The sequence below is a fragment of the Myxocyprinus asiaticus genome, chromosome 20 (assembly GCF_019703515.2).
Source record: "Myxocyprinus asiaticus isolate MX2 ecotype Aquarium Trade chromosome 20, UBuf_Myxa_2, whole genome shotgun sequence".
NCBI classification, from domain to species: Eukaryota; Metazoa; Chordata; class Actinopteri; order Cypriniformes; family Catostomidae; genus Myxocyprinus; species Myxocyprinus asiaticus.
The window spans coordinates 13798761-13938391 of NC_059363.1; the positions used below are offsets into that span (position 1 = coordinate 13798761).

The 139631-nt window shown below is 38.1% G+C and overlaps 3 protein-coding genes across 5 annotated transcripts; 2 read left to right on the plus strand and 1 right to left on the minus strand.

The window, feature by feature from the left end:
- Positions 1 to 17640: 17640 nt before the first annotated feature.
- LOC127410806 (E3 ubiquitin-protein ligase NEURL1-like) lies at positions 17641 to 59535 on the plus strand. The gene is made up of 8 exons (XM_051646013.1): positions 17641 to 17718; positions 20138 to 20244; positions 47800 to 47885; positions 49926 to 50134; positions 51028 to 51349; positions 57292 to 57933; positions 58323 to 58478; positions 58862 to 59535. Exons 1-8 carry the CDS (start codon positions 17641 to 17643, stop codon positions 59146 to 59148), a joined length of 1887 nt encoding a protein of 628 aa, XP_051501973.1. The 3' UTR covers positions 59149 to 59535.
- A 470-nt stretch (positions 59536 to 60005) lies between these two features.
- Positions 60006 to 75295, minus strand: LOC127411384 (SH3 and PX domain-containing protein 2A-like). 2 transcript variants are annotated; one of them, XM_051646910.1, is made up of 8 exons: positions 75000 to 75295; positions 74769 to 74909; positions 69470 to 69574; positions 67446 to 67563; positions 66009 to 66622; positions 65502 to 65551; positions 65237 to 65356; positions 60007 to 62658 (listed from the first exon to the last, which is right to left on the minus strand). In XM_051646910.1, the coding sequence occupies exons 2-8, from the start codon at positions 74869 to 74871 to the stop codon at positions 61054 to 61056; spliced, it is 2715 nt and encodes a 904-aa protein (XP_051502870.1). In that variant the 5' UTR covers positions 74872 to 74909; positions 75000 to 75295; the 3' UTR covers positions 60007 to 61053. The 2 variants fall into 2 exon arrangements, with proteins under 2 accessions (XP_051502869.1, XP_051502870.1); XM_051646909.1 differs by having other exon boundaries at positions 60006 to 62658; positions 74769 to 75295.
- A 23374-nt stretch (positions 75296 to 98669) lies between these two features.
- On the plus strand, positions 98670 to 110133 carry LOC127411393 (sphingomyelin synthase-related protein 1-like). 2 transcript variants are annotated; one of them, XM_051646923.1, is made up of 6 exons: positions 98670 to 98807; positions 103047 to 103635; positions 104275 to 104370; positions 104765 to 104882; positions 106440 to 106590; positions 108811 to 110133. In XM_051646923.1, exons 2-6 carry the CDS (start codon positions 103049 to 103051, stop codon positions 109113 to 109115), a joined length of 1257 nt encoding a protein of 418 aa, XP_051502883.1. In that variant the 5' UTR covers positions 98670 to 98807; positions 103047 to 103048; the 3' UTR covers positions 109116 to 110133. The 2 variants fall into 2 exon arrangements, with proteins under 2 accessions (XP_051502883.1, XP_051502882.1); XM_051646922.1 differs by lacking the exon at positions 98670 to 98807 and having other exon boundaries at positions 102745 to 103635.
- The last annotated feature ends 29498 nt before the right edge of the window (positions 110134 to 139631 follow it).

The window sequence follows — 139631 nt, forward strand, 5'->3', positions numbered from 1 at the left end:
TCCAACAATTGTTTACAGACAGATCGTTTCACTTTTAATTGACTATATCACAATTTCAGTGGGTCAGAAATTTGCATACACTAAGTTAACTGTGCCTTTAAGCAGCTTGGAAAATTCCAGAAAATTATGTCAAGTCTTTAGACAATTAGCCAATTAGCTTCTGATAGGAGGTATACTGAATTTGAGGTGTACCTGTGGATGTATTTTAAGGCCTAACTTCAAACTCAGTGCCTCTTTGCTTGACATCATGGGAAAATCAAAAGAAATCAGCCAAGACCTCAGTCTGGTTCATCCTTTAGAGCAATTTTCAAATGCCTGAAAGTACCACGTTCATCTGTACAAACAATAGTACGCAATTATACACACCAAGGAACCACACAGCCATCGTACCACTCAGGAAGGAGACGCATTCTGTCTCCTAGAGATGAATGTAGTTTGGTGCATAAAGTGCAAATCAATCCCAGAACAATAGCAAAGGACCTTGTGAAGATGCTGGAGGAAACAGGTAGACGAGTATCTATATCCACAGTAAAACAAGTCCAATATCGTCATAACCTGAAAGGCTGCTCAGCAAGGAAGAAGCCACTGCTTTAAAACCGCCATTAAAAAAATCCAGATTACAGTTTGCAAGTGAACGTGGGGACAAAGATCTTACTTTTTGGAGAAATGTTCTCTGGTCTGATAAAACAAAAATTTAACTATCAGGCCATAATGACCATCCTTATGTTTGGAGGAAAAAGGGTGAGGCTTGCAAGCCAAAGAACACCATCCCGGCCATGAAGTATGGGGGTGACAGCATCATGTTGTGGGCATGCTTAGCTGCAGGAGGGACTGGTGCACTTCACAAAATAGATGACATCATGAGGAAGGAAAATTATGTGGATATATTGAAGCAACATCTCAAGACATCAGCCAGGAAGTTAAAGCTCGGTCGAAAACTGGCCTTCCAAATGGACAATGACCCCAAGCATACCTCGAAAGTTGTGGCAAAATGGCTTAAGGACAATAAAGTCAAGGTATTGAAGGGGCTATCACAAAGCCCTGACCTCAACCCGCTAGAAAATTTGTGGGCAGACCTGAAAAAGTGCGTGCGAGCAAGGAGGCCTACAATCCTGACTCAGTTACACCAGTTCTGTCTGGAGGAATGGGCCAAAATTCCAGCAACTTGAAGCTTGTGGAAGGCGACCCAAAATGTTTGACCCAAGTTAAACAATTTAAAGGCAATGCTACCAAATACTAACAAAGTGTATGTAAACTTCTGACCCACTGGGAATGGGATGAAAGTAATAAAAGCTGAAATAAATAATTCTCTCTACTATTAATCTGACATTTTCACATTCTTAAAATAAAGTAGTGATCCTAACTGACCTAAGACAGGGAATGTTTTCTATGATTAAATGTCAGGAATTGTGAAAAACTGACTTTGTGAAGTCTTTTATTTGGGTAAGGTGTATGTAAACTTCTGACTTCAACTGTTAATATATATATATATATATATATATATATATATATACATTTGTAATATTCAAAGCCGTGCTGGTCCATAATGGTAACAAGTACCCGTCTCTTCCCCTGGCTCACTCGGTGCACCTCAAAGAGGATTACAACAGCATCAAGACCTTGCTGGACGCCTTGAAGTATGATGAGTATGGCTTGGAGGTCATTGGAGACTTCAAAATGGTGGCATTCCTGATGGGTCTCCAAGGCGGTTTACCAAGTTTCCCTGCAATCTTTGCCTTTGGGACAGCAGAGACACCAAGGCACACTGCCACAGGCGGGACTGGCCACAGCGGACCGAGTTTTCTGTGGGGAGAAACAACGTCCAGTGGGAGCCACTGGTGGAGCCCCGGAAGGTGCTGATGCCACCACTGCAGATCAAACTGGGCCTTATGGAACAATTTGTCAGAGCTCTAGATAAGGAGTCGGCAACCTTCAAGTACCTTCAAGACTTCTTCCCTAAGCTGTCTGAGGCAAAGGTCAAAGCCAGTGTCTTCGTCGGACCACAGATAAAGATGTTTTTTTCTGACTTTATGTGAATGAAAAGACACAAATTCACTCATTTTCTCATTGGAAATACTGTAGGTAAATTTCAAAATATCACTGTCCTGGTCACAAAAGCAAAGTTTGTGGGGAATAATTGCCATTTACTATACGTTTGAGGCATAAGCAATAAGAAATAACACTTACTACCCAGGAACAAAAACTGTGTTACATAGTGTATTTATTACATTTATTATAATTATATTTCACTTTCTCTTGCATATTTGTTCTAGTGCTGAATGAAAATATAGTGAACTTTGGATATACAACACACATTCTGTTCCTAATTGTTTACATTACCAGTCTGGATTGCTTGAGTTAGCATGCCATCTTGCTTTTTAATATTTTTATCAAAATTCTGGATAGTCTAACCTCAGCTGTATTACATAAGTAGAGTACTGATGATTTGTCAGTGTCTTATTTATTATGTTTATTTTCAGGCAGACCACATACCTTCATGATAATGCAAATCTGGGCTTCATCTCTATACTTTACAGAAATGTTCTGTAATATATAATGTGCATTATGTGCATTTGCATTGTACCCCTTACTAAAATCAGACAGCAGTATTCCGTTATAGTTTATTTTGTTTTGCATGTAATGCATGCGTGAAAGACATAAAAAAAAAAAAAAGACAAAACAAAAAAAACATAATAATAATAATAATACAGAGGCCTATAAAGTATTCTTTGTCATTTCCTGTAGCTATTATTAATCAGGCATTATTACATTAATTTCCTATACATTCAATTCATGCATATACCAAAAAATTAATAATTAACGGTAATGTATGTGCATATTGACCAGTTGCATGTGACATCACTGCATGATCATGCTGCCTTTGTGACCAAAATTCCATTTACTTTCAGACAGTGTGCTGCACTGTGGGATGCGACAAAAACCAGCAAAATTTTTGTTTCTATTTATAAATCTTGAAAAAGTGATACTGCGGTTTACTTACCAGAGCTAACATTTTATTTTTCTTTCATTAAAGTTTTATCTTTCAGGTGACACGGCTTCATTTTACCCAAGACAAGCAGCGATGAAGGGGGAGAACAGAGATATAACACTTGTATGTTTCTTCTTTATTTAGACATTTCAGTTATCTGTGCAGGTATCAAATACAGTATATATGTTCATATGTTCATTTATGTATATAAGTTCATAACACCCAGACTATGGTATGATTGTAATACATTATAATAATAATAAATAAAAAAAAACACTATAATGTCAAATTACAGTATATTTTCTTATGTGTATATACTAATGTTGGTCAATAAACAACACCTAAGATTATGAAGCACAGACTTTATTCACACCGCCAGACTACAATGAAAACATTAGTCATAAACACTGCCTTGGTTGCTTTCGCTTTTTGTGTGTTCTTCATGAGTTAAAAGCAGCTCTTACATTCATATAGACGTGATCATCACAGAAGTTTTGTAATTAATCAGACCACAAAACAACACAAAAACATTTGAAACTTCTGAATGAGAGATGTTTATGGTGATGTACCACTGAGATTGGCCGGTGTTATGGATCAACTGGGGATCGTGTTATCTGGGCATGTATGCGTTCACGTGAATCATTTTAATTGCCTTTTCAGCAGATTTGTTCAATGTGAATTGCCAAGGAGCAAAGAAAAGAGATTTTGCACATTATTAAAAATGCAGGCTATATATATTTACGACTATATATGTATAATATATTGTATATATTCATTAATTCATTTAAAATTAATTTTTTGAGCTGTTTCCATCGCTTTACGATTGCTCAAGAGAGAAATGGATTACATTGATGCTCGTTTGCTCTTCCTTGCATTCCCGGATGTCATCCTCAAATTTTCCTCTGAATTTCTCAACCCGTATTCAACAACCTGAATATTGAGACCTGAATTTCATGACCTGAAATGCACCACTTGAATAATAAAAACTTGAATTGCACAACCTGAATTCACACAAAATGTTTTCAAATATTTAAAATTAACAGCTACATTTTCCGATAACATCAAATTATACCCAGTCTTTTTTCAAGATCATGAATTCGGAGGCTTTTTCAAATTCAAGTTCTGGTGATATAAAAATGACTCCATAAACTGGCATCGTATGACATCACTGAGCACAAAATGTTTTCACAATTTCTCCCTTTGTGTTAAGAAAAAGAAAGAAAACCAAATGGGGTTACAACAACACAGGGGTGAGTAAACAATGACTGAATTTTAATTTTGGGGTGAACTATCCCTTTAAGACTGCATCTAACAATTAGTCTGACTAACTAAAGACACCAGAGAAAGCCTGTTGCATAAAACAAGCTCACAGCTGTGTTTAGTAAGACAGTCTAATTAATACTGTATTATAAGAAAAGTAAACACTGAATGACTTTAAAAAATGGCTGACAGTGGGAGCTCAACATAGTTTCCTTCGCTGAAAATGTTTTCTAATTAGAAGAATGCAAAGCTTCAAAATCGATTCTAAAGAACATATTTAGTGATTTTAACCCAAAATCAAGAAATGTTGTTATCATTGTAGAAGTCAAAAGGTGCGTTCCAATCCGCAGGGTCCTTACACAGTGTTCACTGCTCCTTACTCACTGAGCACAGGATATCTGTGGATGTTCACTTCACTTAAAGCTACACTATATAACTTTTGGCTCTCTAGCGGTTGAAGCATAGAACTGCAAGTTACTTGAAGAGGCACACTGTTTTGGTAATTACGCGAGTTGGGCTCTGGCTCTGCTCTTCTGCGTGGATGAATCTGATGGTTTGAATACCACTGGTGTAACCATGGTTACAGGTGATCAACTTATCAGAGTGAATGTCACTAACAACAACAAAACTCACCCCCCACCCAATAAAAAAATTACATAAATAAAATAAGGAAAGGAAGAAAAAGATGGATATCCGAAAAATATGTCTTAATAGCAGGCAAGTAGCACATCTTCCACTGTTGTTTTTACTTGTTGAAAACAATTGTTTTAAAATAAATAGCATTACAAAAGTTAGGCAACGATGACATTATACATAACGATTGCTAGTTATATCAGATGAAGTAAAACAGTGGAAACGGTGCAAACAGTGGAAATTACAACTTAGCTAGCGGGCAAATAGACCAAGGTAGTAACTGGTTTAAAGATTGGCATTGTTACCAGCATAAAGTAAATTTTTTTCCCATTGTCTTTCCTCAAAAAATGAAATTGAAAGCACTGCAGTACCACAATCCATAATAAAATGCCTCATTTGAGTGGCTAATGCTATCTAACGAACTATAAGAGACGGTCCAGTAAGATGGTCCAGACCAGACTCTTAATTTTATCGGTCTAATAAATTATCTTACCTGTCGAGCAAGAAAAACTCCATCTCTGGGTCGGTTTTAAATCCTTTCTCTGAGTTGTCACCACCTATGAAAAAGCCAAGCCGATGTTGTTTTGTGTTTTATTATGGGCTCTGTCACTTTCCCCTTTTTGCTTGCAGACTCTTCTTGGTTCTCTGTTTCTTTATTTTGAAAACGAGTGATTCCCTAGAGGGTTGCCTTTTTCTTACCTAAATGATCCATGGTCAATGTTGCTCATGTGTTGTGGCTACAAGCTGTCAGCTTCAACCTACCATCATGCCTATCACTGCACATATACACGCACTGAAGTAGCTAGTTGGTGCATCATTTCTTTATTTAAGGACATGACGTAAACACACATGGATGACTGATGGAAGTATGCAATTTCCCACCAAATCCATCCCGACAGCTCTAAAATATAAATCATTATTATAGACTTACCGTAGTGAATCGGGGTGAGGCAAATACATGTTTAGAAGACAGAATGTTGGTGTACTTTCTCATTAATTACATTTTGTTCATTTCTAACAAAAAAATCTTACATAGTGTAGCTTTAACCAAATTTCTTCATTTGGAATACCCTACAAAGTCATTAAATACTGGCAATGCTTGAGTTACGCTGATTATGGGGTTTAAGTAAGATGACACAATATACTTGCATAAAAGCATAAATGTACAACCATAGACTTTTCTGGTTTGTTTTGATTAACTGCCTGATACATGTTGCAATGTCTTAGATAGGGCCTACTGTTACTGAATAATTATTTTAAAAAATGACACAAGGTGGATGATGTAGCATAGTTTTTGACGATCTAGGCTAGTGACCAAAAGGACGTAGGTTTGAATCCTGCTACAATTGATCCATTAGCCGATCACCATTGTGCCCTTGAGCAAAGCACTTAACCCCAGGTTGGGAGATTGTTTCTGTAATAAGTGTAATGTAAGTTACTTTGGATGAAAGTGTCTGTTAAATGAGTATTTCACATGGTGTCAGGGAGTGGTTTTCAAAAATGTTCTCTCTGCTATTACCCAGCTGTCTGTGTGACAGTTCACTCTAGTTTCGATGATTACCTAAAATATTTCAAACCTTTAACTAACCCCTCAGATTCCACATATGCATACTGCAAATGTGATAAGTCCAAAGGCAGTTAAATAAAGAGCAGACTTTGATCTTTCTTTCTCCCTCATATCTTTCTTCTTCTCTTTCTTGTGTGATTTTTGACAACAATTTCAACCTGTAGTGTGCCGCTGGACATAAGAAATATCAGACACAATGGCACAGGAAACACAGAGAATCAGATAGGAAGTATTGTTGATGGAACTTCACAGCCCTGGAGGAGAGATTGAAAGTATGGAGAAATTTGAGCATGAGTGTGTGTGTGTTTGTGAGAGGCAGAAAGAAAATTAGTGTAGGTGAGAGTGAGAGAGCATGGGTGTGTTAGATGGCTCATGTCGTTCAGTCTGTGAGTAGATCTGGGAGATCAAACGCTGGTGAAATATATGTCTCTGAAGGCAGTGAGAGACTGCTCTGATCTAGGAGTGTGAGACATCTGTTGGTCGGATCAATAACAGACTCATTATGGTGCCAATGTTACAAAATTCAGCCTAAAAAAAGGTATATTTTAGAATGCCGTTATAATTGTATTATAGATGTATAATTACATCATTACTACCAAAAAGCTTTGATTTCATATACTATAATCTTAAATGGAGTGCTTTTGCTTATCCTAGCTTAAAATAAGAGACAACTATAAGTAAGTAATTTGTAGGTTGATTCTAGAGCTGGGAATTGTTACAGATTTAAATTCTTGATTTGATTCCATTTCATTTAGCTATAATTCAGTTATAATGTCCACATATTTGTATAGTATAGTATACTCTCTCAGCTAATGCTGTTAATTATACAGGATATGTTTTAACTTTGTACATTTCAAAGATATTAATTTAAAAATAATTTTATCCTTAGTTTTTCAGCATTTTGGTTACATTTGAGCTTTTAAAGTAATGTACAAAAAAGTTTCCATCAATAAATATGCTGAAAATGCATATATAATTTGATTATATAAGCTTATTGTTTACATTAATAATTTGTCTAATATCAAGTATTTACATTGATATACAGAACAAATGCTAAAACGGTATTGTCACAGACATTTTTATTCGGATAGCATGAAATAGTGTTTTACTCAGATTGTAGAGGGTTACACATAGAGTAAAAGATCTTGGGATTTTAAAAATTAATATTAGAGGATTGTGATTAATCGGAAAATCAATATTTTTACCCAGCCCTTGTTGATTCCCTCAAGTGTAATAATGCAGGTCTGTGGTGCTATCAAAACTCTGTTTGATCATCCCAATATGCCTGACCTAGCAACATTTGCTCAACCAATGGCCTGAGTTTGGGGCAGGACTTCCTGTTTGTCCAACCAGCTGCAGATGGGGGAGATTTTAAGAAAGTTATTTAGACATTATTTTTACAATTCCGCTTGGTGCCACCAGTGGTGCAGAGATAACACACTCCACCTTTAAATTGGTATAGACTGTGACTTCTGAAACACCACCACTGTTAGAAGTGAAAATACTTCCATGACACCTTTCCCTTGTGAACCCCACCTAATGAGTGAGAAGCCTGGCCTTTAGCTAACACACATCCCTCCCCTTTCTCAAAACGGCACGTTCAAAACAGGCACAAAATAAATTGAGGTCTGTCATTCAGTCGGGGTCTGTGCTGAAAGACCAGAACGAAATGAAAGCAAGTATGTTCCATTTATCTTTTTGCTGTGTATATGAGAGAATGGTATTATTATGACCAATCCTTCAGGCAGGCAAAGAGAGAAATCATTAATTTTTATACACAAGTTTAACATACTGTAATTTGAGGATACTCCTATTTTTCCATTAAGAATGAGTTCCATGCCCATGGGCTGATGCTCAAGTCATGGTGAAGGAGTTCTTCACTCTTTTATATACACATTAATGGTTTGATCTCCCCGAGCCTGGGGGGATTGAGAAAGCTTACTCTCTCAAACAACCATCTGGATGAAAATATTTATTAGATATTAGTATAGCAGGGTTCCCCAATTAGTTTTCACCAAGGGCCAAATTCTGTCAACAATACAATTTCAAGGGCCATGGCTGTCAATGTAATTTTTTGCTGCTATTATTATTATTACTATTGTTGTTTTTATTATTAAAAGAGTCACGTATAAATATTCATATATTTTTTTTGATTAGTTCTTTTTCTTAGTATTAGTAGCCTGTTTTATTTATTCAAACAATTATGAACATTTTGTTTATATACAGATACACAAAACTACACAAATTTGCCTGCTGAAAAAAAAAAAACAAAACAAAAAAAAACTTTAATGAACAATCTATATCTCCATGTCCTCTATGCGAGTCTGTTCCTGCTCATCTCCAAACGGGATTTCCTGCACTTTCCCTAATTGCAGTTTCAATTACAAGACCTATTAGCATTAATATTGTTATTATTTTATTGTCGCATAAAAACATAGATTATATACTCCTTAGAATGCATCAACACAATGGAAAGAACATAATGATTCAATTCAAAGAACAATTATGCCACATTAGGTAAATAAATGCTTTAACAGCATTCAATATATTAATCTCAAGCACTGGCTGCTGGGCAGGGTAGGAGAGTATAAATGTTTGTAGAATAGCAACAGCACCGCCTACTGTACAGGGGTGAAATATTTTTTTTTTTATGCACTCTGTGTATAGACCTTTCGTCGGAAGTTTGTCTCACATAATCGTCACGGATTTGGTGTGAACAGGCCTTTGGCGCGGGCAAAACATTTGTCTCTTGCGGGCCGGATGTGGCCCGCGGGCCACCTATTGAGGAACCCTGTAGTATAGGATAATGTACTGTGACCAAACTGAGTCATTGGGAAACACCCCATTTATAGATTAACTTTTTCTTTCTTACTATAAACACTTGTAGAGGTGTGTGTGTGTGTGTGTGTGTGTGTGTGTGTGTGTGTGTGTGTGTGGGCGGGTTTGTGTGGTTTACGAGGACATTTTTTTAGGATACAGTGTGGTTTATGAGGACATTTCTAGTGTCCCCATAATTAAAATAACTTAAAAAACACACTAAATGATGTTTTTTTGAAAATGTAAAAATGCAGATAGTTTTTTGTGAGGGTTAGGTTTAGGGTTTGTGAATAGAATCTATAGTTCATACAGTATAAAAATCATTATGTCTATGGAGAGTCCTCATAAGGATAGCTGCACCAACACGTGTGTGTGTGTGTGTGTATGTAGACGTGAGCCTGTAAACCATTCTCTGATCAACGGAGGGCTCAGAGAGCTGTGGTTGCTTAAAGCTGGAGGTATTTAGTTGCTTTAGGAGGCTCACAGTGACTTTGAACACCTCTTCATGTGGTAATGAGGAAACTTTAATCAAGGGTTCTCGTTAAGGTCTCGTTTAGAGCCCTTGCGGAAGCTCGTTAAGGTAAACCTGCCCCAGGATTATACCTAATTAACAAACTCCAAACCAAGTGGAAAAACGACCAATGCTGATGACTAGCAATAAGTTTGTGAATACAGGCATATGTGAAAGGGTGTTTTTCTGTAAGTGTCTGCTGAATATTAAGCTCTGTCCCCCGGGGTTGTTTGAAATGCTCTCACAGTTTTATCTCCATAATGACTCCATCAAATAACCTTATCTAGTGTTACAATTTCTCAGCTTCCTATAATTGTCTGGTTCAGGTGAGTTTGTGGGTAAATAAAGCCTGTTAATGTTTATTTGTTTGTCTTTATACAGTTTGAATGTGCAGTTGCAAGCACGTGAGAGTGTCAAAGTGCATGGATAAACGTTGTGGCTAATTCTGACTGATGTTCTTCAGCAGCGCTCAAATATGTAATTAATTCAACAGAGCCAATTAAAACCTCATCTGATTTATATCTATGTGTGTGTGCATATGTGTGAGAAAGTGTCTCATTTTGCAAGAGAACCTTGGTCAGCATTACTGGAGCCTTTGATTTTCTAGGACTCCATGATCACAGGTTTAATATATCTAAATAATTTTGACTTTCTGCAGTCGGCTGGGTTTACACTGACTGTATACTGATGGATCTGCAATATGAGTGAAGCATAAATTAGAGGTAGCTGATCGCCTCGAGCAGAACTGCAGTTAGGCTGATAAGATGCTTTGCTTACATACAGAGAATCTTAACATCTCTCATCTGTCACATAAACAGTCAAAAATCAATTAAATCTCACCTACTAACTTATGTTTCATTTAAAAAGGATAATTTCCATGTTTAAAGCACACCTTTAATTGTGAGCATGTCTGTGTACCTGTGAATGTGAAGCTTTGTACCTGTCAGTCTATCTGTATGTCTGTCAGCGTCTGTGGCATGTGCTGGACTTTTGAAATGAGGAGGCAAAGTGCCATCACAGGGTTAGTTAGCCCAATGTAACTTCCTATTACAGTTCCAGCTGACATTTACATAGCTTTTAGGTTAAACCCATACAAATCTGAAATCTGATTTATCACAACATATGATATAAAAAGTAGGCCTATATGATGTAAAAAATTTTTTTTTAAAAAGCCACTTACTTGCTCATAAATGCAACAACATATTAACATTTTTTCCTTAAATCATAGTTTATTATCTTCTCATTTGAATAGGTTATGTACATATATGCCCAAACAATAATGAACAATATAATATGAGAGTATATCTGTTAATTTCCATATATCAGATTAATAGGAAGGCATAGGAAATATCTTTTTAACTTACACTGTAAATTAGCATGAAATACTTATATTTTTGTAAATTCATATTAACACTGTTTCTTAAAGGTGCTGTAAATGATATTAGCATTCTGAAGCTTTCACTTGACCGAGCCGTTGAATTGACCATGCCTCTTAATTCCAAAACCCCGCCCTCCAAAGTTAATTTTGCTACCAAAACCAAGCAAAAGAGCAGCATTGTTTGTTCCTGTGGCTGTCAAATTCAACAGTGGCACAATAGCACCCCTGACAAACATTATGAATCATAGCCTCAATGGTCTGCTTCAAAGGCAACACTATGAGAACGAACAAAATGATTGACAGGTGAAAAGCGTCAATGTCCGTGGCCCATGGTCACATTTTTATTTGCTGTTTACAAAGTCTACAGCTGTCACAGAGACCGGGGAGATATCTCAGGACACTTATTTCATCTTTAAGGGAGTAGGACAATTTTTTACATACTTTTCCATGAAAAAATCGCTTTCAGCACCTTTAAAAAAAGTCAAATCAAAGACTCAATCAAGTGTATGCATTGTATTATAATTATTATTTTTACATTCCGTCATACCTATAAGAACACAGCAACAAGCATATTTCATGTATATTTAATCTTTTCACCTATTAAGTTTAGTCATCTTATTTTTAGATCATTTGTCATCTTCTCCTTGGTAAACACTGCAGGTTTCACGAAGGCATGAGCTGCCACATTTAGCACTCAAGCGGTCACTAGCACACCATTTAATGTTTCAAGTAATTTCACATTCATTTCGATTTGGATGTGACCAAAAGTGCTGTTGTCTGTGTCTGTTAGTTGTTTACTGTGTAAATCGTTTCTCCACTTACATCAGTTCATCCCATTCATAAGGATCTGCTGAGACATGCTTCAAGGACAAGATCATGAGAGGCGGGATTATTGCACTGATTGATTGACAGCTTTTTGAACGAATCAGCGCAAATTCACGCCACAATCTAATACCTCAATCATTTTGCAATGAGCTGAAGGGTGGGAGAGATGCTGTCTCCCTCTAAAGACAGAGTAACTTTAGAAATATGACTGCTATACACATTGAGCTCACATTTCGTAATATTTTATTTGTTTTATTTATGTACAGTTGTTTATTTTTCTCATCCGAATTTTTGAGGAGGCACTGCCTCCTCTGCCTCCACAGAGAAATCGCTACTGGTCAGCGTACCTATGAGTATACGTGTGTTTTTGGTGTAAGAACCCTAAAAAGAGGCAGAGTTGCGCAGATCAATTCTGTCTAGGCTGATATCATCAATAAGAAATTTAAATGTATCTCTTTTTAAATCAAGTCTTAATATTTGAGCTTTCTTATTTGATAGACTCTTTTTAATCATGATGACAGTAAATACACACACAAACCCACACTTTAAAGTCTGATCTCTGGGCAGCAGACATTCCTCACACCTCTCTATTCTCTCATCCTTGAACCATTTCATCACTTTATTCTAAGAATTCACCTCACACACAATTCATCTCCAGATAGATGAAAATAACAGTATACAAATATATTTATGTGCCGAAATCTCACCCTGAGAGCAGTGAACCAAAAGCATATATCAGAAACCTGTGACAGCAGCTAAAAAGCATGAATATCAAACAGGTTTACTCTTGACACACAGACATAATGCAATCACACACACCAAATAGTATTTCATCCAGTTAATTATGTGTCATTGTGAATATCTGGCTTTTAGATGCTTTTTTGCGTTAATTTTACTGTATGCAGATCCAGTTAAATCAACGCTATCCATTAGTCTGGTCTGGTTAAATTTCTATTTGGACTGTCAGTTGTGGTTTTCCTTTTCAGTTAATGATTTATAATATAGCACAGTTTCTTTTAATCTGATGTTTCATCCATGCTTTACACAATAAATGTTTGAAGGTATTAACGCCAACATTTCTTATTTATCCTCTTTCTCTCTCTCTCTCTCTAACTCCCCTCTCTTTTTATATGCTTAATTCACAGAATAGACAGAGAGCAGAATACAGAGTTTTTTGTTCTTCAAAGACTGCGATGAAGATGTTTTGTATATATATATATATATATATATATATATATATATATATATATATATATATATATATATATATACACACACTGGCGGCCAAAAGTTTGGAATAATGTACAGATTTTACTCCTATGGAAAAAAATTACTATTACAATTTGAATTTTTTTTTTTTCTTAAACTACTTCAAAGAGTTCTCATCAAAAAATCCTCCATTTGCAGCAATGACAGCTTTACATATCCTTGGCATTGTAGCTGTCAGTTTGTTCAGATACTCAGGTGACATTTCACCCCACGCTTCCTGTAGCACTTGCCATAGATGTGGCTGTCTTGTTGGGCACTTCTCACACACCTTAGAGTCTAGCTGATCCCACAAAAGCTCAATGGGGTTAAGATCCATAACACTCTTTTCCAATTATCTGTTGTCCAATGTCTGTGTTTCTTTGCCCACTCTGACCATTTCTTTTTGTTTTTCTGTTTCAAAAGTGGCTTTTTCTTTGCAATTCTTTCCATAAGGCCTGCACCCCTGAGTCTTCTCTTTACTGTTGTACATGAAACTGGTGTTGAGCGGGTAGAATTCAATGAAGCTGTCAGCTGAGGACATGTGAGGCGTCTATTTCTCAAACTAGAGACTCTGATGTACTTATTCTCTTGTTTAGTTATCTGGGCCTTCCACATCTCATTCTGTCCTTGTTTGAGCCAGTTGTTCTTTGTCTTTGAAGACTTTAGTGTACACCTTTGTATGAAATCTTCCATTATCTGGCAATTTCAAGCATTATATAACCTTCATTCCTCAAAACAATGATTGACTGACGAGTTTCTAGAGAAAGCTGTATCTTTTTTTGCCATTTTTTTTGCCTAATATTGACCTTAAGTCATGCCAGTCTATTGCATACTGTGGCAACTCAAAAACAAACACAAAGACAATGTTAAACTTCATTTGATGAACCAAATAGCTTTTAGCAGTGTTTGATATAGTGGCAAGTGTTTATCTAATACAAAATTAGCAATTTAGCATGATTACTCAAGGATAAGGTGTTGGAGCGATGGATGCTGGAAATGGGGCCTGTCTAGGTTTGATCAAAAATGACTTTTTCTAATAATGATGTGGTGTTTTTTACATCAGTAATGTCCTGACTATACTTTGTGATCAGTTGAATGACACTTTCGTGAATTAAAGTACCAATTTCCTTCCGAAACAGCAAAATCTGTACATTATTCCAAACTTTTGGTTGCCAGTGTATATATACATTTGAAGTCAGAAGTTTACATACACTTAGGTTGAAGTCATTAAAACAAATTTTTTAACCACTATACAGATTTAATGTTAGCAAACTATAGTTTTGGCAAGTCATTAAGGACATCTACTTTGTACATGACAGTAATTTTTCCAACAATTGTTTACAGACAGATTGTTTCACTTTTAATTGACCATATCACAATTCCATTGGGTCAGAAGTTTACATACATTAAGTTAACTGTGCCTTTAAGCAGCTTGGAAAATTCCAGAAAATCATGTCAAGCCTTTAGACAAATTAGCCAAACAGCTTCTGATAGGAGGTGTACTGAACTGGAGGTGTACCTGTGGATGTATTTTAAGGCCTACCTTCAAACTCATTGCCTCTTTGCTTGACATCATGGGAAAATCAAAAGAAATCAGCCAAGACCTCAGAAAAATTGTGGACCTCCACAAGTCTGGTTCATACTTGGGAGCAATTTCCAAACACCTGAAGGTACCATGTTCATCTGTACAAACAATAGTTCGCAAGTATAAACACCATGGGACCACGCAGCCATCATACCGCTCAGGAAGGAGATGCATTCTGTCTCCTATAGATGAATGTAGTTTGGTGCAAAAAGTGCAAATCAATACCAGAAAAACAGCAAAAGACCTTGTGAAGATGCTGGAGGAAACAGGTAGACAAGTATCTATATCCACAGTAAAACGATTTCTATATCGACATAACCTGAAAGGCTGCTCAGCAAGGAAGAAGCCACTGCTCCAAAACCGCCATAAAAAAGCCAGACTACAGTTTGCAAGTGCACATGGGACTTACTTTTTGGAGAAATGTCCTCTGGTCTAATGAAAGAAAAATGTTACTGTTTGGCCATAATGACCATCGTTATGTTTGGAGAAAAAGGGTGAGGTTTGCAAGCCAAAGAACACCATCCCAACCGTGAAGCATGGGGGTGGCAGCATCATGTTGTGGGGGTGATTTGCTGCAGGAGGGACTGGTGCACTTCACAAAAAAGATGGCACCAAGAGGAAGGAAAATTATGTGGATATATTGAAGCAACATCTCAAGACATCAACCAGGAAGTTAAAGCTCAGTCGCAAATGGGCCTTCCAAATGGACAGTTACCCCAAGCATACCTTCAAAATGGCTTAAGGACAACAAAGTTAAGGTATTGGAGTGGCCATCACAAAGCCCTGATTTCAATCCGCTAGAAAATTTGTGGGCAGAACTGAAAAAGCATGTGAGAGCAAAGAGGCCTACAAACCTGACTCATTTACACCAGTTCTGTCTGGAGGAATGGGCCAGATTCCAGCAACTTATTGTGAGAAGCTTGTGGAAGGCTACCCAAAACGTTTGACCCAAGTTAAACAATTTAAAGGCAATGCTACCAAATACTGTAGAACAAAGTGTATGTAAACTTCTGACCCACTGGGAATGTGATGAAAAAAATAAAAGCTGAAATAAATAATTCTCTCTACTATTATTCTGACATTTCACATTCTTAAAATAAAATAGTGATCCTAACTGACCTAAGACAGGGAAGGTTTTATATGATTAAATGTCAGGAATTGTGAAAAACTGACTTTAAATATATTTGGCTAAGGTGTATGTAAACTTCTGACTTCAACTGTATATGTGTATGTGCGTATGTTTTTACATATTTTCCATTTGGTAAGAAATGTTTAAATGGATGTCAAGAGAGAAAAGCAGATGAAATGGAGTCCTCTCAGAGCCCATCGTGAATGAACAACACTAAGTGTGTGTGCACGTACATGTGTTTGTGTGGAAAACACAGCAGGGAATGGAGATGATCACTCTTTGAAGGTATACACAGGAAAAAAGAACAGCCCTTCGCTTTCATCCACTATCATTATGTCATTAACAGCAGTCAGAACTGCAGAGTAAAGATTACAGAAAGGAATACTAGCATACTGCTTTTCTGCACAGTGTATCCTGTTGTGGAGGTGGGGGCATGGTTGAGTACCGGCTTATAAATGGAGAGCGAGTTTGGGAAATGAGAACGGTAAGGATCATCACCTGTCACTGATTATCTCTAACAGCTGCTTGTCATTGCAGAGAGAGTTGGAGAGGTATTTAAGAGTGAACCAGACACCAGAGAGGGAGAGAGAGATGCACACGCGCACACACACCCAGAGAGCATGTTTATTAAAGTTCGCTGAAAAGTAAAATTACTTTTTGAGCTGGATTTCACCATCTCCCACTTCCCCTTTTTCCCCCTTATTGTGAACTTACTACACTGGTGCCTAAACCCGGGACTTAAGGAGGAAGAACGTCGCCATGGATGCCTCACCACTGGAGAAAGTTTTCAAGACCCTCGCCAGCATCCACCAGTCAAAGCATCAGGCCCTCCTCGAGCTGTGCACAGAGCAGGTGCAGCAGTTCATCGCACTTATCCAGGCCCAAGCAGAGGACCGGCAGGTGCTCTGGAGCTTGCTACCCCAGTTCCTCTTGTCAAGATGGGGGCCCAAGACAAACCGGAGGCCTTCTTGGAGCTCTTTGAGCAGACGGTGGGGGCATGCGGTTGGCCAAGCACCCAGTGGGCAGTCCACTTATTACCACTGCTGTCTGGGAAGGCCCAGCTCATGGCTCTGGCATTACCAGCAGAGAACCTCCTGGTGTATTCAGATCTAAAGAAAGCCATCCTGCAGAGGGTCGACCGGACACCGGAGAAACAGCGCTAACGCTTCCGATCACTGACCCTTGGCGAGCACAGCCGCATGTTTGCCTTTGCCCAGCAACTCCGAGACGCCTGCCAGATGTGGTTCCTGGCTGAGCAACGCGACGTTGGGACTATGATCGATCTGGTGGTACTGGAGCAGTTTATCATATGGAGAGGGATGGCGGAGTGGGTCCAGTGCCATCGCCCAGCGTCGCTGCAAATGGCCATCCAGCTGGCAGAGGATCAATAGGCAGCGTATTCGGGAGTTGGTGAGCCCCAAGATCCTTCTCTATCTCTCTCACTCTCTCTCTCCCCATCACCCCTCCTTCTCTTCCCTCCCCTTCCTCCCATCCTGTTCCTGTTCCCCGGAAATGGGGAATTCCTTCCCCCAATACGTTCCCTGGTCCCTAGTTCCGTTCATCCTGCTGGCTTTCCCTTACCCTCTACACTCTCCCCCACAGGCTGGTGAATCCGCTGCCCAGGGTGTGGGCATGAAGTCTGGGCTGGTCTGCTGGAGCTACAGGGGTCCTGGGCATTTCCAGGACCGATGCTCCACGATGGAGGTGGAAACATTGGTCTGGGTCCCCGACGCGCCACAGGCCGCCCCCGATCAAGCAGGAGCGTACCGGATTCCTGTGAGTATTAAGTGGGGTACATATAAAGCCTTGGTGGATCCAGGTTGTAATCAAACCTCCATTCACCAAAGCTTGGTTCAAGCTGGTGGGTGAAGGTAAGGTGTGTGCACGCTTATATTAAAAATTACTCTGTAGTGACAGTCACTATTAAATTTTGGGAACAAAAATATAGTGTCGAGGCTGGGGTTAATTCCCGCCTCCTGGCATTTACTAACTCATTAAGGGGAATGTGTGTGGATGGGTCCTGCAACAAAATGTATAGGTGTGTGGTGTGTGACTTGCTGGCTGGGGAGGCGGAGCCAGGGCCGTGGAGACGAGACGAGACCCTTAGGCACGCCTTTGATCAAGTGAAAGTGATTGATAGTCAACGCCTCCGGCCAGACATTACACTTGCATATCCATATTTTTTAATTATTAAGGATCGGTTGTATCGAGTGACGCAGGAAGCTCAAACAAAGGAGGATACAACACAATTGTTAGTACCGAAGAGCCGTCGAGATATATTATTCCAGACGGCTCATTATAATCCAATGGCGGGTCACTTGGGGCAGGAAAAAAACACTAAACCATCTGATGGCCCATTTCTGTTGGCCAGGAAATTCACAGGGATGTTCACAGGTGGTGTGCAGCTTTCAGCTGGTGAATCCAGCGGCCACCCCAAAAGCGCCATTGTGCCCCATTCCGTTGATCGAGGTTCCCTTCGAAAGAATTGGCATGAACCTCGTCGGGCCATTAGAACGGACAGCATGTGGGCATCACTTTGTGTTGGTCCTGGTGGATTACGCAACGTGATATCCGGAAGCAGTGCATCTGCACAACATCTCAGCATGCAGTGTTGTGGAGGCACTCTTCAGAATCATCTCCCAAGTGGGGATTCTGAAAGAAATCCTCACTGATCAGGGAACAAAATTTATGTCACGTACACTACATGAACTGTACGAATTATTGAATATTAAATTGATTCGGACAAGCATGTACCCCCACAAATGGACGGCTTGGTCATACGGTTTAATCAAACCCTGAAAAACATGATTTGTAAGTTTGTGCACGAAGATGCTTGGAATTGGGATAAGTGGCCTGAACCCCTGTTATTCGCAGTTTGAGAGGTCCCGCAAGTTCTCCCCATTTGAATTAACGTGCTGTCTTAGATGTCGTGAGGGAAAATTAGGAGGAGGGACCTTCAAACAGTAAAAATGAAATTCAATGCATTCTTGACCTGAGAGCAAAGCTCCACACATTGGGCCAGCTATCACTGATGAATTTGCTACAGGCTAAAGAACGTCAGTCCTGGCTGTATAACAGGGGAGCTTGGCTACAGAAATTTACACAGGGAGATAAAGTCCCTGTATTACTACCTACATCAAGCTCTAAATTACTCGCAAAGTGGCAAGGGCCTTTTGAGGTCACACGGGGAGTTGGGGAAGTCGATTAAGAGGTTATACGAATGGATGGGGTGGAGCATGGCAAATTTACCACCTCAACCTCTTAAAACCATGGAGGGAGGCAGTCCCCATGTCTTTGGTGATGGTGGTTCTGGAGAGGGAGGAGCTCGGGCTGGAGGTGAACTTAAAAGCCGATTAAGGCCATGCTCAATATGGAGATAATAAAAGAATCCCATAGTGACTGGGCCAGCCCGGTGGTGCTGGTTCCGAAGATCGATGGTTCAGTCCGGTTCTGTGTGGATTATAGGAAAGTCAGTGCGGTGTCTTAATTTGATCCGTATCCAATGCCTCGCATTGATGAACTACTCGATCGGTTGGGTGCGGCTCGCTTTTACGCGACACTGGATTTGACAAAGGGTTATTGGCAGATCCCCTTAACGCCAATGTACCGCAAGAAAACTGCTTTTTCCACACTGTTTGGCTTACACCAATTTGTGGCCCTTCCATTTGGTTTGTTCGGGGCCCCAGCTATGTTTCAGGTCCTTATGGGCTGAGTCCTCCGACCGCTCTCTGCTTACGCCGCTGCCTATCTGGATGACATCATTATATACAGTAATGATTGGCAGCGGCATTTGCAGAATCTGCAGGCTGTTCTGAGGTCGCTGCGATGGGCGGGACTCACGGCAAACCCTAAGAAGTGTGCAATTGGATGGGTGGAAGTATGGTATCTGGGGTTCCACTTGGGCCACGGGCAGGTGCGTCCCCAAATTGATAAGACCGCCGCTATTGCAGCCTGCCTGAGACCTAAGACCAAAAAGGAGGTGAGACAGTTCCTGGGGCTGGTTGGCTACTATAGAAGGTTTGTGCCTAATTATTCAGACGTCACCAGCCCGCTGACTGATCTCAATAGAAATGGAGCCCCAGACCTGGTCCAGTGGAAGGAGCCATGCCAATAGGCTTTTATGCAGGTGACAGCTGCGCTTTGTGGCAGGCCATTGTTACATTCTCCTGATTTCTCTCTCCCTTTTGTGTTGCAGACCGACGCATCTAACAGGGGGTTGGGAGCCGCATTGTCCCAGCTGGTTGAGGGGGAGGAGCGCCAGGTGCTGTACATCAGTCGGAAGCTCTCGGCAAGAGAGGCGAGGTACAGCACCATTGAGAAGGAGTGTCTGGCCATCAAGTGGATGATCCTCACCCTTCGCTACTAACTCCTGGGATGGGCTTTCACCCTCTGTTCGGACCACGCCCCGCTCCAGTTGCTCCATCGCATGAAGGATACCAATGCACATATCACCCGTTGGTATCTGGCTCTTCAGCCGTTTAAGTTCAAGGTGGTCCACAGACCAGGGTCGCAGATAGCTGTCGTGGATGTCGCGGACAGCCTGGTTTCGGAAGTAAATATACCATTTATTTTTTCCATAGGAGAATTGATTTTTAATGATAACTTATAAACCTTTGAAGATAGCCCTATGAGCTCCAGCGTTGTTAATCGATGGTATAAACTGTTGAAGCCATCAGTTCGCATTATTTCAACTTTGGATAGCACAATTTCTGAAGAACAACACTACTTATGATCCAGAGACAGAGCCATCAATCAGAGAATCCTGCCCAACGAAGCACGTCATACAAGATTAGTTGCGACCACTCACTTCCAATGTGAAGGAGACAATCGCATGCTTTTTTTTTAAATTTAGCTTCAAATCAAATTTGTAATGTTGTGACTGACCTCAGAGCTGGCTGGTTTGGTTCATAACTTAGAACTCTTTTAAGAAGGATTTTATGAAATTCCTATGGAAAAAAGTTTTTATGGGAAAAATATTTCTTGAACCAGGATGGCTGAAAAAGTGAGCAGGTCCAGTTATCATCTAAAAAAGTTCACTTTGAAACTTTGATAAAAATTTTCTCTAAATAAAATATATAAAATATGTAAACAAAATTGCTACTATATGTTCAGAATGGAATACTAGTGTACTGCCAGTAACAACTGTACACTATAGTAGTGTGTGAAACAGCACACATTATGCACTGAAAAAGATTTTAAAAAGTATGCCACGTTGTTTTTAGTTTAATTGTGTGTAAAAATGTCTCAACTGTCTAATCAAATAATGAGTCAAGGAGGGATATTGCTTACAGTTTTCAAGCTGACAGCATTGCATAGTGCAGTATTCCTTGCAGTGCTTCAGGGACATAGGGACAACCAGCTGTATTACAGGAGCATGATTCCCTCTGATTTCATTGGAACCAAGGTGTATGTGTGTGTGTGTGTGTGTGTGTGTGTGTGTGTGTGTGTGTGTGTGCATGCATGTGTAAGCCTAGCTTTATCCATTACAGAACTCATCGTTGTGGAGGCCAAAGGTTCCTCCTGCAGAGAGAGGGTGTAACCTGTTAAAAGCAGATAGTGAGAGACAAGAGAGAAAAAGTGAAAGGGAGAGAAAGAACACGGGGGGTGTGAGGGGGCTCTGTTTGTAATGAGCTTGGCGTGTGTCCAGTCTCAAAGCTGTAAGCTTAAAACTCTCCGTCAGGTTGAGTGAGCATTCCAGGTGTGTGTGTGTGTGTGTGTGTGTGTGTGTTTAAGGTTTAAAGGTCTCTCTCCATCTGATCTCATTACTGAATTACAGAAAAGCTTTCTCCCTCCATCCTATTCCATGTTCTTACGCTCACTCTCCCTGTTTTACTCTACTTTTCCAAGATAATAACTCTCTCCTGTCAGAGCATTTCTGCCCTTTCTTAAACTGTGCTTTTCACCTGCCTCCTTGTCTGTCTGTCTTCTGTCTTTCTATCTGTCTGATGGCTCCCTGCTGGCACTCTCCCTGTGCATAATTGTTTCTCATTTTTTCATATCTTCTTATTTTTCCTTCTTGGGTGTCTGTATTTATGCCCATGTCTGCCCTGTCATCTCTCAGACAAGCTCATTCTCATTTCCACCACTGGTGAAATCTCTGAGCCGCAAACAAGCTGATCTTAACAAGTAAAACTAAATTCACAGCCCTTAATTTAAGAGAGAGAGAGAGAGAGAGAGAGAGAGAGAGAGAGAGAGAGCATAAAACAATGCAAAAAAAAAAAAAAAAAGGTCAGAAGGGTTTTTATGTCATGTAAAATGAGAGATTGGTCCCATATTAAAAGAGTTTTCAGGAATTTTTTGTCATCCTCCGCTCGGATCAGGCCTGTCTGTTCTGTAAACTCAGTTTAGTGAAGCAGTGTAGACTTACAGAGAAAAAAATTGACAGAGGTAATCTTACAAGCACACACACATTCTTTCTAACAGTCTTGACAACTCATGGGTTTAAAAAATATATTATTTCATTGTACATGTTGACTCGTACAAATCTGACATGTTTATTCTCTGCTGTATTCTGAGATAAGCTGAGTGTGTGTGTGTGTGTGTGTGTGTGTGTGTGTGTGTGTGTGTGTGTGTGTGTGTCCTATACTAAAAATCTTTAAAGTTTCATTGCTTTACATCGACCCAAATTCCCTGCCAGACTTTTGGCACTGGCTTAAAGGAATGTTCCGGGTTCAATACAAGTTAAGCTCAATCGACAACATTTGTGACATAATGTTGATTACCACAAAAATTTATTTAGACTCGTTTCTCCTTTTCTTTAAAAAAAGCAAAAACTGAGGTTACAGTTAGGCACTTACAATGGAAGTAAATGGGGACACGAAAGTGAATGTGGCCAGTTTTTGGAGGGCTTAAACACAGAAATGTGAAACCTATAATTTTATAAAAGCACTAATGCATTAATTCTTTTGTTAAAACTCATGTATTATTTGAGCTGTAAAGTTGTTCAAATGGTCATTTTTACTGTCATTTTAGGGTTTTAGGGTTTGTTGACATTACATTGTCATGGTAACAAAGTTGTAATATTGGCTATAACTTTACACAGAAAAGGTTTGTAAGTGATTTTTATCACACTAAAATAATGTTTACATGCATATCCTTAATGTTTTGTGGCTATATTTTTTAAACAGTGAGTATTTTATCATTCAAAAATTGGCCCCTATTCACTTCCATTGTAAGTGCCTCACTGGAACAAAGATTTTTGTTTTTGTTTTTTTTTTTAAAAAGGAGAAAACATGTCATAATTAATTTTTGTGGTAATCAACATTATGCCTCAAAAGCTGTCGATTGAACCTGGAACATTCCTTTAAAGTGAAGAGTAAATAAAAAACTACTAATGTCTTAATGTATAAATACACCGGTAAAATGTCCGTTTTATGGAGAACAAGGGCTCTATTTTCGGGAGTGTGCAAAGCGCATCTTATCCAATTTTCGTGAGTGCTAATTCTAAGTCTCCGTTGCAAAGTGCAAGTAGGTGTGGGTGAGAGTGTTTGCACTATTGTGGGTGTATGCACGCAAACTGTGGGTGTATTGTATGTAAATGAAGTGGCGCAAAGCGCAATTTTGCTATTTTCCGGAGAAATAGGTTATTGCGCTAATACGTTTCAATACCACTTCTTAACTCAGCGCAAAGTTCAAGCTCAGTTCCTGCATTTGCAGTTTGGAGATTCCACCAGAAGGTGGTAATAAAGTTCATGTCCAAATTCTGAAAGTACAGAACATCAAATAATGTCCCTGACAATCGCAATTTTTCAGGGGTAATCGCTTGAGTTTTGTATTAAACTTTCTTGAGGTCATTGTTTATTTTTTCAATTATTTTTTATTTTATTTTTATTGGTATTAAAGAAGGAGAACACTTAAATGTATTGGGTATGATTTTTGTACCACTTATTTTGATTATATTTTCATTCCGTTTAAAGTGTAATTTGAATTTAGAAATATTTTTGTAAATTTTTTTCTTGTTTGTATACATGAATTTAAGTTTTTTAAATCAGAATCGACCAGTAGCAGTGAAGTGTGTGCCGATATTATCACTGTTAATACTAGCCATGATTGTGTGTCAGCAGATGAAAATTATTAATAATATTACATTCCCTATAATTTACCTGAGCGTACATCCAAATTCAGAAGAGAATCGCATTTTCTATGCGTAAAAATGGAGTGTGTTGCTGTCATAGAAATATGCCTGAAATTCATCAAGGACGCAGTTAAAGCACATTTTCTATTCTGCTAATTCATTGCATACAGTCTTTTTACACTACCAACTTCTTATGGATGTGCTGTCTTTGTTTATATCGCTGGTGCTTGACAGGGTAATCTTAACACTTAATCCAGCCCATTTGCGCATTGCGCGGGCGATTTCGCCAAACCTACTTGTGCCTAGACTTAGCACATGCTTGCACGAAAATGCCGAAATTTCATGGCCATGCCCACTGACTTTGCACTTATGACATAGCGCTGCGCTTAATGCTAGCGCTCTTAAAATAGCGCCCCAAAATGCAAAGAATCACAGCACTGTCTGTGGCTATGAAACCTGTATTTTATGAGGCAACCTTGGCTGTACAGACAGAACTGTTAGTGGTTGTGATTAATTACAATATATCTCATATCTTTCTGACAACTCTCTCTCTCTTCGTCGCGCTTTCTGTCTGTTACTTATGGTTCTTTTACCTTTAAATTTAAAAGACAGAGTAAAAAAGTGCCAACATTTCACACACCACATCATCAAACATGCTCTCCAAGAGGAAGCCCTGAAGGGTACGTCATCTTCAGAAACAGTTCTCGCACTGACACCACACCACTGTAAATCACTCTCACACACACAAACTAGACATGACATTCTTAGTAGCCAAACTACTCTGGTTTAGGAAGGACACAAGCAGTGAACAAAAGCTAATGCAAAAATACACGAACATACACACACAAAAATACACGAACATACACACAAAGTTATATGATATAAATTGTTATTCCTTAACAATTACAAATATAAAGGCTCAAATGCATCTCTTGTACACTAAGAGCTACACATGACATGCCCTCTACCTGCTGTCAATCATGATCTCTAATTAATTGTGCCCATTGCAGCCTATATGGGTCTTGGTGTCCAATTGCTTATGCGTTTAATTTTATAGATAATTTCTGATGTAAATACTGTGTACTGCTTCCTTTTTTTATTTTATTTTTTTATGTGAAACATTGTGCATTATGCAACTATTAACATTTAAGATCAACCCAGTCATATGACAAGTCTTAATAATTGTAAGAGATGGCAAAATCGCAAGAACTCGTTTGTACAAATTGTGTGACCTTTACTCCCATTGAGAAAAAGAAACAAACCAACGAACTGTTATTATGATTTTTCCTAAGCTGAATCCCTAACTATAAAGTCTAACCCCTTACCCAAACCCTAAACCTAAACCTAATCATGCTTTTAAAAAGAAAATAACTTCTTCGTACCATGAAAGAAAGAAAACATCAGGGATTGAAATGAGTTGAGGAAAGTTTATTACAGGTTATTGACATACATCAGTCCAGGGTCAGACATTAACTTTTCCATTAGGGGGCATTTTTTTCCCTTTGAATTTTCTTTTTCATACATTATAAAATTGCTTTTTGTCATTCTTTAATGCTACGTCAATATAAATTCATTCACTATGAATAATGAGATACTGTTGGCCGTTACCAATCAAATTAAATCAACATCGACTATTATTTTTTGGGCTGGGTATTGGCTCTGATTTTCCAATTTGATTTAATTCAATTAGATTCCAAATGTTAATTCAATTCAATATCAGTTCATTCACGAATATATAATTTACAATGTCAAAAGTCATGTTTCAATTATTACATACTGCCTGAACTCTACACTGTATAATGTGCATTGTGTTTAAACACATTCCTGTTTTTTTTTTGTTTTTTTGTCTCATTGACGTATTTCCAAATACTTTGGCTATTAAGTTTATATAGCCTTCAAAACCAATATAAAGCTGTGAAACAGAGGAGGAGGTGAATGCATTTATCCAGATTTGGAATGAGGATCTTATTAAACAATACTGTTATCTGTTATAAAAAAAGAGTTTAGTCAAACATATTTCACACAGTAAAAGTGGTCAGTGTTCTGTATACGTATTATTGTATTATTATTAAATTTTATTTAACATTAGGGTTGTTTGGGGGCCTGGGTAGCTCAGCGAGTAAAGACACAGCCTACCACCCCTGGAAATTGTGAGTTCAAATCCCAGGGCCTGCTGAGTGACTCCAGCCAAGTTTCCTAAGCAACCAAATTGGCTAGGGAGGGTAGAGTCACATGGGGTAACCTCCTCGTGGTCACCATAATGTGGTTCGCTCTCGGTGGGGCACATGGTGAGTTGTGCGTGGGTGCCAGTGGATGGCATGAAGCCTCCACACATCCTATGTCTCAACAAGCATGATAAGATGTGTGGATTGATGTCTCAGATGTGGAGGCAACTGAAATTTGTCCTCCACCACTCAGATTGAGGCAAGTCACTACAATACCACAAGGACTTAGAGTCCATTCCAAATTGGGGAGAAAAAGGGGAGAGAAAAAACAAAACAAAAAAACAGGGTTATTTAACATATCCAGATAATTAACATATTAACATTATTTTTAAGATAATTGTAGCAATTGGTAAAATTATATTTTGAGATTTCGCATTCCTGATTAAATATATGACATCCATCCTTCCCACTCTTTTGGCCTCTGGCAGATGAGGAGGCTTTTCAGACAGATAGCAGAATAAGTGAGATGGGCCGATGAGCCCATCGAAAAACGTAATAACCCCCGTTCATTTCCGACCCTGCATCGGTCATTTGCATTGCATAAATAAATATGGAATGCCAAATTTGTTTATAGACATTTCTTCTTTTAAAATAAAGTGTTGGATAGGAGGCTAGCTAAAATTTGATGCCTGTATTGTATCGGACTGTACATTTCTGCCTGTTTATTGGTTGGTCAATATGGGATTAAAAGTCGTACCTTTTCTTATGAGCCAACTGTATAATATTTTATGATTTTGCCATCTCGTATAAATTATTATGTCACATGACCTTTTTATGTGAAAGTTTAATTTTATATGTGGCATCAAAGTTTCCATTTTAGAAATAAGGATGTTGAAAATTAGCTGAGATGTTAAAAATCTTCCAGTTCATTCATCACAGTGGAAATGGAAGGTCAAATCCTGTAGAGTTCCAGTAATTCAACTGGTAGAGCATGGTGCTACAGTAGCATCGCCAAGATCATGGTTTCGATTCCCAGCGAACATACAAACCGCTAAAATGTATACCTTAAATGCACCGCAAGTCACTTTGCATGAAAGCATCTGGAAAGCAAGTGGGCAGTGATGGCTCAGTGGTTAAGGCTCTGGGTTACTGATCAGAAGGTTGGGGGTTCAAGCCCCAGCACTGCCAAGATGCCACTGTTGGGCCCTTGAGCAAGGCCCTTGACCCTATCTGCTCCAGGGGTGCTGTATCATGTCTGACCCCAGCTTAGCTGGGTTATGTGAAAAAAAAGAATTTCACTGTATATGTGTGATAAATAAAATATTTAAAAAAATGCATAAATATGTATATAAATGTAAGACAAATGCATCGCCTTGTGGGATACAGTCCCCAAGACAGTGTGCACTGTTGTGTACTACACAACATAAATTTAGTCATCTGTATTCAAAATGAACACAGAAAACTGGGCACACATACTGCATTCTGCTAAATTAGTAAGTGTAGTATGCTATTCCGAACATAGCCATTGTTATAGGTTTGTTTTTACTGCTAACTGTGCTGAAGAGAGCTGGGAGAGTGTCCAATAAGCAATGAAGGAACTGATCACTCTCCTATTGCCCTGGCCACCCACATCAACGAGAGAGCTTTTGTTATTATCACTGCCAATTACTGACAGCTGTTTTGGTGTGGAGGGTTTACAACAGCAGTTGGGCAGCTGGTTTAGAGAGAAAGAGGGAATACAGCATGAACACTGGCGGACTAAGTAGCTGGAAGTTCTTGCTGAAGTTCCCTGTTCCTGAGTTGTTTTTCCCTCATGTTGTAGTTATTGTTATTTTCCCGTCTATCTGTCCTTGTTCTCACATTCCTTTTTTGTTTTGCCTAGGCCCCTATGTGTGGGTGATGTAGTACCAAAATGCCTTAAAGAACTGAAAATTATAATATTAATTAATATTAATATTTATTTTTATTATTATTTATTTTTATTATTATTCCCAGTTTTGTGACCAGAGTAACCAGTTTGTGGCCATAACAGTTTTGAGTTTGCATTGATTTTTATCTTTTTAAATTAATTATTGAAGGGTCACAGAAAATATTTAATTCAGTAAATTTTTTCAATATCAGTAGAAGAACTTTCCATTGCAAGTCAATATACACAAATTAATATTGATTCTGTAGCTCAAATAAAAGAGCATGGTGCAAGCAACAGCAAGGTCATAGGGTCAATTCCAAGGGAACATGCATAGTGATTAAATGTAAACATTCAATCCACTTTAAGTCGCGTTGGATAAAAGTATCTAGCAAATGCATGGATGAAAAAAATGGATGAAGTATAGAATACAATAGAAAACATTTAAACACAAGAAATCAGTTACACACAAGAAAAACAAACTTCACAATACACTTAGCATTACTGACATTGCTGGACTCTGCTTTTAAAGAGTTATTGCCTACATAGTAGGGCTTTGCAATCAGGGTGCGAATTACCATTTTTAATCATGGTATATGTGAATTTCTACATACACTAATAGTTTAATATTAAAAATTAATAATGTAACATCATTAAGAACTAACAATTAACAATATTGTATGTATAAATTAACATAAACCAAGAATTCCAAGATGAACAAATGCGTGAAAAATATTAATTGTTATTTCTTGAAACCTAATTTGGAATGTAATACACGTTACATGTGCATGTGTTAACGTATATAACATTAACGTAAAGTGTATAATGAAATCATAAACCACAACAACAACACCCCCCAAATGCATTTTTTGTCCTCATAATTCTGAGGTTTACTTTGCTATTCTGATTAGTACAAATCTTTTGCACACAGACGTGAACTCTGCAATCAGAATGCAGTGTACAAAAAGGGAAAGTGAAAAAAAAAAAAAAAACGTACAAAGAAAGGACTGACTATTTTTTTTTCTCTCCTGAAATGTGTTTTTGAACATTAAAATGCGTTTTTTAGATATAAAATGTGTAAATAAGTAAAACATTGTCAAAATCGCAATTAAAATCGCAAACGCAATATCTATCAAAAAATCGTGATATGGTTTATTTATTTATTTTTCCATATTGCACAGTCCTACTTCATAGCCATAAGTTATTTTCTACATATGATGCAGTTCTTAAGAACAATTAGAGCCTTTGCATCAAGAGCATGCCTATGACACACAAAAATGTCTAGATAGGCAGCTCACTAGGATTTTAGACACAGCCTAACTGTTGTGAAACTATTATATCACTGCTACAACCTTTTATATATACATTCTACCTCTACCGCTGCTGCTGCATTAGACACTGAGATTACTTTTTATAGCAGGCCCTGAACGTGAAAGACCCTCCCTTGAGAGCTGCCAATATGCTTCCACCCAAGACTGACACTTAACAGAAAAAAAGTGCAAGGCAACATAATGAATCCAGACAGTATCACACAATGTTCCAATGTGGATCTGGAGACATCAGTCTCCAAACATCAGTTCTCTGGCATTAATAAATTCATTCAGCATGGGAATATACCAAAAATGTGTGCCCTGTGCTCCAACACAGGCTAAGTCTGATGAAAAAATTTGTTTCTGGTTCATGGTATGTGAAGGATAAAGCTCAGGAACACAGTAACTGTGCTGATTTTACCCCAGAGGAGCATTTATTGGAAGCGGAGTAGGTGAGCGTTAAAGGGTTGCTTCTCTTTTGCTGGTCTTCATGTGGAGCTCTACTATCAATACTCCTCCCTGTCCAATAAGTGGCGATATGCACGAAGTATACAAATCGCCACAAACAAAAGAAGAAGAATGTGAAAGTGAAAGGTGAGAGTGGATATTAATAGTGGAAAAAAAAGGCCTTAAAAATGAATCTGTTTGTTTCTCACACCTATCATATCACTTCTGAAGGCACTGATTTAACCACTGGAGTCATATGGATTACTTTTATGCTGCCTTTATGTGCTCTTTGGACCTGCAAAGTTCTGGCCACCATTCACTTGCATTGGATGGATCTACAGAGCTGAGATATACTTCTAAAATCTTTGTTTGTGTTCTGCAAAAGAAAGAAAGTCATACACATCTGGGATGGCTTGAGGGTGAGTAAATGATGAGAGAATTTTCATTTTTGGGTGAACTATCCTTTTTAAGCACACAGATGTTTTCTGGTCTTTGCATTTATATAATTGCATAGGGCATGCCAATTATGGTTTAATTATTGCTTTTTATTGAAGATAGAAAAAATAATTAAAAGGCATGCCTTGATGTCTGCAATGGAAGGGAATGGCATGGTGTCACTCCTAAAGTGGCAGCGTGTGTGTGTGTGTGTTGTGTGCATGCAATGCTGTTATACCCAGTTGATACAGACAGCTTTGATATTTATGACGTAGGCTGATGAAAGAGAGCAATCGGCACTCTGCGTGAGCACTGTATGTGTGTGTGTCTGTATTGATTGCTGGGTTCTGACAGGTTCACTGTTGGTGGTCTTCTAAGACTTAGTGCACACATCTCTTAAAACTGCTAATAAGGTCATACTGGCCACACAAGCACACAGACACACACACAGTCCTCTGTAATCCAAAGCCTTACACAATAATATAATTATATATAATTTAGTTAGTTTTTAGTTAGTTAGTTCTAATTTTGTAAGAGAAATTCCCCTTGCCTGCTAAACAATACAGCACAGCACTATTCAGTATTCAAATCAAATGTTTTTCTTCACCATTTTTACAATTGCTACAAAAGAAAGTTTTTTGTATTTTAGTATAATCATGAAGTACACAATACAATAGAATTAATATCTTTAAAATATAGATATATTACTAGGTTATCCTAGAGTTATCCTAGAGCTCGTTACACTGCAAGTCTTGTGTAGCTTGTTGGTGGTGACGTTTATAATTGTAAAAATCAAACTCCAGCTTTTTAACATGTGAGTGTTTGACCCATGCTCTTTTACTTTTGCTTGCTGTCAGACAGTTAAACTATTCGCTGAGAGAGAGAAATTTCCTAAATTGTCTGAAAAAAGATGAAACAAGTACTACTGTGAGTCACTGCATTCATAAAAATATTCAAGAATAGTCTGTGCATAGCTGTACAATAGAACATTAACAACGTCCATAAATATCTTGTTGAATTTTTATTTTACAACCATTACTGGGACCTTTTTTCTTTCTGTCCATTTGGTTGTTATTTGAATTGTTATTGTTTTGTGTATTGTATGTATAACATACTGACATGTACAATATAATATACTACCTTATTAAAAGCTAAAAGTTGAGAATGTGAAATTGAGAAATGTGTGAGAGAGCAATAGCAAGAACATTTCATAGTGATAAATCAAGTGTAGCAGTTATTTGCATACTGTGTGCCCTATGGCAATGGTGCTTGACTGGTGAGTTGCAGGTCTTTTCTGACAGGGTTGTCAACAGCTGGCAAAACACAATGCTAAATGCAAATAATAAAATGCTACCAAACAGTCAGGATCCAACAAAAAAATATAAAACAAAATAGGCTTATCATCTTTTAAAAGGAAGGAGATAACCTTTCCCACATCTTTTGTTGTATTTGTCAAAGGCCATGTGTCTAATCAAATTCTATGATATTTTGTTGCAAATTCGTCTATCTCTTGGCAGAAGCTAGCCAAATAAGGCAGATGCCAACATGGGTCAGGTTGTGTGATGTCCTCTAAAACCAAGAACAAACCTACACAAGGCACAAGAAAATATGACCCAGACTACATTAAATACAGGCTCACTTACAACAAGGATAAACATGGTTTGTGCTGACCAAATGTATTTTGTGTGATGAATTATTGGCTGCCAAAAGCATGAAACCATTGAAATTCAATTTTGCACAAAAAAACTATTTAGGTACTGTGCTGGGCCACCACAGTCCAATGTAAAATCTGGACCCTGAAGCAAAACCAGTTGGGAACCACTGCGATAAACAAATTTTATACTGTGTTGGGTCGCCACGTGATGTATAATGTACATTTGGGGACCTGAAGCACAACCTGTTTAGAACCACTCTGCCCCACAAGACCAAAGCACAGTAACTATTCCAACACTGAAGCAAAAAACAAAAAAACTAAACAAAAAAAGGCTTCAAAGCTTTTTGAATGATCAGCCAATTTGAGCAATTTCAATGTAATACTTTTAAAAATCTTTTTCAAGACATTTAATAAATAAATTTAAGACCTGCACATCACTCCTATCACTTTTGGGGTACATCAGCTACAAAATGCATTGTGTTCATACATATACTTACCCACCACTAGATGTGACATGAAGTACCATATTTAAATTATACTTAGCTAATGCGAGAGCAGACGACCTGGTTTGATACTGTATGCCTTCTGTGTGTATTTCTTTGCAGACATACAGTACTGTGCAAAAGTCTTAGGCACATAAGATGTTTCACAAAAGCATTTGTCTTAAGATGGTTATTTATATCTTCAGCTTTAGAGTTTCAGTAGGAAATATAAATGTTAGACTCCAAACATTAATTTTGCAAATAGAAAAATTAGAACAGAAGAACAGGGAGCCCTGCAAGAGATATCATGGCCCCCACAAAGCCCCCCACTGAACATCATGTCAGTCTGAGATTACATGAAGAGACAGAAGCAATTGAGACAGCCTAAATAGATAGAAGAACTGTGGTGAATTCTCCAAGAAGCTTGGAACATTCTATCGGCCAACAATCAAGAAAAACTGTGTCCATGCGTACCTAGGAGATTTGGTGCTGTCTTAAAGGCAAAGGTGGCCACACCAAATATTGATTTAGCTTTTTATGTTTACTGGACTTTGTATGACATTATGTGATAAATGAAAAATATTTATGTCATTATTTTTGAGGACATCCACACTATGCAACATTTTTCACAAGTGCCTAAAACATTTGCGCAGTACTGTAGTTAATAAAGTTCAGTAAAAATAAGGCACGACCACATTTACCTTCGCTCAACGAAATTCTGCAGGCGAAATACAGTCATCTCAATGGGAATCGGCACGATCATGAATTTCGTGTGATGGACTTTTCCCCTCAGTTCAAGTTTGGTTAACCTTGTCAGGCGAATTCGCTGCACTGACCAGTTGGAAGTTGCTTGGTTTGGCATTGACCTCTGGTGGGTGGTTCATACACAACTGACAATATAATTTTAGAGGCAAGTTTCTTTTTAAATTCACTCTCCCAAAATATAAAGTGCGGCATTAAAAAGAGGTTGCTTTGCAGTTAGTTTTTTGCTGGTTTCACACATGCTCAACATCCGCCCACAATTTCTTCGCCGAGCAAAGGTAAATGTAACTTATGCTAATGTTCATTGCTATACCCAAGGTACCTCGACTGGATGCCATACTCCCAATCATCTGACGTGAACATCCATTTGTTTTTGTTTTTTTCATGCACTCACTGAGGCTCACATCAACATGAGCACAAATGACACTGCATCATTAACACTACTAACAAGCTCCTTGAACTGACCGCAGCTAGACCAAACTGAATGACATACCTCATTTTGCCACACATGGCACATTTTGCTATTTTGAGTCTGGGAACATTGTTTGAAAAAGCTGTCAAATGTTATTGTAATAACCTTTACTGTTTTGTCGGATTGGTTATTTGCACCAATACAGTATGCTTAATAAAAAGCATTATTTTACCCACATATATTTTTACTAAAACATTTTTTTGTGAATGAACAGGATGTGCAACAACTACAACTTCACTCACTTAAAATAAATAAAATTGGAACCCATTTGAATTTTATATTATTATATTATTAATAATAAATTATATTATTATATTATATTAATATTATGTTGTATATTTATTATAATATAATATATAATATTATATTATAATTGTGGGTCCCAGTCAAGTTTATTATTATAAAATAATGCTGAATTATTTTTTTCTTTTGAGGATTAGATTTTCTTTAAACAGTAGTAATATATTTCTGTCCTATTTACTTGACCTATATCCTTTATTATGGTGGAAAGTGCAGTGTTTATTTAACTGTTTACATTCACTGTTTCTGTTTCCCGTTACAAATCTTGTTAAATGATTTTTGTCATCTCCTCCTTTTCTGTGAAACTGTGTTAGATCTGTATAATAACTTGTAATGGAATTGTGTTAATGTGTGAATCTGCAGCACTTTGCTTTTACAACCGCTCTGAGACCTCTGAAATCAGCATATCATGAACACAGAACAGTGTAATCAAACGGGTGATGTCAAATTATTCAAAGTGTGTCAGCTTCTACACAGACATACAAAATCACCCTGCGCAACCAAGATATCCGAATAAACAAATTCATTCAACCTTATCTCATAAGGAGGGAAATGTTAAAACAAAAAATGTATACCGTGGGAAATGTAATTGAATACTTTTTAAGGGTGTCAATTTTCACCAAATTGATTTTAATACTTTTATATACTTTTTAATGACCCGTGGATACCCTGCTCAGGATCTGAGCTGTTGAGCCAAACCTGTCTGTCACGGGATAGATCGAAGTCTGAAAGAGCAGATTTCGGTCATAACTCTATTTTGACTTAATAAAGCTCTGGAAAAAATTTAGAGACCACTCCAAATGTTTCTTAAATCAGCATCTCAACATGTATGGCAGCCGTACCATTCCAGTGTCTGTTGAATTCCTGCTTGAAGTTTTGAGCCAGGAGTGGCATAAAGTCACCCAACAGCAATGTGAAAGACTGGTGGAAAGCGTGTAAAGACACATGAAAGCTGTGATTGAAAACCAGGGTTATTCCACCAAATAATGATTTCTAAACTCTTCCTAAGTTAAAACATTAGTAGTGTGTTGTTTATAAATGAACATGAACTTGTTTTCTTTGCATTACTCAAGGTCTGAAAACACAGCATATTTTTTTGTTATTTTGACCAGTTGTCATTTTCTGCAAATAAATGCTCTAAATGACAATATTTTTAATATTTTTGGAATTTTTTTGGAATTTGGGAGAAATGTTGTCAGTAGTTTATAGAATTAAACATAAATGTTAATTTTACTCAAATGCATACCTATAAATAGTAAATCCATAGAAACTGAACATTTGGAGTGGTCTCTTAATTTTTTCCAGAGCCATATAAGTTCCTGTGTTAAGGCTTTGCAGAGCAGCACTGTCCTAAGGTGTCCTCTGGAGTTATGAGTAATTCATCCTTACCACATGGCACATACACAAGCACACAAATTTTCTTATAATCCTAACAAAGTTACTTCATTCCACATTCATTCAGGTCAGCCACAGTTGGCTGAGTTTCTGGACTAAACTCTTCAATACCATCTCTTGCTACTGCATTTTTAACTGTATGTCTGTCTGTCTCTTTCTCTCCTGCTGTCTTTCTTTCTCTCTCTGTCCATTTCTCTGCATGTCTGTCTTTCATTCCTTTTACTCTTTTTCTCTTCCTCTACACATATTTTTCTCTTAAGCTTCCGAATCTTTCATGGCCTCTAGAGGCTTAATCAGTGTCAGAACAGCCTTCACTAGAGCCTCCAGCTGTGGACATATTAGTTTACACACACACTGAGACACACATACCGTATACACGTATATATGTGTCTTTTGTTTCCCTACAGAAGAAACTGTTCAAACTGCTGGACACAGAATTAGACTGTGTCTGAGAGGGTGCTATTGGGAAATGTGAGGGCAGAACATCACCAGAGGACCCTCACTCACTGACATACACATGCGTTCAGCCTTGTACACACAAACACAATATACGTTTGCAGCTACATGGATCAAATTCTGATCTTTCGCCAAAGTTTGTTGATGATGATAAATATAATGATGTATCGCATACTGAAGCATAATTTAGACGTGAGAGTATTTGACTGCTCAGTTTGAGAGGTGCATGGCTACATTGAATGCTTAATGAACACAGAGCATCCTCCAGTGGAAGAAAGAGGATATGCACTGTCATCTGCATTCTGGAATGAAAGTGGTCTCATAAATGGGAATCCCAGGACACATACAGGCACAAACACAGACATCTGTTCACAGGTTTCCATTCTAGAACCATGACCCATACTGACACACAATGACACTACTTAAGCCCACACACTAAAATACACACGCTCTTTGCACTCTGTGTTCATGCATTCTTGACGAACTTAGGCAACAAACAGATAATCAATGTACAATGTAAATAATTTTACATTTCAGAGTAACCAATTACCAGTGGCTAAGAAATGGTAAGTATTAATATTAGCATTAGAAGAAGTCAAATAAATAAACGAAAACTAACAACATTTTTTGCAGAACTTATAGAAAACGGGAACAATCTCACTTTTTCAGTTGTTCAATAGTGAAAATTTTATTTTTAAATGCTGGTAATGGGTTATTAATTTTATTTTTATGTATTTATGTATTTATTGAATTTTTTGTTCTTATAATTTTTCGTGATAGCAAAAACCAAAGTTTCGTAGTAAATTTTCAGAATAAAACTACTTTCAGAATTACTAAATTATCTGAGATGTTGGTATAACCGGTCTGTACTGTGTATCAGGAAGGGCCAGCCCAGCACTCTCCTTGCTGTTGGATTTGAGGATTTATTTGGTATAAAATAAACAGAGTACAGTACAGTGTAATTAAAAGGTGTCTCTTGCATGCAAACCTCACCTCTCCTCAGTAAAATAATTACAAGCTTATTTCATTATGATTTATTTAAAGCAGCACTACGGAATTTGGGCTCACTAGCGACATCTGTGGTTAAACCTCAAATTGCATGCAACTTGGGAGGAACATTTGATGCGAGTTGTGATTCATTCGACACTCCTCTTGTGCAGCATGAATCTCATGGTTTGAGGTTACCTGGACATTGCCTTTGATCAGGGAGGTTTTTTACCAGTACAGCTGGAGTCATGACATGTTATTTTCATGTTGATATTGTGTTATTAGTTTAAACATTTATAACCAAGGTATTACTTTGAGGAAGATAAACAACACGCTTAATTATATTTTAATATGATTATTCAAGTGTTTTATCCATAACACATTTATGTTTGTATTGTACTACACATATCAGTTTAACAGATGAAAATTGTGATTTGGCTGATATGAGTTCAATTGAAGACACTACATTTTTATATTACAATCTACAGCCTCAGTGGACGATGCAAGTGAACCGTAATATCAGGCCCGGTTCTACGGGGGTGCTTGAGGGTGTTAAGCACCCTCAAACGAAACTTAGACCACCCTCAATTGCAGATCAGAGCAAACTACTGCCCGCGGGTCGATTTATCATGACCGTTTTTTATTAGATCTTTCATTTATCTGGCTTTGGGACCTATCACGCATCCACAAGCTTTTAGTATGCTCAGAGTTGCCAGATAACAGATGCAACACCCCAATCAGAGATTTATACTTGCACAAATAGGAAATATTTCGCCTTATGTCATACTTAATTTATGCAATCTGTCAACCATATATGCGAGTACGTGCGCACTCTCTCTCTCCTCTTTGGAAAAAAAATAAATAAAATACTTAGCCCTCAATAGTGCAATATTATGCTCAAAGAAAAGTGTGATGCAGCAACTCCGTGTCCATTCGTAAGGCTGCGTGTGCTGTTTAGTGCCAAGTCTGCGAGCAAACATTTTCAGTGATGAACTTTAGTAAAATCCCAATAGATCTTCACATCATTCGCACAAGGAGGGGACACCTGAGCAAAACCAAGTGAGAGTGGATAATGTTTGTTCTTAGTGTTATTTGTAAAATGCTGAAGTCACTCACACCTGTATGCAAATGTTACTCTGGCTGTAATCATTTATCAGAGTCATGCAGCCTGTTTTATTCAGTTGTGTGCTGAATGAGATGCCAAATAAACCATTGACCAGACCCACATCATGACCCATGAGCGTGTAAACGAGCTGATAATGTTTTCAGACTAAAACAAGTAAATGGGTCCACTTTGTGGCCAACATTAAAATAAGCTTTTAGAATCTATAATTTCAGAATATTTTATTTTACTATTAAACCAGACTCCTGATGTAGAGTGTTAAATTGAATACTAAATTACCACTGCATTGAAGTATGGTAAAATAAACAATTAATAATGATACTCAGTCTTAATTCAGTTTTACTAACACGTGATAGAAAAGTAGCAGCAAAACTTAAAGCAATCGCAGAATGGTCCCATCAGTCAGAATACACTTCAGAAAATTGTGCATCATTCACTGAGTGCATGAGTGCACTACTACTTCTGGGATAAAAAAATACAACTATGTAAAACTTTTTATGTTCCATGTTCTACTTAACAACTGATGTGGCCCCTGTACCAAAACAACTGCACACCTCTGCTCAACTGAATATGTAAGTCTAATACTGTAAATTGGCAAGCAGATTTCTTTGAATCCCATCAAACACACAAAAGTCCCTGCAGTTTGTGAACACACGATTGCTGCATAAAAACTTATAAACGTGTATGATTGTGCAAATCAGTATGTCCTAATCTGCACACGCATCATTTTGCTGTCATTTTCAGCGACAGATCATGTGAAAAAAATGAAGCAATATATGTTTTGTATATAAAAAAACTGTTATTTACGTTGTTTTAGTAGCATTTAAACATGATTTGATATATTTTAAAACATTTGTAATTATGATACATCTCCACTTTATACAGAGCACCCCCACTATTTTCAGAAGCACCCTCAGTGATTTTAATCTGGAACCTGGCCTGCGTAATATGCACTGCAAACAATAAGACAAATGAAAAAAAAAACACAAAACAAGGATTCAATAACGATGGGGATAAAATGATTAAACATGAAAATAATATGCAGAAATATGCAATATAAAATTAATCTACATTACTGTGCTATGAATTCAGTACATTATACCCAACCTGAGATGAGCACACATTCATGGGGAACCACCAGTATACACATGAGTAATAGTCGATTCATGAAAGCATGAAAACTAATATAAGCTTCAACAATCCTACCAGAAAACATATCCAAGCATTATAGCATGTAAACAACTTTGCCAAACAGTTATAAATCCATTGGGAGAGTGATGTCACACCACTGCTGTCCTGAAACTGGACAGACTGAACAGCTGTTGCACTCGCTTCCTGCCAAGGAGCTCTAAGCTTCCTGCTTCCCGACACTCACATGGCACAGTTGGACCTTCTTTCTGAGCTTACGGACATGATGTAAACACGCAAGGACAAATGACATATGCCTGCAATTTCTCAGTGCACTTGTTTTTCAAGAATTTATCGTAAAATGCAGAGCAGTCCAGTCCAAAATTAAGACGTACGAAAAGCATTGCCTTCATGACTGTTACTCTGAGTCGAGATTTATCCGGTGTACATGCTGCATTCATTAATGAGAACACACGCTCCACAGATGCAGATGTCCCAGGCAGGCATACGGCTAAGACTCCGAAGTTGATGGTCTTGTTCTCCAGCTCACAAAAAACATCTGTCCATCTCTCAGACACGGCCATCTTGTTCATGTTCCACTCAGTGATGTAATGTGATGAGTGATAATATTTTTTGCGCAAGCATACTCATCAAAGAGTGTGGTTTCATCAATCAAACTGAGAGCAGGGATTCTGGAGTAGAAGTGTTTGAGGCTGCTCTGAATGTCTTTCCACTCTGGGATATCTCTCAGTAGGGCCATCTCAAGATTTTCGTTGTTCTCCAATGAACGGCTCTAATTTTGGAGTTAATTCACCGATGCTGAATAAAAGTTTCTCACTGCACAAAATAAATCATCCGCTCACATGTCACCAGCTTCAACCAGGGCATCCAACTGCTTCTTAATGTCAGAGGGTATGAATGATTCCTCCAGCCTGGCCTGCGAGACCTTTCTCAGGTCATGAATGTGCAAAGCTATGGCTGTGCACAACAGAATGATAAGCAAAAAGTCCTTCACTTGCATGCACCTTGTCAGATTCTGAACTTTGCTTCACAATAAAATCACTAACACTTGGTGTGGCACACTTACTTTTAGCAGCATCCACATGCTTTTTTGTATGAACATTCTGCGCGAAGTCGGTGCAGCCTACATGGGCAATGGAAAAGCGAAAAGCATTCTCATGAAGGAAATGCTTTTTGTACGTCTTAATTTTGGACTGGACTGCTCTGCATTTTACAATAAACTCTTGAAAGACAAGTGCAAACTGAGAAAAATTGCTGCCAGTGAAAAGTACAAGGTGACAACAGTTACAGATGCAGATGCACCCTCTACTTCGCATTGATCTGCGCCTAGGTAAGGATATGTCCAAGGGCGTAGATTTTTCTTCGACACTGGGGGGGTTGCAACGTTTACATGTTTACATTGATCATGGTATAAATATTGGGGGGGGTTGTACTTGCTTGTTTTGATTATTGGTGGGTGGGGGTGGGGGGGGTGGGGGGGGAGATCTGTGCCCCTGGATACGGAATCTATGCCCCTGGATACGTCAGTTTCATTTTTGCTGGGAAGGGGCTGTCCCGTTTTCCACAAGCAGGAATCTGGTCACCCTAGTATTAAAGTACTTTCCTTGCACTTTGAATACATGAGAGTGTACACAACTTTATAATTTATTTCAAAAAAGTTTTCAAATACACTTTTTAAGGATGATTCATTTTTGAGTCAAGAATATTGAGGTATTATGAGGGTTACACCAACTGACCTGAACAAAATGTGCTGTTAAAAAAAAAAAATAGCAAAAAAAAAAAAAAAAAAATGAACTATTTATTATCCACATTATCAAATTATGAACATTTACCTTAAAATGGGCCCCTGTGAACCAGTTATTGAGTTACCAACATTAATAAGCTATAAAAGGGTACCTTAATGTAAAGCGAACACCTGTGAACCATTTATTAATGAGTTAAGAATGTCAGTAAGCTATGAAAGTGTACCTTAATGTAAATCGAACACCTGTGGGCCATTTAGTAATGACTTATTAATGTTAGTAAGCTATAAAAGAGTACCTTATAGCTTAGTACCTTAATGTAAAGTGATGTAAAGACATTCATTAACATTAACACTCAACATAGAAAAACAGACATACTTACACTATCATTAGAAAAAAATAAACATATTAATATGTATATATATTAAGGCTTTATTGTTACATTAGCCTAGCCTATATTTACTAGAAATAATAAACTAATATGCAAAAAATATCTAAAATAAATAGATAAATGTTCAGAACACATTTTAATAAAGGAATAATTTATCTAAAATATAATTAACAAGCACCATTTTACAAAGTTTATAGTATAGATTAGGAGTAAATAAATAAATAAAACACCCCAAGTTGTTTCCATTAATTTACCTGCTCTCTTCCCAAAGAGTGAGAAGTTGCCCAATCTATACTGTAGCATTAGCATTAGCATTGCTCTTTCCAGTGCAGCAGTTCCATTTGCACACATCATTGCATTTTCAATAATTTTCACTATACATTTCACTGCCATATTAAAATAAACACTCTGAAAAGTATTACATTTCACCAAGTTCATTCATGCATAACACGTCTTTCCCGACTTTTTTCATGCTTCACACTAGGTGGGTTTCCAGCCAACAATTTTTATGCCCATTTTGAAATTGTGGTGATGGAAGTGGTTTATTCGCAAAACGATGACATGTTTTGACCCATATGACTAGTCCACCGAAAGGTCTTGGCACACAATTCTTTGAACATAGCGCTTGTCATTCGGAAGTTTTTAACCCACAGCTGGTCGATAAAGTGGGACCTTTCAATCCTCCAGAACAGTTTTAAGAGCTCCCAGGTATACGTAGACTGGCGGTGTGTGGGCATCGCAGCTATTTCAGCCCACATTATAGCAGATATTACACTTATTCTGCGATGTCTCATGGATGCATTTAATAAAATTAGATACTTGCACCAATCTTGCAAATAAAACTGTCCCAAAAGCAGGGAGAGGTCATTCAGCTGCTCCATCATGACGAGGCAGCTCCCTCATGATAATGCACATTACATAGTGGATTGAAACGTGTGACAATTCGTACTTTCTTAAGTCTAATTTTTAGAAATGCGCTTAAAAAATGCTAAACATTTTGGATGGAAACCCAACTACTGCAGCTCCAGACTCCCGCATTTTCCTTACCTGTGTCCCACCTCCTAGCCAATCAAAGCTTTGATAAGTCATGTGACCCTCCAGTAACCAGCTGTGTTTCCCATACAATTTTTGCAAACAAGATTGGTAGTAGCCAACGTAGCCAGTGAGCTTCTGGCAGTTTGATTTAAAAAATCTAAACATATATGTTTTTTGTTTTTTTTTAAATACTACTTTTATAAAAATATATATTATATTTTGTTATGATTTCAATAATGGATTATGATATTTTATTTTGTTTAAGTTGTGTGTTGTTTAAAACGTGGAGCTGATTGGTTAGACGTCCTCTTAATTTTCAAAGCGGTGATTGGCTATACATTAAGGTACACTTTACATTAAGGTACACTTTCCCTAGCTTACAAATGTTGGTAAGTCACTAATACAGTGAATAGTTCATGGATAACTCAATAAATTTGCCATGGTCGTTCAGCTTGCATACCTTTTTTGAGGTTGCTAATTGCATTTGTAAATTCAACTTACATCAAGACTTGTACTAGAAGGTGCAGATATTGTTAATTAATAAATGCCCCCTAAAATGGGCATCTCGATGACTCTTGATGGATGTACTGTTACATTGTCTTCAACAATGAAGAATTAGGTGTTATATTTGTTACCAATATGTCATTTGAAAATCAAATTCACAGTGTCTGTAGAACAGCATTCTTCCACCTAAGAAATATTGCTAAGTTACGACACATGCTTTCTGTTGCTGTTGCCGAAAAACTAATTCATGAGTTCATGACCCCAAGACTAGATTATTGTAATGCATTACTGGGAGGATGTCCGGCAAGTTCAATAAATAAACTTCAATTGGTTCAAAATGCAGCTGCCATGCTGACTAGAACCAAGAAATATGATCATATTAGTCCCATTTTATTGTCGTTACATTAGCTACCTGTTAAATGTTCTTATTAATTGTAAAATTCTGTTAACAACATACAAAGCTTTGAATGGTTTAGCTCCACAGTACTTAAGTGACCATCTGCCACACTATATTCCATCACGTTCATTTCGATCACAAAACTCTGGCCTGTTAATAGTTCCTAGAATATCAAAATCCACAACAGGAGGTAGATCCTTTTCCTATTTGGCTCCTAAACTATGGAATAGTCTCCCTAACACTGTTCGGGATGCAGAAATACTCACTTAGTTTAAGTCCAGACTAAAGACTCATCTATTTAGCCAGAAATGGACCTAATTTATTATTTACCACACATTTAGGCTGCTTTAGTTAGGTCTGCCAGAACCTGACACACTGATCATGATCTATAACTCTGCAAAAAATGTAATGACATCTACGCTAATATTATTCTATTTGTTTCCATGTCTCAACCTCGGGACTCCTATCGTGAGGTCACCAGAACTGGCCAGATGCAGCTGCATTCCTGCTTGGTATTGGATTCCACTGCTATGTGTCTCTTAAATGCAGCCGGTGCCAGCCAGACATCACTTCAGTCTATTACGATGGACCTCAGCGGATGAACTGATGGCAACTCCAACCATAAGACATGGGATACTTCATATGCCATTGCCTGAACCTTGGACTTAGGATAGACCTCACAGAAATACCCGCCGGTTAAACTGCGACACACCTCCCTGATCCCGGCCAGCATCACCTTGGTCTAATGATGGACTACACTCTTAAAATGCAATACATATACTATCAATTAACTGCCAACAAAACCCTTCATCAGCCAACTAACAAGGACAATTGCATCTATATGAACTTTTGCAGTTAATCCAGGATGAACTTCAAAGACATTAGTCATTAATCTTACAGTTCCTACAAAATCTTTGTTTAAACACTGACCCTTAATACTTAGTTTAATCATTTGACATGACTTGCACTGCACATAAATAAGTAATATTGGCATTATATTTATGCTGTTAGCCAGAGAGGAACTGGCCCCCACAGTGAGCCTGGATTCTCCCAAGGTTATTTTTCTCCATTAACCAACATCTTAAGGTGTTTTGTGTTCCTTGCCACAGTCGCCTTCAGCTTGCTCACTGGGTTTCTAAATACAATTATTATTTAATTATTTATTTTTATACACACTTCATAATCATATATAATCAAACTACACAATGATGACTCTAAGACTTTTAGATGACTCTAAGATATTACAGTTTCATTTTCTATTAATGCATGATTTTCTGTAAAGCTGCTTTGAAACGATGTGTGTTGTGAAAGGCACTATACAAATAAAAATGACTTAAAATGAAGAGAAGTAAATAATATAGATATACATTTGATAAATGAGAGAAAGTTACAGATATTGCTGTGGATGAGCATGAACCCCTGAAAGGTGTTTGGCTGAGACATTCCAACTTTGAAACATCGGTTACCACTCTGTGTAGCGGCAGCAATGTGACATGAGTGAAGACATTAGAGTAATGAATATATTAACAACACCCTTTAATTTCCCTATTATAGTCTATTTTTGCTGTATCATGACATAATTAATGTATCATGACATAATTAATGAATTATGACATTTCATGATTTTAATTAAAATAAGTATGAATAGGTCAATTTATTAAGCATTTATTACATGTGAGTAAAAACTGGCTCACTATTTGGCAGGTATTGTATGAACTTCACCCTTTTTATTCATGTTGTTATAACTGCACATAAATGATTTCTAATGCATTTGAAGATGAGTTATTAGTCATTAATAAACCCCTTTACAAACCCTTTAAAAAGGGAACCTTAATGTAAAGTGTTACCACGAAACACCTGTTGCTGACTAAGCCTACAGGCTGATACGATAAAAAAATATAACTGTTTTCGACCAAAAATATCTTAATCACCCAGACATCCTTAAATGTTACTTTATGCCATAACAAAAAAATTGCAGTATATGTTTACACTGGTGTAAACTTTTAAACAAGTTGTGGAAAGGAGCACCTCAGGCCGCTCACCCCGTCAGTAACCAAAGTCTTTTCAACAAATCAGTCCAGTGAGTCCACTCAGCGTCCATCCTTGGAACTATCCCGGACAGCTATTTTCTATGTAAACAAGCGGCATACAGACCGAATTCCCCAAAACGGTTGGTCAGGATTACAATCAAAGAACATATTTCAAATCAGCAGAAAACTCTGACATCACTGATATCATAAATCTTGCTTCTTTGCCTCAGATCAGAGGTGTGACTAGAGTCTGCCAAGTTCAGGGGCTGACATAAGAGGTATACTGTGAACAAAGTTTTTCTGAATGAGTTTCCAGCCCTGCTAAGTGCTTACCCCCTTGCAAATGCAGTTATATTTGCTAAAAGAGTACATCATTCTTAGGACATTTAACCATAATTAATTATCCAATGATAATAATAATAATAATGTATTTCTAAATGCCTGTTAAAGGTAGGTCAAACAAAAATTTTAATTCTATCATAATTTTCTCACCCTCATGATGTTCCAAGCTTATGTGACTTCTTTTCTTTCACGGAACACAAAAGGAAATGTTAGGAGGAGATGCATGTTAGTCTCAGTCACTCTTCACTTTCTTTGAATCCATTTTTTTAGACAATAGTAAGGGTTCAGACACTTCTGTTTGTGTTTTTGTTGTCTTTCTGGCTGAGCTCTGACATACATGTTTATTGTCTTGTCTATTCTGTGTGAGAATGCAAGGCTCGCCCTTTTGGCATTGTCATGCACTCTCTTGTCTTGTTGTTTACTGGCACGAATGCATTGATCTTATGTTATCCTTGCGAAGTGGCGGATTTAGGCATGGTTGACATGGGCACCTGCCCATGCCTAAATCATACATACGCCAGTCATACATTTTATCTACTTTACACAATTTTATTGTCTCTTCAAGTTCAATACAAAATCTACCTACCAACCTTAATATTAACAAGCGTTTCTTATGATAAAATCAATCATACAGTCCCTATCATGCGGTGCCTGCACCTGCTTACCATTTCTTGATGCCATCGTCCTTTGAATGTATTGGATCCTGTTTTCACTGAGACTCCCTGCTGCCGTGATGTAAAAAACTGTCTAATATCCATCTGAAAAAAGAATGAACAACTCATTTTAACGTATTATATAAGGAAGCAGCTGGCTAAAGGCGTTGGCTTTGCTATACAGAGGACCAGGGTGATCGGAACGGGATCAACGGTCTGCCGCTCCGGCCTGGACCAACACCGCTGCATTTTCCCGAATATTACCGAACAGTTTCTTTTAGTTGTTTCACCTCTTGGACACTTTATATTCCACCTTACATAGCTAAATATATTAAATATGTAAAATACGCTTAATGTTGTTAAATGTGATCATTATGTTCTCATTTTATTTGAAAAACCTTTCACTCCCGGAAATATGCCTTTCCTCTCCCACCACAAAAATAAATAAATAAATAAATGCACAGAAACAAATGATAAACTACATATGAGTGTGATAAGACTGGTATTCGTCTTTTTTCATATTTAGATCATATCCCTCGAATTTCTGCTCTTGACTTTAATAGCCTCCTGAGTCCTGAGCTGAACTTGAGCCATCCGGCAGTGCTTCGCCTTGGTGCCGCCAGCAAACTAGACTAGTCGTAGTCCTGTCAGTCAAGGTTTTTTTTTTTTTTTTTTTAAATCAGTTGTTCACGTGAAGCGTTGAAGCTGAAAATGGAGCACCAAAAAAAAAAAAATTATAATAATAATAATAATAATTTGATCAGGGGCTACAGAAAAAACATTCGCCTATGCCCCTGCCTCAGATTATGTAAAAAAAAAAAAAAAAAAAAAAAAAAAAACGCAAGGGTCTTGTATAGCTAATACGCATGCGTGTTCTCGAGTTGATTGACAGGCGACGTTTATCTCTAAAAGGTGATTGGCTCTTTTACCTATAAGGCGGGACTTCCTTTCAACATCTGCTGACCGTTGGGCGTTCCAATATTTCCTATTCATTTTAATAGAAGTGGCCCGTCTCTGCCAAATAGTCTCTTCATTAACTCACAGCAAACTGATGACAGAAGAGTGCAGCGCGGGCTGACTGCGATGATGTCACCATTCATTAGCATACAGACTGCAATGCAAAGACATGTCAATCGCAAGAAGTTATGTGCTCAGATTCAGAGCTATCAAGTGTTTTAGTAGGTGTTTTAGTAGGCACCATATTGATTTAATACAGATCTGAGATGTCTAAACTTTTCAACAATATTTTTAAATAAATTTCCACTATTGTGTTATATCGTATAAATATCCTATTTTCAGTTTTTGACTGCCAAAACAACGGAGGTGTGTCTCCATCGTTTGAGGAAAAAAACGGTAATCTGCTTACATTCTATTACATCAATTTACGGGTTCCTCAGAAGAATCTTACTGTATTAATGAGATGTTTACTGTCGAGCTCCGCGCAAGCTAATTAATTTTCATGAGGGAATCCTTTACTACAGTAGATCTCCCAAATCCCGCCTCTTATGTTAATGAGAGTCCGGTCTCGCTGAATGGCAGCGCGTTTGCATGTGTGTCTGTGTACTGCTTCAGTACTCTAGGTAGGTTGCTACTAGAACCAGCGGAGTATCTGTCAGATATTGCGGGCTATGCTGCCTGAAATGCAGAACTACTGAAGACCAAATCACGGAATATCAGAACAATTTCACTGTTCCTCAAATGGGTGGGCAGGTATCCCGTAATAGTCTACATGGTGAGTGATAATAAAATATGCTTTTTCTTCTTTCTTTAATTGTATAATCACTGAAAGAAGTGTACTGGACTCATATATGAATATGAATTATTATACAACGTTGTTCTCTTTATTTGTATTTGCATATTGTACAAATCCATTACTTCTCCCACTATTTTAAGATATTCTTTTAGTCTGTGTAAATATAAAGCTAATTATAATTTCTACAGACCAAATCTAACACAAATCCATTCACTAACCTTAACACTAAAGGAAATGTTTTTGCATTAAAAATAATAATAATAATAATAATAATAATAATAATAATAATATATCATTAATTTCTTTATTAATAATTTACATTTAAGTACGCACCCATCGTAGTTGCCCCCAAATAAACCTCCCACTCCCACACTGTTTTAGATTTGCGTATGTTTTTCTCTCTTTCTCTGAACAAGAAAAAAAAAAAAAAAAAAATGGGAGCAATAGAGCACTTCTGCTTTAAATAGTAAGTAAACGAAGTTCACACTAAATCAACCTGACACTTAGGCCAGCAACTGCCTGGAGCAGAGAGAGAGAAAATCCACACACATAATGTGATATGACATTATAATCAAGACAACATCCCTAACACCCTTTCGAACCAAGATGAAAAAGAAGTATATTGCTGTCTGTGACTAATGATAGGACACTTGATTGGCGTGCCTGTGTGTGTTCGAATGTGTCCAGCATCAGGTGTATTGTTAATTTATTGGTATCGTGACAATAGAGGTCAGGTAGTTTTGGCCCCCTATTAATGTCCCACTTGGCTTGCTGTGTGTATACAGTGTATAATGATGCTTTTATAACACATACACAAATACACTCACCCTGCCCTCATTTGCCCACACAGAGATCATGCAGATAGGTTAAAGTCTGTAGAATCAGTCTCATGCTTGTGCAACTGACTGCTAAAGATTCAATCACTGACCCGCACACAGTGAAATGTCAACACCAGTTAATTAAGAGGAAAATGGCTCAGAAACAGCACAATGTCCTTGACTTAATGCTTTGGAGAGGTCTGGGAAAATATGAAAGGGAGTTGGGGAGAGAGTGTTTGATCACAAGCCAGTCTTATCCGTGTGAGATTATCAATTAAGCGGTTTTGGTGCTCTTTAATGGCTATATGTTTTCGTTTTAAATTATTTTATATTCTTTATTGTTTATTATACCAGAACTGAGTTTCTTATCACTCAACTACAATACTTGTCATCACACTCCACACTGAAGAAAATTTCATCCCACTAAAACTGAAAACTTAAGTTTAATTGCTGCCTTAAAAAATATTCTGGGTTTAATACAAGTTAAGCTCAATCGACAGCATTTGTGGAATAATGTTGATTACTGCAAAAATATTTTAGACTCATGCCTCCTTTTCTTTAAAAGAAAAAGAAGCAAAAATCTTGGATACAGTGAGGCACTAACAATGGAAGTGAATGAGGCCAATCTGTAACTGTTAAAAAACTCACTATTTCAAAAGTATAATACATGAGTTTTAATAGAAGAATTAATGTGAGTGCTTTTATAAAATGATAAGCTTCACATTTCTGCCTTTAAAACCCCCCAAAATTGTCCCCATTCACTCATGCCTCACTGTAACCTTAATTTTTCCTTTATTAAAAAAAAGGAGGGATGAGTTAAAAATAATTTTGTGGTAATCAACATTATGCCAAATAACAAATTCATGGACTGAGATGCTGTCTTAACAGTTAGACACACATAGCTATTGATTTACTAGTGTGTGAGAGTTTGTATGTGTTTGGAGACATCACCTAATTTTGGCACCCTGACAGACTTCTGAATAGCAGAAACCTGCATTCTGTCTTGCTCTTTCTATCTCTGTGAATTCTTTGTTGTCTCTGTTCTTGATAAAGATTTGCATAGTTGTTTGTCTAGTACTTTCTGTGTTCTGTTCACACAGCAGAGCTCTTAGAAAGAAATTACAGTACTTTGACCAAACTTACACTGTTGTTATTGCCTGTTGAATATAAACAATGTAACTCTTTTATGTTCCTCTTCCAGAAGGAGGATCCTTTTACTGCCACCCTCTGAAGGAGAGCATGTATCCAGATCCGCAAGCCCCTTTGCCACTCTCTTTCCATGCCAACACAAAAGGTTCTCAGATCTTGATGGACAAGACACAGCGCTGCGTGTGCCGAATTGCCAGCTTCTGTAATGCCATCACTTTCACCAGCCGACCTGTCAGAATCTACGAACAGGTCCGGCTGAAGGTGTGGTAACCCAACTCTCACCCCACATACCACAAAGTAAACCACATTGTGTGGTCCCAAAATAGCCCTCACATATCACTCCATCTCAAACTTTCCCGACGCAGTGTAGGGAAAAGAGAAAGAGAATTCTAGAAATGCTAACATATGAGGTTGTGCCGTTATCTTGTTCTGGTGAATAAGGTTGTTTGGGAATGCTGAAAAAACAAGAATAAACGTGTCTGATAAACATCCCCGCTGGTCTCTATTTATAGCATCACACACAGTCACACAATAGCTTCTTTCACTTTTTTTGTGTGTTTGTAAGCATTCTTTGAATATGCAAAGTGTTAGTGGTCTCTTTTATTTGGTCTACATGCATGTTTTTTATTAAATAGCTGTCTGAATATGAAAAGATCTAGTCCTTTTTTGAAGAGGTTGTTTGAAACACATACAAGAGATGACTAGGCCAAGTGTCAATGCATCTGGTTTGTTCAGGCCACATACGTAATTTTTCCTCCTTGCTAACGGAGCAATATCAGCATGCAGAAGTTTGAGAGCCCTGCAATCCACACAACAAAGAAAATTTGGCACATACTGTTACAGCGGTAGCCTTTTTGTAATGCAATCCTCAAATTAATTATAGATACACCCTGTTTTTAGTTTTTATGAGCCCCATAAGTGCAGCAAAATTTTGTTGCCTGGCATTAGCATCATCACGGAAGTGAACTTAATCATATTTGCATACACCACAGGGAAAGTACAACAGATGAGATTTATATCCGTTTTGCAGTGACATTTATGTGGCCAAGTTTAAATCGAGTGTGCATAAACAAACAAATAGCAACATGACTGATCAAGATGCATAAAGTGAATAACTGTAAAACAGATGTTTCTTATTCTCTCTTGGCCTTTAGATCACAAAGAGACAAGGTTGCTGGAGTGGCGCACTTCGAGTGGGGTTCACTACAGTGGACCCGTCTGATCTAAGTTCAGCCTGGCTGCCACGATTTGCCTGTCCGGATCTGGTTTGCGAGAGGGGATTTTGGGCCAGAGCGCTTCCCGAGGAGCAGTGTGAAGAGGGAACCATTCTCTCCTTTTGGTTGGATAATACAGGGCAAGTGTTTTACCAGGTTAATGAGGGCTCTGCAATCTTCTTCTTTAGTGGTGTACCAGCAGGAGAGCCAGTATGGGCGATCATTGACATTTACGGGCTGACCCGTGGAGTTCAGCTACTTGGTGAGTCCACATTTCTCTCCACTCTTATATGAAATATCATGTTTAATAAGTTTATAATGTCTCTTCTAAACTAAGAAGCCATCAAACTGCCTGAAGCTGGCTTGCCGGAAGTCTCTGTGCAGTAACTCTGTAGAGATCAAATGACATGCCATTCAGAGTTTGCTGTTTAATGTTGGGCTATATCTTAGCTGTGCTTCAGTGACCATGTGCTGATTCCTTGATGAGTTGTAAAGGTTAGAAGCAGATGCACATTTAAACAGAAATAGAATCCAAGATTTATAGCCTCTTATCCTAATTACAAAAATGCTCAATGGAAAAAAGATCAGAAAGATTGGAAGGGTTGCCTAGCAACACTTTCTCTTTTAAAATGGAAAACGTATGCTTGGGAATTCCAGAATGCTGGCAAAGTGAAAAAAGTGGGAAGTTGAACAAAATAAATACATTTAAAGTCCATTTGGTCACCGAATTAATGCATTCAAAATTTTAAACGTAACCCTTGGCCATTAGGAACAAGGCCAGATTTGATTAAAACATGGAATTCTGGAAAAATAATCATGAAAAAAGAATTTGGGGGAAATGTCAGTAGAGCCCTACTTAACACTTAAGTAATTCATACTTAATTTATAAACAAAAAATGAAAGGAAACATGCATTCCTTTTAATTTATTGTTTACAATGAAATTTACCTTTAAATAGACTAAAGGGGCGTGTTCAATTGCATATTACCATATTAGCGTATTTTTGCTGTAGTATCGAAATTCGTATTCAGAACCATGAAATTCACTGGTATCGGTACCAACTACTTAAATTTTGGCATCTTGACAACACTAGTGGGAACCTTGTATTGAATTTATGTCTATGTCCAGATTTACCTACAGAAGGTAATATAGTTATGTCCTTGCATAACACTCTATAATAAAATTTCCCTGAGTTCTTAAAAACAGTCGGATATTTATAGCATTCCTAACTCATATTCTGAATACTGATGCCATAGTATTTTATTATTCTGCAGTTTTCCTTGATTAGTTGGCAGTGAGCTGACCTATGTGGTCAGGGAGTAAACGCTGGTCCCAATTGACTTGGGAATGTCTTCATACCACATTCAGCTTCCTTTAAACATAGTTTAAACCTTTGCACTGCAAATGAAAATTTGAATATAAAAAATATATATATTTTATTTTTATTTTTTTATTTTTTTCTGTTTAAGAAAACCTTTTCTGACAAATGTTCAATGATGTACCAATGTCATCAAAACCAAACAAAGAATAAAAGATGTGATAGGTGAGTTAGCAGAATAAAGAATTTGTAATTATTTTAATCTTTATAATTTAATGTAGGTACAATTTGAAAAGATCTTGTGTGTGACTCTCCCCTTTCATACGGTGGAGTAAAAATAGTCAATGTTTCCACTGAGTCAGATAGCACTGTCTTAGAAGTATGAAGTGTGTGATCATATTGACAGACTGTGTGCGTGTGTGAGTTGGTTTTTGTGGTTTACAAGGACTTTTTTTTAAGTTACACACTAGTAATTACAAGGGTATTATGCTATAAATGTGGTTTTTGAGGACATCTCTAGTGTCCCTGTAATTCAAACGGCATGTGTGTGTGTGTGTGTGTGTGTGCATATGCATATGTATTGATATCAGTGGTCAGTGTTGGTGTAACATCAGTTAACCCTGAGAGACAGCTGAACTAATTTAGCTGTCATTATTTAACCCAATCTGAACTTTACAAAGCTACTACTACTACTAAACTACTACTATACAAACACACAAGGAATCCACTTCACTCAGATTCACTACGCTGAAGTTCTTCTCTCTTTATCCAGCTATCTGCCACATCATGTGTTCAAGGCAAGCTCATTTTCAGTTGCACTTTGCTGCTGAAAACTCACACACGTGTATGCATGCAAACTGTGTACGTTCACAGAGCGAAGATGAGTTTATAGATGAACACTTATCATGCCGCGAGCAGTCCGCCTCTGCTTTCGGGCCTTCATCTCTCCCCGGGCCCCAATGCGGCTGCACACCCTGCACTGCTGGTAGTTACGCCACTGATCGGGTAACATATTACCTACTTTGTACACTGTATTGTAAAAAGAAAAACTAGAATATCTACTTCATTACAGTTCAGTTTTGACATTTATGAAACTTCTCTGGAATCAATGCTGTGCGCAAAGTTTGGATGGGGGTAGTGGTACATTTATTTTGCACACACAACAAATGGAGACATTTAAAGCATTTCAGTAAAGATTTGACAATTGCATACAACGATTGTATCAACCAATGCACGTGTTCCTTTCTTTTCATCTTCTGTTTCACTATGTCCCCAATGTCACAGTAGCTTCCATGTCTTCATAATTCCTGCTCAGACTAGTCAGCGTCAGCTGAAGGCAGTTCAGCATCAACTTGAACTTTGCCTCATGGAATGTTAAAGGCTTAAATCATCCTGTTAAAAGAGGCAAGGTCCTGTCTCATCTAAAATCACTGAACTCGGATATTATATTCTTACAGGAGACTCACCTTAAAAACAACTCACACACGAGGGTGAGATATGTAAATCTTTCCACTCTTCATTTTCAGCTAAGGCCAGGGGTACTGCTGTTTTAATAAGAAAGGGAGTCCCCTTCAAACGCAAGACTATGATTGCTGATAAAGAGGGACGATTCATCATAGCTGCGGGAGAAATATTTTCCATGTCAATGGCGCCATTTATGCCATGACCCTCGGTTTTTCCAAAAGGTGTTTTCACAGATACCGGATTTGTCTCTTACTGATTTAATCATAAGGAGGGGATTTCAACTGCATTCTCCACCCATATTTAGATAGACCATCTACTCAACTACAGCTTGCTCTGCTGGATAACGAGAATGCTATAACACCCTCTTTAGAATTACACAATAAAATATTAAATCTCAGATATCAATACAATAAGATCACATCTGAAAGGTTTTCAAGATCTTTAATGTATACTAGACAAAAATATTTTGAGTTCGGTGACAAGCCCCACAAGCTGTTATCTAGACAGCTACGTAAACTTGAAAGTGACTGCGCAATTCACAGGATTAAATAAGAATCAGGCATGTACGTGTTATCACCTAAAGGAATTAATAATCGCTTTAAACAATTCTATGAATTATTGTATACCAGCAAACCAAGTAAGGATTCCTCTATTATGGAGACTTTTTTAAATGGTTGTAATTTACCAATGCTAGATCAAGATGATAGTAAGTTTCTCGGGGCAGAATTAACATTAGAAGAGTTAAACAAAACAATAATGTCTTTGAAAGGAGGTAAATCTGGTCCCGACGGAATTCCTAGCAAGATATATAAAACGTTTAACAACTTAATTGCCCCCTACACGATCACAATGTTTTCTGGGGCTTTGGAGGAGGGACACCTCCCCGAGTCAGTCAAAGAGGCAGTAGTCACAGTCCTACCCAAGAAGGGCAAGGACCCAGGGGAGGCTGGGGGTACAGACCAATCTCCCTTATTAACGTTGACCAAAAAATCTTAGCTAAGTCTCTTGCCAATAGACTTAATACACTTTTGGGGAAGCTAGTGAAGCCTGACCAGACTGGCTTTGTTGCGGGTCTGCTTCTCAGACCAGCCGTACCGATCTGGTGATTCTGTCCCTTGACGCCGAAAAAGCATTTGATCAGGTGGAGTGGCCATACTTTTTGCTGTATTCCAGAAATTCGGCATTGGAGAGAAATTCATTACTTGGATCAGAATTTTATACAATGACCCCAGGGCACAAATACTTACAAACAGATTGCTGTCACCCTCTTTTGCTCTTCACAGAGGAACCCGACAGGGCTGTCTACACTCTCCACTTCTTTTCGCCCTGGCCATAGAACCCCTGGAAGAAGCAATCCGCTCAGATGAATAAATTCACAGGTTTTGTACTAAATCTACCGTACAGAAAATCTGTTTGTACGCGGACGATGTCCTGTTATATTTAACCAAACACGCGTAGAGTATTCCCAGAATCTTAGATGTTATTAAACAATTCGGCTCATTCTCTGGTTATAGAATAAACCTAAACAAAAGTGAACTCATACCAGTCGGGCTAAAGGATCTCTCTCAAATTTCTCAAGTTCCCTTTAAATTTCTAAAGAAAAGTTCACCTACCTCGGAATCATTGTAACCAAATCGTTTAGCTTCCTACAAGCAGCACATTCACCTTTTAGTGAAACTGCAAAAAAAGATTCAGTTTTGGAGGACCCTTCCTATCTCTCTGATTGGTAGAGTCAACACTATTAATGTGGTCTTTCTTCCACAACTGTTCTATTTACTGCAAAATCTTCCTCTATTCCTCCCCAAAACCTTTTTCAAGCAATTAGACAAGATTATTTAGCCTTTTATCTGGAATTATAAAAACCACCAGATTAAGCGAATGCACCTTAATAAGCCCAAGAGCGAGGGGGGTCTAGCACTCCCAAACTTTCGTTTCTGCTTCTGGGCTGCGAATCTGAGAATTATAATAATACTGTTAAATGGCAGAAGTGGACAACTAGATTGGCCTAGGTTAGAAAGTGAGGAGTGTTCCCTGTATGACATTGGTGCCGTGATACTTTCACCTATACACTGCAAAAAAAAAAAAAAAAAAAAAAAAAAACTATCTACAGAGGCAACCCTGTCATTAGCAATCTAATTAGCATTTGGAAACAACTCAAAACTCACTTCAGGGTGGAGATGCTATCTCTATCACTTCCTATAGCTGATAATCCCACATTTCTACCCTCCCTACTTGACAAGGTCTTTAACCACTGGAGGGATGCAGGTATCCGCACAGTAGGCGACCTTTATTCGGAGGGGACTTTTGTCTCCTTCGAAATGATTCAGAAAAAATACAAACTCCACACGAGTAATTTTTTTTAGGTTTTTGCAATTTAGAAACTATGTACAATCTTATTCAGAAAGGTTTGTAACAGCTGGCACCTCCTGTCTAGACACTTGTCTTAAGGATAATTTTGGCAAAGAAAAAATAATTTCCTGCATATATAATACCCTTCAGTCCTCCCAGTTACCATCTACATCCTCAATTAAGGCCACTTGGGAGGAGGAACTAGAGATGGAGATTCCCAACGAGCTGTGGGCAGATTGCCTCAAGGAAATTAAACAATGTTCTATAAATTCCAGACACTGCCTTATCCAATTTAAAATCTTGCACAGATTTCACCACTCAAAGACTAAATTACATAGTATTTACCCAGATGTTTCTCCGATATGCGCTAAATGCAAGGCTTCTGAAGCGACCCTACTTCATAGTTACGCACTTTGTCCTAGCTTTCAAGATTTCTGGCACAAGATTTTCAAAATTTTCTCAGAAGTCATCGGACATCCCATTGACCCAGATGAGTTTCTAATAGTGTTTGGGGTTCAGAGGCACCAGATTCGATTATCAAATGCTCAACAACAATTTCTTTAATATGGGCTTTTAACAGCAAAAAAAAACTTATCTTAACATTCTGGAAGAATAAATATGCATTTTAACTAATGGGAAACTCTAGAAAATCCACCTCCTCCTAGCGCATTACATTTTTTTACAAGTTTAGAAAGTTTATTTTCATGTCAAGCGTTTCCATTCAGGATTTCTTATGTGCAATTTCAAAATGAGTATAAAAATAGTTGGATGAAAACCCAGCTAGTGACATTCTGGATACGGCTTGAGTCCCTTTTTCAATGACCAGTCGCTTAGCAAAGTAATAGACTTCCTCTCCTGAAAAAGTGACATGACTTGAGGTATCATGTTTGCAGCACAAACAGTGTGGGACAAATTATGTGGTAATGTTTAATACTTAAAGTTAGGGGTTTGTTCAAATCTTTAACCCTAAGTATGAACAATAGTAATTGTGGTTCTTTCACCACTAGTTATTTACCACAACATTGTTTTAGATGTAGTGTGTGTTTATGTACTGTATGTGTGTTTGTTTTGCAGACAGTAAGATGGTCCCAGCTGAATATTTCAGTCCTGCTGTAACTAATGAAGTGATGGATGACTGGCACCTGTCAAGCAACTGCTCCCAGCTTGACCTACAAGAAGATCTGCCATCCTTCTCGAGCTCCCCAAATTCCCTCAACTCAGTGCTGTCACCTCAGCTCCACGATGACTTGCATTTTCACTGTGTCCATGGTAACGGTCTACGTTTGCTGACCGAATACATAGCAGTGCGTTATTACAACAGGCATGAGGACTGTGCATTGGTGTTCACACATCGACCGTTGCGCTGTGGAGAATGCGTTTTCTTAAAAGTTGTATTGAAGTCTCAAACAGTGACACCAACTCTGAATAGTTTTTTGTGTTATGGATTCACTTCCTGTAATCCAGCCCACATTAACCCGAAGCATTTACCGGTCAATCCAGAGGACCTGTTGGACCGAAGGGAATTCTGGGCTTTTGGCTGCCTTACTTCACCGCTCATGGGTGGAGATATCATTGGCTTTCGGGCATCTGCAGAAGGGGAAGTGCTTGTGAGTCATAATGGAGGGAGAGCCTACCGAGAGATTTGTGTAGATAATTCCACTCCTCTGTGGATGATCTTCAATTTACAAACGCATATAAAGCAAATCAGCATACTGGGTAGGTGTAACACCAACAAAATGTACACACATATATGTTTAATTTGAAATGGGGATGGGACATACAATAGACTCATATTGTTTTAATATAAAGCTAATTATAATTACTCTAGAAGAACCCTAACTTAAAAAAAAAAAAAAGAAAAAGTATTTGGATTAATTTTCCAATTCAGGACATCCCAAAATGTCCCCAAAGTGAGGTTTTGTCAATTTTAGCTCAGTTTTGGGGGCAGTTATTTCCCTAAACTAGCCAAGTACATACACAGACAATCAGGAACACACAAATATACTACTGTACATGGTAAAGTCTGTTCTAAAATACATACACAAAACCACCCTCATCCCTATCACTCTCTCTTTTGTAATACTTTTTCTTTGTTCTTTTTCTAGGTACATCCTGTGGTTACTCTTCATCTTCTTCCAAAATTCACATGACAGACATTAGTAATTGCAGTTATCCCCCAGACAATCAGATTCACAGAACAGCATTCAGGGGATTTATTAACAAGTTTCAACCCCACCCACACAGCCACAGCAGTTCTGCAGGTGGGTTCCTTTCTCATATTGCTGAAAAATGCAGCAACATGAAATATATCATAAAGACAATCCACATATGATCAGAGAGTTTTTTAAAAGGTGATTTAAGGCAGAGATGCAGCAATATCATTTCCATGCTCATACACAAAGCTCATATTTGATTGGTTAGGGCATTTAATCTCAGGGTAAATGGAAAAAAAAATAACTTTGAAAGCAATGTGAAAAGCTCCTAAAGAATCCATTGTTTCTTTTGAAAATCTTTTCTTGCAGTGAAAATTCGTGTTTTGTGTGAAATGGTCTTTATTTTGTTATTCATTTGTTACAGCCTTTGTCAACAGGGCTTAATAGTATATTATTCATTGCAGTTCTGTCTGTGGTTTCTTTGTTTCCAGGGACAACGTCCAACTCACTGTCCTCAGAATCTCACAATACCCCATCATGTTGTCCGATTGCTGGAGAGGAGTGTTTGATTTGCTGTGAGAGGCCAGTAGACTCAGTGCTGTATGCATGTGGACACATGTGTGTGTGTTACATTTGTGGTGGGAAGCTAAAGGATATGTCAAACCCGTCCTGCCCCATGTGTCGTGGCCCAATCAGAGACATCATCAAAATATACCGCAGCATAACCTGGCAACAGGAATTCCCTGTTAAACATGTAAATGTGGGTGGTGTGGTATAGTGACTAATTCTCAGGTCCAGAGTGCTGGTTTGAGCACCGCAAGGAATGAGCTGTGAGCTATTGTTACCTTGTTACCTTGAGCAAGTAACCAACCTTGAGGTTGCACCAGGTGGACTGTCCTTTGTGTGCTGCTTTGGAAAAAACATCTGCTAAATGACCAAAAAGTTGAGAAAACACAGAAGTGACTGCGCATGATAGTGAATGGCACAATGTTAATACTTGACTTTAACACAATGCGAAATTCAAAGATTGTTCAGCACTCTGGACTTGCGTTGGGCTAGGCATGCATTATGGGAAATGAAGCTGCTATGCGAATTTTACAATGCCATCTTCATATGAAACTGTTGTTTTTGTTCAATGTTTTTGTCATTTTTAAAAGCAGTATTTTTAAACTAGTAAATATTCGAGTTTAAAATCCACATTTAACTTAACCAGATTTTTTTTGACTAACTGGTATACAGTACCTTAGATATATGTATTACTCAACAAAAATTGGTGTTTTTTTAAACATCAAATTGAAAAACTAGAAATAATTTGTTACAAACTAACCTTGATATTCACAATGTTATCTGTCATTAACTTTGACTAACTTTCATTTTGATACTAAGCTTAAAGTGACACCAAACAACAGAACCTGTATTTATTGTAACTATCTATAAATACTGGATTCTTTAAAAGTTTTTTTTTATTTTTTTATGTGTGCCTGTGTTTTATGTGCAGTAATTGTAAGTATCAAAAACATAAACAGTTTTCCAACTTTTTATATATATATATAAAAGCACATCACTCAAGATATCACACCTTATATAACATCACACTCAAAGGTATAAGGTAGGACCAATTTTCTGTCAGTTTTGTTTGAGGTTTAAGTTTTAGCAGATAATTGAGTGATTGGTAACTTACTGACTGATTACTTATTTCTGGAGAACCTTATGGAATAAATACATGTATATGCAAACACTCACAGACTCGCACACCAGATAGCAATTTTGATCAAGCTGCAAGACAGCACTCTAGCAGATATTTATTGCAAGCCTTGAATTGAAAATGAAATGATGTAATAAAGGAATAGCACCATGTTTAATCACACAAACCAGGTCACATTTACAGTTGATAAAGAAAGATAGATAGATAGATAGATAGATAGATAGATAGATAGATAGATAATATTTGAAATGTATATGAAATTGCATCTGATCTGTAAACAGACCTTGTGTATTTAGTTAAAACAAATGTAAAAAGAGCAACATTTAAAAAGAGACCTTCTGCAAAATAAGAGCACCTAAAAGCAATAACAAAAAGCTTGTTCAGTGAAAACAACATCACGTCATCCAGCACAAGCATGCTCTGAGTATACAGAATATAAACAAGATGTCAATCAGTGAGGGAATTCAATTATGAGTCACTCTCTTTGTGTTCTGCTTTATGACACATTTGATTTTGTGATCAGAATCGAGATGGCTGCGTCTCATGCAAATAATTTTTAAGGGACTTTGTTTATGATTGGGGTTATAGTCAAGTTTTGAGCTAAAGATTTAAAATTAAAGCTGCAGGATTATGTGGCTGGATTTCCCCACAAAGAACACAATTACTTTTTCACTAGTGACATCATCAGTTGTCCATCACAAGCATTTTTTTTCTTCTATTTTTCAAACCACCGATTATTTAAATTTAATTTTAGTTGACATTTGTGATGGCAAAATTAAAGATAATGTTTCTAAAAAAGGCAAAACTGTGAAATATTCCATCTTCATCCCAACATTTGTCCCATGATCAGGCTTACAGAATATGCTCTCTTAGATCAATCTTTCTTTGTTAATGTTCTGTTAGTGAGAATAACATCCACCAAACATATTTTGTAAAAATGGGAAAACACTGAATATAACACCAATCCTCTAAGCTCTACTAGCTCCTCCTCTCAAGGAAGTTGGAGGGTACCCATCCCTTGCGTGTTTTAGCCGTGTCAAGCACACGGCAGTACCACCAGCCATTGGGGTTTCTCTCCAGCACCTCCAGCCTTGTACCAGCAGGGAAGCTCATCGTCTCTGTATCACCATGGTAATCAGCGATAGAAACATATTCCTCACGCAAATTGTTGTGGATGAGGTGAGGTTTTGGCTTCACCATTGAAACAGGCACCTTACGCCTCATGCTCTTCATATTACCTGCACAGGGGGAGGTGGCTTGATCATTGTAGCTATGGAGTGAGGCATGGTTAGGTAGGGTGTCATTCCTCCGTCCTGATGGAGTTGTGTGCGTATTGGTAGACAAGCTATTTGTGTTATCTTTGGTGTGGGTTGTGGTGAGTACATTATGAGGTCGCACTGCGACCTTCTTCACACCGACCTTGCAACTCTGCTGGTTAGATCTGTGGGTGCTTTTCAGGCTTTGGTGTATACGTTGCTCATTCTTCTCCAGACTTATGCTTTTACCCAGCTTTCCAACATTCACCTGCAGTGCAATTTCCAGCTCTGGACAAGATGTCTCTGAATTTATCCTCTCAGTGGATTTGGCTTCTATACCATCTGTGTCTGGGCTTTTGATTGGCTGAAGGTAGAAGGTGGGTGCCCAACCTTCCTCATTTTCCCAACGGATAAACCACCAGCCACTTTCGGTCTTTTCCAGTACCTCTACTTGCACTCCTGCAGGGAAGCTAAGCTCACATGACTCCTCCCGCTGGTACGCCGCAGTTGTGCGGTACAAGAAGGAAGAACGGTCTTTGGACAGATCAGTGGAACCCCCAGAGTCTTCCAAAGACACTATGGAGCCACTCTCAGATTCCTCAGATGTGTGTGAGGTTCTGTATTGTATTTGGCCTGGTTGCTCCTGGTTTGCAGATTTTCGGGGTCTTCTGAGGGAATTACAGTCTTCATTTGTGGGTTTCAGATGGACAGACGGTTTGGATTTGGACTCATCTGCCTGCTGTTTGAGTTTAGGTTGCTGTTGGTTAACTTTAGAGTGTGCGTAGAGTTGAGTACAGATCTCAATGCTGGGTTCGATTGTAGGGGCGTCATATTCGGGTGGATCCCACATAGTAGATGACCGATGAGCTCCAGAGGGGGGATGTATATCTGAATGGCTGTTCCCCAGATATTGTGGGACAGATATGAACCCTCCATTTGCATACACACTCTCATCTTCCTCTCCATCCTCTTCTCCCAATGTGAAAGAAATGGTACGCCTGGACAGAGGGGGCGGGGATTTAGTTGGTGCGTCTCCTGGGAAAAAGTCAAGCTCAGGGTCAAATTCAAAGCCCATGGCTGGAACATCATATTCTGGCTCTTCATACACTCGTGGACTCGATGGGGCCAAGACCTCTGACTCCACACATGGAAGCGAATTCTGCTTTTTAATTGGTGGTGCAGGAGGTGGGACTTTGGGCCGGGTCAGTGTACTAGTTTGACGGTTCAAGCTAGGCTTCTTACGTTTGTCGATGTAAGAACATGGGGCCCAACCCTCTTTATCTCCGATCTGGACATACCACCAACCTCCAGAGTTCTTCTCAATTACCTGTAAACACACACAATCCCAGGTTATCCACAAAAATACTTACTGTATACAGTATGTTGTGATAGACAAATATCATCCAGGCAGATTGATTAGCCGATATTTGGCCATTTCCAAATTGGCCGATATACTTAACCTGCTTGGATGATCAAAAAAAGTTGTAGTTCTTTGTGTGTAAATATTGTGTAAAATAAGTGTTTGTTTAATTTCAGCTTTTTTACATACATCTATTTTAATGTCATTCAGCTATTTAGTTTATATATTGACATTATATTGGCCATCAGACACCCTACTCTCTAGACAGGAGCGGACTGGCCATAGGAAGAACCGGGACTTTTCCTGGTAGGTCGGCCATGAAACTGGGCCGAACGGCAGGGATGAGCTGAAACAGGTCGCTGCGTTATGCCGAATTATCCGCGATTTGCTGAAGAGGGCCGCAAAACGGCACCGCGATATGCCAAAAGGGGCCGCGATAGGCAGAAAAGGACAGTGACACCCCACCCCTTTTTAACAACTATGTATAATTACTACATATACATACAAAGCTAATCCAGGTACAAGGAAAACATTATTAGAGGTAAGAAATTAAATTTCTCAGTTGTTTCCAAGTCTTCACTGAATTATTGTTAGATATGCAGCATTAATACAGATTTGATGCTGTCGGGTTTTGACTCAGAAGTAGATCTGTAAATAAGATATATAAAGTATATTAAATGTAGGGATGCCGCGGTGTGAGTTTTTGATGGTTAGACTACCATCTGAGAAAATAAATCATGGTTAACCGGTTTTACAATTATTTGCACATTTGCTTATTATGCAACAGCACTGATGCAGAAAATTTATATCACATAACAATTGCCTAAACATCTAAGTGGACGTATTTCTGGGGTTTTGTGGACGCTATGGGAAGCCCTATAATAAAAAAACTAGTGAACACACACACACAAAAATAAGATGTAATAAGAGACACACCAATCTAGGGCACAACACCGTTTATGCACATCCCGAACTCAGTGATGTGCTGATGTAACCGTTCTTTTATTTTGTTAGTGATGGGAAGATCGGATCATTTTACTGACTTGAATCTTTGAGTCTCGTTCAGCAAAGTGAACAAATCTTTTTTTCAAGTCATTTAGTTCATTTCGTTCATTTGAGCAGAATTAAATTAAAATGTTACATTTTCAATAGCCAAATCCCCCCAACACGTCTACTTACGCAAACTTTGATTATAGTCCCAATAAGGACAAATGTATAATGCAGCCAAGGACAAATTATGAGAAATAAATGATTAGTTCACCTCTGGATTGAATCTTCTAGTCTGAGTCATTTGTTATTTTGTCACGTGACAACTGTATGTGCATAGCGAATCGTTCATGAATGACCCATCACTATATTTTGTTCTAACAAGTAGCTTTGGAAAGGAGGTGGCGGAACTTCTGAACCGGAACGAAAAAATACATTTTTTGCTCAGAACGAACCGAAATGAAAAACATTTAGTTTTTAGAACCTGTGACCATGGGCGGCTCCAGGGCAGGGTAACCGGAGCTTAAGCCCCGAATGTTTTGATCATCTTTTTGTAGTGACGTCAGAAGTACCAGTGCTTGGGTATCAAGTTGATATGAAAACATATAACATTTTATTATTTTAACATTACATTTTAAAGTTAGGGTAATATACTGTATATAAATTAATGATTCCTGTCTTTCTATGGTATTGACAACACCAAATACAGTCTCAATTCAGTACCCATGAGCTGTCTTGTCGGCAGCTGCTTTCCAGCTCTCATGTAACCTTTGTGTGGGCATGCAAGAAGAGAGCTTGAGGCACACAGTTGCGGCTGTGTCTTGAAAACTGTGTTGAGTTGGTCCATCCAGATGCAGTAAGTACCAAATATTTAGATATATAACCCTGAAAAAAAGGAGTAATATGTATTCGAGGAATTTGCTAACTTTAAAGTCAAGAGCCAGGAAATTTGCATATTTAGCAAAACAATTTATTAAGACACAGTGCAATAAACATAGCAAACTTTAGGTGATCTAGCTATTATTTTTCATCTCTAGTACCAATTTAGCTTGTTTACAACCTGCCTTCTTGTAAATTAACTTAAGCACCCGACGAATCAATGAAAACTGTATACAGTCGTACACAATGTGTGTCAAACTACAGAAAGCCAAAAGGGACAAAATTGTGTGTTTTATATATATTTTTTTTTTATCGCGTTTTAAAGTATAGACGTTTTTGATCTTCGAGCGTTTCTGAGACAAAGGTTATTGAGACTTCTTTAGTTTGCTATATAAATGACATAATAGATGTATTCAGGTTTTTATTATAAAGTGTATTATATTCTGATATTTCATCAAAAGATGGCCTCATATCTACAGAGGTCTGGGCTAAGCCCCGAATGTCCACTGACCCTAGCACCGCCCCTGTCTGTGACTAACAATTATTGAAAAATCCATGTTGGTCGTCCACTACTTTGCTTTGGCAGTTACTCAACAGACAACAAACATCTGAACAAATAACATTCTCAGAATTATTTAAATTCTAAATCATCCCAAACTATTTACTTAATTGTTCGTACATCAGCTTTCTGTCCTCCACTGAAACTGATCCCATCCGTCAAGCAGGAGCGGAACTCAGCAATAGTGTAATACTCGGCTTCAACACTAGGGGGATGTGGAGGATGTGGTAACTGAAACCCCTGAATGTGAAGAGAGAAGAAAATTCTGTTCAGCAAATTAAAAACCACAAAATGACCTATTTGTATGTAACTGTTTGTGCAATGGAGGGAAAGAGAAAAAGAAGAAAGAGAGGAAAAATGGGGAAAAAAGACATGCAACACTGACCAGGCTGTTTTCTCGGCGGGGAGGTGGTTTTTGACTGTTTGATGGGGATCCTAGATGAGAAGAAAGCAAATTATTCAAATGATTTGACTTCAGTTATCTTTAACACATAACAATGTTTTAAATATTGCATATATAAAGAGAGAGAGAGAGAGAGAGATGAGGGATGATCTTTCGTAATTGCTTGTTCAATTATTATTACTTTAAATTATATTAACATTAATTATTCATAGTTAACTCTGCATTGTTGCTGTACTTCATTTTATTTTACTTTATTTTTATTTGGTATTTCATTTTATTTCTTAACACTGCTTATTTAATTGCACTGCTGTTATTTACTTTATTGCATTGTACATTTATTGATTTTTAATTGTACACAGCTATTCTGCAAATGCTTAGGCAATACAAATGTACAGTTTTTGTCATGCAAGTATAGCACACTAAATTTGAAGCCTGAGAGAGAGAGAAAAAGAAAAGAAAAGAAAAGAAAAAGAGATGGTGGCAACTCACTGGTCTCCACACTGTGGTATCTCTGAGGTGCAACTCGAGCAATGGCAGGAGATGGAGGGACGGTTTTGCTCTTAATTGCAGACGGTGTTGCTGAACACACACTTGCTTCCGAAACAGACACACCAGCATCCGAAACTGACACAGACACACTTGTATCCAAGACTGAGACACACACACTTGTATCTGTGTGTGGGTTGCAGCTAGAGCTGACCTGTTCATCAATGTCCCTTTCTGAGCGTGTAACTGGGCTGCTACTGCCCGTGTTAGCTGCTGTGTTAAGGCTGGTGCTGTTGTCGTTGTTAGTGTGTGTATTGTTATTGTAAGCATCAGTCTGTTTTGCATCACCATTGTACTGTGTATATGAGTCAGTTTTTGAGTTCATGTATGTGTTATGGCTTGAATGCATAGACGCATTGCTGTTATGATGTGCATTTGTGTCCATTTGCGTGTGTTTCTTGTTCAGGAGGTTGCTGATCTCCATAAGGTTTCCGATGATTTCCACCTGACCCTCCACAGCTGGTTTATTTGTCTCTGTTGCCTGGTTACCAGGCATAACACCATCTTGCATCTTCCGCAAATAGGCAGCTGGGGCCCATCCTTCCTTACCCCCATAACTGAGAGAAAACGAGAGAGAGAGAGAGAGAGAGAGAGAGAGAGAGAGAGAGAGAGAGAGAGAGTTACATAGAAAAGAGATTCGTTTACCTTGTTGGCAAGTTAGCTGATATTTTTTGAGAAAATCCCAATCAAACCTAAAGGTAAAATGCCTTTAGGTCATGGCCAGGTTATTAGTGCACAAAACCTAACTCATTGAGATGTTGTGCTTGTGCAGGCAACACACATTTGAGTCCAGCTCATGCCATTCCTCAGTCCCAATCCACCCTATTCTTTATCAGTTCCTGTTTTCTTTCTCCACTGTACCATTTAAATAGATTTAGACTTTTCCTGAAAAAATGTGAGTGGTGCTTGGCTATGAATGTACTGCCACAATGCATGTTAATGGTTGCCAGGGGGTTCCTCAACTGTTGCTAGATAGTTTTTAGTGTGTTCTGGGTGGTTGCTAGGTGGTTGCTTATTGTCCCAAGTCAGAACAGCCCACCCACAAGATAATCTGTTCCATAGAAATGTCTTGGGTCCCTCCTTCAAATTAGGTATTTGAGATTTATAGACCCATTTTATTCCAGTAATTTAGAAAAGTAATACCTGTAGCAAACCTCTCCACAACGGGACACATGATTTGAGGTATTATTTATATAGCAAAAACAGTGCTGAGCAAGTTACAGGTTTAGGTTAAACCCTAAACTCTAACTATGTGCGATAACTGTGCCTAAGCATGTAAGCACCACTAATAAAAGTGGTAAAAGACAAAAAATAAGCACACATTTAAGCACAGATTATTTCAAAAAGCAGGATAAAGTAGTGAGAGATGAGACTTGGTACCGTATGAACCACCAGCCCTCCAGATTTCTTTGGATGACCTCAACAATGACTCCACTCTCAAAGCCCAGCTCATCCAGACTTGAACTGATGTAGGACTGAACTGTGACATACCGCTCTGCTACAGAGATAAGAGACAAGCTTGTACTTGAACAGTAGCCACTAAAATTATTTCAACACTTAAAGGGATAGTTCACCCCAAAATGAAAATTCTCTCATTATTTACTCACCCTCATGCCACCATCCCAGATGTGTATGAGTTTCTTTCTTCTGGAAAACACAAAGATTTGTAGAAGAATATCTCAGCTCTGTACATTCATTCAATGTCAGTGATGGGTGGTCAGAACTTTGAAGGTCCAAAAAGCATATAAAGGCAGTATAAAAGTTATCCATACGACTCCAGTGGTTCAGTCCACATCTTTAGAAGCGATATGATAGGTGTGGATGAAAAACAGATCGATATTTATGTAAATATGCTTTTTGGACATTCAAAGTTCAGGCCAACATTCACTTGCATTGTATGGACCTACAGAACTGAGATATTCTTCTAAAAATCTTTGTTTGTGTTCAGCTGAATAAAGAAAGTCATACACATCTGGGATGGCATGAGGGTGAGTAAATGATGAGAGAATTGTAATTTTTGGTTGAACTACACTTAAAATTACATGTAAAAATGTGTGAATTAAATTCCATTAAATGACAAAACATAAAATTCTCTGCATCTACAAACAAATAATCATAGAACCTCAAAACTAACTTCAGTATGATATTTTTTATGCATTTCATTTTTACAAAAAAAAAAAAAAAAAAAAAAGCTTAATTTAAAACAGTGCATTTACTGTTTTATGATTCAAAACAAACAGTAAATGTATTTTTTTAAAAGGTCTTGCTTGAAAAGGGTGCTTGTGCTTTCTTTCTTCAAAATAAATGCCACTTGGTTTGATATTTTGTTATCTAATGCATTTTTAAGTGTGGCTTATATGTCCAAATACACTTTTGGCCAACTTTATATACTGCATTTGCACTTTTTCGCTGTTTTGGTGTAGCAATGGAAAAACCGAATGAAACATGCAGACATTGCAGAATCTCTCTACCGCAAGCGTTATTCTCTCTAATACAGGTCGGCATCTGTTGGACCCATTTGTGCAGTAAAGATCTTTTGGACAAAGAGATGGTAAATCTGACACCTCTGCTGGAAAGGTTCAACACAAATACCCACTCCCAAGCTGTTCAGTGCTCCAAGAAATATAATTAAATTAAAATGTTAAATTTTCAATTGCCAAATCCCCTCCAACACGTCTGCTTACGCTAACTTTGATTATAGTATCAATAAGGAAAAAATGATAATGCAGCCAAGGACAAATTATGAGAAACAGAAAGATTAGTTCACCTTTGGAATCTTCTTGTCCGAGTCGTTCGTTCTTTTGTCACGCGACTCGGACCAAATGACTCGAGAGGTGAACTAATAATTTCTGTTTCCTGTGTGAGCATTGCATAGCGTATACGGCTGTCATGTGACAAAAGAACGAACAACTTGGACAAGAAGACTCAAGAGGTGAACTAATCATTTCTGTTTAATGTACAGCGCCTATGCGGTTTTCACGCAACACACGAACGGAGGTTGCGCAATGCGCATGCGCGGCCAACACAAAATGAACGAATCACTCTCTGAGACTACTCGTTCTTCTGAGTCACATAAAAGATTAGTTCAAAATGAACGAATCGTTCATGAATGACCCATCATCACTATGGTCCATGTCCAAGCTGATATTGCATTAACTTGCCTCCATAAGAGTTTAGTTTTGCCCAGAAATCTCTTGAAATCAAAGGAAATGAAACTGCTAAGAGTAAAGGATTGCACAAGGCAAAGAAAAACAGGACATTTGGCCAGTACGTGTGTTTTACACAGGACAACAGCTCTGATATCTGTTGTGAAAGATGTACTCTGTTTGTTCAACGGTTCTTGATTCAGTCCAACAGCAATGTGGGGATTAAATTGGTAGTTTGACTGTTTGTGTTTTTCTTACTCTCTCCATTCGATATTCTGTGACTATCTCGGTGTCCAGTGAGAGAGACAAGGTATGTAGCAGGAACCCAGCCTTGTTCTTCAGCTGTTCTTATAAACCACCACCCTAAAAAGAAGGGGAGAGAGAGGGGGAGAGATAATAAGAAGGTGTGATTGAGCAAACACACTGATATAACTGATTCTAGCTGTTAATTTGAATTGGGTCATGTCTCCTCTGGCTTTTTATTTTAACTAGTCCTGCACACATCAGCGTGAACACATCATTGTAGATCATTAGCAACTATTTTGAAAGGAAAGCAATTTGGCAAAGTGTGTGTATGAGTTCCATGCTTACAGTAAAAGTCCAGCATTGGTGGTCACCAGTTTATGTTGTGTTTTGGGTGCTTGTCCCCCAGCACGGTATGCTGGTGTGCTGATGTCCCCACTAGGCTTTTAAACTAGCTTAACCAGCTTCATCAGAAAGATCTGCTCAACCAGCTTTACCAGCTAGTTTTGCTCGTGAAAAGCATGGGTATGCTGTTACACCAACTAGACCATCACCAAATCAGCACTAACCAGCCTAGACCAGCATGTGAATTGCATGCTGGTTATGCTGGTCTAGTTAACAAGGTAGAGATTATAAAAAAGAAGCAGACTGTACTGCTAAATTACTATGTTTTTAGTGAATGTGTGAGAGTAAATATGATGTGCTTTTGGAGTTATGAGGATAAGAAAACATTATTGCAGATACACACTTGCACATCAGATGAGTGTTTTGGTTTCTGAGTCCTTTAAAGCACCAGTACATACAGTAAATGATTTTCTAAAGTTCAAAAGTACAATGTTTTTAAGACAAGAAACATACTCTACTCAGTTGAAGAGAAGTCAACATGTTTATTGCTAGATGCCTGAAGAATAACACATCTAGTTTAATGGCACTGACATTTAAAGTTAACTTTATCGCCCCGCCTGAGTACTGGGGAGTTTTACCGCTACAGCAACGCAAGAGTGCACATTAAGTGCATAATAGGACTGCACTTTTGCAAAAGTGTTGGCAATTCATATTTGCAATTCATAATTGCCTATATGGTTTTTGCACCCCTGCTAATGTCACAAAACAGAAAAATATTACAGACCATAAAAATATTTATACGGAACACGAGCATGCTGCAGTGGTTGCACACACCTGCCATGAGTTAGTGGTCACAGTCTCATTAGAACAAACAAACACACACACACACACACACTCAGATAGGTTACCAGATGCCCTGTTTATAATGCTGTGTAAAAAAATATCTGCCGGCTCTTTACCCAGCATGCCACACAGGGGCAGATCTACCAGGGTGGCATGGGGTGGAAAGTGCCACCCTAAGAAAAAGTATTGTCACCCCAGCATAAGTATCCAAATTTATTAAACAGAAATGTAAGTATATTATTGTTGATTTTGACATTGTGTAGGGGTTTATTCATGTCAAACTGCCTAAATTCTCACAGAATGCACAAATGACTACAGACCCATTGATTAATTACAGCAGCAACCAATCCTGTGATTGATTACAGCAGCAGCCAATCACAGCATCGACCAACTGCCTACCTACTATTGCAGTGCGTGTACAGTGTTTGGGCTCTCATGGGTTGATGAGCTTATTTCCCCAACAGCAATGACCACATGGACAAATAAGTGGAAAAAAATAAGTAAAAGATGAATTTCTCAGTTGTTTCCAACTATTTACTGAATGATAATTAGATACATTGCTGTCAGTTATGGGTTGAGATGGGTGAGACGTGTTTCATCAGGTATGTGTATACATATTTATATATTATCCACATGAAACATCTCCAGTTCTTGAGTTGGAGTCTCTATTTCATCTGTGTGTGTTTTGACTGGCGATCTGGCGCTGGAGTTATTTTGAATGTGTTATTTTTGAAAGTGATAAGTGTTTGTTGTGGCTGTTATCAGTGTTGTTTAGTGTCAGCAGCTTTGCCGCAGCATGCACTCTTTTCCGTGTCCCCCCATTGTGTTGGCCTTCTAGGCCGTATTGTTTGTGTGTATGTAGTGTGTGTGTCTGTTTGTGTGTTGTCCTTTTCTCTTTCTCTCCCACTCTTAATCGCTCTCAGGTGTGGGGTAACCAGGTGAGCTGATTGTTGATGGCACGCACCGGTGCGCAGTGTGTTTCCTCCCTATATCCACCTTTCTCCTGAACATGGAAGTGTTCCATGATTTGACATGATTGTTTTCACTTCACAGAGTACAGATGACCATTTTTTTTTATAGACAGTGCCTCACCTGAGTGTGTAGATGACATGAAGCGATGGTTAGAGTTTACGTTGATATCATTAATTATTCTGAGTTGTTATGACAGCCAACAATGGCACAAGATGAGCATGAAATTCATTTTTACACCAGGTAACACTTAAATGGTTGTTGTTCTCCTCTGGATCACTCGTTTTGGCAGTTTTTACTTGGCGTCACGAGACCAGAAATACAAAACAGGCAATTAGAATCATCATTGTGACGCCCAGTGGTTGGTCAGGAAAACTGTGGATAAACAGAGTGTTTCATGGCTGGGTTGTGTGAAGGGAGACGGTTGTTCGTAAACTATGTCATCTTCGTTCACAGGCGCTCAGGTGCCTTCCGGGTTCCTGTTGCTGGAGCGGAGAGTTTGTGGTTGTCGCTGTCTGAATTTCTGAGTTTGCTGTTCTTTCATATACAGAACTGTCAATAAATGTGTCTGTGTTTCCGCTACTCTCGTCTTCCCTCATCTTTCTATTGCATTTTATTTTTAAAATGTAACACCCATCCACTGACATACAGATGCAATCTTGTTTTATTGAAATAAAAAGTTATATTTAGGTGAATTAGAATCCAAATCCTTTAAAAACTAAAGGCAAAAAGTTACCTCTAGATCAATCAGTCATGTTCTTAATCAAAGTGCTGATTTATGTATTCGTCTACTGATTAACAAAATCCCAAGACTGATAGTTGCAGATGTAGAAATGAAATTACCATATTATGTGAAATATTTATTTGGGTGCTTGAATCGGTCATTAAGTTTGACTGTTGATCAAAACAGGTAATTTAAAAGAATCTTTTACTGTTCATAACATAATTAATATTCATGAGTTTTGCAGCACTGCCCCCTACAGTACAATGTTCTGTACAGTTTATTTTAAGTTAGACCTAACTTGTGTTAATCTTCGCTTTCAAATTATTCCAGCTGTTACAAAGGTGATAGGCCTACAGGACTTTATTAGCTGAATAACATGGGATATGCATGCATTTTCCAACCATGGGTACACTTAACAAAGGTGGTGACATTTAGTCCAGATTGCCAGTTCTATACGTGAAGCATAGGAACATTTGGAATTTGTTGATGTGTTTTAATAGACAATGTCTTGGTGCTCTGGGGATAGACATTTTGTTACTTATTTTTTATTATGCAAAAATGTATATATATATTTTTAATGTTGTCAAATCAGTATCAAAATGGTTACTATGTGGTTCCTGTGAGAATGCAGTTGTATCACAAATTAATGGACGTTTATAATTTGATAGTGACTCCAATTAATGAACTAGTACTTGCAATGAAGCTTGGTACCTTAATTCATAAGAACCATTCATAGGCACTTGCTTTAACGTTGCCAACCCTCATAGTCTGCATGCCACCCCCATTAAAAAAAAAAATTCTAGATCTGCCCTGATGCCTCACTTTGCCAAAGCAACATATAATAAGAACATGAGAGACACAAACATAAACAGGCAGATTGACTAACAAAATATGTCAGATATCTGCAGTCTTTCTACTAGCAAGTAAACATGCCTTCAGTTTGTGTGTGTCTGCGCATGTTTCAAAGACTTAGAACAGAATCAAAAGATTACATACTAATGTTTGAAACTGAGAGGGAAAATTTGACATGGCAACAACAGAAGAGACAGTGGAAGAGAGAGTTAAGGAAGGTTGGCCAATACAGCTTGTGATGACTTTAACATAAAGAGTTCAGCGCCACACACACTTAGCGAAAAGACATCAGCACACAAACAAACATGCTTGCGCATGTGGACACACGCACTCTTTTCTGCTGAGGAAAGATTCTGGAGGATCCATAAAGATCTTCAGTCAAGTATGACTTGCTGGCTGTGGTTGAGTTTTTCCAGACACACACGCGCGCGCACACACACTATCTTAACTCCTCTAAAGCTCCAAAAAGAATCCCTATCACTTTTCCAGACATACACACACACACACACACATGCACGCGTGCTATCGTAACTCCTTTAAAGCTCCAAAATCAATACCCATTTTCTGGTTACTTGCTTTTTAATTCTCTGTCCTTGAATGTACTGTATATAGGTATAAGTGTATTTCAATTTAACATATCATTTTGAATTTTCCCCAGACATACTAGTTGTCTCAAGTGTGCAATGAAGGCTGGAAACTTTCCATTTACTCTGATTGAAATCCAAATATCATCTTTAAACTCTGGTATGCTTAGAGCCAGCAAATTTTAGCAAATTATAGCAAAATTTCTCTACAATAACTCCACTTTTCTAAAATCTAAACATGCAGTGGCAAAAATGCTTTAAATAATGAAGATGCAACTTTTGTTCCTCTTTATACTTTTAAGGGCATTTATGTTGAATTAGTGCCTTTGAGACTTTTCTTTGGATTTAAATGGGTCAATCTGCACTTTTGGGCAGGATAACAGATTTCACTGTTTACTCCTTTAGATTCCAGAGCGGTCAGATAATAATAACACGGCACAACTATTACAACAGATCTGCAAAAGGTCAAGTATTGCATGAACAGATGGAGACCGTCAGAATATATTTTTGTATGGCACAAATTATTATGTCGATATCACACTTTAAATGTCTTTAGGGAAATGTTACAATACATTTTTAAAAACTCAATGTCAAAAACTGAGCTACATGTGTGCTAATTTCAGAGAACAGTCTTTCTAGATTTAAAAAAGGATTGGTTCTAGTCACACAACCAAGATATTTAGGTTAAACTATTCTGTCAGACTGTCTACCTCTGATCTCAATTACATGTTACCTTGTTACCAAAAACAGGGATACCATAATCTAAAGCTTAGTAAACAAACACACTTACACATGCAAAGATCTTTACAATAGGTTAAAGGTGAGAGTTTGACTCCACAGCTGGATGTTAAAATGTTTGGATAACTTATTTTTTTTGGGGGTGCTTGTTTAGTTTTGTTAGAGTTATGAGCAGGCTCTCTCTCTCTCTCTCTCTCTCTCCCTCTCTCTCTCTCTCTCTATTTAGTGTCAATACAGATGATATTTAAGTGTCACTCACCACTCTCACTCTTCTCGATCACCTCCACTCTCTCTCCTGCTCTCAGGTTGATCTCTGTATTTTCCTGTCTCTGGTAGTCCGCTGTCACCACACACACACACATACACTCCTCAGCACCCAAAGCTTCTCCACGCTCTCTCCCTGAGGATGACGGGAAAAAACAGGCTGTGAGCCAGCTGCCTCCACGCCCGCGTCCACCTGAACTGCGCTGCGCCATTCACCAACACTTACACAGTCCCGGCCAATCAGCATGCAGTTGAATGTTGAATAAGAATTCAGTTCGATCCAGCACTAAAGTTCCAAGGTAAGGTGTTTTGAGCAACAACAGTTCATCTTGAGGCACATCCTACCGGCCCTGGGCCCAGAGCTCACATGGGCTCCGGTGTCTTGCAAGCTTCTGGGAAGGAGGAATCCACTGGAAGTTGCATATCTTTTCTGTAGCAGGACAGAGGCTTAACTGAATAACGGAAAGAAGTAAAGGGGGAAAAGAAAGAAAAAAGAGAGAGAATGTAAAGGGGTAGCTGACAAAGTAGTGAAAGATGAGATGAAAAAAAATAAACCAAGAGCTCAAGGTATGGAGGCGGGGCAATGGAGAAGGGGGAAACGGATGCCAGTCAAATGATTCTCCACCCCTTTAAAACAGTTTTAAACAGAAACATATGGCCTATGAAAATAGAGCATGCACACATACACTCAAAACACACTCAGCACTTACATTCTCTCCAACTTTATTTTATGAAACATATCCAACCTCTCACTGATCTATCGATCTATCTATCTATCTATCATCTGTATATATTTATATATGGAGAGCATTACCTTATTTTGATATTGTTTGCGTGAATAAGTAAATGTTTTTGGTGAATATGTAAAGTTGATTCAAGAAGACCTGAAGACAGAAGGTTTGGAGATGCAGAAAGCTGAAGCATGCTTAATACACTCAAAGACATTTGCTCAATAATCAACCTAATTTCAATTTGGAATCAAAATGAGTGATGAGTGCAGCAATCAGGGTGTCACACGCATCTATTAAAACATGCACACGATGCAGTACAAACCTACAAAAAAAGTTAAAATGAGTGATGGGGAGGAATTTGGCTATACCTTTAAAATGAAGTGCACTAAATTGTACTACTAGTCAACCACATTTTTCTAATTATTTTCTAATTTATTATTTAAATATAATTAGAATGCATGCAATTATATGACCTGATATTGACATATTTCAATATTTGTTCTTTTAAACATTAATGTGCCACACTGTGGGAATATTTAAATGGATAGTTCACCCAAAAATGAAAATTCTCTCATTATTTACTCACCCTCATGATATCCCAGGTGTGTATGACTTTCTTTCTTCTCCAGAACACGTTTAAGAAAAATAGAATAATATCTTAGCTCAGCAGGTCCTTAAATTGCAAGTGGATGGAGATTTCTCTTTTGAAGCTCCAAAAATCACAGACAGTCAGGATAAACATCATCGATACGACTCCAGCAGTTAAATGAATGTCTTCTAAAGCGACACGATCACTTTTGGTGCGAAAAAAGATAAATATTTAAGTACTTTTTAACTATAATCTAACGTGATGGTAAGCTTCACAAGAGGGTGGAGTCAAAGTGGTTTCTCGTGTGACATATTCACGTTGCCATGATACAGACGTAATCTCACATTCTCTACTCGTTTGAGACATCCAGGATAAGCACACAAATGCATCATTGAGAGTAAAGAAACAGATAATAACAGATCTAAACCAAAACCAACTAAGCTACTGTACAACGTTCCTCCTCATTTGTAAACAATGCTGCTAAACCGGCTGTGACGCACATGCCTCAGTTCTCGCATGTTTCAAATGCCAACGTGATTATGTCACACGCATATACCGCTCCTGACTGGAAGCATGATGCAGAGTTGAAAAAGTACTTAAATATTTATCTTTTTCACACCAAAAGCGATCGTGTCGCTTTAGAAGACATTAATTTAACAGCTGGTGTCATATGGATGACGTTTATGCTTACTGTTTTCAATTTTTGGAGCTTCAAAAGAGAAATCTCCATTCACTTGCATTTTAAGGACCTACTGAGCTGATATATTTTTCTATTTTTCTTCAAATGTTTTCTGGTGAAGAAAGAAAGCCATACAAATCTGGGATATCATGAGGATGAGTAAATAATGAGAGAATTTTCATTTTTGGGTGAACTGTAAAAAGTAATTACAAAGTAATCAGATTACAGTTACTGACTTTACTGACTTTAATTACTGTGTCAGTAACTGACTGTTTTTGTTTTTGTGAGCGCTGAAGGCCTTGCATCCCCTAATGAGTCATAGTAAGAGAGACCTGTGTGGTGCATGCATGTATGAGTTGAGTGTGACGAATGAGTGTGACTAGGAGAAATTATAGACATTATTTTGAATTCATTGAGCAGATAAAAACTTATCTGTGGAAAGAGTTTTAGAAAGCAAAATATGTGTAATGTGATTACTTTTTTGATGAAGTAATCAGTAAATTCAGTCATCTGAATACAGTTTTAGAGAGGTAATTTGTAATGGATTGTTGTTGTTTTTTTTTTTTTTGGAGTAATTTACCCTACACTAATTGTAACCAGAAGAGCATTTGAAGGTAAAGGGGTGATTTGCTGTTCATTCCAATGACAAAAATATTTACTGTACCTGAATTTACCCAACAATTTCCCATTTACATTCACATACATTTTAACCTAAAATCTTGAGGTTAAAAAAAAGCTAGATGCCTAAAATATACCCATTAACATTTAAGGCATTTAGCAGACACTCTTATCCAGAATGATAATAGCTTAAGTTACTGTAATACATAATGTACATAATGTAAGTGTATTTAGTCCCTATTTTCCAGTCCTCCACCTCAAAGCTCCACTCAAGCAATTTGACACACTTTAGTCTTAACTGTGTACCTGTAAAGGGAGATGTTTAATTCCTTCTATTGCAGTCCCTTTCTCTGCTTTGCTCTCAATTTCTCTCTTTCCTTCCCTCCCACCGCCCCTACCCGACCTCCTTATTTCACCATCACGCTGAAACCATTTCCTTTCTGCCACGTCAACGGCCTCCCTCTGAAATTATTTTCCTGAAAAATCACAGAATCCCTTTCTCTTTCTCTAGCTCTCTCTCTCTCTCTCCTGCTATTTCTCTCTATTACTCTCTCCCACTCTCTTTCTGACCTCAGTATCATATTTAATATGTCCTGCATGTCTTTCTTGCTTATTTCTACTGTATGTTTTTCATAAGGAATTCAGCTGACCTCCAAAACAAACTCTTTCTCTATAAGTTAGACTGCACAAAAAATACTGTGCAGTCAAGTCAATAGAAATCATCAACCATTTTAAATATACTTTTTTCCCCTCAGTCTAGCACACAGAAAGACACTCACATTACAATTAATCAAGGACATAAGTACATAATTTACAAGCTGCAAGTCTGCAGGGTCTGACTAAATGAAAGCTGATTATGAAGATACTGCATCACAAACTCTGGAAAATGTTAGTCACTCATGCTTTTTCGGTGGCTGTATGTTATGCACATGTACTGTTCTCTGTGTGTGGGTGGGTATGTTGAGTTTTTGACCAAGTATACATTTGGGAACAAATTTACTGAATAAGGATGAATCTGAAAAAGAAAATAACATTTTGGAGATGTCCTTAGGGCAAAATAATTACATCCTTATGTCATGTCAAAAATTCCTTCCAAATATAAGGCTTGTGGGTTTGTTAAAAGTAATTGTAATTAACTTAATTTAAAAACAGTGTCTTCATAAAAATCTGAAAATGCAAAATGTTTCTGTGCAAAAAGGATAATGTGTTTGTGAATGTGGAATCTTAGAGCCTGGAGGAGTCATGGCTCCATTTACACCTGATTACAGCAGCATGCTCGCTTGTCTGATGCTGCTCTCCTCACCGCCCCAGCTCCAACTTTTCTTTAATTATACAGGTCTTGGAAGGAGTTCAAGCTGAGTCTCGTCAGATAAAGGGAACAGTTTACTCAGTTTATAAAGTCTCATCGTTTACTCACCCTCATGCCATCCAAGATGTGTATGTCTTTCTTCTGCTGAACACAAATGAAGATTTTTAGAAGAATATTTCAGCTATAATATTTTTGAAGCTCTAAAAGCACATGAAGGCAGCATAAAAGTAATCTCTACAACACCAATGGTTAAATCCTCATCTTCAGAGGGGATATGATAGGTGTGGGTAACAACCAGATAAATATTTAAATCCTTTTTTAACTATAAATCTCCCCTTTCACTTTCACATTCTTCTTTTGTTTTTGGCAATTTGCATTCTTCGTGCATATCACCACCTACTTGGCAGGGAGGAGAATTCATTGTAAAAAAAAAATAATAAAAAAAATTTAAAAAAAAGAATAAATATTGATCTATTTCTCAGCCACACCTCTCATATTGCTTCTGAAGACAGATTTAACCACTGGAGTCATATGGATTACTTTTATGCTGTCTTCATGTGCATTTAGGTGCTTCTGAAGTTTGGTACAAGTTCACCTGCATTGTGAGGAACTACAGATCTAAAATATTCTTCTAAAAATCTTTGTTTGTGTTCAGCAGTAGAAAGAAAGTCATACACATCAGGATGGCATGAGGGTGAGTAAATGACGAGAGAATTTTAATTTTTGGGTAAACTATCCCTTTTGTGTATGGGTGTGTTTTATAGGATTTTCTGTGCTGTCTCTACATTCTATGCATTATTATATTTAATTTTATTCTTAATAAATGTTAATTGATCATTCTAAGTACAGACAAAATATGTAGTACGCACTAAAACCGAAAATCCTAATTTTCTCTCTCCCTCTCAAATAAGGCTCTATGTCTGGCCTACATATCATATATCCACACACATGTGTTTCCATTTGACAATGGTGGAGGAATGCAGAATTGCATAAGACAGCAGAACTGAGATCTCATTTCATAGACACTTTAGGCAGAAAAGGTACATGCATACTAGTCTTACAGCTTATGGACATTACATTACAACATTATTGAGGTCCACTCTGTAGTAATGATTTTCTTTAACAAAAAAAAAAAAAAAAAAAAAATTTAAAAATCTTTGCTACTTGTGCAGTATAATATTCCATTATGGACTTAATAATATATATATAAGTAATCCAGTACATAAACATACATACAATATACAGTACTGTGCAAAAGTTTTAAGCACATAAGATGTTTCACAAAATTAGCTTTAAATATTTATAACTTCAGCTTTAGTGTGTCAATAGGAAATATACATTTTAGACTCCCAAACATCCCTTTTGCAAATAGAATAGAACAGAATAGAAGAACAGTGAGCCCTGCTATAGATGGCATGGCCCCCTCAGAGTCCCCAACTGAACATCGAGTCAGTCTGGAATTACCTGAAGAGACAGAAGCAATTGAGACAGCCTAAATAGATAGAAGAACTGTGGCGAATTCTCCAAGAAGCTTGGAACATCCTATCTGCCAACAACCAAGAAAAACTGTGTCCAGGTGTACCTAGGAGAATTGGTGCTGTTTTGAAGGCAAATGTGGTCACACTTAATATTGATTTAGCTTTTTTTAATGTTTACTAGTCTTTGTATGACATTAATTGATAAATGAAAACTATGAAACATGTTTCACAAGTTCACATGCCTAAAACTTTTGCACAGTACTGTATATATATATATATATATATATATATATATATATATATATATATATATATACTCTGAAGCTCAATACAATACAATACAATTGTATGTATGTATGTATGTATGTATGTATGTATTGTGTGTATGTATATGTACTGGATTACTTTTATACTGCCTTTATGTGCTTTTTTGAGCTTCAGAGTTCTGGCCACCGTTCACTTGCACTGAATGGACCAACAGAGCTGAGATATTCTTCTAAAACTCTTTGTTTGTGTTCAGCAGAAGAAAGTCATACACATCTTGGATGGCAGGAGGGTGAGGAAATGCTGTGGTAATATTCATTTTTGGGAGAACTATTCCTTTAATCATGGGTGACTGTGAATAGTGAATTTCTGCAATGGCATCTGTAACTGAAAACTGTTGATTTACTGAGTGCACCTTTAAGGGCACAAAGTGGAGGTCAAAAGGTTTACAGAAATTTAAGAGTAAACACTATAACAGCCTCTAAGAAATAACTTACTGAATCCTTGATTTTTGTTCTGGTTATTTATGTTGTTAGTGCCCTATTTTTATGTGTATTTGTAAATGTGTCCAAACAGTGTTGTACACTGAGTACACTGAAGCTGGAGCATAATCCACACATAAATGCTGAACTAATTGCATTAGTGCAGTAAAGTTAGTTTTAGTATCCAGAATTGCTTTTGTGACAACTTTTGAGACTTATTTTGTGTGTGAAATTGATTCAGTTTTATTTGTAATGCCAAAATTGATAGAGAAAGAACATTTGAAGTGCCTTTTTTATTTTACAACAGACAAATAGCAAGTAAAAAAAACACACACACACAAATCATACCAATTATGTCAAAATGGTACAAGCTTATCCTACTTCAGAATCATAATCATAATCAGAACCAGAATCAGAATCAGAATCAGAATGAGCTTTGTTGCCAAGTATGCTTACACATACAAGGAATTTGTCATGGTGACAGAAGCTTCCAGTACAAAGAGAATACAAATAATATACATATGCAACATATACGTACATATATACAGATATACAGTTGTGTGCAAGGTGATTTAATGTATTGTGCAGAAGAGGCAGGATATGTCAAATAAATATAAATAGAATATAAATATGAATGAATTGTTGAATATGCAGATGATTGCATTGCCATAATGGAGAGTATTGGGAGCAGTTTTAACTGTTCATAAGGTGAATGGCCTGAGGGAAGAAACTGTTCTTGTGCCTGACTGTTCTGTAGCACCGGCCAGAGGGCAACAGTTCAAAAATGTAGTGTGCTGGGTGAATGTGGTCCAAAGCGATTTTTCCTCACTCTGGAGGTTTACAGTCCTTGGAGGGTGGGAAGGTGAGAACCAATAATCCGTTCAGCAGTCCGGACTATCCTTTGAAGTCTTCTGATGTCTGACTTGGTAGCTGAACCAAATCAGACAGATATAGAGGTGCAGAGGATAGACTCAATGACTACTGAGTAGAACTGGATCAGCAGCACCTGTGGCAGTTTTAACTTCCTCTGCTGGCGAAGGAGGTACAACCTCTGCTGGGCCTTTTTCACAGTGGAGTCAATGTGGGACTCCCACTTCAGGTCCTGTGAGATGGTAGTGCCCAGGAACCTGAATGACTCCACTGATGCCACAGTGCTGTTTAGAATGGTGAGCAGGGTCGATACTGAGGTGTTCCTCCTAAAGTCCACTATCATCTCTACTGTTTTGAGCGTGTTCAGTTCCAGGTTGTTTTGACTGCACCAGTGAGCCAGCAGTTCAACCTCCCTTCTGTATGCAGACTTATCATCATCTTGGATGAGGCCGATGACTGTAGTGTTGTCTGCAAACTTCAGGAGCTTGACAGAGGGGTCCTTGGCTGTGCAGTCATTTGTGTACAGGGAGAAGAGTAGTGGGGAGAGCACACATCCCTGGGGGGCACCAGTGCTGATTGTACATGTGCTGGAAGTGAATTTCCCCAGTCTCACTAGCTGCCTATCTGTCAGAAAGCTGGTGATCCACTGACAGATAGAGGTGGGAACCGAGAGCTGGGTTAATTTATTCCATAGGAGAGCAGGGATGATGGTGTTGAAAGTCAAACTGAAGTCAACAAATAGGATCCTTGCATAAGTCCCTGGTCTGTCTAGATGTTGCAGTATGTAATGCAGTCCCATATTGACTACATTATCCACCGGCCTGTTAGCTCAATAGGCAAAATGCAGGGGATCCACAAAGGGTCCAGTGATGTCCTTCAGGTGGGCCAACACCAGTCTCTCAAATGACTTCATGACATCAGGGAGACAGGTCTGTAGTCATTGATCCTTTTGATCTTGGGTTTCTTTGAGACAGGGATGATGGCGAAGCATTTGAAGCAGCTGAAAACTTCACAGTGCTCCAGTGATGTTTTGAAGATCTGTGTGAAGATGGGGGCCAGCTGGTTAGCACAAGCTTTTAGACAATGGGTGAAACACCATCTGGGCCCTGTGCCTTCCTTGTCTTCTGTTTCCGGAAGACCCGGCACACATCCTCTTCACAGTTCTTAAGTGCAGGCAGAGTAGCAGAGTTTATGTGAAGTGAAGGTCAGAGTGGGTGTGGGATGTGAGACTGAGCTTTTCAAATCTGCAGTAAAACACATTCAGGTCATCAGAGAATTCAGGCCAGTTGTTGATTCCCCACACTGATGCAGGGTCGTTAGCTGAAAACTTGTTTTCCAGCTTTTCAGAGTAGCTTCTTTTAGCCGCTCTAATCTCCTTTGTTTTTGGTCTGATTATACAAGATTTTATCCCCACTTCTGTAACCATCCTCTTTGGCCTGACGAAGCTGCGAGTTTTGCTGTAAACCATGGTTTGTCATTGCTGTATGTTAATAAGTTCTGGTAGGAATGCGCATATCCTCACAGAAACTGATATATGATGTCACAGAATCTGTGAGCTTGTCCATGTTGGTGGCTGCAGCTTAAAAAACACTCCAATCTGTGCAGTCAAAACAGGCATGTAGTTCCAGCTGTATCCAGCTTCATTCGTCCATCTCTTTACAGTCTTAACTACAGGTTTAGCTGATTTTAGTTTCTGCCTGAAGGTTGGAAGAAGATGAACAGACAGTGATCAAAGAGTCCCAAAGCTGCTCTAAGGACAGAGCAATATAATTATAATTAATTAATCACACATTTTGCACATATACAGTGAAATTCTTTTTTTCACATATCCCAGCTAAGCTGAGGTCAGAGTGCAGGGTCAGCCATGATACAGTGTCACTGAAGCAGATGGGATCAAGGGCCTTGCTCAAGGGCCCAACAGTGGCATCTTGGCAGGTCTGGGGCTTGAACCCCCAACCTTCTGATCAGTAACCCAGAGCCTTAACCACTGAGCCACCACTGTCCCTAATAGGCATCCTTTAATGTAGTGTAACAGTGATCCAGTATATTTCTGTTTCTAGTTGGGCATGTAATGTGCTGTTTGTATTTGGGCAGTTCACGTGTGAGGTTTGCTTTGTTAAAATCCCCAAGAATAAAAATAAGTGAGTCTGGGTGTTTTTGCTCTGTGTCTGTGATGTGATCAGCCAGCTTTTGCAGTTCTGCGTTCATGCATACTTGTGAAGGAATGTAAACACTCACCAGAATAAACTAGGAAAACTCCTGTGGTGAGTAGAAAGGCTCACAGTTGAGGAAGAGCGCTTCTAAATTAGGGCAGCACATCTTCTTCAACACTGTTACATCTGTACACCAACTTGCATTGATGTAAAAACATGTTCCACTGCCTTTCGTTTTCCCTGATAACTCCGCGATGCGATCCGCTCTGAACAGCTGAAAGCAAGGCAGATGTAACGCTGTCTGGAATGGTTTCACTCAGCCAGTTTTTCATGAAGCACAGAGCAGCAGAGTTAGCAAAGTCCTTATTTGTACAGGTTAGAAGTAGTTCATCCATTTTGAAATGAAGAGAGCAGAGATTCCCTAGGAGTATGCTTAGCAGTGCGGTTCGGAAGCCATGTTGATGCAGTTTGACCAGCGCGCCGGCTCGCTTCCCTCGTTTGCGTCTTTTAGCGCGCTTGTACAGCACCGCAGCTCCTCTGACAAAAATGTCCTACAAAACATCCGAATAATCAAATACTGCAAAAAATCTGGTGTTTGCTCCTGAATATTAAACAGTTTGTCTCTGGTGAAACTGATCGAAAAGATATTACTAAACACAAGACAAACAAGCAAAAACAGCACAAGAACTAGAGAGTGTTGTGGAGCGTCAGTAAGAAAACTCTCGAAGTCAGGAGTTCCAGGTGTCAAACGTTTGAGTTTATTGAACAAACCAACAAACCCTGAGATGTCAGCTGAGATCTGACTCCCTTGGTGTAAACCCTCATCTTTTGTATAGTTTCTTATCTGATATTACCTCATGCATACGCCCCTTCATTATTTTTTGGTTGTCATGGATACTGTTCGCCACCATTATCTCACAGAGCCTTTGATTTCTTTTTAATGGTGGAAACCTGGCTTTAGTCTATTTTTTAAAAATAACTTTTTGTTTAAAGTAGTATAAAAACATGACAGTCTGAGCATAATATGGTCACTTTGACCACTAGTTGTTTTCATCTTTATCTTCAGCTATGTTTCTCAAGGTCCGTAACATCATTATATCTGCTACAGCTGAATCTTTATCTTTAGCTGTGTTTCCCAAGGTCCATAGCATCATTATTTCTGTTGCATTGTGTGGTTTTTTGCAGCATCAACACTTTTAATAACATTATATGCTCTCTCCTGGGTCACACAAAGTCCAGTAACCTCATATGTCCTCTCCTGGGTTACACAAAGGCTATTCTATATTAGTACTATTCTATGTTTGATATATAAAAATACACTATGATACAGAAAAATAAACTATATATTCCCTCCTTTGAGACTTATTAAAAGTCTCACCTCTATCACCCTTTCCCAGAGTGCAACCTTACAAGCAAATCTCCTTTATTCCTTCCAAGTGACCAATATAGGTCACACATTCTTCTAACAATGACTGCTCTTATGGAACTGCACTCTGGAGGAGAAATAAGACCAAACATCTTCCCTCACATTTGACTAGAGGAAAGCAAAAGATCTCATCTCCCTAACTAAGTTCTTTCTGGAGGGTAACAGCAATCAAAAACAAATCAATTTCTTGTATAAAAGTATGTGCGTGCTGATTTAGCCTTGCATTAGGTAGAGTACATCAATGATTTATATCAGTAGGTTAACATACTGCAGTGATTAAACAATTTCAGTAGACTACTTCAGCATATGATACCTCCCATGGTGCCAGAGGAACTCACAGACATTCCCGGTAGCCTGGAGTGCTATCTGGTGGTGTTGGAGCAGACAGTGGGTTCTGAAACCTCCAGTAGAGTTTTGCTCTTGCTGATAAGCACTGAGGTGCTCGTCGATCCTTACTTCATTGTGTGATTTTTATCCTCTGGCTCTCCAGTGGCACTTCCAGTGTTATTCAGAGTTCATAAATGCATACTATTTTTCACTATATAGCAATTTACTTGGCTAATAGTACCTTCAGAGATTATTCGAACAATAAGTGATACTTTTAAAACATTTAAGAAGAAGAAGTTCATATATAATCAAAATAAACCCTCTTATCATTTCCTTTTAATTCTGGTTACATTACCTGTTTACATTACCTCATAACATGGATAATGATCTGCTGCAAACCTTCATCATTCCCTTGCATTCACATAGCTTGATAAAACAATGAACATAATTTAAAAGAAAATAATAGCTTCAGGAAGGGGTATATGCCAAAATAATAAACATAATACCCTCTAACTTCCTGCCTACTCTACCCAATCTAAGGTGCTACCTAATTGTATTATAAAAGAAAATACAATGAGTATGCTGACTCTTTTGCTATCCAAAAACAATAGAAATTTGAAAATAAAGAGTTAAAAATAAAAGGCTCCCCTTCCCTACCATTCTTGTGTAAATCCAGGGTTTTACTAGAACTCGTCCAGCTCATTCAGTCCAGGGCCTATGGGGTATATGGTGTCCCCAATGTCAATTCCAGATGGCTTTACAAACACATTGACCATCTGTTTGGCTGCAGCATTGGTCATCATTGATCTGAGGAGAGGCACAACACAACAAAACAACAGCACAAAAATAACAATAGCTACAGCCATTATTATTCCTACTTTAGTAAGCTATTCTCCCCAGGATCCAAATAGGTTGTCAAACCATTTGCCAATATGTTGATCTCTGCCAGCATTTGTGGTCATTTCTTCTCGTAAGTTTTTCAGCTTTTTCATGGCTATGGTAAAGGATCCATCAGGAGCTGTATTATTTGGGATATAAGTACAACAGTCAGCACCAAACATTACACAAACTCCGCCTTTTTCTGCCAATAGCCAGTCTAGGGCCTGTCTATTTTGCCATGTCATTTTGCTGGTTGCAGCTAACTGGTCACCTAAGGCCTTCAATGTGTCATCAGTGTAATTAATGAAACTCTGCTGATTGAAGTAAATGTAATTAATCCATTCTGTATTCTTATTGGGTGTTATCCATACAAGTATAGATTCAAAGCCTGATTTTACTTCATTTCTGGCCTTGTGGTATTCCTCTTGGTTGAGCAATTGCATCTATGTATACATTAGGGTCTGGATGATATGCTTTCTTCACTCTATGTTTGCTCTGTACAGTTTTCCTAGATTCAGTCTGAATTTCAGATTCTTCTGGGTCCCATGTTAACATAGTTATTTCTTGCACTAGACTTACTCTGGTGCATATTCCTTTCAAATTTACTGGTAATGTAGGCCACAATAATTTTCCACCACAAACCCAAAAATAGTCTGCTATGGCTACTGTTTGTTCAGCATATATTTTTATAACAGGGTAGACTAGAGTCAATTTATAAGGCACTTTCCCATGAGTTTGCCCATATATCTTGTAGCTTCTATTTGAGATGGTATGCCAAATCTTGGAATGACCTCTTTGGTCAAAAATTTTATCACAGTTTGAGCTCCCTGGTGTGCTGATGGTACTTTCTCTACCCATCTACTGAATCTGTCTACTATCACCAACATGTATCTTTTTCCTCTTATTGATTTTGCCATTTCCACATAGCCCATTACCAGGTGTTTAAATGATCATTCTGGGACTAGTATGTGACCTATTCGTGCAGATGTACCCTTTCTGACATTATTTTTGGTACAAATTTCACATTCAGCTAAAAATTCATCTACCATTGCCTGTAGATATGGGGACCAATATCCCTGTCTTTTTATTTTACTTATTAAATCTCCACTTGCGCAATGGTCAAAACCATGCACATCTGAGATTAAAATAGTAAGGATCAAATCATATGGCCTTCATGGGATTGCCATACACCATTGACATCTCTACTTACACCTCTTTGTTGCCATATCCCATGTTCATAAGGGCCAGCTTGATGTTGCATTCGTGCAATGTCATCTAATTTTGGTTGAGGCTGAAGCAAAACTGACAAAGTTACCATTACTGCTATTTGGCATCCTGAGGCATTTTTGGCATGTAAGTCTGCAGCATTATTTCCTTGAATAACAAAATCATTGCCTTTTTTATGTGCTTGACATTTGATGATAGCCAATTTCTTTGGATGCATCATGGCTAAAATGAGCTTGATTATTTGGTCACCATGCTGAATTGGTGTCCCATCAGTCTTTTTGAACCTCTTTGTTTCCAAACTGCTCCAAATAAATGGCATACTCCATGTGCATATGCAGAATCTGTATAAATATTAACAGTTTGATTTTTATTATTATTAAGAGACAAGCCTCAGTCAATGCTTTCAATTCAGCCAATTGTGCTCAGCATGGCTGCTCACAATGCTGCATCACAATTGGAACAAAATTCTGGTCATCTTTTTTGACAGCATACCCGGCATGATTTCCTAGATGGTCTCTGAAACATGACCCATCCACAAAATAATCTGCTTCTGCCTCTATTATTGGTGTTGATACTAGATCTGGTCTTAAATGAGTAAAAGCTAAAGAGTCTATTATGCATTCATGAGGTGTTCCCTCCCCTTCTAGAGGAATGAAATTGGCTGGATTTATTGTTGTACATCATTTTATGGAAATATCTGGATAAGTTAACAGTGTTGAATATGTCAAAAACCTGGCTTGCATTAAAACAAATCTACCTTGCTCTAATAACTCTGTTACTTTTTTATGAGTATAAATTATCACTGGATAGCCCATTGTCACAGTGCAAGCTTTGTCATATGCAAAATACACTGCTGCAAGTCCTTGATAGCATAACGGGTAGCCTTGTGCTACATTGTCCAACTTGGTGTTATAATAAGCTATTGGTTGCTTTTTCTTCCACTACAGGTCTCCTGCATTAAGACTGCGGATGCATACTTCTATCTGCTACATACAAAGGAAATGGTTTAGTATAGTCTGGGGTTGCTAACGCTGGAGCTGTCTGAGGTTCTTTTTTCTATGATTCAAAGGCTATTATTGCATCTGTATCCCATGTTAGTCAAGCTCTGAGATTTTGATGCCCTGTCTGTTTCATCAGTGCTCTTAAGGGAGTTGTTTTAATTGCGTACTCTTCTATCCAATCTGCACTAAAACCTGTCATGCCTAAAAATGTCATCATTTGTCCCACTGTTTGTGGTTGGGGTGCTTTATTTACAGTATGCCCTCCAATTGGCTTGGTGATATAGCTTTAGTGTTATGCGCAATGATTCGTCCTATGTACTCTACCTGTGGTAAGCAGTACTGCAGTCTCTCTTTTAAGACTTTGTGGCCCCCTTCAGCTAATTTAGTGAGCACTTTGATAGAATTTTGGTGACATTGCTCTAATGTTGTTGAACAAATCAACAGATCATCTACATATTGTATCAACAACAAAATTGTTGTTTCAATCATTATACCAATTTTAGCCAACCATGCACCCTATTTCTTAAACAATTCCATTTAGATTGTTATAAACAAACATGACAAGCAATCTTAATCTTTAGTCACCACCATGTTTTTTTTCTTTTCATTTTTTTTTCCATTCTTCATAACTATTAAAATGTACATAAGTTCAATAAAACCATAAGTAAAAGTAATAAATCATCTTCCAATCTAAACTGATTATCATACAAACATTCCCAGGTTTGTTTCATACTTCTTTATTAAGTCAGGCACTCCCTTGTCTGCAACGGCTCTCAAAACTTTACCCCCAAAACCAATCTATAAATAATCTTCTACACAGGGTATGATCCCCTGATGGCACAGTGATTTAATACTGTGATAAGTTGTTTTAGTAAAGCAAATATTAAAATGCAGTCAAGCTGAGTGGAACTCACAATTTTCGGGCAGGTCTCTTCTATACCTCCCTTTTGATGCTTCTGACCTATGAGCATTCATCCACTTCCTTAAAGCCATATCAAACCTTCTTGGGAAGGTTTCCAGGGCGGTGATGCCCTGCCTTAGGTTGCCCCCCTTTTTGCCATTGGAGAGTCTTACCCGTCATTGGGTCATCACCTCTTGCCACTGGTCTTGATACCGCTCAGTCCTATTGGCCAGTCCTTAATAATTTGGTATCAGTAAACAGATATTTTCTTTTCAGGGAGTATCACCAGAGAACCGTCACAGCCAATGGAACTATCTACAACTGCTTAAATATGGAGACAATTCAAAACATGGTTAAATTCAAAAAGCATTATTCAAAATTCAACAATCTATTAAAATTGTCCAAATAAAGGTAAAAGTAAGAATGCTAAAATTGAACTCATTTACAGATCATTAATTTCCATTGAGGTTGTATTTCTGCTACTTTAGCAAACATCACAAAAGACCATGTATCATGGTGGGGACTAACATCAGAACAAAACAAAATAAAGGGTAGCCTCTGTCAAGCTTCTAGGAAGCTTAATTTAAAAATCTCACCTTAATTCAATAATAGTCTCTAGATTGTTTTAAACCTACATTAAGTGTGTCAGATCAACTTTCAACTGAATCTCTTGTCTATAGTATAAACACTTAACTTTAGATTGCCCTCTGAATACATAAAATCTTTAATCATAATAAGGAAAGCTGTTTGAACCTCTCCTTCATATCACTGTATCTAACATTATTGTCAAATCACATCATTTCCATATAGAATAAAATAAAATCAGAATAAAATAAAACAACTTAGAGATGTGCCTATTTCTGTTTCAAGCAGACACTTATCAAACTTAGCCTGAGAGTGAGAGTGAGAGATGGGTGGGGGAAAAATTAGGAGGGGGACATTCCACTCCCTCAAGCTGTTTCTAATCTCATTACAGCTATTCCTTCTTTTTTCATTTTAGTATCTCACAATAATATATTTAAGTTATACTTCAACAGTGAAAATAGTAATAATAACTCTCTTATGTTTACTTTCTCCCTTTCCTTACTCGCTCAGGAGAAGGAACTTCCATTCTATCTAATACAATAACATTAATCAAGTTTTTAAACTAACAGAAAAGTAAGTAAAAGTTTAAACAGGATGAAGTAGTAAAGAGGCACAATGGAAATTCAAACAAATCTCTTTTCTTGTGTCTTGAAATAATTGATCAGTAAAATACACTAGCCATTTTAATTTCTCATGTGTCTTATTTTTTAATGTCTTAATATTTTAGCATCATTTAACAATAAGATTTTTCAGTTATTATTCTCTTATACTTATCAGCAATTCTTAACAAATTATTCAGTTAAATTGCAAAATTCACAGTGCAGAAACTGTATGCCTCTAAAATGATACTTTCATAGATTAACTATGGCAAATAAAAATTGTAGTAATAGAAAAAGACACTCAATCCTTCTTTGTAGCATCCACTAACCCTCTTTTTTTTTTTTAAAGTGAGGGTACTCTCTGGAAAATTTGGGGGAGTAACCAATCCAATAGGTAACCCTAACTTTGCCATCAAGTTTGTAATATTTACTCTTCAAATCAATAAATCAGTGGTTAGCTGCTGGATTTAAATTTAGACCCTCAGAATAATTTAGACATGGGTTTTGAACCCATTGATGGCAATCTGGTTAGTCATATAAGACTGAAATCAACTTATCCAGAGAAATTTTAGTCCATATTAGAAATGGCAAATCAGTAATGATTACCAGCTGTAATGAGAGCAGGAGGACCAATCAGATAATAGCCCACATCATTTTCAGTCTTCTTTTTCTCCGGATTTTCACCTGCAGTATTAGTAACTTCAATAAATCATCTGGCCCAGCCATCTGCAATAGTGAGAGACTGGTTCCAGAATGAGTTAGTGAAACAGCATACACATAATGATGACAAAAGAAAGGGTAAAAAATAGTTAATATCAAAGACACACACAGAATAGACTCATGAATATGAAGTTATTAACATTCATAATTGAGGAAGTTATGATGTTCAATTTAATCTTAATGTTTCTCCATGGGTTTCACCCGCCACTGCCGACCAATTTTTCCTTAGCATTATCAATAATGTTTTACAATCAAATACATCAAAGATATTTCTTAATTCTTAAAATCAGAACTTCTAGCACGAATAACTTTTTCCATTATATGCACTTTCAAAAGAAGAAAACTTCTATTTTATTAGATATTAGAGCATCTGAGCAAAACTGTTTACAAAGTTTGCTTAGCTCTTCATCCTTATTGGAGGTTGAAACTTTATTTTCTATTTTATCTGGCATGATTGGTCAAAGATCAAACCCAAGGAAAAAGCATCACAATGTTGGCAAGGCTGCCACACATAAAAATCAGAAAACTAGGTATTAAGAACACAACTTCAGCAGATTGGAACTGCAGAGAACATGAAATGATCCAAATCATTCTTACTTTCTTTTCCTTTAATTTTAGTCTCAAAGACAGCTTCTTAGTGTACCGTGATCAACCAATGCCTACACTATGCATTTAAAACAAGAAAATAAAATAAAGAATATCTAATCTTAACTAAAATAATCTGCTAATTTATCTTTTCTAAATTCGGGGCGCCCCTGTCTGAGTGGAGACATCAAGAAAGACGAGCTCTCCCATTCAAAGTCTGCAAACAATCATTTGCAGTATGGAGTATAATCCCTCCCGCTCACTCTGCCTACAGAGCAGCATCTCACCCAATCTCACCATCAGACAGTCCCTAACAAAATAATAAACTCTACCTATCTTAGTTTTGTTGGTTGATCAAGTCTACACCAATAAAGCGGCAACTCACATGTAAATTTGTTCTCCAGACATACTTAAACACATAGGAAATCAAAAACAAAACAAATAATCATGGGTTCTTACATTTAGATATCAAGACTTTACAGTGTTTAATTTAATGTTGTTCAAAATTTTATTTTCTTATAAACTGGACCAGACAGAATGGAAAACAGACACATGAATGTGAAGTTTTCACATTTAAGGTTTGCCTCTCATATTCAAGTTACAAAATAGAATTTGGTTTTGGAAATGTTTTCTTAGTTTCACCTTTTTTTCCTCTTTCCATTTCTTTGAGATTTTATCAATCATTTCTTTACACAGTGGATTTCTAGATGTTAGTATTTCCACTGGAGTGTTTGCCATAATTATACATTATTGTAATGTAACTACACTTATCTTCAATACAACTTTTTTTAAATCCAATTATTTAGTTGACTTTAGTTTAAAGTAATATACTGGACTCAAAACTTTATTATTTGTCCAGATAATGTAATACAAACCTTAACCATAAGCACAGATATACCACTTGCTCTTTCTCAGTTTAGTTAATCTTATAGTATGCTTCCTTCATGGCATGAAAAGAACAGCCCAAGGCTGAATCTTATCCAGCCAACTAAGAGTTAACTTTTTCATTTAATTCACACTTTTACAAACAGTCACACTTCACAGTTACTTCACACACACTTTCAGACACAGATACAAACATTCTCACAAACACAGAAACTTGCACACTTTTTACAAACATAAGGCCTTTATAAACACAGAGCTCTGAAAAAATACAATAAAATTCTAAAACACAACTATGACTTCAGCCCCTCCTTTCGCTCTCCTTCTCTCAGCCACACACTCTCAATCCTGTACTCATTTACTCCCACTGTGGAAAAGAGAAACAGGTGCTTTTCTTATTTTTAATTTTGTTTCTTTAATAATGATTCTCTCAAAAAATGATTACTAATTCCCCATGTTTCTATTAATAATCTTTCTAATTCTATTTCTTTTCTTTTTTCAATTAGTCTACTTTCAAATTCAGTAATGGCCTGCCTCCACATTAGGATTTCTGTTTGAGGAGAAAAACAGAGATGAGAAAGAAAAGGCTTCTCTTTTTTCTCTGCCTGCTCACTTATCCCTCCCTTTCTCGCTCCTTCTGCTCTCAGTCACCAGCCCTCCCTCTCTCACTCTCTCTGTCTGTTCAGTCACGGTTCCCTGCACTCACACAATCAGCCTTGCAGTCTTCACTCTTGCTGTGTGTGTGTGTTTGTGAGAGAGAGAGAGAGAGAGAGAGAGAGAGAGAGAGAGAGAGAGAGAGAGAGAGAGAGAGAGAGAGAGAGAGAAACAGGTGCTTTTTCTTACTTTAATTTCGTTTCTTTATTAACAATTGTGTTTCTTTATCTGAATCACACCAACTACAATTTGGATGATGTCCAAATAATCGGCAAAGCCAATATCTGGGAACGTTTTTATTTCTTAGAATGATTTTTCTTACTTCTTTCACACTTTTTCCATTACTCATTTTATAACTATCAAATACTAATTTCTTTACAACACAATTCTCATGAGAGAAACAATTACATGGACATATACCAGCACACTCAACCACACATTTACAATCTTATTTCAGCACACACACACACACACACACACACACACACACAAACAGCATAGCACATTGCAGCCAGCATAAGCACAATACAGTCACCATAAACACATCAACCAACGCAGCCAAAATACAACAGCAATGCAATTACTTTGGTACACAACACAACCAAAATGCTTATTTACATCAACTTATTCAACATATCACATATTTACACTATTCAATTTAAAATATCAAAACATTTTAACTATCACTATGCCCCTCTTGGGTGACCACACCTCCTGAGCGACTGCCAATTTCCCTAAATGCAGTGCTATTTTGAGAACAAGGCCAACCATCCATGTGGGCTCCCTGTTTCTCAGCCAGGTTAAAGGCCAACCATCCATGTGGGCTCCTTATCATTTACTGGTGTCACTGCATTCAGCGTTATTCGCAGAATTCAAAACACCCCTCTTCTGGGTGACCTACCAGAGTTGCTCACTTCCGAGCTGCCTAGAAGTGCAGTATCCGTAGGATTTGCACGCCCCTGCGTGACCTACCAGAGCTGCTCACCACTGCACTGCCTAGAGGTGCAGTATCCGTAGGATTTTCAAACATGCCAATTCAGCCCTCTCAGGGGTGCTATTTTGACAAGCAGTGCCAACAATCAAATTGTGGGCTCACTGCTTCTCTACCAGCTCAGGGGCCTCTGTCTATGCAGGCTACCCCTCTTCACTGGTGCCCCCCTGAGAGCGGTATCCGCTAAGTTTGTGTGCACTTTAACTTATTTACAAGACATATTTACATTTGCATGCATAGTTCTTTGAAACCTGGAACCCAGTTCTCTATTTCATCCAATTAGTAATTTATTCAGTTCGAGACTGGAAAGGCCTTGATAGAGTTACCACCTGGGCCAAACCTTGCAACAGACTTCACAAAAACACCATTTTAAGCAAAATAGCTTACCTCAGGTTTTTGGTGCCAGTGAGTTATTTCAGTAGGTTAACATACTACAGTGATTAAACAATATCAGTAGACTACTTCAGCATATGATACGTCCCATGGTGCCAGAGGAACTCACAGACATTCCCGGTAGCCTGGAGTACTATCTGGTGGTGTTGGAGCAGACAGTGGGTTTTTAAACCTCCAGTAGAGTCTTGCTCTTGCTACTAAGCACTGAGGTGCTCGTTACAGCTGAATCTTTATCTTTAGTTGTGTTTCCAAAGGTCCATAGCATCATTATTTCTGTTGCACTGTGTGATTTTTTGCAGCATCAACAATTTTAATAACATTATATGCTCTCTCCTGGGTCACACAAAGTCCAGTAACCTCATATGCCCTCTCCTGGGTTACACAAAGTCCAGGCTATTCTATATTAGTACTATTCTATGTTTGATATATAAAAATACACTATGATATAGAAAAATATATTATAAGAGCTCCACACCGAGGTGGCCATCCACAGCGCCATCGTAGATTGTAAGTTACTTAAATAGCATGTCACATAAAATTAACAAGAATTGTCAGAAGTAATCCAAAAGTAACCCAAGAGCATTCAGATTAGATTACCTTAAAATGTAAACCAAGATATTACGTTATTGACTACAATTTTAGCCATGTAATAGTAACTTGTAGTCAGTACCAGATTACAATTCAGAAGTAATCTACCTAGCACTGACCTTTAGTAGACCCTGGTCTTCATTTTAAAGGGGTCATGACATGAGGAATCAAATTTTGTTTAAAAACATACTGTATTTTTCAGAACTCAAAACTTCCTCCTCACTGCAAAAAGAACATTTGTTGAAACCAAGCAGCCAAAACACCCTCATTCTCTACTTTCTTCACATTGTGATGTCACACTGTGGTAGACATTTGAATCTGACTGCCTCCACAACAACACGTCAACACCTAGGCTGCGTTCAACTTTTATGCCCTCCCTTCGCTAACTTCCCTCCATCTCGTGGACTCAGATGTACGTCATTGCTTAAGTTGCGTGAGTTTCCAGTACTGGCGGAACCCCTGCAATGGGTTTAACTGGAACACCCTAAACCCTTTACCACTTGGAGCACGTTGAGGGTTGATGTCAATTTGTGGAGTTATTTAGTGATTTTTGCACCTGAGAAAACAATGTTTTTGGAGATTGACACAACCACAGATTCAGGTAAAGTTTAGTTGTAATTTCAGAGGCTAATGTATTAATCTTATTTGTATAATATTTTTCTATTAGAATTACTGTAATTGTTAGAAAGGATTAATCAAGCTTTACAAAAACGAAAATGGTAACATAACAATGAACACATAGGCTATAACTGTGTAATCAGCAGTTAGTTTAAGGTAGCTGTATTATGCTGTTAAATCTCAATATAACTTTTCTAAACTGCTTAACTGACCTAACTTCATTTCTGTCATACATTTGAGTTGTGTGGGGTTGTGGATGATGAAGCACGATCTGCTGTCACATCACAATCAAGTTGCATTGTGGGTTATGGAGCTGCCTGTAGTGTACATCAGAGAAGGCTCACTCTCTCGGTCAGAATCAAGGGGTTGAGGGTCTGTCAACAGAAACTTCCCTCGCTCACTTAACGAAGTGGAACGGACTTCCAAAATGGCGGCGGGGATTCCCTCGAGGGGAAGTGCTTAGGGAGTTAGCGATGTTTAAAGTGAAGTAGTGATGTCCAGTTCGTGAACTCCCTTTTAGTGAACGAGTTGATCTAGTTCACCGAATCGGACTGAATCGTTTGAAACAGTTCACGTCTCGAGTCAACACTGATCCACAAGTTACTCTATCTTAACCTGTCTCTTGGATGTGTCTGACACTCCGAATCTAAATGAGCCGATAACCGGGAGTAATATGATCCTAGAACTGGTGATATCTGCTTTTGCCAAATCTTCTTTGCAATGAAACGCTCCAACTCGTTCACAAATCAGACTGAACGCTCGGGTCGCAACAGTTCTCGAGTCAACAGTACAATGAATCACTCATAACAGTTCTCGAGTCAACAGTATACTGAACTGAGAATTGCCTCTTTTGGAGGTGTCCGACATCCTGAAAACTGATGAGCTGCTGACATGGAGCATGTATGTGATTAAGGGATGAAATGTATGTTTCAGGTGTATTTTGCTGAACAACAGAGAGTATAACAAATAAAACATACTGGAAATATGTTTATGACTTGATTGTATTACCGTTTTATCAACGTATGAAGATGATCCAGTCTACAGCTCTGGAGTCAACAATACATTGAGTCGTTCACAGCAGTTCTCGAGTCAACAGTACACTGATCCGAGGACAGCAGCTCTCGCGTCAGCAGTACATTCAGTCGATCACAGCAGTTTGCAAGTCACCAGTACACTGAACTGAGAATCGCCTCTTTCGGACATAATACTGAGAACTGCTGATCAGTGAGCAGCTGATGAGCATGCATGAACCGAAGACTTGAATGAGGGGCGAAACGTTTCAGTCGAGAGATGTAAACAAATTTTACTATAGAGTATTGTGCATGCAGATTATATCTGAAGTTGTGATGAGCTGGATCATGGTTTCTGTAAAAAAGGGTGAGTTGACTAAGACTAGTTTAATCACTTTTTATGCTTTAAACATGTGTAGAACATCCACGTTTGTATATCAGTGTCAGTATTGGGTGTTTTAGGTGCAAAACTTTAATGTAGGATGTATTGTAAGATCACGGAATGAAACACTGATGACTATAAACACACTTATTATTATAACTTAATTAAATAAAATATTATAATCAGCAATATGCCCTTACATATGGCTTTATTGAATGTGTTTGTGCGTGTATTCTATGATGCCGGCGTATTGGCATTATATAAAGTGATGTCATTATGTGAATATGTAAAAGAACTGGTGAATAATTTTTTTTTTTTTAACCAGTTTACTGACACAAACAATCTGAAAGAACCGATTCATGGAAAAGAATCAGACTTCCTATCACTAAAGTGAAGTGGAACACAGCCCTACTTTACCTTATCACTTCTGTAGCCCTGCCCAGCAGCAGTGAGCAGTGAGATGGCAAGAGGTGTGTCACTAGAGCAGGTCTGTCAAGAGCAGAGAGCAATCATATCAGGGCGTTTTCTGTCAAATCTTAAAGGAGAAGCAGCACCAAAACTGAGTGTTTCAGGCAGCATCAGAATGAGGGTGGGAAATTATCATGTTTTACCAATATTTTACTGTTTTTTGTGCAAAATTCTTTACTAATATCCTACGTGAACATTAAGGAACATAATAAAATAATAAAAAAGGCATATCATGATCCCTTTTACTCCAATATCAATACTCAATGCATTTCAGGCACATGTAAATCTAAGATAATAAGGATGATAAAAGTAAATAATGATGATTAGAGTGTTTTTGGTTTCGACCAAGGTTCGATTACTGGATTACATCAGCGTCTCGAGCAAATCTCCATTGAACTTTAAGTTCTCTTTCATATGTGGACTTCCGAAGCCACCCTCATGGGGCGTGTCGTGTGTGACGCCACTTCTGTTTACATGCTGTTTGGTCGTCACAGGCAGCATGGTAGTGAGTCAGAAGCCGAAAGGTGATGTGGCGAGAGATCACAAGGCTGGGATTTCGAGCTGTTTTGCGTGGAGTGTTTTTTAACACAACTAGATTGTTTAAATAACCGCAAGGACAAACAGGGTAAGACAGGCGCAAAGCTAATATGACAAGCGATGGCACTCACACACACTTCCATACACGCATCCACGCGGTCGGAAAACCAGATTGGTCAAGGGTCTCGAGACACCTGCTTATTGCGCTTTGTCGAGCAATTTTAGCGTGGTCTGAACGGCCCCATAGATGTGTTTATGCCGTCTTAATAAAAGCTTATGGAGCAGTCGTTCCTTGAGATCACAGGTTTAGTTTCACGGTCGTTCTCTGATCTGTGATTGCTGTCAAAGATAGACTCAGGCGCCTCCGGTACAATGGACATCGGAGCCAAAGCTCCAAATGCGACTTTATTCAGCGTTTCACGCGAAACATCAGCGAGAGCACTTTCTGGATGTGTGATATTACGTAAGGTTGCATTGTTCTAGAGCGAGTATGTATATTCTTTGATTTAAATATACTGTTCTGTTTAACAGATTCAGATGTGGTTGATGATGGTGGGGGGGGGGCGACAGGTTTTGTTAACAACAGGCTGTTTGTTCATGCTTCGTAATGTCCCTGAGTCAATAATTGGTCTTTGTACGGAGTGACATTCTGTTAGAGTACGTGTGTATACACACCCAGTGTGTATCATTTTATATTTAATCGAAACAACATCATCTATTCACCCTAATGTCATTCCAAACCTGTATGACTGGTTTCGATGGAACACTAAAGTATTACATATATATTGGCTGTCTCAGTTGCAATTTTCAATTCAATAAAATTGACAGTGATTTGTACTTTCAAGCTCTAAATAGGACAAAATACAGGCTATTACTCATCTGTTATATTCCAAATCTTCGAAGCTATTATATAGCCTGGTGTGATGAACATAGTGACATTTTTATTCACTGTAAATCTTCTCCATTGTAGCTCACAAAGTTCATTTGTGCCTTTGCACATTCAAACATGGCATCTCAAGATGCATAAATGATGCATCTCATTGATGTCAAACACAACTGGTTTCTGTGTGTTTCATGACTGTAATGTGATGTGTTTGGCTTTACTTGAGCGCAATTACAATTGAGATCTGGGAACAAATAATGACTGAAATTTCAGTCTGTTCCACAAACATACAAAGCTATTGTATGACTTCAGAATCCTTGGAATATAGCGAATGAGTCATAATTACTACTTGGTGCGTTTTGACATTTTTGGCATGGCATTATAAATGACCGTCCATTTTTATTATCAGCAAAACTGGGCTATACAATATATATCACAACTTTTTTTAATAAAGATTTTGGGGTTGTGAATTTAATTGTGCGTAGTGTTCTTTGCATAAGCGTTAGATGATTTCGTCAGTTATTTATTTGTCTTTTTGTTTTTCTTTCTTCTTTATTCCCAATTTCTGTTATGTTTTCTCAGTTGTACCTTTGTTTGCACACTGCAGTCTGATTGGTGAGGTCTCATCAGTGTGTGAAAGATGTGCACCAATCACAATAGTGAATTAAACGTCACAGAATGAGCTTGTATCCGTTCAGAAATTGCACATATCGCAGTTTTATTGCATTGCGATTAATTGCGCAGCCCTCCTGCAAAATATATCAATTTGTGTTCCATCAAATAAATAACATATGTGTTTGTTAAGATATCAAGGTGAATAAAAGTGGTCAGAATTTTCATTTTTTGGATGAACTATTCATTTAAAAGTCTGATGGTTATGAATCTCTCTCTAATTTTGGAAATTCCGAAATTCAAGTGTTCAGCTTTCGTGTTGATGTATTTATCCATAAATAATGGATGCCAATGGGCAGAGATGTTGGTCTGGATTGTGGTTTCGTGTTGTGTCAATAGGTCTAATGTGTAACCCTGATAAGAGGTTTTGCTGTATGTGTGATACAAGTCAGCATTTTTAAAAAGTCATCAGTGTTATCAGTTCCTGTCTGGTAACAAATTGCAAGTCCTTTACTTTGATTACCAGTGCAAGCATTTGAATTAAATAAGCAAACTTCTGCTCCTTAAGATCAACTCTTGGACATTCATTGAGACATTCATTCAAGTACTCACTCATCTGGTCAAATATTTGAAGAGATCCCACAAATATTTAGAGAGACTTTGTATTCGGAGAGATTACATGAATGCTGTTTACAATTAGCCATTTAATTCAGTCAGTACCTGTCATTCAGTTTGTTCATTTAGACTTAACTTAGTTTCCTCACACTTACAAAGTATGATCATGTAGCTCTGATAATTTGTGCACAACCCCCTCACTGAACCACTCTGATTACATTTCAGACATTCTTTAACTGAATACAGAGGTTACATGCAATCACTGATAAGCAAGTGTATAGTGTACTTGTGACAGCAAGTAATAAATACACATTTACAGTGCATCCGGAAAGTATTCACAGCGCTTCACTTTTTCCACATTTTGTTATGTTACAGCCTTATTCCAAAATGGATTAAATTCATTATTTTCCTCAATATTTTACAAACAATATCCCATAATGACAACGTGAAAGAAGTTTGTTTGAAATCTTTGCAAATTTATAAAAAAAAAAAAAAAAAAAAAAAAAAAAAATCACATGTACATAAGTATTCACAGCCTTTGCTCAATACTTTGTTGAAGCACCTTTGGCACCAATTACAGCCTCAAGTCTTTTTGAGTATGATGCTACAAGCATGGCACACCTATTCTTGGGCAGTTTCTCCCATTCTTCTTTGCAGGACCTCTCAAGCTCCATCAGGTTGGATGGGGAATGTCGGTGCACTGCCATTTTCAGATCTCTCCAGAGATGTTCAATCGGGTTCAAGTCTGGGCTCTGGCTGGGCCACTCAAGGACATTCACAGAGTTGTCCCGGAGCCACTCCTTTGTTATCTTGGCTGTGTGCTTAGGGTCGTTGTCCTGTTGGAAGATGAACCTTCCCCCAGTCTGAGGTCCAGAGCACTGTGGAGCAGGTTTTCATCAAGGATGTCTCTATATTGCTGCATTCATCTTTCCCTTGATCCTGACTAGTCTCCCAGTTCCTGCCGCTGAAAAACATCCCCACAGCATGATGCTGCCACCACCATGCTTCACTGTAGGGATGGTATTGGCCAGGTGATGAGCGGTGCCTGGTTTCCTCCAGACCTGACGCTTGCCATTCAGGCCAAAGTGTTCAATCGTTGTTTCTCATGGTCTGAGAGTCCTTCAGGTGCCTTTTGGCAAACTCCAGGCGGGCTGTCATGTGCCTTTCACTGAGGAGTGGCTTCCGTCTGGCCAATCTACCATACAGGCCTGATTGGTGGAGTGCTGCAGAGATGGTTGTTCTTCTGGAAGGTTCTCCTCTCTCCACAGAGAAATGCTGGAGCTCTGTCAGAGTGACCATCGGGTTCTTGGTCACCTCCCTGACTAAGGCCCTTCTCCCCCGATCGCTCAGTTTGGCCAGGCAGCCAGCTCTAGGAAGAGTCCTGGTGGTTCCAAACTTCTTCCATTTACGGATGATGGAGGCCACTGTGATCATTGGGACCTTCAATGCTGCAGAAATTTTTCTGTACCCTTCCCCAGATCTGATTCTCGTTACAATCCTGTCTTGGAGGTCAACAGACAATTCCTTGGACTTCATGGCTTGGTTTGTGCTCTGACATGCACTGTTAACTGTGGGACCTTATATAGACAGGTGTGTGCCTTTCCAAATCATGTCAAATCAACTGAATTTACCACAGTTGGACACCAATCAAGTTGTAGAAACATCTCAAGGATGATCAGTGGAAACAGGATGCACCTGAGCTCAATTTTGAGTGTCATGGCAAAGGCTGTGAATACTTATGTACATGTGATGTTTTTCATTTTTTATTTTTAATAAACTTGCAAAGATTTCAAACAAACTTCTTTCACATTGTCATTATGGGGTATTGTTTGTAGAATTATGAGGAAAATAATGAATTTAATCCATTTTGGAATAAGGCTATAACATAACAAAATGTGGAAAAAGTGAAGCGCTGTGAATACTTTCCGGATGCACTGTACTCAAAATTTGCAGAAATAGTTGGAAACAGTAATAATATTGGGTAATTAATCAGCCTGACTGATATATCAGTCTTGCACTAGATTTAAAATTCAGTGCATCTGTTTAAGTTCAAAGGCTTACTTAAGGAATATTAGAAATAAAAACATTCATGTTTATCTGTGTGTTTGTACTTTTATCCAAGTATAAGTGGAATCTTGCCTTGATGAGCTGTACATAACATTCTGTTTTATCGTACTGTGCGTTTAAAAGTTGGATGAGGGTTCTGCTTGTCTGCAGGTATGCCACGGTCCAGGTACGCTTGTGTGGAAGGTTGGAGCAGTAAGCAGGTAGCCAGCTGGCTGAGGGAACAGGGATTTCGTGAATATGTGGATCTCCTGTGCTCTAAGCACCGTTTAGATGGAGCCAGCCTACTGTGCCTTGGTGAGACTGATCTACGGTCCCCTCCACTGGAGCTTAAGGTGCTGGGTGACATTAAGAGACTGATGCTGGCGGTGCGGAGACTACAGAGACAACACACGGCCCTCACATGCTTAGGGTCAGAGGTCAGTGCGTTGTCTCCCATAAACACTGGGGGTACGGACCGTACCGTTTGTAACGGCTTCGTAGAACGAGGATCAGGAGACTATCAACACTGTAACGGGGTCGGGGCGGTCACCACAGTTGGCAGAGAACATAGCAATGGTTTCTCTAATGGGAAACGTAAGCAGCATTCTGGTCGGTTTGATCCGGAGTACTGGAAAACTGCACTCGGCACCCTTTATGCCATGCTGGTGTGTGGACTGACATCATTCGTAATGGTGCTCGTGCATGAGAGAGTTCCTGACATGCGGACATACCCACCACTTCCAGACATATTTCTGGATAGGTGAGTTAGGTTTGCATGTGTGGATGTATTTTATATCAGTTGTGTGTTATATACTGTAGCTTACCCAGCACAGAGCTCAACTGAATGTAGGGTTCAGTGATATATTGAATATTCTGAATTAAATATATTGATATTTTTATGTGCTTTTTATTTTGCCTAATAACTGTGCCAGTTCCATGGTGACTCCTTGTGTCATGTTTTCTGAGTATATTTTTTTCAGTTGCGTCTCTGATTTTAAACATCAGCAAAAATATAGAAAAGTTTAGAAGTCTGATTAATTTCCGTGCAGCTGTTCTTTTAAATTGTATGATTCAGTGACTCAGTTCAAAACACTGATTTAATGATTCGATTGCATAATCATTCATTTTAAGTTTAGGATTACAAATGGCTGTTTTGTCATAAATATTTGCAAATACATAAATATCAAAATATATAGAGAATTTCATCAAAAGGATGAAAAATATTGAGATAAAATTATTTTAAATTCTCACATCCCTTACTCTGCTTCCTTGTTATGATCACAGTTCAGTGAATGTGTGAAGTTTGTTTTAGTCATTGTTTATGCTCCTTAGCTTGTGGTTTATGTGGGTGTTTTATATGAATAATTATGATTATTGAATCTTGTGATTTATGTGTCAGTGTCCCCAGAATTCCCTGGGCTTTCGCCATGGCTGAAGCATGTGGAGTGGTGCTGGGTTTCATATTACTGCTGGTGTTGTTGATGCACAAACATAGGTAAATATACTCAGACAAACGAAAATTTACGGTGGTCTCAGGGCTGTGTTAATATTACAGAAATATAATACCCTCAGAGACAAAGGAGTCCTTTAGAAGGTGAAGGAACATATGAAAATTCTTTATTAATATGCATATAATCTCATGTAAATTTAATTGGAAAGTTAGATAAAGATAGTTGGCATCAGAGATAGATTTTCCTGGCAGATGTAATGTGATTATGCTTTTTAGGCCACACTGTTTGATTTTTGTTTTCAAAAACATGTGCAGAGCTGGGTTGTGTTTTTTTTTTTACCATGGTTAACAGTGAATTTCAGACTGTATATCATGAATCTTAGATTGCTCACTGAGTGATCAGTTTCATATTCATTGGCCTGGTGTGTGTGTGTGTTAGGTCCATTCTGTTTCGCAGGCTGTGTAGTCTGATGGGGACAGTGTTCTTGCTCCGCTGTGTCACTATGTTTGTCACCTCACTGTCTGTACCTGGTCATCATCTGCAGTGTTCAGGCAAGGTGAGGAATATGCAAATACACACCCTATTTCCTTCTCATGCTCTGTCTTAGAGGTACATTCGGGGTGAACAATGTAGTAGTAACAACAATTGACCGTAATGAACACACAACTGAAACTAATTCTTGAATTGTGTTTTGTTAAATTATTTAGTCAATTTGAATTTGGAAGTAAAATCACCCCTAAAGAGACAAGGACAAAAAGAATGATGGGTTCTTTTTTGCCCTTCTTTTGGTTTTCTTTCTCATCTTCTTTGTTGTATAGCAGTTATACTGTAGTTGTTTTTGTAAAAGATACACACTTTGTTTTGTTTTTTTGGGAGGCGGGTGGGTGAGTGACAAGGAGGAATTATGCTGAATAAAGACACCTGATGATATTTAATTTAGTGGCCTTACTAAATTCATAACTGAAGATTGTACTGTATATCATGTAGTGACCTTATTTGCACACATCCCTTCATGAGAATTTTTTTACAAATCAGACAATGATAATTCTTAATTTGACCTGCACAATGGACAAGACAGGGTTGGTTTTTTGTCACCATTTTATGTATAATATCAATATGCAAAAAGTACCTTTATTCTTAATATCTTCCTTAATAGATTGCAGTGGAAAAGTTTACTCAAGTATTAAGATATCAAAAAAGTACTTTTGCTTGTTTGAAGCAAAATTCACCCTCTGTTGGCTCATCTTACACCAAATATCAAGTTTCGGGACTTTGGGAAAGGTTGATGGAATCAAGAGGATTTCTCCAGCGACTATTGTATTTTTGACAGCAATTTATTTTATCAGCTGCCAATAATGCTATATAATGTCAGTCCTGTTGAATTGTGTGGAATTGTAAAGAATTTGATTCTTGTCAGAAGCTGCAGAAGAAATATAATATTCCTGCATATTGTTTTAAAAAACTGGGGCTGTCAATTTAACACATTGATTTAGCTAATTATATTTAAAAACAAAACGTGTTGAAAAATGAACTCTTAAATCACGCCCTCATCGCAGTGGAACCAAACCTTGAATAGAAGATTGCAAAATTAATTGCTATGAACTGTAGGCAAGTGACAATGAAGTCAAACAAACCATATATTGACTTGTAAAGCCATTTTTATAATGTGTAGTCATTCAATAATTTACTTGTCTGCTACAATAATGTAAAATTATCATCCTTTGGGAACTTTTCTCAGCAAAGATTGATTACATGGGATTAATTGCGATTAATTATATTCATTAACTGGCATATATAATTAATTCAGTTAAAATTTGTATTGATTTACTGCTCTATTTGAACACATTTTCTCTCTCATCTCACTGTTTGGCTATTTGTCAAATACACACTGTTATTTTTGTAGCATTACAGATAAAGCACATAGATTGTTTGCAGGAGTATTATTGTGTGTATATTATAAAGGATAAACATTAGCACAAAGTATTGAATCATTCTGCCCTGGTGAACCTCATAAAACAACACACAACCAGTCAGACAATTCAGCCACACCATCATCATCATCTCTGCTTTCTGTGTATATGTGCAGATGTGAATGTGGATCTGTGTTTTGCAGATGTATGGCGATACCTGGGCAAAAGTGCAGCGTGCAGTGGACATCTGGAGTGGACTTGGCATGTCTTTAACTGGTGTTCATACATGTGGGGATTACATGTTTAGTGGACACACTGTTGTTCTCACCATGCTTAACTTCTTTGTCACCGAGTGTGAGTACACAAGCTGTGCTTAGGGATTTACTCGTATGCAGATATATACACTACCGTTCAAAAGTTTGGGGTCACTTGACTAAAATGTTTCTCATGATCTTAAAAATCTTTTGATCTGAAGGCGTATTCTTAAATATTTGAAATTAGTTTTGTTTATTTTTTTCATTTATAAAACTAACATTTAAAAAAAAAAAAATAAGGTTTTTGAAATTGATGACTTGGACCGAATAATTAAGAAAAACAGCCAATAAGTGCCCAACATAGATGGGAACTCCTTCAATACTGTTTAAAAAGCATCCCAGGGTGATACCTCAAGAAGTTGGTTAAGAAAATGTCAAGAGTACATGTCTGCAAAATCTAGGCAAATGGTGACTACTTTGAAGATGCTAAAATATAACACAGTTTTGATTTATGCAAATTAGCCAACTCAGCATCAATTTTAAAGGATTTCTGGGCTTTAAGCTGTCTCCATCTTTCAAAGGCATCTCCAATATTTATCCTTATTTTACTACGCCTCTGGTCATGGGGGTTTTAGATGGCTGGTGGAGGCTTTTTAGGTCGGGTGGAATCTGTTATCTCTGATCCAGTTCGTTTGCTGGCTTCCATGGCTGCACCACGCTTTGTTTTTTGCCTGCAAACTTGTTCAAATCTGGCAACCTGGCGGTGTCGAAATTCTATTGGTGAGTGGGCAGTGGGCTGGATCACACAGGCCAAAACATAAACAGAAATTCCAGCTCGGAATGGAAACTTCAAAGTAGAATATTCTGGCTGTAGCATTGTTATCGGAGAAGCCAGTATTTCAACTTGGCGTGTTTCCTAATTCTCTCAATAAAAAGTCAATATACTGTATATTCTTTGAAAACAATTTCGGGTTCAATAAAAGTTAAGCTCTATCAACAGCATTTATGGCAAAATGTTGACTACCACAAAAATGTATTTCAGATAAAAAATAAGTGAGATACTTACACTGGAAGTGAATGGGGCCAAACAGTAAATGTCAAAATACTTACTGTTTCAAAAGTATAGCCACAAGACATAAACAATATGCGCTTTAACATGATTTTAGTGTGATAAAATCGGTCACTTAACATTTCTGTGTAAAAAGTTATATCCAATTTTGCAACTTTGTTACTATGACGACATAACAGCGTAAACCCTGTAATCTGGAAAATGCTAAAACACCTCAGCTCAAGTAATACACAGGTTTTAACAGAAGAATTATTGTAAGTGCTTTTATAAAATTATAAGCTTCACATTTCTGCCTTTTTAAACCCTCCAAAAACTGGCCCCATTCACTTCCATTGTAAGTGCCTCACCGCAACCTTGGTTTTTGCTTCTTTTTTAAAGAAAGGATGTAACAATTATTTTTTTGTGGTAATCCACATTGTGCCACAAATGCTGTTGATTGATCTTAACTTGTATTGAACAAGGAATATTCCTTTTAAGGGTGTTCAGATTTATAATTTTTTTTTACTTGGGAAAAAGGAAAAATACAATTTTTCATTAAATTTTTCTTCAATGAAATTAAGGTGCATAGCCAAACCTGTTTCTTAAGAAGTGGGAGTCCACTTACCTTTAGCCATGTAGTGTACCGGTCAAAAGTTTTGAAACACTCATTCTTTATTATCATTTTTTTTTTTTTTTTTTTCACATTTTAGAATAATAGTAAAGTCATCAAAACTATGGAATAACATAAATGAAACTATGGGAATTATGTTGTGACTAAACAAAATCCAAAATAAATCAAAACTGTGTCATATTTTAGTATCTTCAAAGTAGTCACCCTTTGCCTAGATTTTGCAGACATGTACTCTTGACATTTTCTCAACCAACTTCTTGAGGTATCACCCTGGGATGCTTTTTAAACAGTATTGAAGGAGTTCCCATCTATGTTGGGCACTTATTGGCTGCTTTTCTTTATTATTTGGTCCAAGTCATTTTTTTATTAATCAAATTTTAGTTTTATATTGAAATAGATTAATATGCTGGCACAATTGTATTTTTGTCTACAAACCTAATTTCAAACATTTAAGCATACGCCCTCAAATCAAAAGATTTTTAAGATCATGAGAAACATTTTAGTCAAGTGTTTCAAAACCTTTGACCGGTAGTGTATGTAGAATATCTAGCAATTCTGGGTCATATTAAGGTTTATCAACTATCCCTGTTGATACAGAATCTTTATTTAGTGGTTTGATTAATGTCTCTTTGTGATTTTAGATACACCACGTAACTGGAACTTCATCCATACCACGTCTTGGGTCCTAAACCTGTTTGGAATTTTCTTCATCTTGGCGGCTCATGAACACTACTCTATTGACGTCTTCATCGCGTTCTACATCACCACCAGACTGTTCCTGTACTACCATACGCTTGCAAACACACAAGCCTATCAGCACAGCCGCAGAGCACGTATCTGGTTCCCCCTCTTCTCTTTCTTTGAGTGCAATGTGACAGGACCTGTTCCAAATGTGTATAGCTGGCCTTTCTCCAAACCTGCCTTCATGAAGATAATTATAGGATAGACTGTGTATTCATGACAAGCTCAGACTGTGGCGTTTTTTCACGTTTGTTGTCTTGGGTATTATTTATTTGTTTATTTATTGCTTTTTGTTCGTGTATCTTTTCGCAACCTCTTTTGGTAATGATTTGTATTCTACTGTAAATCAGAACACTGTGTTGTTTTGGTGATTTGCACTAATTAGAATATTGGACAATGGCTGCCTGTTTACCAATTTATAAAGAACATACACAGGCTTCTTTTTTCCATTGGATACACTTGTGTACTTCATTAATATCACAGATTCTTTTGACTGTTTCTGGAACAAGAATTATCTAGTGAAGTTTTGAAAGTTCAACAATTAAAACACCAGATTTACAGTATATCACACTAACAGTTAGCCCATAATATTTCCACATAAAAAAAAAACAAAAAAAAAACACTTGCAATATCAGAGGGGTTAAAATTATAGGGAGGAAAAAATACAAAAAGAGCTTATCTGTGAGTCCTTATACTGATACCTCAGTCTTTGACTTTGACTCATGTTTCCTGTGGTGCTTATTATTGTTGGGCTACTTCATAATGGTTCATATTTAAAGACTTCTAGCCACAGAGATGTAATGCTTATTTATTAATGATTTTGGCATTTTGCTATGAATAATTTACTTTTGTTTAAATACTTTAATTTTGATGTCCTAAAAGAGATTACTGTTACAAAATGTTTTGTCAGTATCAGCATCAGTATTAATCTCAACAGCCAAAGAAATGATCAACATTATATGTATTATATATTTTATATGGGCATCATTGTTAAAAAGGAGGTGCAGCATTTTTGTTGATCTGTAAGATTAATTATGCTTGTCAAGATTTTTTTTTTTGTAAGTGTATGCATGGGCACATGGAAGTCATGTGTTTGTGAATGCAACTTATTTTTATGTCACTGTTTCTGTTTTGGTGTTTTATTGAAATGTTATTTAATGCCAACAAAAGTCTTATCAAGTGACAGACTATTTTATACAATAATAAAAGTTTACAGACTTAAACTCACAATACATTGTTGTATGTGTGTTTTTCTGTTTTAGCGTGTCTTGTGATTAAACATCATGAACCAACAAAGTTTTGTTTTATTGAGGTGTTGCCTTATTTGATTTGTGCTCTGTTTAGTTGATCAGTCATCTGATTTGAGAGTGAATAACCACTTCAATTATTACTTGTTTATGATACAAAATGAATGTTTGCCTTCAGATGATGAGTCTCATGGACTACTTTTGTGACACTTTTGGTGCTTTCTTTAAGCTAAAGTGAGTAACTATCAACTGCTGTTGTATTGAAATAAGCGAATGGAACATCCTTTAAAATATCTCTGTTCTGCAGAAGAAAGTCATACGAGTTGGGAACAACACGAGGGTGGGTAATAGTGACAGAATTTAAATTTTTTGGTGAACTATTCATGTCAGAACATTGTCTTTCCACAGGCAGCCAGAATACTTAACCCAGACAGACTGCCCATATATAGTACCGTATTTAACAACCACCCTCAATATGGTCTCCTTTATCCACACTATATTCACTTCATCCTTTATTTAGCATGATCCCTCATCATCTCTAATCTGATTAAAGAGAAACATGAACAAATGTCTACCAAGACACAGTTCTAACAGTTCTTGAAAATTAACTAGAAATCATTTAAATACACTGTAGGTTTTGTTTGAAGATATATATCAATTATACTGACCTCTTATAACTTCTGCAGACACATAACACATGACAGTCCAGACACACATAGAGGTTTAAGGAATCTAGCTGAGTATGATAATAATTTAAGCAATGCACTTAACTGAATTTAACTGCATCAGAATGTTGCTATGGCAACTGTTTAAAAAAACGACATAAGACTAAGTATATAAATGATAGTCACTACTAAGAATTAAAACATTAAATAAATTATTAAATATATGATTCAGAACACTTCCCGCCTGGCTTCTGTAAGATGCCATCACCACTGCCGATATATAGGATCCATCTGTTTATACAGTCTCTGGAAACAAGAGAAGGACTATGTCCGAGATGGGTCGCAAGTAGACTTTAGGTGTGCCGTCCTTCACCATCTTAACCTCAACCTTCCTGACTTTCCCATCTTTTCCATGAATGCTTTTTACTATAATGCCCAAGGACCAATCATTTCTTTTGACCTGACTGTCCTTTAGTAGAACTACATCTCCCTCTTGGAGATTCCGCTTCTCCAGTTGCCATTTTGTGTGATTCTGTAGAATGCTGAGATACTCCTTTTTCCAACAATGCCAGAAGGTTTTGGTTAAACTTTGTACTTGCCTCCAGTGGTGACTGTACAGGTCCTTATAACTGAAATCACCTTTTGTGGGAAGAAGTGCACCAATCTTTTGCATGAGAAGTGTTGCTGGAGTTAGGATGAGTGGATAGCTTGGATCTGATGATACTGGTACTAGTGGATGAGCATTTACAATAGCTGAAACCTCAGGGGCCTGGGTAGCTCAGTGGTAAAATATGCTGGCTACCACCCCTGGAGTACACTAGCTCGCTAGTTCAAATCCCAGTGTGTGCTGAGTGACTCCAGCCAGGTCTCCTAAGCAACCAAATTGGCCCGGTTGCTAGGGAGGTTAAAGTCACATGGAGTAAACTCCTCATGGTTGCTATAATGTGGTTTGTTCTCGGTGGGGCATGGTGAGTTGAGCGTGGTTGCTGCAGTGGATGGCATGAAGCCTCCACACATACTATGTCTCCGTGGCAACACGCTCAACAAGCCATGTGATAAGATGCGTGGGTTGATGGTCTCAGACGCAGAGGCAACTGGGATTCGTCCTCTGCCACCCGGACTGAGGCAAATCACTATGCAACCATGAGGACTTAAAAAGTACATTGGGAATTGGGCATTCCAAATTGGGGGGAAAAAAAATAAAATAAAAAAAATAGCTGAAACCTCTGCCATGAGTGTGGTAAGGACTTCATTGGTAAGTTTTGCTTGAATGATTTTCAGCAACATAGAAAAAGAATGCACTTCCCATGTGTGATGAATGTGGTGGGTTGAAACTCCAGGTGCAATCATTGTCACTTAAGTATTGCTGAATTTCCCTGTTACTACTGACAGTATCGATCTTCATTACCTTGCCCCAACAAAGTTTGTACCACAGTCTGATCTTACCTGTTAAACTGGTCTCCGAATGGAGAAGAACCTTCGTAGATTATTTATGAAGCTTGAAATGTCCATGGATTCAATCACCTCAATAAGAATAGTTCTGGTGCTCATGCAAGTTAACAGTACTGCCCAGCGTTTTCTGCTTGCTGCGCCTCCTCTGGTTCATCATGTTGTGATCGTCCATGGTCCAAAAACATCCAATCCAACACAAGAGAATGGGGGATCAGTACTGAGGCGGTCCACAAGTCTGCCATTTTTTGTGTTTCTTTCTTCCCTCTCAGTCTCCGACAGGTGACACACTGACGTATGATGCTACTTATTCTTCTTTGTCCACCAATAATCCACAGACCAGCTGCTCTTAAGACACCTTCTGTGAAATGGCGTCCTTTTGATGTTGAACCTGGGAGTGATAATGCCGGATGAGTAAGGTTGTAACATGACTACGTCCAGGTAAGATTAAAGGGTGGACTTCATCTTTCTCAAAGGATGACTGGGATAAGTGTCCACCAATTCTGAGTAGGCCTGTATTGTCTATGTGAGGGCTAAGATTGAAGAGGGGACTTTTCCTAGAGACATCTGTTCCTTTCTCAATGCCTTTAAGTTCATGATTAAATGCTTCTTGCTGCAGACTATGGATTATGATGTTCTTGGCATTCTGCAGATCTTCTGCCGAACAGGGTTTCTTAAATATGCGCCACCCTCTGCTTTCCCCTGGTTTGTTGTCCTGGCTGAAAGATTGGGTGATGTGTTTCGGCCTTGAAATAGTATGTATAAGGTTCTGTCAGTCTGAGAACTTCTTGAAGCGCTTAGAGTCAAGTTTATGACAGAAGACTTTGGTGGCACAAACACTGACTTCAGGCTGGACATCAATATCAGATTCAGAATCAACTAAGACTGTGGGAACTGAAGTTGTTGTTTCATGCTCAAGTGACTGTTAACCATGTGCTGTTCATGAGCTTTTCTGCTGAAATGGATCTTGAAGCATGATCAGCAGGGTTGTGGTTAGTGGGAACATACTTCTATTGCCCTGGACATGTAGATCTTCTTATGCGCTGTACTCGATTGTGCACATACACATAAAATATCCTAGATTCATTATGAATGTATCCAAGAACAACTTTACTATCTGAGCAGAATGTCACAGCAACAAGTTTAACAATGATCTCATCAGTGACAGTCTCAGTTATAGTCAAAGTAATGGAATTATAATTTAAGGATGTGGTGCAAGCTTGGCCTTGCCAAAAATGAATCCAACATTTACATTGCCATCTGTGTTAGTGGTCCTTAAATAAGCAACAGCAGCAATGGCAGTGATGGAAGCATCATAATTATTTTATCTGTGCATTTCTCAGAGTGTTGGATGTGTATGCTCTGGGAATTGTCGTGTTTCTTAGTTCTTTCAATGAGTCTCTCCATGTTTCCATTCATTGAACATGTGTTCTGGTAGAGATGCATCCAAATCACATGCCTTCATGGTGAGCTCTCTGAGCAAAGATCTACCTTTGATGATTACTGGTGCTGCAAATCCAAATGGATCAAATAGACTGTTTACTGTAGACAAGATTCCATGTCTTGTGGATGGTTTCTCATCATTTTACACCTTAAAGGTGAAGATGTCCTTTGAAACATCCCAACTTACCCCTAAACTTCTCTGCATAGGTGGGAAGTCGACAGCAAGGTCCAAGTTCTTTAGGCCTTTTACTAAATCTTCTTCAGGGAAAGCTCTAATTACTTCAACTTTGTTTGAGGCAATCTTATGTAGGTGAAGATTTGATTCTGCCAGCATCTCTTGGGCATTTCTGAGGAGTATGATGACTTCTTGCTCTGCGGGTAGGGATACCAGGGCATCATCAACATAAAAATTATTTTCAATGAACTGCCTTTCCTCTGAATCATTTTCAATCTCTTCTTCAAGGGCAGCCCTCTTGAGCCCGTTCATGGCCACCGCTGGTGAGGGGCTGTTGCCAAAGACATGCACTTGCATTCTGTATTATACAACTTCAACATCTATGTCATGGTTGTGGTACCAAAGAAAACGCAAGAAATTTCAATGGTCTTCTATGACTACAAAGCAATGAAACATTTGCTGGATATCAGCAGTTATGGCAACCTGCTCTTTCCTGAAACACCCCAAGTAGACTGTTGTTCATGTTTGGCCTGGTAAGCAGAACATTGTTCAATGACACTCAGTTCAGTTTTGCCTGAGAAAGGCCTTACGCTCATCTATGGGTTTCTCCCTAAATCCTTTACATTTATGGAGGGGGTGTGGCTTCTTATGAATTGGGCACTGTTTGTTGAACTCTTCTCCCACCAACTTAGGCCTTTCCTTAAAAATGGCATGGTCAACTTCAGTCTTGTGCACAGCAACAGGGGACCTTTTTAATCTGGAGGGAAACTTCTGACCTGTAGGTGACACTGTGCTTGGATTGTTGATTGTAAAACTGGGATCATTTCTCATATGAGCCTCATTCCTGATGAAAAGGGAGGGAACCTTACATTATGCTCTTGCATATACCTGGACCCTTGTTGAATCCACCTCTCCTGGAGCACAAACGGTACCTTCTCAAGAATTGGAGCAATCCCTCGGGAGGTGCCTAGGTGAGACAGACCAGGTAGGTATCCTTCTGTTTTTGCACAATCAAGCTCAAACAATAAATCTCCTAGTTCCCTGAGACGTTGCGGGTCCCTATTAGAGATTCTGGGGAAGCGATCAGTTTTATTTTGCTGACTCAATAGCTTCAGAAGTGCCAAAGCACTGTTCCAGCCTTTCCCAAATACTACTGAGGCCTACAGCAGGGTAGTTTATATGAACTGACCTTATTCGTCGAGCATGCTCATCTGATTCTGGACCCAGTTACTTTGTTAGCAAGTTGAGCACTTCACTAGGCTTCAATGGCATTTGAGAATGTTGATTTCCACGGCCAGTAATTCTCAGGATTATCATCAAACTTTATGAGACCGACTATGAGTAGAAACTTAATTTAATACCTCTGAATTTTCAGGTTTTGTAGTACAGCACACATTTCTCATTTCAGGTGATTAATACATATTTGAGGTATAGCATCTTGATGGCTGAGGAAAATTAGCCATTATCTGTTGACCAGGGGCCGGATTCACAAACGTTCTTAAGAAGAAATTTCTTCTTAACTACCATTTTCTTCTTAATATGTAACTTAAGAAAAAAGTTAAGAATATTTTGTATTTCCCAAATAAACTTCTTAAGAAAGTTCTTATATTTTTTCTTAAGATTGTTCTTAAGAAAAAACATAAGAAGCATTCAAATTCTCGAAAAAATATTTCTTAAAAATCGTCGTAAATAATATCTTAATGTTAGGATAACCTCACAGTTGTCTTAAATTCTAAAAGGTAAGATGTTTAATGAATTTACTGGGTTTTTCATGTTGAGTCTGAAGTCGCAATGGGCTGTTTACGTAGAAATGTGATTTTAGACCAAAAAAAAAAAACGTTTTTGACTGTTTTGTGTTTAATTATATTTTATTGTCAGCTTTCAAACCATGTAAATCACCAAATTCAAACAATAAATGATGTTTTGAAGCTTATTAATGTGGTGACAAATCATGCTTATTCAAATGGGTGTGCTGCATATAGCGCTCTCTCTCCGCAATCTTTAGAGTTCATAGAACATAAGAATTATAACATTAGAAAGCTGAGACTTTCTTTTTCACCCTTTATCCACATCCCTATCAGAGTTGGGCACAGTGGCGACAGCCTCTGCCACCCTTTCCCATTTACCCGCCTTTCCAACATGATATTATTATCAAGCTTCCCAAGGAGAACTTTTTCCTTGCAGTAATATCCCCAGCTCTTGTCTACTGAAGTTTTTGTTTCTTTCTGGTTAGCAGCAAGTAAATTCTCCAATGACGGTTAATGTCATTAAACTAACACATCTTATGCACTTTACATTCAAATAGGAAGCGAGGTGCTTGCTATTTAAAAAAAAAGTTAAAAGTTACATTTATTGTTACGATTTACCAGTGTTGAAGTACTGAATTTGTTGTAGGCTATTAGTCAAGGTAACTCCATTAGCAGGCTGATCAAACAATGTCAAAGCCTGTTAAGATGTCCTTAAGAAAATATTTGAGAACTTCTTAAGAATTTTTCAAGAATTGCACTCTGAATTCTTAAGAACAGGTGTGTCTTTTTCAGGTATGTTGACAGACTGAGAGCTGACATGTGGGGGCTGTGGCTGAGAGAGTGGCACTATGTATGAAGTGACATTTTGAATTGTTCCTTGAGAATATTTAATGGGCTACCTATGAGAGGAGAGGGCATTTTGCTGTTCTCTATCTGCTGGTTGAAACAGGGGTGTGACATCCTTTTTTGATGTTTGCTGATGTTTGCATTTGTATGTATTTTGATCTTGAACATATTTTTCTGTTCTTTCTAGTGAGTGGAAGGATGGGCTCATATGTTCATATTCATTTTATGGGGTTTTTTCTAAGTCAGCTACATCGACCGCAGCCTCAAAGGCTGTTGCTTCAGCTAAAGCTGCTCCTGCTATTTTTTCCTGCTGGAGCACTTAGTCCTTTAAATGGTTTAAATATTACATAACTGATAGGTGTACAAACAATAAATACATAAATGATAAGAAAAATTACAGACAATGCCTTCTTCAAGCGATCACAAGATGAGAGGTTTCAGGAATCTAGCTTAGGGTACGTTTACACAACAACGATGTAATAAAAACGGAAACGATTTTCCTTTGCGTTTTTGAAAAGTTTCGCATACAGACGACAACGTTGTCAAAACGATCCCCGTTCACATGGATCCGCGAAAACGACTAAAAACGCTGTATTATGCATGCCAGGCCAGTAGTTGGTGATGTCACTTTGTAAAGAAACACTACGCGCCTGCGCACATAAGCATTCTTCCACAGAGCAGTGAATACAAACAATGAAGATGGCGAAAGCATCGAGCAATTTTGTCTGGACAGACGATAATGTTGCTTTATTACTACAAGTCCTGTAGTCTGCCATTGTAGTTTTGAATGTCTCACGCGTTGTTTTGAAGTACTCGCGCGCATGCCTATAGACTGAACACGTAATACGCGTGCGCATGATATCATCGTTTTCACAAATTCGCGTTTTTGTATGTTTACACAGAGACGATAACGGCATCGTTTTCAGAAACTTGCACTTTGAAACCCGTTTTCAAAAGTTTGCGTTTTCAGGCCACAAAACGCCGTTGTCGTGTAAACGAACAGCCAAAACGCATAAAAAGTTTTCCGTTTTTAGTTGAAAATGTTGTTGTGTAAATGGCCTCTTAGTGTGATACTAATTTAAACAATGCACTTAACTGAATTTTACTGTATCAGAATGTTGCTATGGCAACCATTTAAAAAAACTACATAAAATGACTAAATATATAAATGATAGCCACTACTAAGCATTAAAATATTAAATAAATAATTAAATATATGATCCAGAACAATATACAATATATATATATATATATATATATATATATATATATATATATATTTCTAACCAGGCTTCAAGGACATGTATAACAGTTTAAACAATAAAATTCTCATTACACATCTTTTCACATAGAACACATATTGCACTTATTCACTAAACTGGAAAACACTCTGGACTATAAATCATTAAATAAGATATGATTGATTAATACTAAATTTACATACCCAGTCCTCACGTGTGCCAAAACGTGATCAAATTCCACACATGCAAGACATATACATCCTTCAAGAATAACCCATAACAATCACTCAGTTTTAACATACGACTCTTCTGAACACATATTTAATGCAATTTATAAGCATTTTGTGTAAAATGTGATATTTACCCAAGAATTCTCAACCAATTTTCAAAACTGGGAGCTCTCTTGCACAACCAATGCTCTCATGTCTCTAACCAGCACACATGCACAATAGGAGTCCCGGAAAGCCAGTGTTGCAAAACTCCGGTTCTTAAAGGGGCCGGAGTATATATATATATATATATATAATTATTACATTATTATATATAATTATTTTTTGCATTGCTTCAAAAATAATACCTACAATAATACAGCAACAGGCATTTTTCATGTATCTTTTATCTGTTCGCTTATTATTTTTTATAGTCACCTTATTTTTGGATCAGTCATATTCTGTAATGATGGCATGATGACATGGAGCTGTATCTTTATGAGCGAGTGCTCACTAAAACCGGCTCACTGACACACCAATGTTTTAAGTCATTTCAAGTCCATTTTGATTTGGATGTGACCAAAAGTGTAGTTGTCCGAGTCAGTTAGTTGCTTAATCTGTAAATATCTCTCCACTTCTATCAGCACATCCCATTCATACTGATCTGCGGAGGCCCAGTGTGAAGAAAAGAACATGAGAGGCGGGCACGATCGCAATGATTGATTGACAGCGTATTGACTGAATCAATACAAAGTTGAGGCAAAGTCTCCCCACAAGTGACTTCGCCTGTACTCTGTGGTTCTCGGCTCACATTCACGCCACGCTTTAGGAGCTCAGTGAAACTACAATGTGCTCAAGGGAGGTGTGAGAGACGCTGCCTCCCTCTAAACTTTGGAAATTTCACTTGATTTGAGCTCACATTTCGTGATATTTTATGTGTTCTATTTATGTACAGTCAATAATTTTTCTCATCTAACTTTTTTGAAGAGGTTCTGCCTACCCTCAGAGAAAAAAAGAGTTCCAACAAAATAATGTGAGTACAATAACTGCAGAGGCTATCTTCAGTCACCTAAACACTGTGTAAAAACAAATGCCTTGGCAGGTATATTAATAATAAAAGCCTAATAACTTTTGGCCTTCTTTTTGATGCATCTTTATGTTGTTGAGGGGGCTACTTGTTCCAAGTTTTCTCTGTATTTGAGGGGAGATCTCCCATTTGTGCACATCATGGCAATGTCCAGTACTAATCTGACTAATTCTGTTGTCCAGTCATGTTTTTAAAAAAATCAATAAAACAACTCAAAACTATCATTTGTTTTACCTGTTTGTCATACTCGCACTGTCACTTTTGCGATGGCGCACTGATGACTTTCTAGAGGAGATGCAGCCAATTAGATTACGTTACCATATATTTATTTGTTTATCAGATTTTATTAGTGTCACAATTGTTACAATTTGTTTGAGAACAAACTTTTAAAAAATCAGAATTTACATTTTTTTATTTTATAAAATTATATATTTGAAGTCAGATAATAGTCTCTAATATTCTGGGCGGTTCCATCCCTGCCCACCCGTGGCAACGCGCCTGCATAAAATAAAGGCAATTAAAGAAAGTTCCTAAATCACTTGTTGTGGTTTCATTAAACAACATTTCCTCATATTGCTCAACATCTCACAAAAAAATAAAGTACATTCCTTATCTACTCTAAATCTCCACCTTTGACTATCCCCGACCAGTAGGTGGTGATATGCACGAAGAATGCAGAGGCGAAAGTGAAAGTGGAGATTTATAGTATAAAAAAAAGGACTTATATATTCATCTATTTCTCACCCACACCTAGACTCCAGTGTTTAAATACAAATCTTCAGAAGCGATATGATAGGTGTGAGAAACAGATCAAAATTCATGTCCTTTTTTCCCTAAATCTCAACTCAACATAACTATTATATCGCTTCTGAAGATATGGATTTAAACACTGGAGTCATATGGATTACTTCTATGTTTTTTTTATTTGATTTTTGGAGCTACAAAAGTCTGATCACCATTACTAGCATTGTATGGACCTACAGAGTTGAGATCTTTTAAAAAAAAATCTTAGATTGTGTTCTGCACAAGAAAGAAAGTATCAAAATAATATGGGACATGATTTGTCCTGTATTTTAAGCTGGTCAGATGGCGCCACAGCAAAATCGTTCAAGATCATTAATTTAACCTTGATATTCATTGTAAATGTTGCCCAATGCGTTTAAAAAGACCACAGGTTGTGCTAAAATGTCCTAATACTGTTGTGTCCCATATTATTTCAACATTAAATGACAACAGCGCTGAGCCCGCTGTTAAGGACACTGGAGTAGCCGAAAATTACAACACCACTGAGCCCACTGATGAGGTCACTGAAGTGGCCGAATATGACCACACCACTGAGCTGGCTTATGAGGATGCTGAGCCCACTGATGTGGATACTGAAGTGGCCGAATATTATGACACCACTGAGCCCACTGATGAGGACACTGGAGTAGCCGAATATGACCACACCACTGAGCCGGCTTATGAGGATGCTGAGCCCATTGATGAGGACACTGGAGTGGCCAAAAATGATGGCACAACTGTGTTCACTGATGAGGACACTGGAGTGGCCGAAAATGACAACACCACTGAGCCCGCCGATGAGGATGCTGAAGTGGCGAAAATGACAACACCGCTGAGCCTGCTGATGAGGATGCTGAGCCCACTGATGATGACACTGGAGTGACAGAATACGACAACTCCACTGAGCCTGCTGATGAGGATGCTGAAGGGGCCAAAAATTATGACACCACTGAGCCTACTGATGAGGACACTGAAGTGGCCGAATATTATGACACCACTGAGCCTGCTTATGAAAATGCTGAGGATGCTGAGCCCACTGATGAGGATACTGAAGTGGCCGAATATTACGACACCACTGAGCAACTTATGAGGATGCTGAGGATGCAGAGCCCACTGGTGAGAATACTGAAGTGGCTGAATATAATGACACCACTGAGCCCGCTGATGAGGATGCTGAGCCCCCTGATGAGGACACAACAATGCCCACTGATGAGGACGCTGAAGTGGCTGAAAATGACAACACCGCTGAGCCTGATGACGAGGATGCTGAGCCCACTGATGACGACACTTGAGTGACAGAAAACGACGACTCCACTGAGCCCGCTGATGAGGAAACTGGAATGGCTGAAAATGACACCACTGAGCCTGCTGATGAGGATGCTGAAGTGGCAGAATATTACAACACCACTGAGCCCACTTATGAGGATGCTGAGCCCACTGATGAGGACACTGCAGTGGCCGAAAATGATGACACCACTGAGCCCGCTAATGAGGACACTGGAGTGACTGAAAATGATGACACCACTGAGCCCACTGATGAGGACACTGGAGTGGCCAAAAATGATGACACAGATGAGCCCACTGATGAGAATGCTGAGGATGCTGAGTCGACTGATGAGGACACTGGAGTGGCCGAAAATGACAACACCACTGAGCCCGCCGATGAGGATGCTGAAGTGGCGAAAATGACAACACCGCTGAGCCTGCTGATGAGGATGCTGAGCCCACTGATGATGACACTGGAGTGACAGAATACGACAACTCCACTGAGCCTGCTGATGAGGATGCTGAAGGGGCCAAAAATTATGACACCACTGAGCCTACTGATGAGGACACTGAAGTGGCCGAATATTACGACACCACTGAGCCTGCTTATGAAAATGCTGAGGATGCTGAGCCCACTGATGAGGATACTGAAGTGGCCGAATATTACGACACCACTGAGCAACTTATGAGGATGCTGAGGATGCAGAGCCCACTGGTGAGAATACTGAAGTGGCTGAATATAATGACACCACTGAGCCCGCTGATGAGGATGCTGAGCCCCCTGATGAGGACACAACAATGCCCACTGATGAGGACGCTGAAGTGGCTGAAAATGACAACACCGCTGAGCCTGATGACGAGGATGCTGAGCCCACTGATGACGACACTTGAGTGACAGAAAACGACGACTCCACTGAGCCCGCTGATGAGGAAACTGGAATGGCTGAAAATGACACCACTGAGCCTGCTGATGAGGATGCTGAAGTGGCAGAATATTACAACACCACTGAGCCCACTTATGAGGATGCTGAGCCCACTGATGAGGACACTGCAGTGGCCGAAAATGATGACACCACTGAGCCCACTAATGAGGACACTGGAGTGACTGAAAATGATGACACCACTGAGCCCACTGATGAGGACACTGGAGTGGCCAAAAATGATGACACAGATGAGCCCACTGATGAGAATGCTGAGGATGCTGAGTCGACTGATGAGGACTCTGGAGTGGCCAAAACTGACAACACCACTGAGCCCGCTGATGAGGACACTGGAGTGGATGAAACGTACGACACCACTGAGCCCGCTGATGACAGAGAGGACAGCAAAGTTGCTGAGAAAAGTAATGTAAATTCTCAGAAGGGTTCCTAATGCCTTAGTCACTGCTTTCATCACTGGACTTCCTGTTTCTGTTGCTGACGGCACGCTGCACGAGTGTTTGTAGCCTGCTAGCCTGCTTAGAATTGCTTATTCTTATTCTCATACGTTCATTGTTTTATCCTTTGTCATTTTACCGCATGTTTCGAGTTTTTCCACATTTCTGCTATTTCATCTGTGTATTTTACCTGTTGCTGCTGGCGCCTAGCTCGAGTCTGTGTTTGTAGCCATCTAGCTTTTTTTTTTTTTTGCATCGCTCATCTATCTGTTTTCAGCTTTTAATCTTTAACATCTCCATTTTTCAGCGCGCATCGGGTTTCCCCCCAGAATTATTCTCATATCACGTATCTATTCAACTGCATGCATTTTCCGCGTGCATCCATTTTCTATTTTTATCGCGATTAAACTGCGCGCATTTTACAGGGCACCCATTTTTCTCCTCTGTGTTACACTAATTATTGCATCGATCTCAATGCACCGCTTATCAAGAACAACCATAACAACAAACAATTGCGTGAGGGATTCACATCGATCTCAAACCCTCACCATTCAGGAACAACCAACAACAAGAAACAATTGCGGTAAGTCATGGCATCCGCTCATGTTATTTCTTCCTGCATTGCATGTCACATGTTTACTATAGCTTCTTCCGTCAGCAGTGAGGGATTCACATGTGATAAATGTAAGGAATTAGTCAGGCTGATGGTGAAGGTTAATGAGTTAGAGACACGCATCCGAACGCTGGTGGAGGTCACTGAGAAAGAGAAGCCGGTAGATACTGTTTTGGATGTGGGTAGTACAACGAGCAACACACATACTTTAGTTCCAGCTCTAGAGCCCCCGCAGTAGGGCATTTGGGTGACGTCTCGGCAGCATACTCGCTCAGCAAAGCGACACCACTCTCCCGTGCCTGTTAGGGTTTCCAGTCGATTCTCCCCACTCAGTGATGCACCCATTGAGAATCATGTTGAAAGAGCCCTAATAACTGGTGATTCTATTGTAAGGAATGTGGAAATAGAGACTCCAGCCACTATTGTTAAATGCATTTCCAGGGCTCAAGCATCTGACATCAGATAAAATTTGCAAGTTCTGGCTAATGCTAAATGTAGATTTTCTAAAATTGTTATTCATGTTATTCTAATGATGTCTGGCTTCGCCAGTTGGAGATCACTAGAGATAATGTTAAAGAGGTGTGTCAGACACTGTAATATTTTCTGGCTCCCTCCCTGCTCATCGTGGTGATGAGGTTTATAGTAGATTAGTGCCACTGAATGGCTGGATGTCTGAGTGGTATCCGGAGAATAGCATAGGATTTATAGACAACTGGAAGAGTTTTTGGGGTAGACCTGACCTGCTAAAGTGAAACGGACTCCATCTCCCCAGGGACGGTGTCGCTCTCCTCTCTAGTAATTTGGCTCATAGTCTTAATAATGATAATAAATAACTGGGGCACAGGTCAGAAAGCAGACAAACGTCTGCTAGCTGCCTTGAGACGTCACACAGGTCACACAAACTAGAACACGTAGAGACAGTATCACCTAGATATCTCATAGAGACTATGTCTGTTCCCCGAACTACCAAACACAGAACTCACTAAATCATTTAGAAAAAAATTGTATTAAGGTCAAACTTGAAAAAAACAAAAAAATTAAAGATAAACATCATATGAATGTAGGGCTACTAAACATTAGACCTCTTTCTACCAAAGCACTAACTGTAAATGAAATTATTACAGATCATAGTTTGGATGTGCTCTGTTTGACCGAAACCTGCCTTAAACCAGATGAATATATTAGTTTAAATGAATCTACTCACCCAGGTTATTGTTATAAACATCAGCCTTGTCTGAAGGGTCGAGAAGGAGGTGTTGCTACAATTTACAGTGAAGTTTTTGGTGTTACTCAGAGGGCAGGATATAAGTTTAAGTCTTTTGAACTAATAATGCTTAATGTGACACCATCAGATATAAATAAAAAAAACTCTGTCGTCTTTTGCCCTTGCTACAGTATATAGATCACCTGAGCCTTATTCTGATTTCCTTGATGAATTTGCTAATTTTTATCAGATCTTGTAGTTACTGTAGATAGAGCTTTAATTGCTGGTGACTTCAACATTCATATAGATAATGAAAGTGACACATTGGGATTAGCATTTATCAATATTCTCAACTCTCTTGGAGTCAGACAATATGTGACAGGACCAACTCATCGCCATAATCATACGCTAGATTTAATTCTGTCATATGGAGTTGATGTTGATACTATAGAAAATCTCAGATCATGACCTCATCTCTTGTATGCTGCGATCAGCTAATGTTACTCAATCTACACCACGCTATCGTTCAGGTAGAACTATTCTTTTGACCACTAAAGATAGCTTCATATATAATCTTCCAGATCTATCTCATACACTCAATAAGCCCCAAAGTCTAGAAGAACTTATAAATACAGTCTTCTCTAGCACTCTTGAGAGTGTCGCCCCCCTTCGATTAAAGAAAATTAAAGAAAAAAGCCCTGCACCATGTTACAATGATCACACTCATGCTCTCAAGAGAGCAGCTCGGAAAATGGAGCGCAAGTGGAAGAATACAAAATTAGAGGTATTTTGTGGAGCATGGAAGGATAGTGTCTGGAGATACAGACAGGCACTAAAAGCTGACAGGTCAGAATATTTTAGCAAACTCATAGAAAATAACCACAACAATCCTAGGTGTTTATTCAGTACTGTGGCTAAATTGGTTAGAAATAAAGCCTCAGCTGAACCAGATATTCCGTTGCAGCAAAATAGTAATGACTTCATGAATTTCTTTACTGATAAAATTGAAATAATCAGAAATAAAATTGGAATTATGCAATCATCTGTCACAGTGCCTCAGAAAACAGTGTCTCATAATTTTCCTCACGTGCAACTTCAGTCCTTCGCTGTCATAGGTCATGAAGAGCTAACAAAACTTATCTAAACATCAAAAGACACAACATGAATGTTAGATCCAATACCAACTAAGCTCTTAAAAGAGGTATTCCCTGTAATCTCAGAACCTCTTCTTCTTCTTTTTTTATTTTTTTTTATTTGATCCCCTTTTCTCCCAATTTGGAATGCCCAATTCCCACTACTTAGTAGGTCCTCATGGTAGTGTGGTTACTCACCTCAATCCGGGTGGTGGAGGACAAGTCTCAGTTGCCTCCGCTTCTGAGACCGTCAGTCTGCGCATTTTATCATGTAGCTCATTGTGCATGACACCGCGGAGACTCACAGCACGGGAGGCTCATGCTACTCTCCGCGATCCACGCACAACTTACCATGCGCCCCATTGAGAGCAAGAACCCCTAATCGCAACCACGAGGAGGTTACCCCATGTGACTCTACCCTCCCTAACAACTGGGCAGATTTTGTTGGAGGCTGGAGTCACTCAGCACACCCTGGATTCAAACTCCTGACCCCAGGAGTGGTACTCAGCATCAATACTTGCTGAGCTACCCAGGCCCCGAACCTCTTCTTAATATTATTAACTCCTTGCTATCCTTAGGACATGTCCCAAGAAACTTTAAAATGGCAGTTATCAAACCACTTATTAAGAAGCCACAACTTGATCCTGGAGAACTGGCTAATTATAGACTGATTTCAAATCTCCCGTTTATGTCGAAAATACTAGAAAAGGTAGTGTCCTCCAAGCTATGTTCATTTCTACAGAGAAATAGTATATATGAACAATTTCAGTCAGGATTTAGGCCCCATCATAGTACAGAGACTGCACTTATCAGAGTTACAAATGACTTGCTCTTATCATCAGATCGTGGCTGCATTTCACTTCTAGTGCTTTTAGATCTTAGAACTGCCTTCGACACGCTAGATCACGACATTCTCTTGAATAGGCTAGAGAATTATGCTGGCATTTTTGGACTTGCATTAACATGGTTTAGGTCCTATTTAGCAGACCGCTACCACTTTGTCTATGTAAATGAGGAATTGTCAAACCAAACAAAAGTATGGAGTGCCACAGGGATCAGTTTTAGGGCCTCTGCTATTCTCCTTGTATATGCCTCCCCTGGGAGATATTATCAGGAATCGTGGAATAAGTTTCCACTGTTATGCCAACAATACCCAACATTATATTTCTTCTAAACCTGACGAAATTTCACAATAGTGACACAAGAGTGTATCAATGAAATCAAGGATTGGATGGCCAGAAATTTCCTTCTACTCAATTCTGACAAAACAGAGGTACTAATTATTGGACCAAAAACCTCTAAAAACAAGCCGCTAAAATATCATTTGAATCTTGATGGACGTACTGTTACATTGTCTTCAACAGCGAAGAATTTAGGTGATATATTTGATACCAATCTGTCCTTTGAAAATCAAATTACTAATGTTTGTAGAACAGCATTCTTCCACCTAAGAAATATTGCTAAATTACGACACATGCTCTCTGTTGCTGATGCCAAAAATCAAATTCATGCTTTTGTGACCTCAAGACTAGATTATTGTTATGCATTACTGGGAGGATGTCCAGCAAGATCAATAAATAAACTTCTACCAAAAAACTAGAACCAAAAAATATGATCACATTGGCTACCTGTTAAATTTTCTTCTTAATTTTAAAATTCTGTTAACTACATACAAAGCTTTGAATGGTCTTGCTCCGCAGTACTTAAGAGACCTTCTACCACACTATATTCCATCATGTTCATTACGATCGCAAAATTCTGGCCTGTTAATAGTTCCTAGAATATCAAAATCCACAAAAGGAGGTAGATTCTTTTCATATTTTGCTTTTAAACTATGGAATAGTCTCCCTAACACTGTTTGAGATGCAGACACGCTCACTCAGTTTAAGTCTAGACTTAAGTCTCATCTATTTAGCCAGACATACACTTAATTTATCCTTCAACTCACAATTAGGCTGCTTTAGTTAGGTCTGCCAGAAACAGAAACTAGAAACATTGATCAAGATCTATAACTCTACAATAAATTGAATGGCATCTATGCTAATATTATTCTATTTGTAGCCCTGTCTCAACCTCAGGACTCATATCCTGAGGTCACCAGAACCGGCTGGATCCAACTCCATTTCTGCTTCGTGTTGGACTCCACTGCTACATGTCTCTGAGTGATGACGACTAAATGCAGCCGGTGCCAGCCAAACAACACTTACGACGGACTTCAGAAGATGAACTGATGCCAACTCCAACCATAAGACATGGGATACAGCATATGCCATTGCCTGAACCTTGGACTTAGGATAGACCTCACAGAAATTACCGGCTGGTTGAACTGCGATGCACCTCACTGATCTCTGTCAGCATCACCTTGGTCTAATGATGGACTACACACTTATAATGGAATACATAGACTATCAATTAACTGCCAACAAAAGCCTTCATCAGCCAACTAACAAAGGACAAAGCATCTATGTGAACTTCTGCAGTTAATCCAGGATGAACTTCAAAGACATTAGTCATTAATCTTACAGTTCTTGCATAATCTTTGTTTAAACACTGACCCTTAACACTTACTTAGTTTAATAATTTTAAACCATGACTTGCACTATACATAATTAAGTAATACTGGCATTATATTTATGCTGTTAGCCAGAGGGGAACTGGCCCCACAGTGAGTCTGGATTCTCCCAAGGTTATTTTTCTCCATTAACCAACATCTTATGGAGTTTTGTCGCCTTCGGCTAGCTCACTGGGTTTCTAAATGCAATTATTATTTAATTACTTATTTTTAAACACAATTCACAATCGTATTTGATACACAATGATGACTGTAAGACATTATAGATATTACAGTTGCATTTTCTGTTAATGCATGATTTTCTGTAAAGCTACTTTGAAACGATGTGTGTTGTTAAAGGTGCTATACAAAAAAAATGACTTGACTTAATCAAACATGTAGCTGAGATATATGAAATATAAGCAAGGCAAGGTGTTCAATAAATATATACTCAAAAAATGTCTAATATTTATTTATACATTATTGTTGACTCAGATAATGTAAATATTCTAATTTGTATTCTTGGAATTTCTTTTAATGTTCTTGTCACACAAGTATTATGTAGTACACACAGAGAGACAAGCAAACACACACAATTCATATGAAAACCCATGGATGTTTTTGAGAATTCACACTTTTCAGTTTGTTCATTAATAAACAATGTTTATATGACACTAACTAACTACATCAATAAAAGCATGTTTGTGACAGCTTGTGTGCCATTTTTCATTTAATGATGCTACATATATTTACTCCTTTTCATTCTTAAGCATTTCTGCATGATTCCTCAGCATTTTTAACTCATATCACAGTACCAATTTGATGAAATGTGTTAGTTTCTCAGCATTTCTCATTAATAGGCTGAGAACTCAGCTAGTAGCAGAAGCGTATTGACTTATTATTGTTTACATGTTCAACTAGTTCTTAGAATTGTTTACCTAAGAATTTTAATACACCTTTATTTGTAGTTCAATATCTATATTAAGCATATTTACTTGCCCCACCAATGTAAATAATTTGGTGTGCTACAGCTTCTGGAACTGATGATACATGCACAGAAACACAAACACCAATTTAGAATGGAAAGTAACTATAATAATTAATAATTTTTTTACTAGTAAGTAAAGCAGACAATGGGGTGGGAGCAAACACTATGATTTACTTTACCTGATCTCACCATACAGGAACTAAGTTGCTCTTCAGTGATTGGAGAAAAAGAGTGCATGTCATATTTGTAATTATAAAGGTTAGTATTTAAATAAAAGCAGGTGAATTTCCTAAAGCACTTGTTGTTTCATTGGACTTCACATCTTCTCGTATTGCTCACCACATCTCACCACAACATGGTACTGTTCAACGTTTTTCTGCTTATCCTAAATGACAAATTTATGGACTTTCTTCCACAATATACTCCTGTTAATAGTGCTGATTTATGGGTCTCTTATGCAATATTGGAAAGCTGCTTATTTATTTTCTTCTGCAATGGAATTTGTGCAATGCAACAGGGAATCTATATGGAACAGAGACAATATTTTGTTTATTAGGTCTTATGTAAAATACATTATTCAGTAGCTTTATTTTGGAGGTCATTTGTTTTTGAGACCATGTTATAATTGGCCATTTTACCTTGCAGCATCATGTAATGGCATACTGAATCATCAAATCTGAGTTCAAATCAATCCATGTTAATGTCTGTTTGTGTTTTTTTGTTTTTTCTTTCAGCTGAGACTGTTTGTGTTGCTGTCAGCAGCGGTCTGCTGTAATGCCTGCCACTTAGAAATGCTGCCCACTCAGGATGCCAGTACCAAGCCAGACGGTGATCAAAAGTGTTTGTTTATTTGTGTGTGTGTGTGTGCATGTTTATTTTTTTTATTTTTGTTTCTGGAATCAAAGTTTGTTTAACAAAGTTAGAATATTTGAAACACATTTCTGTTTTTCTTTCAGGCTGTCCTGACTCAGAGGGACAAATACGTGAATTTCAATCTGAGTGGGAGCAGGGCCCTGAAATGTGTGTTTGTGTGGGTCTTGGGATAATCTGTTGTGAAAGGTACATTTGCACTATATACTTGCATAAACTTTTCCCTCATTTTCCCTTTTTTTATTGTTTTGTCATAAGGGTGTAAAGACTTAGCTTTTCAGTTAGGTTGATATTTGAGTTTTATTCCCATGGTGTTTGTATGAAACATGCTATGTAAAACATAATATATATTTTATATATACTGTATATAATATTAAATCTAGCCCACTTTAATTACACCACACTACTTGCAGCTTCTGTTTTATCATTTTCTGCAAAGATTTCTAATTTATAGAGCACTTGAATTTCTTTATACCTTATTGGAGAAAGCTTTTTAATTTGGTTTCTTTTGAATAAGATGATCTAAAATACATTATATAGGCAAAAGTACTAAAACTCTACAATGATGCATATTATTTTTATTGCCTTTAGAGAATAATTTATGTCTACAAAACACTTTCTCTAACCCATAAATAAAACTCCAACTGGTTATAATGGGGACTAATCAAAAGGATTATAGATTTTATTATTTTTTTAAGATCAGAGCCTTTATTCAAATTAAATCTGCGGAAATAATTTAATCCAAACTTTTACAGAGTCTGAGTTAAGTATGAGCAAATTATACATTCTGAGAGAAGAATGTATAGTTGGCCCAATTAAATGAGTATTTATTCACAATTCTTCTATATTTTTCTCTGTATATTTTTTGACGTGTTTGTGTTTAAGAGAGAGAGAGAGAACTTCTTAAGGTTTACAACAATAATTCATACGTTCATATTCAGAGAGACCAGCAACAGGTCATGATCCACATGAGCTCTTGAAATTTTAAATTTTTTTCACCTCTGGAGTGAAGCAAACCTAACAAAACATATATCAAACCGAAGATAAAAGCAAGAGGAATATTAAGAACCTCTTAATATTAATATTAATATTAAGGCAACTGGGAAACATCAAGGCAGTGCAATCAGGAGGAGAACTGGACAAAACAGAAGATACTTGAATCAATTCACATCCAAATAACAGGCAAGACTGAGTCTCCATCTACACTGCATTTACTGTAAAAGACTGTTGCAAATTAGTAAAACAGAACTAAAGAAAAAGAAAGCTATTTCTTGGTTAAGTGAAATATATTGAATAATATAGAAAATAGCATAAAAACTAGCAGCAGTCTGACAGTGACAGTTAAAAAGTGACAGTTAGAGAAAACCAAACCAAACCAAAACAAAACAAAACAATGGAATCCATTGCAGGGGAGCCCCTCCCCCACTCCATCACATACCCACAGACTATCAAGAACGCAAAGGACAAGAAAGCCTTTAAATACAGCCTGCTGAAGAACAACCCAGAGACTCTAATGGCAGACGTTTCACAAAAAGGGGACAGACCCATCATCACTAATCTGCTCCTCTACACAACAGACTGTAATGTTTGGCACAAGATTATCTGTCAATATTACAAAATGATGACACTAACAAGGCATTTCTAACTTTAAATATCTACCATAATGGAACCATAATGTTCCAGGGGATTGAAGCATGTCTCAGCTCTGTCCAGGCAAACTTTACCAGCCTAAAAGCTCTAGCAGAGGCTGAGAAACAAACACAAGGAGCTGCAGGAGACAGTGAAGCCCAGAGCTCAAGGGAGGGGCAGGAGGGGGCGGAGCCAAACACTGGTGACTGCGACTCACAGCTGGAGCAGTCTGTCACTCAGATCAGAAACAGTCTCTCCCTACAAGAGGTAGAGCTGGTGGAGCTCAGGAAACTAACACTCTCCTATGCAACATCCAATGAGTGCTTACAACACCTGGAAAATAAACTCAGTCACCTCACACGAGACTTTGAAGCTAGTGTTAAGGAGTTAAGAGGAGAGATATGAAAACTGCAGCAGGACAGAGAGACCCTGAGTAAAGAACTGAAAACAGTCAGGGAGGAGCTGCTGCTCAGAGAGGCAGAAATACAACGTCTGAGAAAACAGACAGAGAGCTTCACACACACCAGCCAGACAGCAGCAGCCCACACTCTGACATCAAAGTCCAGCACTCCAGCAGCAACACCACCACCGAAGTCACAGGCAGAGGCCTCTGAAGGCCCCCAAGAGCAAGAAAATGCCCTTCAGAATGCAGAAGTCATCATCTTAATTGATTCAATTAGTAAGTTCATCAACGAAAAACTGGCCACAAAACATTAAAACTCTAAAAATCTAAAACTCTAAAACAGATAATGCTCTACAACAACTGAACAGGAAAAATCTGGGTGAACCCAGCCACATCATCAACCATTTGGGCACGAATGACCTGAGGGCGCAACAAGAGCGAGTGGCAGAATCAGTGACACGGGTGGCCATTAAAGTAACACAAACCTTCCCAACTTCAAAAGTAGTTATCTCCACCATCCTACCAAGATCAGACTTCCATCCTCACACCATACAAAGAGTAAACACAGACATCTCCCGTAGATGTGCTGAAATGCCAAACGTTCACCTGGCACATCATCCCACACTGGACCTCCACCACCTCCATGACCACGTCCACATCCATAAAGACAGCGTTCATATGTTTGCAAAAACCCTTAAAGACGTGGCCCTGGGCCGAACCCCTGGCAGCCTCCCAAAGAACGCCAGAGCAGCCACTACCCCTCAGCCAGCGAGACATATTCTTCACGCAGCACCACAAAACATCATCTCTCCACACTCAGCTGAGCCCTACACTACAGCCCCTACCCAGAGACCTGCACCCTATCACCAACTCACTGTACCCCCACCCCCCCGGCCTGGGCCTCGCCACCCACATCCTGCCCCCCTGCACCTGCATCCTGGACCCCACCGCCCATGGCCTGGACCTCTACACCCTGCTCTCTACCACTATCAGCAACACCCTGTGCCACAGGACCCTTTCTTCTGGCACCACAACCACAGAAGACCCAGAGCAGCTCCAGTGAGGAACAACAGCATCTCAGCAGAACAGAGGCCCAGTCCACATCCACGCCCCCACTGACCCGAGCAACAGGAGCAGCTGAGTTATGCTGCAGCCCTGAAAGGACCGAGCATCGTCAACTTGGTAGAGATTAAGGACCTTCTCAAACTTATATGCACACGGCTGGAACAGCAGTTGTGAGTAAAAGGGATACATATAATATATTAAAAAATAACAAAAAATCGGTTTACACATGTATACTTTGATACTATGTTAGACTTGGGTTTGTATTACTCTAGAGCACTATTAAGATTGTAGAATTGTTAAACTTGTTGACAAAATGAGATTATTAATTATTACAATGTGGAACATACAGGGTATTAATTCATCCAGTTTTGGTTACAAAACCCAAACTTTAGATTTAAAAAAAAAACATATCAAACATGGACATAATAATACTACAGGAAACTTTGCGCAGAACTGATAAAGTCACTCTTTGTCCCTCAGGATACTGTGAAACATCTCTATCCTCTAGAAAGCATGAAAGAATCACACGTGGGAGAGATTCAGGGGGCATCATAATCTGGTACAAACAAGAAATTGATAAATACATCCAAACAGTTAAAAAAGAAGAATCACACATCTGGCTCAAAATCAACAAGCACCTTATCCAAACAACAAAAGACATGTTCTTATGTGCTCTTAATATTCCTCCCTCTGAATCTCCATACTATAATGAGGACATCTTTGAATCTCTCCACAGTCAAATGAACCACTTCCAGGCCCAGGGAAGTGTGTTGATCTGTGGGGATCTAAATGCCAGAACAGGATCCCTTCCTGACTACACTACAGATAATGGGAATAACTATATTTTTGGACAGAACTTCCCACAAAATATTGTAAACTTCCCAAGGTATAATTTTGATGCCCAAGTGAATAAAAACGGGAAGATTCTGGTTGAGCTCTGTCAAAGCCTCGGTCTGTACCTCGTCAACGGCAGGGTGAGAGGGGATTCTCTGGGAAGGTACACCTACAGTTCATTTCATGGTTGCTCAAAAGTAGATTACATGATCACAGATTTAGACCTATTCTCTTTCAGAGCATTCACGGTCAAACCACTAACACCCCTATCAGATCACAGCCAAATTACGATTTATCTAAAAAGGACAAAAAATTTGAACATAAATTCACAGCCCAGTAAGCTGTACAACATTATAGAGAAATACAGATGGGCACAAAACAGCACAGAAAAATATGTGACAGCAATGGACCATCCAAAAGTATGCTCACTTATAGACAACTTCCTCAACAGAGTTTTTCTTCACGATGGAGATGGTGTAAATCTGGCCGTGGAGAACATAAATGATATATTTGATTATTTGGCAACTTTATCTAACCTCAAATCCTCTAAGAAAAACCATAAAACCAAACAAGAGAATAAAAAATGGTTTCAAATTAGGAGACAAATTAGATCCAAACCATTACAGAGGCATCTGTGTGAGCAGTAATCTGGGGAAGATGTTCTGCAGTATCATCAACACAAGACTCGTTCACTTCCTTACCGAACACAATGCCTTAAGCAAAAGTCAAATTGGATTCTTACCAAATTTTAGAACATCAGACCATATCTTCACCCTACATACCCTGATTGATAAATACATCAAACAAAACAAAACCAAAATATTTGCATGCTTTGTAGATTTCCAGAAGGCCTTTGATTCAATTTGGCACCAAAGTCTACTGTCTAAATGTACAGAAATTGGTATAGGGGGCAAAACATACAACATCATAAAAACGATGTATTCAAACAACAAATGTACAATCAAAATTGGCAATAAACAAACTGAGTTCTTAACTCAAGGGCGAGGTGTGAGACAGGGCTGCCCACTATCACCGACCCTCTTCAATATATACATTAATGAATTGGCGAAACTACTAGAACAATCAGCAGCTCCTGGCCTCACACTACAAGTTCCTCCTGTATGCAGATGATCTGGTCCTGCTGTCTCCAACAGAAGAGGGTCTACAGCAGAACCTGGACATCCTGTATCAGTTCTGTCAGACCTGGACCCTGACGATTAACCCAACTAAAACTAAAGTTCTAACATTCCAGAAAAGACTGAGAAAAGAAGATGTCAGGGAAAGAAATACAGTTTCACCCTTGGTATGATCAAACTTGATCATGCCACAAACTACACATACCTTGGTTTGAAATTCAGTGCAAACGGAAACCTCAACTTGGCCGTGAATGAGCTGAAAGAGAAAACAAGAAGGGCTTTCTATGCCATTAAAAAAATCTATCCAATTTGAAATACCAATTAGAATCTGGCTCAAAATATTCCAATCAGTCATAGAACCTATTGCACTATATGGCAGCGAAGTTTGGGGTCCTCTCCTAAATCACGAATTTGACAAATGGGACAAAAATCTGACTGAAGCCCTGCATACAGAGTTTTGTAAAAGCTTTCTTAGGGTACAGAGAAACGCACCTAATAATGCATGTAGGGCAGAATTAGGCCAATACCCTCTATTAATCCACATTGAGAAAAGAACCATTCAATTTTGGAAACATCTAAAATTGAGTGACCCCAACTCTTATCATTTTAAAGCACTTAAAAACCATGAAGTGAATGCTGAGAAGAGTCCCCTCATTCAGCTGGTCCTGATGCTCCACAAACAGACTAACACAACTAACAATAATCAGCCTCAAGACACTGACACCCTCAACCACAGAATCCGGCCCAACCAAATGATTAATGCACAAAAAGAAAACTACCTAACTTATTGGAATGAAACAACACAAAAACAAATCAAACTACAATGTTATTTGGCCCTAAACAGAGATTACACGACAGCAGAATACCTGAGCACAGTCAGAGACCACAAACTGAGGAAAAACATGACGAGGTACAGACTGAGCGACCACAGCCTGGCTATAGAGAAGGGCAGATACAGACAGAGCTGGATGCCCAGAGAGAGCAGGTTATGCCTGTACTGTAGCCAAGGAGAAATAGAAACAGAGCTGCACTTCTTAACCACCTGCCCTAATTACAATGAAATTCGAAAACACTTCTTTCCCAAATTTGAAATTATTCATCCCAACTTCAAAAAGTTGAAGAATGATGCACAAGCTCAATATTTACTTGGTGAACAAAGAGACTGCATTTCACTAGCAGCAAAGTACATCAATTCCTGCCACAAAAAGAGGGAAGAGTCGACCAAATAGTGATGCGCCCATTTATTCACACACAGACACGCACACAGGCACACACACAAAGACACACACACACAAACACACACACAAAGACACGTACACATACATACACACATATGCAAACACACACACCACTGAAAGTATATAACTTTTTTTTTTTTTTTTTTACACTTGTTCAAAACAGAATTTGTTCTACTTTGTTCATTTTTATTTTCATGTTCATATAAATGCTTTGGCAATAGAGTGTACAATTTGTCATGCCAATAAAGCTCATTTAAATTGAATTGAATTTAATTGGAGAGATGCTTTTCTAAATTATCTGTTCATTCAGTTAAAAAACTTTTAAAAACAGCACACACTTATGTTTTAATGGCAACACTACATACATCGACATCTTGTTTAACCAGCTGTAATTTGTAAAATGTAATATGATTTTATGTCCATTATAGGAACAAAAAATTATTAATCTTCCTATTAATCTTCCTTTGTGTTTGTGTGTGCAGATTTGGTGAAAACAGCATCCCACCCGAATACTTCAACACACCTGAAATCATGGTTGATTACTTTGGAGCATTTACTGACAATGAGCCAGTGGAAGAATCAACCAAGTAACATCCTGAGCAATAAAAAATATGTCTCTTGTAAAATTGTCAGGAAATTCAATCTGCAAAAACTATACAGCTTTAAAAATCAAAGACACCTTTTTGCATTTCTGTAGGTGCTAATAAGCTTGATGCCATGTAATTGCTATTTTGAAAGGTTCATTGAAAATATGTTTTTATCCATTTGTAATATGTAAACCATTTATAAACTGCATTTTCAATAGGAAAAGACAGTTTAACAGCACAAACCCATTTATCTGCTCTTGCGTTTGTTTCTGTGTGTGTCATCAGTAATGATGTGCTCTATGGAGATTTTATCGATCAGAATGAAGTTGCAGAGGATGAATCTGATTCCGCAAATGCACCAGATGATGAATATGAGGATACTGAAGAATCCAAGTAACAAATTAAGCGTTAAAAATTATTTTGCAGAAAACATGTCTTGAAAACATTGTAAAATGTAAAGCAAAATCCATCTGCATAAGCTATACAGCTTTAAAAATTAAAGAACATTTCAGTAGGTGTTAAAACACCTGATGCCATGTAACTGCCATTTTCAATAGGCACCAAGTTCTCTGAAAATAATTTTTTACCCATTTCTAATACGTAAACATAATTTAAAGATTGCATTTTCAATAATATAAGAGTTTAACAGCACAAACCCATTTACCTGCTCTTGTGTTTGTGTGTGTCATCAGTGATGAAGAGCTCAATGGAAATGAAGTTATCGATCAGACTGAAGTTGCAGAGGATGAATCTGATTCCGCAAATGCACCAGATGATGAATATGAGGATAATGAAGAATCCAAGTAACATCCTGAGGAAAGAACATAATCTCACAGAATCAAATACAAGGTTAAACCCTGCAGAATGAGCTGATTTACAGCATTATGAATAAATAAACAGACCTATGAGCATGCATTTGTGTTTTTTGTGAATTTCTGGGGAAAAAAAATGCTTCACATCTGAACCATCAGGTTTATTGTAAACTGCAATAATAAATAATTTGGATTATTTACTCTAGATTCAATACAATATATTCTGCAGTTAATACATGCAAATAAACACACCCAACCAATCACGGATGCAAATTAACAAGTAAATAGACCAATTAAATTAGACAATATGGTGTGAGGCAAAACATAATGCTTCATTTTACCTGGTAAAATTGCCAACAAACAGTAAACAAGTTGCTGTTGAGCGATTTGAGGAAAAGTGTGTGACGCGTCTGTGATTTTGAAGGTAGCATTTATGTTGTCATATGAGAAGAGTTTCTACAGTGCTTGTTGTTGTTTCATTGGACTTCACATCTTATTGCATTGCTCATCAAATCTCACCATAACATGATAATGAACAGCTTTTTCTGCTAACCCTAAAGGGCTTTAAAGGGGTTTCTTTAGCTATATCTCTTCTGGAACATTAAACTGGGTAATTTTAGTTTTCTTCTGCAGTATGGTAAAATGTATTATATGATACGTTCCCAGGCACACAGTATTTTGTTTAAAGTGCAATTTTATATTTACTACATTGATTGTCATTCAGACATTTGTGACCATGATATATTTACCTTTGTAATGTTGACTGTTTACCTTGCAACATAATGTAATAGCATACTGAATTGTCATTTGATTGATCATTTGGGTTGTTCTGACTCAGACGTAAAGATACATTCAGTTAAATTTTGAATGGGAGCAGGGCTAATGTGTGGATTTTGAGAGAGTCTGTTGACAAATGTTTTTTTTTTTTTTTTTACATTGAATACTTTATATTTATATTTTGCATTTATAGTTTTTTAATGCAAAGTACACACACACATATGCACACACTTTTTCCTAATTTTTCTTCGCTTTATTTTAATTATACCAAATAATTAGTTTTTGATAAGACTGTGGACACCTCAATGCATTCTATACCTATTTTGTTGTCTTATTTATTTATTTATTTTTTCATGTTTAAAAAGTGACCTTAAGAGTGTATGAAAGGCACTACAAATATATATATATATATATATATATATATATATATATATATATATATACTGTATACTGTGTACACACACAAACACACTATATATTATTATTATTTTTATAAGTTCTTTTATCATTATTTAGCATTTACTGTAATATACACTTTACAACACATTGTTTAAAGCTTCTGTTTAAGTATTTATCTCTTGTAAACATTTCTCCTAGAGCACTTATTGTAATTTTGGGACTTAAAAAACACTCTCACAATAATGCAATAATACATTGTAGACTATGAGCATGCATTTAAACCCAAATGTGTTCAACTTGAATATTGTAAAACTAGGCTTACTATAACCTGGAACCCAAAGAACCCGAAGAAGACATGTAGTACATGTTTACTGCCACACAAGTGCAGTAAACAAAGTGAGGGTTATGCTTATACAGCAGAACAGTTTCTACAGACACAGCACACTGAAAGGCTGTGGGCTCTGAAGAACAGAATAGAATTTAAGAGATTAATGGTTTTTGAAATGCAAATTTCATCTTCTGTGGATGTTTATGTCACTCCAATCAAGAAATTATGCATGTACAATAGTGGACTCTTTTTAAAGAATTCTGCTGAATGTGAGAAAACAGGAAAGTTGCTGAGAAAAGGTCTATATATTTTTCAAAGGTGTACTAACACCTTTATCAGACTCCTTTATGTTCTAAAGACTTAAATATTCATGTTCATTTAAGAAATATTTAAAAATGACATGAGTACATTATTGAAGTACTTACTTTTGTATCTGAAAATAGCATATGCATTAATTATGTGAAACATGCTTCCTGGAATAAAATCAGATGAAATAGAATGAATGTTTTTCTGTTTTTAGAAAGGATAGATGATTGCAATTGAGTGCATTGCTCCATATTAACTCTCAAAAAATGTTAATAGTAATTTACACATCAAACATCCAGGATTCACATAGATTC

What these genes read in the sequence shown, in the direction of transcription:
- LOC127411393 (XM_051646923.1), top strand. Translation starts at nt 103,049, where the DNA reads ATGCCACGGTCCAGGTACGCTTGTGTGGAAGGTTGGAGCAGTAAGCAG. An exon ending in CCAGACATATTTCTGGATAG is followed by an intron (nt 103,636 to 104,274) that starts GTGAGTTAGGTT and finishes TTTATGTGTCAG; the next exon opens with TGTCCCCAGAATTCCCTGGG. An exon ending in TTGTTGATGCACAAACATAG is followed by an intron (nt 104,371 to 104,764) that starts GTAAATATACTC and finishes TGTGTGTGTTAG; the next exon opens with GTCCATTCTGTTTCGCAGGC.
- LOC127410806 (XM_051646013.1), top strand. Translation starts at nt 17,641, where the DNA reads ATGGAGGTGGAAACATTGGTCTGGGTCCCCGACGCGCCACAGGCCGCC. An exon ending in CTCTCGGCAAGAGAGGCGAG is followed by an intron (nt 20,245 to 47,799) that starts GTACAGCACCAT and finishes CCTGAAATGCAG; the next exon opens with AACTACTGAAGACCAAATCA. An exon ending in CCGTGGAGTTCAGCTACTTG is followed by an intron (nt 51,350 to 57,291) that starts GTGAGTCCACAT and finishes TTTGTTTTGCAG; the next exon opens with ACAGTAAGATGGTCCCAGCT.
- LOC127411384 (XM_051646909.1), bottom strand. Translation starts at nt 74,985, where the DNA reads ATGGCGCAGCGCAGTTCAGGTGGACGCGGGCGTGGAGGCAGCTGGCTC. An exon ending in CAGAATATCGAATGGAGAGA is followed by an intron (nt 67,564 to 69,469) that starts GTAAGAAAAACA and finishes TTATCTCTGTAG; the next exon opens with CAGAGCGGTATGTCACAGTT. An exon ending in ATACCACAGTGTGGAGACCA is followed by an intron (nt 65,552 to 66,008) that starts GTGAGTTGCCAC and finishes CTTCTCATCTAG; the next exon opens with GATCCCCATCAAACAGTCAA.